This window comes from Melitaea cinxia, chromosome 15 (assembly GCF_905220565.1).
Source record: "Melitaea cinxia chromosome 15, ilMelCinx1.1, whole genome shotgun sequence".
In the NCBI taxonomy this organism is placed as follows: domain Eukaryota; kingdom Metazoa; phylum Arthropoda; class Insecta; order Lepidoptera; family Nymphalidae; genus Melitaea; species Melitaea cinxia.
Window position 1 is genome coordinate 9,072,566 of NC_059408.1, and position 127,443 is coordinate 9,200,008.

General features: G+C 34.3%; 8 protein-coding genes across 9 annotated transcripts; 4 read left to right on the forward strand and 4 right to left on the reverse strand.

Moving 5' to 3' along the window:
* Window positions 1-2,253: 2,253 nt before the first annotated feature.
* Window positions 2,254-19,413, forward strand: LOC123660669. The gene is made up of 18 exons (XM_045595721.1): window positions 2,254-2,458; window positions 2,653-2,759; window positions 3,254-3,493; window positions 3,921-4,083; window positions 6,297-6,435; window positions 7,045-7,257; window positions 8,956-9,157; window positions 9,803-9,977; window positions 10,854-11,036; window positions 12,003-12,162; window positions 12,535-12,652; window positions 12,727-12,852; window positions 13,892-13,949; window positions 14,718-14,840; window positions 15,553-15,681; window positions 17,721-17,788; window positions 17,967-18,050; window positions 19,204-19,413. Exons 1-18 carry the CDS (start codon window positions 2,254-2,256, stop codon window positions 19,390-19,392), a joined length of 2,682 nt encoding a protein of 893 aa, XP_045451677.1. The 3' UTR covers window positions 19,393-19,413.
* A 3,092-nt stretch (window positions 19,414-22,505) lies between these two features.
* On the reverse strand, window positions 22,506-40,667 carry LOC123660670. The gene is made up of 2 exons (XM_045595722.1): window positions 39,215-40,667; window positions 22,506-22,627 (listed from the first exon to the last, which is right to left on the reverse strand). Exons 1-2 carry the CDS (start codon window positions 40,665-40,667, stop codon window positions 22,506-22,508), a joined length of 1,575 nt encoding a protein of 524 aa, XP_045451678.1.
* Window positions 40,668-55,075: 14,408 nt separating this feature from the next.
* Window positions 55,076-56,723, reverse strand: LOC123660512 (26S proteasome non-ATPase regulatory subunit 14). Its single transcript, XM_045595574.1, has 4 exons — window positions 56,600-56,723; window positions 56,290-56,488; window positions 56,044-56,200; window positions 55,076-55,728 (listed from the first exon to the last, which is right to left on the reverse strand). Exons 2-4 carry the CDS (start codon window positions 56,465-56,467, stop codon window positions 55,128-55,130), a joined length of 936 nt encoding a protein of 311 aa, XP_045451530.1. The 5' UTR covers window positions 56,468-56,488; window positions 56,600-56,723; the 3' UTR covers window positions 55,076-55,127.
* A 3,323-nt stretch (window positions 56,724-60,046) lies between these two features.
* LOC123660075 (COX assembly mitochondrial protein homolog) lies at window positions 60,047-60,630 on the forward strand. Its single transcript, XM_045595184.1, has 2 exons — window positions 60,047-60,177; window positions 60,245-60,630. Exons 1-2 carry the CDS (start codon window positions 60,123-60,125, stop codon window positions 60,541-60,543), a joined length of 354 nt encoding a protein of 117 aa, XP_045451140.1. The 5' UTR covers window positions 60,047-60,122; the 3' UTR covers window positions 60,544-60,630.
* Window positions 60,543-62,170, reverse strand: LOC123660074 (tRNA-splicing endonuclease subunit Sen2). The gene is made up of 3 exons (XM_045595182.1): window positions 61,314-62,170; window positions 60,950-61,074; window positions 60,543-60,739 (listed from the first exon to the last, which is right to left on the reverse strand). Exons 1-3 carry the CDS (start codon window positions 62,131-62,133, stop codon window positions 60,596-60,598), a joined length of 1,089 nt encoding a protein of 362 aa, XP_045451138.1. The 5' UTR covers window positions 62,134-62,170; the 3' UTR covers window positions 60,543-60,595.
* A 1,159-nt stretch (window positions 62,171-63,329) lies between these two features.
* On the forward strand, window positions 63,330-71,811 carry LOC123660697 (V-type proton ATPase subunit H). Of its 2 annotated transcripts, XM_045595746.1 has the most exons (11): window positions 63,330-63,512; window positions 63,614-63,695; window positions 63,805-63,985; window positions 64,176-64,385; window positions 65,486-65,689; window positions 66,325-66,459; window positions 68,595-68,780; window positions 69,195-69,382; window positions 70,135-70,323; window positions 70,979-71,092; window positions 71,238-71,811. In XM_045595746.1, the coding sequence occupies exons 1-11, from the start codon at window positions 63,449-63,451 to the stop codon at window positions 71,314-71,316; spliced, it is 1,632 nt and encodes a 543-aa protein (XP_045451702.1). In that variant the 5' UTR covers window positions 63,330-63,448; the 3' UTR covers window positions 71,317-71,811. The 2 variants fall into 2 exon arrangements, with proteins under 2 accessions (XP_045451702.1, XP_045451703.1); XM_045595747.1 differs by lacking the exon at window positions 65,486-65,689.
* Window positions 71,812-76,412: 4,601 nt separating this feature from the next.
* On the forward strand, window positions 76,413-89,758 carry LOC123660671 (actin-related protein 5). Its single transcript, XM_045595723.1, has 12 exons — window positions 76,413-76,521; window positions 76,604-76,769; window positions 77,312-77,478; window positions 77,876-78,067; window positions 78,403-78,633; window positions 79,249-79,370; window positions 81,832-81,912; window positions 82,502-82,663; window positions 84,733-84,896; window positions 87,766-87,903; window positions 89,100-89,254; window positions 89,382-89,758. Exons 1-12 carry the CDS (start codon window positions 76,413-76,415, stop codon window positions 89,684-89,686), a joined length of 1,992 nt encoding a protein of 663 aa, XP_045451679.1. The 3' UTR covers window positions 89,687-89,758.
* Window positions 89,759-98,433: 8,675 nt separating this feature from the next.
* Window positions 98,434-114,721, reverse strand: LOC123660673 (zinc finger protein 2-like). Its single transcript, XM_045595726.1, has 17 exons — window positions 114,677-114,721; window positions 114,464-114,609; window positions 113,803-113,995; window positions 113,554-113,619; window positions 112,879-112,971; window positions 112,690-112,773; window positions 106,976-107,120; window positions 105,017-105,127; window positions 104,515-104,625; window positions 104,274-104,384; window positions 102,614-102,784; window positions 102,378-102,548; window positions 102,046-102,216; window positions 101,245-101,314; window positions 100,215-100,376; window positions 99,168-99,299; window positions 98,434-98,591 (listed from the first exon to the last, which is right to left on the reverse strand). The coding sequence occupies exons 1-17, from the start codon at window positions 114,719-114,721 to the stop codon at window positions 98,453-98,455; spliced, it is 2,121 nt and encodes a 706-aa protein (XP_045451682.1). The 3' UTR covers window positions 98,434-98,452.
* Between the last annotated feature and the right edge of the window lie 12,722 nt (window positions 114,722-127,443).

Genomic DNA, 127,443 nt, shown 5'->3' on the forward strand with positions numbered 1-127,443 from the left:
TGCAGCTAATTTATTCTTTCGTATGTTCCTTACAGCCCACGGAAGGTTTTAATACTTTAAAAAAATTGTTATTTTTTTTTTATTTTTACTTTTAACTTTTGACAGAACACAGTCTGTCCGGGCAGCTAGTATAAAATATTTATTATTCTTCCGTCCTTAAGTGAAACTTTTGAAAAAATTATACTCAATCAAGTTCTTGACCATTTTAAAATTAATAGTATTTCTCACAGTGAACAATATGGTTTCACTAAAGGTTCTACGACAGATGCTGGTGGTGATGGTGGCACTTCTCAAGCACACGAGTATATATGACGCTTGGGAGAGGTCAAAAAATTCTATTGGTGTATTTTGTGGCTTAACAAGGCATTTGATTGCGTGGGCCATGAGATTTTATCAAGTAAATTTGATTATAACGATGTTAATAGTAAAGCTCTTAACCTCATTGCTTCGTATCCATCGAATAAAATTCTAAATAAATTTTTTAAAATTCTAAAAAATGGCACAAGGGAAAATTCTAGAGCCTTTTCTTTTTTTATATTATATTATAAATGATCATCATATATATAATGATCAGTCATTTTATGTTAAGGGTATTTGTTATATAGTATTTTGTGCTAGTGATACGTCGCTTATTTTTAAAGTGAATAGGAAAGTAAATTATAATGACTTGAAAATTTTGAATTTAAAATTGGTTTATAACAAACAACTTGGTTTTGAATTTGAAATTTGACTGAAAGGTAGTTAATAGTTAGTACATACGTCCACCAAGAATGTATTTTGCGATAGAACTGCATTAAAGTATACTAATTCTTCTCGACATTTTTTATGTGTATAATACTATATTTTTTGTCTAAAAGCTTGAAACTTGCTATAGAAATTTTTAATAGTAGAAGTCCACTAAGAACAAATCTTTTGACAGAGCCGCATTAAGAAGGTCTAAGTCTTTATTTTTTTGTGCTACATACTAAAATTTGACTCAAATTTAGTTAATAGTTATTAAACTTTTCCCTAACTACAGGCTTATTGACAAGACTGGATTCAGGTGATCTTAGGACTACAACAAGTTTCCATCAAGATCTATTATTTATACAATATTTAATAGAAGCAGCTACTAAAAACGTATATAACTTATAAATAACATACAACGAATCAACTTAAATTTAAAACTTTTTCTTATTTTGTATATCATATATCATATTATATAATTCCAAGTAAAGATATTACACGATTTATTTGAATGCACTAAGGAAACCTGCAGATCACATCCGATATTCCAACAAAGAGTAAATAAAATAGAAAAGAATGTGAAAGGTAAATGCACACGGTTATTAGTTTAACGCAGCTTCCTGGTATTATTACGTTCCCTCCAAAGGCTTTGGTAAAGATAGCTTCAGTTTGTGGTGTAAAATTGTAAAAACGTTACATTATACATAGTATTCGCAAAACGACGTCTATTCACACGATACATGTATTGTTTCCTATATTTATTTATAGATTTTTGAATAAATATATTTTGTAACAAAGACATGACTAACAACAAATGTAAAATTAAAAATGAGTCACGATGGAGCTTATAAGACTCTAATGACTAAAGTTTTATGAGTTAAATAAAAATTCAAAATAACTTATGAAATTGTTGCACAAAAGTTTTTGTAATAAATATACTTTGCGCCCTAAAAAGTAGAATGGTGTAGAAGGTAAATTAAAGGAAACGTGTGGAAAATACTTAGTGAATACAATATCCTATTTCGGTCGTATCACGAGAAAATAGTGCTGCGTGAAATTTAATACGTCACGTAGGTATGGGTGTCGCTGAGCTATGTGTTGATAGTACCTACATAAAACTGAGCAAATTTTATTACAGCTATATAATGGATTCTTTCTAACCTTTGCTGAGCTCAACTAAATTTAAATCTTGTGAAATATTATTACTTAGGCTTGGCATTTGTGTTATTAAAGCCTATGTAAAAAGGCCTACAATAAGTAACATCAAAATAGCACTGGTAGGTAAATATATAACAATTTAGGCAAAATACTTTTTCACTAGTCAAAACACACTAACATTGCAGTTTTTTTTATAAGGTATACTGCAATAATTATATAGATTTCAACTAAATTCTCTTTGTTGAAAACTTTTCTCAAATGACATTTAGATGAAGTAATCAATATTTATGTAACTAATTTATTAAAATTCGTTGAATATTTTTAACAGTGGTAGTGAAACAATATCTAACAAAAAAAATATTTCAAGAAATGGATGAAAAAAAAGAAGAAGAATCAAGACCTGTATTGGAAAGCTCAAGTGAATGCTTTAGTCCAGTCCCGATTGATAAGACTACAAAACCGGCCGGTGTCTCAAATAACAGGGTCCTTTGTTTTGGTAGAATCATCCAAACATGGACCGAACTATCTAGAATAAATTACGTGTCTACTTTAACTCTAGATAACTTAACTAAAGGTACATTGACAATATAAACGATTTAACCTTTTCGGCATTCACTTTTCATTCAGACTTCCATATTAACATGAAATGATATTGAATGATTTTTGTAAGAATCAAAAATAAAATGGGAAAATATTACAAATGAGCAGTTTCACAAAAATATTTTTTTAAAATAAATGTTTTGCTAATATTTGACTTGAACTCTACAGAACAGCGCTTTCAAAGCATAAGTTTTCTACCAAGTTTTCCTAAAGTTGCTACGCTCGATACACAGATAACGGGAGATGTTTACAAAGACAGTATTGTTTCTGAACACGTACGTAGCTCCTTAATTATAATATATCTAACGAATCTAATATTAACTAAAACAGTCGAGTGGTACAAAACATAAAATCTATGCGAATAATAATTTGTTTAATTTAATCTTAGGGCCTATTTTTGCTTTTTGAAGTTTCTATCTCCATAGAAACTTCAAAAAGTAAAAATGATAAAAATAAAGGGCGGTTTGAAAAAAAAATAGTAAATGAAAAGGTCTTTAAAAAGTATTCTCTTTTTGAAGTAATTGAAAATTTACTATATCTCTAGAGAATTTTCAACATTAAAAATAAATTATAGGAAAGGAATTCTTGTCGGTAGTTAGCTACCGTGTAATTTTAGATTTCCATATTGACTGGACGTTAAGCACTGTCTGATTCCCCTATTGCATTAGAAAATTCTATTAGCTTTTCGACGAACTCAACAGTTTTTAATCTAATAACAAGTAAAAAAATCTTAAGATTATTCACGTAATAAAAACTTATTTATTTTCAGTTACCCCTTAGTAGGATTTCGCTTTTAAATGATAATCAATTATGGGGTTGTTTCTACAACTTCCCGGAACTATACAATGACATTTACTCTCCGATCGTTCATATAAGAAATATTTCGGATGTTCCTGAGATTGTTGACGGAGTACTAACGAGGGACATGGTCACTGCCTGCCTTAGCTACTTGAAACGTTCCCCTATCATGCAAGACTATGTCTATATTAAATTAAATTTATCATCTAAAGTGAGTTTTAATTATTTTTTATTCTTACAAATACAGGAACCTTGGAACTTAAAAAGCCGACGGATGACGGGATAACCATCCAACTGCTGGCTTTGAAATACACAGGCCGAAGACGGGCAGCAGCGACTTCGGTGCGACAAAGCCAGCCCAGCGGTCACCAACTCGTCTGTCCAGCGTGGTGATTATGGGCAAAACACATGAGCTCACGCCGTTTTTGGCATGAACTATTGTGACTTATTGTGATTTTACATTATCACTAAGTAATTATTAGTCTTTATCTAATGGGAGGAAACGAAAAGCTAAAATTTTGTAATCCACGTGAACAAAGCCGCGAGCAAAAAGTACTTTATTAAACAATAAATGAAATGTGCACAGATATTCTTATTTTGATATTTTAGTTTTATCTACTTAAATACTTTCTTTCTAGGGATTAGTTAATATTGATGTACTAAAACATTATAAATATCTTGTTTATCTTGACTTGTCATCTAACTTACTAATGGATTTAACCGTACTCTCCAATCTTCTGTACTTACAATATATCTGCGTAGATTTCAACAAATTAAAATCTGTTCTGGATTATGAAACACGTAAGCATGTTTTTCCTCTTAAAATTTAAACCTCGGTTTTAAATTAAAGCCGTTCAAAATTTCATTTTACCTACTTCCGTGTAATTTATTTACCCTCTACATACATTGTTGACACTGCTTTGTTTACTAAGTTATAGTCATCACTTAGGGGTTAATTTCATATTAGCGCTGTATAATAATTGAGTATACAAGAGAGTTTGTAGTGTGATGTGAGTAATTTACTCTAGAAGGAGGACATGACGTATAATACCAACTATATCATTATTATACATTCCAAGATCCAAAGGCACTTTCAACGTTTAATGTATCAAATGCATGCTTTCAATAATGACAAATACATATTGTATATATTATATTACTAGCTGTGCCCGCGGCTTCGCCCGCGTTGAAATTAGTGTGTCACAAAGTTTTGCCGGCAAATTTCCAGTGAAACTCTCATCAAAATCGGCTTAGCCGATCCGTAAACCTTCCTCTTGTCAATGGTGGAGCCCTATCTACAATGGTGAAACCGCATGAAAATTCGTTCAGTAAATTTTGAGCGAATCGATCACATACACTTTTGGGGACTTTGTTTACTACACTTACACACTACACTAACACACACACACTGCCCGCGATTACGTCCTCGTGGTTATGAAGATATGTATTACTATTAAGATGTTTAACGCAAATTATTTTTTTATTTCAGTCACTTCAAATGCTTATCAAACTGAGTAACTTTTTAAAAGGCACAATTTAGTATAATTTAATAGTTATTTTTATAAAACCTCTCTATGCACCACATTTTTGGTTTTACTTTCAGGCTATATATGTTTCATACAAACTATCAACCCCAATTAAACCCCCTTAGCGATGGAATATCGTAAATTCCGTTCTTAGCGGACGTCTGCTAACCATCCCTGCCAAACTTTATCTTTGTCCAACCTGGATGGATAGACAATCCAGCGGTTTTTGAGTTCTCGTGATGAGTGATCCCTTCTCTTCTATATATATAGATTACGATGCATTATTTGGGCACCTCCTCACCATCTATAGAGCATATATTTTAAATTTCAAGTCTCTTACTTCAAAAACATAAGACTTTCATACAAACTTCCGACCCCCGTTTTACTCCCTTAGGGGTTGGATTTCGTAAAATCCGTTCTTAGCGGATGTCTACGCCCTATAAGGAACCTACCTGCCGAATTTAAGTTTGTAGCTGTTATAGTTTCGGAGATTTCGTGGTGATTGAGTCAACCTACCATCCCCCGTTTTAACCCCAAAAGGGAGTTGATTTCTAAAGACACATTATTTGGACACCTTCTCATCATCTATAAGGCATACATTTTAAATTTCAAGTCTCTTACTTCAAAAACATGGGACTTTCATACAAACTTCCAACCCCCGTTTTACCCCCTTAGGGGTCGAGTTTCGTAAAATCCGTTCTTAACGTATGTCTACAACCTATAAGGAGCCTACCTGCTAAATTTCAAGTTTGTAGCTATTATAGTTTCGGAGATTTCGCGATGAGTGAGTCAGCGTACCATCCCCCGTTTTAACCCCAAAAGGGGGTTGATTTCTAAAGATATGTTATTTGGATACCTTTTCACCATCTATAGAGCTTAAATTTTAAATTTCAAGTCTCTTACTTCAAAAACATAGGACTTTCATACAAACTTCCATCCCCCGTTTTACCCCCTTAGGGGGCGAGTTTCGTAAAATCCGTTCTTAGCGGATGCTTACGTCTTATAAGGAACCTACTTGCCAAATTTCAAGTTTGTAGGTGTTATAGTTTCGGAGATTTCGTGATGAGTGAGTGACCTTTCGCTTTTATATATATTATTATAGATTAGTGATTTTCACAATTATACTAATAACTAAGCTGTATATACCTGGCTGATTCCGGAAAGTTTTGATTTCTCTATAATAAAATCCAGTAAATAATTGTCAATCAGATTTACCGATGCTTAATTCGTGTCGTATTACTGTGTGAAAATTTTAAACACAATCATTGTAAAAATAGAATTGCTTTGTTCAAATAAAATGAATTAACATAAGCATTTATTTTTTTCTGGAGCGATATCATATGAGCATATTATTTGTTTTGTGGATTTTTAATAATTGTTTTTTTTTTTTTTTTTAAACAAATAGGTACCAGTGTAGCTCTAATAGTGTAGTATCTAATATTATCATATAGAATTTTGTATAATGTTTTTAATTTCTTCATATTACAGCTCAATGGTTTTTAACTGAAGTTCATTATAAGTACAATTCCGTAATGAACATTCGTGACTTAAAAGATTTTTGGTCGATCACGGTATTGGATTTATCTCATAATAATATAAAATGTATAGATGGACTGCAAAGCTTACGGTTAATAATTTCGTATAAATAATTCCTAACAATATATGTATTTATAGACATACTTTTGTAATATTTAAATGATTATATATTATATAATGATAATAGCGGAGTAGCATGTATCACGCTAAAATAAAAAATGTTATAGCTAAATTTATACATAATACTATTAGAATTTGTTATTTTTCCCTTTTCTATATAAGCTAGGAAAAAAGTAATTACTCACATAAAGACACTAAGTGCCATGCTTACTTAAAGTCCTTGCATAATTAACGTTATCTGATTTGCTGCGCAATAAATACACTTTTGGTCTAATAAACAACATTCACGGGTTTTTAAAAGCCCGTGCCTGTTTCAAATACCATGCATTCATGGCATTACGCTTATTCTACTGGCGATTGATTAAATAAATTACTACTGATCGTCCTCTGACTGCCTAAGCACCTTCGGTTAAAGTTAAAGACATATTTTTTAAAACTCAACATTTAAAAAATAATGAGCATAAAAAAATTACACTTCGAAGACAAGAACAGGAAATACAGGAATGTAACTAGAGAGCATATCTTACTTTATATACGTGAAATGTATTTCTAACAGTTTCTGTAATGGAAAAATTTATAGATATTTGCGACGTCTCGATCTCTCGTTCAATCGAATACAACGTTTGGAAAATTTGAATCACCTACGTCTAACATGGCTAGACGTTTCTCACAATAACATATCAAGTTTTGAATCTGGACCGGGTGCAGGACTTTGGACCTTATTGCATCTGGAATATCTCAACTTAAACGAGAATAAATTAACTTCAATGAAGATATTTTCTGGTTGTACGAGGTATTTGTGTTTATTCTGAACTTTAAGTTATTATACACTTTTTACTATTTTTTGACATATTAGAATATTTAATAATGTTCACAAAGAAATTTAAATTTATCTCTATAAACTCTATTATATTTTTAATGTGTATATTTAATTCATCTTCAACATAAAATAATGTTAAACTTAGTAGAATATCTTAAGTACGTTTATATAACGTACGTATTATTGTTTAATATGTAGCGTCTTTAAAAGCATTCCGCCGCATTGGCGCAACGGTCACAGCACTGGATTGTGACTGTTACGCTGGCGGTTGCGGCTTCGATCCCCGAACATGACAAACATTTGTATTAGCCATACAGACGTTTGCCGTGGTCTGGGTGTTTGTGCAGTCCTTGTAGGTCTCCGTACCGTGCCGTAGATATTTGCCGTTCTTATAAATATGTTGAAAATAAAACCCGACGCGTTAGCGCAACGGTTACCACACTGGTTTGTAACTGTTCCGTGATCTGGTCTTATGCTGTCCTTGTGGGTCTCCCCACCGTGCCTCGGAGAGCACGTTAAACCGTCGATCATGGTTGTTTTAATGTACACCTGATAGCGATCGTAACTCATAGTAGGGAATATATCCTCCAACTCGCATTGGAGCAGCGTTGTTGATTAAGCTCTGACCCTTCTCCTACATGGGGAAAGAGGCATATGCTCAGCAGTGGGATATTACAGGCTAAAGCGATAAAAATAATTAACTTAAATATATGAACGTTTAAAATTTAGCTCATTTCAATAGTTCATATGTATTTTATATAAAACTAGCTGACCCCGCAAACGTTGTTTTGCCATATATTTTATTAACCTTCTCAATCCCCCCCCCCCCTATAACTTAGGGGAATAAAAAATAGATGTTGACCGATTCTCAGGTCTACCCGATATGCACACAAAATTTCATGGGAATCGGTCAAGGCGTTTCGGAGGAGTTTAACTACAAACACCGCGACACGAAAATTTTATATAATACAATTAGTCCTTTAGGTTGAATACGAGCTTAACGTCGGAGCTTGTCATCAAAAAAATACCTGTGGTGACACAAGGGTTTGCTTTAAAATTTTGATATTCTACCACAAATAAGAAAATTCTAGGATTTTAATGTTCTCTGGAGTTTTTTTTTTTTTTTTGTAGACATTTGTTTTCTAAAGACTTGATTATGTTGTTTCATTCTAGAGGTATGATAAAAATATATACGGTTGAATTTGAGTAACCTCTTCCTTTTGAAGTCGGTTAAAAAAGTAACAAATATAATTAGAAAATTTATTTATGTGAGACTAAACTCCAGATACATCGAATACTTAATTACTTGTTAAATATTTACATTAAAACTTACATATAATTGATATAGTTTTAGTCATAATATATAAATCTTAAATCTTTAAACTACGGTAGTCAACCAACTAAAGCCCACAAAGAAGTGATTTATTGATTCGAAAGCAAAAGGTGGAAAGAGATAGCAAACAATATATGGGAACTAGGATAACTTAATGTATTGAATTTTAACGTATTAACTTTAGCACAAGCATTCAAACAAAACCAATAAGTTTACATTTATGAGTTTTCTAAATTTAACACGGATGAGATGTTAATAGATTATTGCAAGTAAAATGGTGTGATTATCGAGTTAGTATAGTTTATCTATAATATTAAATATAATTCACAACTTTACAGATTAAGACATCTCCACGCCTGCAATAACGGTTTTAGCGTGCTATTAGAGCTAGCGATATATATGAGTACTTTGAGAGGTTTGATCCTTCTTGACCTACGCTCTAATCCCATCTGCAACATACTCGGTTACAAGGACGCAGTTTACAACACATTCCCTTTAATACTACACTTAGACGCCAAGGATGTCGACCCAGTAGAACAGGTAAACAGATAATTACGTAATACAACACTAACAAACACTTTACAAAATAAATTTATAAGTAATCAGTATTTTGTGATAAAATATGATACTCTACAGCCATTAGATAAAACACGTGAATCATCTCCCCTCGCTTTTGAAGGAAAATTCCATAAAGAAGCCAAGTCTCAGACACGATAGCCACTTGCATATCCACAACTTCACTCCCATCCTTTTCTGTAGTTAATGATTAGGTTCTTGCAAATTGGTTTTTGTTACAATAGGGTACTTTGTTTTCAAATCATTTTAACACTGTTTTAATTCTACCTCCTTACATTTCAAATTTTATTGTAAAATGCGTGCAAAAACATATTTGAATAGCTGATTAATAAAAATATGACTGTGTCATTTACTTTTTAAATATTATAAATGGATACTTTATTTCTTGTGAGAAAAAGACATGAAAAATCCCTACACTTTCGAACCGTAAGACAGTACAAACTTGTTATATATTGTTGTATATATTGTATATATTGTTAACTTTTTTAGTAAAAGTGATGACTTCCTTCGGTATATCTAATACCTCGTCTTCGTGCTATTCATACTAAAATATATTGACTACACCTTAGTTTTTAATAATTGAGTTTATTTAAATTGTTTTCTCTTTAGCGAACATCTAAGATGGACTTGTCACCTAATGTCATCACGTTTGCAACACGTCGTCTGCTTCGCTTGCTGTACATACAACAGTTGTCCAGATCTCGTGTCTCTCCATTTACTCCTCCAGGAGACACCACCGATGTACCTATAGTCGTGTTTGTAGGATACGAAACTGTTGGAAAAGGTATTATTGTAATATAATATTTTTTTATGTATAGTTAAATAATAGAGTTAAATTGTAGTCTGAAGAAAATTTTAGTAACGTCGACAACGGATTGGCAAAGTGGTCAGTTTTGATCCCCACATCGAAGCGTCAGAGTGTTTGTGCTTTAAGTATTATTTGTGTTTCGGGTCTCAACACAGGATTTACGTTCTAATGGGTACCATTAGCCATGTGGTTTATATTTTTTTTAATGAAACCAACATACAAATTTTTTGTCACCGTTTTTCATTATAATACTCTCCAGCTAATTACCATGCAACATTTTTAAACAATTAAACGGCACTACAGAACGTCCATTATTTAAAAAACAAGATGGTTTTAAGAGCCAAGAGCCATTACTAGCTCGTTTTAACTGTGAGACCGAACAATTTCATGCATAAAAAGACTAGTTACTGCTGTTGTTTGGCCGAACGCCGAATAGTGGCTGAAACTTGTTATATATTGCTGGTTGAAGTAAGTGACATTGTGGTTACTGGACTGATATTGCACATTAAGTACGTTGTACTTTATGGAAAAACGCTAGCATATAATATTATATAAGATCTGTCCAAATACAAAACTCCTGTTTAATTTAATTTTCATAAATCTTAAAGAAAGATATTCGAAATAAAAATGTTGGAACTGACTTATTCAACAAAACACAATTTCACAATTTCGTTTAGTTGTTAAATTAAATTTACATTTTTCAATCAACCGAACTTAAATGACGGAAGTTTTCAACGTACTGAAATATAAAATTTCATAAAAAGTCAATTACTAGAAATCTGGCTACGTTTGCATAAAAATTCATTTCTGTGTTGTATTATTTGTATTGTATTTTTAACTTGTTCAAATTAGGATCATTGGTTCGTCGTCTGGCGAAAGAATGCAGCTTACATATAGAATTGGCATTGCAGCATACAACGGCTTGCCACTTCTTAGACCACTACAAAGTTATAACGAGGCGTAAGTTCGACGATATGCTCCTCGCTGGCGATCTGCTAACTTACAGCGAAATGGACGCGGAATCGTATGGGCTAAGTTAGTTAATTCCTAACTCATACGGCTAAATATTCAACTGTTTTGAGAAAATCTTTGTTACAATGAAAATTAAGTAAAACTTTGTAACTTAGTTACCTCAATTTTATTTGCTTTATAAACACCTAAACGAGTTTAAAATATTTAGAGCATGATGAATATTTAGACGCGTTGTTTAGTACATGGGATAGTCGTTTTAAGATAATTATTAGTGTGATAGAGACACTTTCGAATTATTTTTCTAAATGAATAAAATAAATAATATTGTATTTGAAAAAGGTTGGGTTACAAACAAAACTATAATACACGTAAATATTATTATCTAAATGTTATACCCAGAAATTCATTACTATTCTAATATAATATTATAATTGTGTTTGCTAGCAAACGAAAAAAAAACCGAATTTAATTACATCGACCATTAATACAACGTAAATAGACGAAAAAATTAACAAACGCAATTCACCAAGATTTACAAGGGTTGCCTTCGATTTCTCTGGGATTTCATCATCAGATCCCGGTTTCCTTATCATAGTACCACCCTTGGGATATCTCCTTTCCAACAAAAAAATAATTATCAAAATCAGTTCATAAACGACGAAGTTATCCCCGAACATCCGTTAATATATATAGTTTCCTCCGACCGAATTGAGTAACCTCCTCCTTTTTGAAGTCGTTTAAAAATCATACTTGTTAAAGTGAAAATGATAATAATATTTATAAAAAAACATTGTTACATAATTGTTAGGCTATTAATATATTTCATTAGTAATAAATCGAATGGTAAAGTTACAGTTCTTTAGTACTTATAGCTTAATGTAAAACTATTAAAAAAGGATTCTTATATGAGTAGGTTATAAAAATACCTTTGATTATAAAAATGTCCTTACTAGAACTTGTTATTTATTTTATAAAGTGTATAACAGTTATAAATATGTAATGTTATACAATTATTGTCATTTCACACAGGTCGCGAAGAAGCTTATGTAAAAAATGGAAAAGTAAAAGTCGTGACTATGGATTTAATAGGCGCTTTAATGTTGAAACTACGAGGGTATAGACCATATATGATATTAGCTTCATACTCTGACAAAGAAAGCCTATCGCGTAGACAACTGGAACGAAAGAAGTAATATATTTTGTTGCATTTTTACTTAGCAGTTCAGCATAATTATATACAATCATGTTAATTTTTTACCTAAAAATCAATCCATAGAATAGCAAATATTACTTAAAGAATTTTGTGTCATATGTATAATGAAAAAAATAATAATATGAAAATCACCATTTAAAGAGTCCTTTGATTTTCGGTATTACCCATAGTATCTAAATTGGCCATTTACAATGTGTTTATTGTATAATAATCAGTCATTATCAATCAGTCAGTTCTTACTCAATGACATTTTTTTTTATTTCCTTAAAATTTAAAACGAATTTAGCTAAACGAAATTTTTGTTATTATTATTTTTTATTAATTTATAAAAAGATTAATTGTTAATAGAGCCAGAAATTTGATATATGAAAAGACTGCCACGGAATCTCCGATTGAAATATCAACATTACAAGTATTACTGTCTGGTCGGATAATCATAAATGGTATACTTAATGAGATAATTCAGGTACATATTTCAAAATAACGAAAAAAAGACGATTTATATACCAAAAAAAAACAAATAGAAAAAATTTATTCCAGACATTATCAGATGATGAAGAAAACCTAGACTTTGTGATGGATTCAAAATGTTCTATAATGATGGACAGCAAAGACCGAATGAAAAATGTGGTCAAGGGTGTGGACAGAATTGCCATGACTATTTCTGTAAGTATATTAATATTGCTTATGATACTAGTGAAAGGATAGAAGCTAAAAAACTAAAAACATAGTTAAAGGCATTTACATTAAGTAAATTATTCTACAAAAGCGCTTTATAATAAGTGTAGATGTGTCTTAATTTAAAGAATTGGTCTTTAAAGAACCACTCTCTAAAAATGCTAATTAATATAAATGGATTTGAAAACTTCTATTTTTAAAACATAAAGTGTAGTGTTTAATTTCTTTACCACTAATTCTCGTTACATAAGGTTTTATTGAATTAGTCCATTCACTATAGTCGGCGCCACGGTTGCTTAAAATCATTCTATAGCTTTATTAGCTAAAGCACCGACACGTAAATCGGAGATGCAGGTTCGATCCCCGCTGGAACAGATTTTTGATATGATATTTAAAATATTTAGAATTAGTACATTGTTTTCTCATAATAAATGTTGCTTCTTGAAAGAATATTGGAAAACATACAGTGCATATATCTGAGAGGTCATATTGTTGTCTTAGTTGGACTTTATCTATTATATTAATACGTGAAACAAAACTTTGTACCCCTTTTTACAAAGGTAAGGAGTATGAAATTTCGCATACTTATTCCATGGTCTAAGGCTCCGCCTTGGTTAAGGCTAAGGTCTCTGGCTCCACCATGTATTTGACACATGCATATATACTCTTTTGTTTGTAATAAAAGTTTAGTCTTTGACAACAGAACCTTAATAATGTTCAAACTTATAATTTAAATTAATTATTGTTGAATTATGACCACTGGGCGACCACTTGTTTCTATAAAAGTATATCAATATGATGTTTTATGTTAAAAAAACTATAACTACAGCTGTTAAAATCTTTTAAGATCTTTCTGTCAAACGAAATCAAAGGCCACTTATCCTGGGAATGTAAAGGTTTAGTGTTCAGTCCGCTGTACTGCTCCTGTATGTTGTTAATCTTAATTCTTGACCTTAAAAGAAGAGAGGTATGTGCGTCAATGTAGGCGATTACAGCGCAATTGTCATAGCAAGACTTTTCTTTTTAGAGTTCCGTGTCCCTTGACAGTAATAGTAATCATGATAAGAGTAGTCTTCTTGATTCTGGTATGTATTCTCTTTACAAACAACCACCAAGCATGGATGAATACATCAGTGACGTTTATGGGATGGAGTCGTTTCAAGAAAAAAACCAAAAAAGGTTATAAAGATTAATTTTTCACAAACTACTCGTATTGACACATTCATAAACTAGAAATGCTGTTAATATTTAATAATCATGTATAAAAGCTATAGTAAAGGATGAGTAATGCGGAATTATATTAATAAAAGAAATCTAAACTACATCATCCCAAAATTAGAAAAACTTTTTTAAATTACAATTTTTATTGTAAAGAAATGAACACTGTACGCTTAACACGCATCTTCTAGGTCTAATTCATCTCGTCAGCCGAATAAAACAAATGAAACCAATGCTAATAAAAAAAATAATGATTTTAAATATACATCATCTACGTGGAAAGGTAAAATTACAAGTTCAAAGTTTAAGCTATGCCCTTTTAAACAATTAACTCGTAGCGAGATCATTTCCGTGTATTTTCAAAATACAAAACTGTTGCGTAACATAAAATTACATACAATCCTTACGTACGGTATTTGCTACCTATGGTCAAAACAAGAGATATTAGATTTATTATATAATTATATTTATTAAAAAGGACTTAATCGATTTTGATAAAATTAAGAAAGTTATAACTTAAGATGTATAATATAACACTACGAGCTAAGCAATAACTACTGACATCAATGCTAATTAAACCATGAGGTCGGGTAGTTGCATTTTTTTTTACTTGTGTTATACATTTACCATTCTAGGTTTACCAGGGAGCAGGAAATCTTCTAAATCTGTAGCCTTTACGTCTCCTGAGAACACAGAGCTCGGTGATAGAGAAATGAGCCCTTCAGAAATATTGTTTAGTCCAGAACCAGAAAAAGAGAGTAAGTATTTATTATTGTATACGTACTCGTATGTATATTAGTCACTAAGCGCGTCTCTGATTATTTAATCATAAAAATAAATATACCTTGTTTGCCATGCCTGACAAGACTTCTAGCCTGTTGTGAAAAGTTATTCTAATAATTATAAAGGCGTCTTTTTAAATTGATTTAAATACCTACTTTATCGAATTTAGGTGCTACACGCATCAGGCCATATTTCCTATATTTTGCTACTTGACTATATTTTGCTAGCTAGATAGAAAGCTAGCTCTATTGCTATTATAACGTTCCAATAATTTTGCCTCGACATACTTTTTATAAATTATCGAAGGAGGAACGTCTACCTTGTTTGAAATTTTATTTATTCCAAACTCATCGCGTTCCGCACTCATCTGGTACATAATACGTAGGTCTGTAAGTGGGTGACAAGCTGATTGATGTAGTCACTGATCTCACATACTCAAAACCATTTATAATTAATATCAATCATTACATTGAAATCCTGTTAATTTCACCAATATTGTCCTAAACGAACGTTTGAGTACTCTTCTACTCATATTCTTGTTTTCACTTTATCTCTACTGCTATGTAAAATATGTGTATTATGTTTATTGTACCAATTTTGTACCAAACAGGATGCCGATCATTAAAAATTAATACAATTCATGTGTAATATATAATATTACACTTAATGAATATTCACTAATTGCAGGGGAGAATTTGCTAATGAAATCAATTAGTGCAAAGGTAGCGTGGCCGCACGCAGATGGCATCAAACCGCATGACGACCTCTGGCTCGCGTTTCTGTTAGGAAACGGCCTATTGCACACAGACAATTTGAGTACGCAAACATGTGTTCATAATTTACGTTTCGTCCACGTATTCGTTGTTTTGTATTTAATATAAGTTCGCAGTAGAGTAGTAGTAGAAGTATAGCAATCGTAATTACTTTAGTATATTCATACACACATTGCATATTTTTTCCAAAAATACGCGTACACTTTTAAATGCAATATCTTCATCTAAATATGTTAATAAAAAGTTTAATCAAATAATTATATATTTTAGAAGCAATTTTATTAGTATTAAACCTTCTACGAAGCCATAATGACAGAACACTGAAATAATGTTTAAAATTAATATAGAGAATTGTTACTGTATTTTTAAAAAAACTGTCCTGCTGACTGATTTTTAATGAATTTAATACATTATTTCTCTCTCATTTATAACTCAATACTAACGGAAAATAAAAATGGCAGATCAAATTTAAAACTAAATACTATGTATATTTATTTGCCTATGATATAAAGACCCGTTGAGTGTAGAATCACCATAATACTTAATTAGATGAAGATCATAACTTACAAGGTCCAACTTCCTGTCATTGGACTCTTTCTTTTTTTCTCATTCGCTCAAAATATGGAGCAGCCCGACTGAGGTAGTACCTCGACCTTACTGAATATCACAACTTTTTTAAGCAGTATTGTGTTCCTGTTGGTGAGTAAGATGACCAGAGGTCCTGGGGAGAATGGGGACAGGATCGGCAATCGCTTGCGATGCTTCTGGTGTTGCAGACGTCTATATGCTACGGTAATCGCTGATCAGGTGAGCCGTACGCTTCTTTGCCGACCTAGATATTACAAAAAACTATTAACTGTTGAGTTATCCATAAATACTCAGTCAAATAAAAATCTACGAAATTCAAACGAATTTAATTACTGGACGGAATTTGTGTTGATCTTTTAGTTATGTTATATATCGTCAGTTGACAAAAGGAAATAAATAGTTTTAAATATGTTTATTAAGGTTTTAAATTTGAAATAGAAAATCTGAATATATATTGAAGTACAAATTTAACAAATTTTTCCAGTTTCCTTTATTCCCTTGTCTTCTTAATTTAAAGTATTTAGATATTCCCTGTTCGGGTGCTTGTGGAAATATTCAAAATCAAATATTGGTACTTACTTTCGTTTTTAGAGTTTAATCGAAGTTTCGTGAGATATGAATGGGTGCCTGGGGTCCATTCAGACTGTATCAATATTACTTTTCACAGCTTGGGTTAAATTAGGGTGTTGTTGAATTTTGAAGTTTCCTGAGTCATTTTACATTAATTAGTTGTACATATTATATATTGTTTAAAGTCACTCAATGTGCAATAGAACGGCCTATGCTTGGGATTTCTCTCAAAGATAGGATTAGAAATGAGCCTATCCGCGAAAGAACGAAAGTAACCGACATAGCCCACAGAGTAAGCAAGTTGAAGTGGCAGTGGGCTGTTCATCTGTGTCACAGGACCGATGGCCATTGGAGCAGATGGGTCCTGGAGTGGAGGCCGCAATCTTGGCAAACGCAATGTGGGACGTCCTCTGGCCCGTTGGACCGACGATCTACGTAAGATTGCCGGTGTAGGCTGGATGAGGATTGCGGAAAACCGGGATGTCTGGCGCGAACTTGGGGACTTTGATTGACTGAGTTGTACATAAACATTGATAATGTACTTTTGGTTTTTCTTAGGTTTTGTACTGTATTTGTCGTACTAACTATTCACTGTTAACAAAACTTTACAGTGTTTTATGAATTTATGCAGTTTTGTCCTAGCTTCGCTTCGAGGCTTCATCTTATCACTGAGCTTTTCTTTTCTTTAAATATATTTGAAAATGTATAAAAAAAAATTATAAATGCTTATCTTCAAATTCTCAGTGGCTTATAGATGCGTCTGGCCCGTACAGTTTGTATAAATCGGTACTAGGATGATGTCAAAGTTTTTGCTTTTTATTCATGGAAAATAATTTGAATCTGTTTTAATCGCGATCCTGATTATAACTTAAAACAGATAAAACTCATGATGACATAATTAAAAAACCGACGCAAATATTACAGCCAATAGGCGCGGTGATACTCAAGCAGATGGCTCTGGTCATGTCAATCATCTGGAGAATAATGTTAAGGTAAATAAAAAATTGTTAAAGTTATATTCAATAACTAATTAAACTTTTATTTTAAGTATTTTATTTATTTGGAAAATACTACTATTAATTCTCTTTTAATCACAAAATTTCGAATCGTAATAAAGTTGACTGAAAAGTGAATTTATATAACGAAAAAGTATTTTTTACTCTATGACAGTTACCAGCAGAAAATTTCACTACAAGCATAAAATACGACTATGAAGAAATACATCGAAATTATCCTGGATTATTCTGGGATACTGTACGTACAGTTTTGTATATACCGATTTTATTTTTATTTTAGTCAATAATAATATAACTAACTTTACTTAGAGGTCGTCCATTAATCACGTGAGGCTCGAACAGGGAGGAGTCAGATAAACGTAAAGAAATGTCATAAGGAAGGGGGGCTATATTGAGATATCACATGTATTTATATTTCGTTGAACGCGCGATTTCTAAACTAAAAAAACAATCAAAAAACACCCTGCAAACATTATGCTAGTCTAGAACTTTTGTTGAGGGATACTTAATTTGCCAAAATTTAATCAGATTATTCTTGTATTTAAACATAATATTCTGAAAATTTAATTTACTTTGCACATAAATATATGCAGGAAGTTATGGGGGTAGTCTTAAACTGAGGTTTAATGCGGTGAGCACATCGCCAAAGGAGGGTAGGACTTAAGAAGTAACTAAAAAACATCACGTGATTAATGGACAAACCCTTATAGACTGAGAGCCCTGGAGGACCAGACTTTCGTCTTTTCATAAAAGCTGAAAATAATAGTGCATGCTTCCAAAACCGATAGAAGCAAATATGAAGTTTAACTCATGGTTACTTTGGCAGATACCCGGTAGGACCTGTGTTGGGAGCATGCGCTGATAAACTTTCAGCTCTTATAAAATGACAAAGGTTGGCCCTCACGGGCTCATGGGTTATTAAGAAATATGTTATTCTTAAATAAAAGTCGCTTAGAAAAAGGTTACTTGCAAGTAATAAGTAAAATTTATGCCGGTTGGATTCCTAGTCCAAAAAAAATCATATATAATAGGACCAATTTAGTTTTTACAAAATTACGCTCACGACACCTTTGGGTAAATTTTGTCAAAATCAAGTTTCTGGTTTAGTCATCCAAGCACATAATAAATTCGTAGGACGTATCAACTAAAATCTAATATATAAAATTCTCGTGTCATTGTGTTAAACATTGAACTCCTCCGAAACGGTTCGACCGATTTTAATAAAATTTTGTGGGCATATCGGGTAGGTCTGAGAATTGGCCAACATCTATTTTTCATACCCCTAAGTTATAAGGGGGGGGGGGGATTAAGCGGGTTTATAACATATATGGCAAAGAAACGTTTGCGGGGTCAGCTAGTATTATATATTATTTAAAGATATTTTTGTTTAGGTAACTATGGACGATCCTGATGCAGCATTTAAAAAAGCTAAAATAATCATCCGAAATATTGTTAACTCTCAGAAAAGTTTAAAACCAATGTTTGATATAGATTTTTCGAGCTTAAAATCATACCCGACTGTGGAAAAAAAGCTTAAAATCATCTGTAAACAAATTGCTCCACAAAGATTGTTTTACTAAAATAAACAAAATGACATAAAATTGGTTTAATTTAAACCTATCTTTTATTTTAGAAATTTATTTATCTTATAAATCTGCGAACTGAACAATAACTTTTTTGTAAAATTCCACGCGGACGAAGTCGCGGGCATAGCTAATTAAAATAAAACCCGACTGAAGATGTGTTTGTTCACTGCCTCATTTAATGTAACAATATAACAATCTCTACTATTGACAAGCTGTGACTGCGGCTTTATTCGCGCAAAATAAGTTTGTGCATAATACAGTGTTAATGTAGGTGATGGTGGATCTACCTGTGGTTACAAATGTATTGTGCTGGTGTCATTTTGCTTTGCACAATAATTACAACATCAAACAATTCAAAGCCAAAACCATCGAACTGAGAATTCGTGAAACATCAATTCGCAACAACCCTTTAGACAACATACTCGTATCGTAATCAAACGCAATAAGTTGGTACAGCTAAGGAAACATGGGGTATAAAATTAAGATTCCATGTTATTCAGCGAGTGCGAATTTAAATTTAAACAGTCATTTGGAAAAAATATCTATACTTATATTATAAAGCTGAAGAGTTTTTGTTTCTTTGAACGCGCTAATCTCAGGAGCTACCGGTCCAAAGGGTGACAAAGGGTTGCCAGGTATGTAGAAAATAGCTGGCATCGATATACCTATTTATTCCAACCATTTATAGGATTTTGGTTCGGATCTTATATTTTTTTTATAATTAAAAATAGTCAATCAAGGTTTTCTAGGCAACCCATTTTTAATATATTATTTAACAAGTGACCCACCCTGGCTTCGCATGAGCGCAATGCTGATACTAAATACAAAATAAATATTTGCCATGTAAATGTGTTTATTTACGACATCACATTAGAAAGCTCTAAGACTATTAGTGTTCCTCTACTATATTATGTATGTATTATATATATAAACCTTCCTCTGGAATAGCTCTATTTCTAAAGAAAACCGCATCTAAATCGGTTGCGTAGTTTTAAAGATCTAAGCATACAGACAGGGGGAAATGACTTTGTTTTATACTACAGTCCGGCCGCTCTAAGAATGCGTTTCTGACACCTGTCAATTCATCATGACTAGTGATGTAAAATAAATAACATTAATAATATTTAGTAACATTATTTATTGCACTTGTTATGCATATGTAGGTATGTAGTGATATACTAAATTTATTTCATTCTATTATCAGCTCGGTGAATATCAATTTAGGTTCGGATCTTCTACTATAAGTTGACGCGAGTTGTCTAGTAATGGTTTAAAAAAAATTTGATACGTTTTTTCCACAAGTTAACGCGGATGGAACCGCAGGGCGCAGCTGGTGAAAAAATAACATAGTCATAATAGATAATAAAGTAACAACTTAACATTAGGTACATTATAAACTAAGGTAATGTACCTAGTGAAATACATGTAATCTACGGTAGATAAAGGTGATAATGCTTTATTATCCGTGCTCAATCGATTATCACGATGTGTTGAATTATGCCAAGGACATGAGACAAAGGAAAAAAAAGATTTACCCACACTGAATCTTTTTTTTTACTTACAATTTGTTCGTATGTTTGTCGTGACAACTGCAGGACTGTTTTAATTAGTCTTTTACATGACTTAACGTTTTAGCACAATTTTGCTATAACCTTCTTCAGCTTAATAGTGTTAATGAATACTTAATATTTCTGTCACGCTCTCATTTACTGTACAGGTTTATCTTTGGTAAGCGTTTTCGAAAAATTCTAGTCACGTATACATCCAGGATAAAGCCCCAGTCTGTTGTAAGAAAGGGTCGTTAACGCATAACTTTCTAATTTCTAATCGTTATCAAATTCATTCAAGTTTGTGCCAATGACGGATGTGATTAGTTAAATAAAAAATATATCTATAATATAAAAATGAGTCGCTGAATGTGTTGCTAAGCGCAAAACTCGAGAACGGTTGGACCGATTTCGCTAATTCTTTTTTTTAAATATTCCTTGAAGTACGAGGGTGGTTCTTACGGAGAGAAAAATTCTAAAAAAAAAAAAAAATAATAAAATTAAAGAATCGACTGTTAGGCGATACGAAGTTCGCCGGGTCAGCTAGTATATGTATAAAGAGTGACAAACTTCTAAGTGACAACTTTCTTACAATTGTCACTGCTTTAATTCAGAAAATTAATTACTTTAAAATTAACATTCATAATAAAACACGAATCTAACTGAAAGATTGACGCCAAATATTTGTCTGTACCACAAAATGTCAGAAATATTATGAAATATTGAGCCTTTTAAATATTACTAAATTTTTGGTTAAAGGTTAAACCTCTCCGTATGTTTACTTTGCTGTTTAGTTTTGAATACAAACACTGTGTAACATAATATCGATAAGGAGGCTGTTTGTTCGAGACAATAATGAGCTTCATAAACAAGAGTTGTTTCTCATTTTAATATCATACAAAGTCAGCTCGTTAATAACAAAATTTTAGAACTTTTGATCCTTGTTATTTCGTTCAGGGTATAATATATGAATGAAAATGTACATATGCAAGTATTTACTGTTGGATGTTCAAGTAATCAACCAGTGCATAGCTAGCTCTCTATTTATATTAACTCTCTAGTTATTTTAACATTGGTATTCAAGCAAAATAACTACGAAAGAAATTTTAGTAACTATTTACTGTATATGCTGGTAAAGTGAATGACGTCATCCTTTTATTAGATTTTTTTTCTGCACGTCCAGATTTTCTAGCATGGTTTTTTACTAGTGAGTGTAGGTTTTGATCTGGTCTAGGTGTCTGTTCTTGTGGATATCCCATTGTGTCTCGGAAAGCATGGTTATCCTTCGATCCCAGTTGTTGTCGTAGACATCTAATGATGTGTGTATACTCTTACTCTTAGTTATTACTCTTAGTAGCGAATTGTACGCGATCTTGAAATAGAGCAGCTTACCAGATTACTCTAGAAACTTTCTCCTTCACGGAACGTTAGATACACTTGTCAAATTCAAAAAAGTAGAATTTATAACACAACAAAGATATTTCCAAGAGTACATTATTATACTTGTAAATATAAGCTACAAAATGGATCACAATGACACCCACAACATTCCTTATAAATTTAGTTTTCAGCCACCATTTGATCGATAGTCTGTAATGTATTTACTGTGAATCTGTGTGCGAAATCTGAATAAAATAATTTGATTTCTGATCCGATATAGTTAGTCCCCTTGCCAACAAGGCCTAACGAATAGTGTTTATAATTAAATTACGGGCTTGGATTGTATCTATTTTGTGATCAAAACGTTAAGTTGGATGCAGATTAAGACAAATTAGTATTAATATACCTACATTAATTTATGATAGGCTATAATAAATTGAGAATAAAATATAACACAATTTATTTTTTATATTCTTAAATTTAAAAGAACTTACTAAAAATGAATGTTTTTTTTTTTCTAATTTTACAAAAAATAAACTTAAATAGTAAAGTAATGTGAGAGTTTAATATCGCTGTCTATTATGCAAGAAATATGAATATATTAGTTATAGTTAGTAGAATATATAAGTTATTTTTAAGTTTCTTGCCGATTTTCGCAGTAAAATCTACATTTCGAATCGGTGGTAGCTTCACATTATCCATAGTTAATTAATTTTTGATTGTGATTTGTCTTTATATTTTTTACTAGCTGCTGCCCGCAATCGTCTGCGTGAACTCTATACAGCACCAAAAATACCTACGATTATACCTTTTAAAATAACATTCATTTACCCGTTTCTTCTTTACATTTCATATTGCTACGTGTTAAAAAATTGCTTGTTGGGTTAGAGAGACACCCACAACTCCTAACACGAGACACAAGAGAGAGAGTAAAAAAAATCCTACAGAATCTTAATCTTCTTTTTCAAAAACTCACAAAACCAACTTCACTAAAACAAAGCTTATACCATAAGAAACTACAATGCCTCACCCACAATTAATTGCACTCAGATCTTAAGACGGCGAGAGAAACCAACCCAAAAAGGAAGAGCAAAGAGGCCCGCAAACACTCGCCCTGAGGCTTATATACAGCCAACCCAGCGCGTCGCGACACTACTACCCCCTAAGGTGAACCGCGACGTAATACAATACGAGGGTATTCCAAAATTAAATCAGTCGCCTAGAAAAAGTAAATAGCAACGCTAATGCATAACTGTGCTATTATACATCAGCAGGAACGAAACCAGGCGCTATTAAAAATATATGCTACAATACCCCCCCCCGACAGAGAAGAATTTTGCATCTCTGGCAAAATTCTAAAAAAAAACTAATGTAAGGAGAGAATCTGGTAAGCTCAGGAAGGGATTATAAAATTTAACTCCATACTAAGAGAAAAAAAATTTTTTTGATAGATTAATCATAAGAGATAATCGAATTACAAAAACACCACATATAATTTTGAATTCACTGCAACACTGTCTTACGACCCAATCATACGTCACTAACATACAACATCCTGAAATTCAACTATCAACGTGCGTTAACCGACCTAGACAATTAACGCCCTGACACTCAGAGTGACGGTCTATAAATGAGCACCACTCAGCAGCTACTTAAAATTTTTAATTTAACAATTTTTTTTTCTTTTTAATCCATATTTAATACCGTATTCCCGATGTAGGCTTTAGAATGTGCATAACACAATTAGAATCGAATATATATTCAATAGAATAAAATAATATGTGGAATCGCCACCCGTTCCAGAATTAAGTTGTAACTCAACAACAACAACTTATGGCGTAGGCTTTAAACAAAATAATATGAGTGGGTAGATACGTTAGAGATGCACCCAACACACACAAATTAAGTTATTGCTCAGTGGAATAACTCAACAAAAATAAACACCAAAAGTACATTATAGACGTACCCAACACACAACTATCATAAGTCATGTACTTGAATAAGCACAAAATAAAAAAAATAAAAAAAAAATGAGATCATCACCCGTCTCAAAAATGGAATACGTAATATAGATTTAAAACAAAAAGAAAACACAATATCAATTACCCTTACTACCAGAACTTCCTGTTAACTTCAAATCTTTAATATGCCAAACCCCAAGATCTTTACCATTCATATCCTGTAATACGTATACAAGAGGAGATCTTTTACCAACAATTCGACATTTGATAAATTTAGGCGCTAATTTCTTAGAAAAGTATTTATCTTTATCACTCAAGAAGTAAGTTTTCTTATAAACAAGATCACCAACATTAAATTCCGCAGTCCTACGACGCAAATTATAACTTGAAGTATTTTTTAAATGAGCGGCATACAACCGAAATTGAACTTTATCGAAAATACTCGCCAACTGACCTAAGTTCTCCGCATAACAGTCACGAGGAGTAAAAATCATATTTTCTATACTATCAGAGTCCAAATAATGCGAACCACACGACACTAACTCCCTATCGAAAACTAAAATTTATTATAACTAAAATATATTAATAATTGATTTCACTTTTATCAAAGTGTCACTAATACCTGCCAAATCGGTTATAATATCCAACGGACTGACCAAAATCTCCTCTGACGGTAACAATTCCGATAATTGTAATATTTGTTTACGTAAAGCTAAAACTGTGGCAGCTGGCTCCTCATTCCGAACAACCACCTCATATTCTAACTCAGCCTTAGGCAGGGATACGAATTTTATTAAGTGAGTCATCGTAGCACAATAATAAAATTTAAACGAAACAAAAAGCACAAAAAAAGTTCGATTTAAATTAATGTTAAAATGTAACAAAGAAGTACAAAGTAAGCAAAAATATTCGTGAATAGAGGGTAGTCAAAAAAATTTAGTTACGGCAAAAATTATTGAGCAAGAAATAATTAATACAAAAAGTAGGTAACTGAAAATTTTTAGCAAGGAACGATTAACAATTCAAAAACCGTGACTACGCTCGTACAAATCTTTTAAATTCAAATAAAAACTTTTAAATATTAACTTTAAATTTTAAACATACTAATATAAATACACAACCTAAACGAAACAGTAATCAAATTTAATTAATAAAAATGAAAAGTAATAATTTAACACAATTCACAAAACACAAAACACACAAAGACACAAGGACAAGACCCTTTACATACCCAGAGAAAACCACTTGCCAGGAATAAGAAAAAAAAAATTGAGTGCCAATGCGATACCCTACAAAATAAAATAACCAAAATAATTCACCGACAAACAAATAATTCCAAATATTAGAGAATTTACGTTGGGCGCCAGAGCTACGTGTTAAAAAATTGCTTGTTGGGTTAGAGAGACACCCACAACTCCTAACACGAGACACAAGAGAGAGAGTAAAAAAAATCCTACAGAATCTTAATCTTCTTTTTCAAAAACTCACAAAACCAACTTCACTAAAGCAAAGCTTATACCATAAGAAACTACAATGCCTCACCCACAATTAATTGCACTCAGATCTTAAGACGGCGAGAGAAACCAACCCAAAAAGGAAAAGAGCAAAGAGGCCCGCAAACACTCGCCCTGAGGCTTATATACAGCCAACCCAGCGCGTCGCGACACTACTACCCCCTAAGGTGAACCGCGACGTAATACAATACGAGGGTATTCCAAAATTAAATCAGTCGCCTAGAAAAAGTAAATAGCAACGCTAATGCATAACTGTGCTATTATACATCAGCAGGAACGAAACCAGGCGCTATTAAAAATATATGCTACAATATCTACAGAAAAATCTCATAGAGGGCGCTGCTTTAAAATTGTCTTGTCTACTTATATTCATTTAATTATGTTTATCGGCTTAGTTACTTATATTGCATGATTTTTATAGTGTGAAGCTAGCTTATATAGCATGGGTATTAACATAATAACAACAACATTCAAATATGCGTCGTTAGAGTATACGTTGTTACAGAATGCGTTGAGGAAATAAAGGTTCACTGCTCGTTCCCCGTAGCTGATAGCATGATAATATGTAGCCTATATGTTGACCTAACTTCTTAATAATATTCGTGCCAAATTTGAAGTAAATCCATGCAGTACTTTTTGAGTTTATCCCGGACATACATACAGACAAACAGACAAACGGACAAACAGACAAAAATTCTAAAAACCATATTTTTGTCTTCGATATCGATTGTAGATCACACCCCAAGTATTCTTTTAAAAAAATATTCAATGTACAGATTTGACTTTCCTACCATTTTATTATATGTATAGATAATCTATCTTCATTTAGTAATGAAATGAAAATGTTATCGTACTATAGTAACACCATCGCCAAAATAATAAACACTGTATCTAACATTATATAGTCAACAACTCACTTCAGCAGCAGGGGTGGTTTTGTAGTACCGAAGACGCTGCAGCCCGTCTTCGGCCTGTGTATTTCAGTTGGATAGTTATCCCGCCATCGGCCGTCTTTTTAAGTTCCAAAGTGGTAATAAACCTGTGTGATCCCTTAGTCGCCTTTTATGACACCCATGGGAAGAGAGGGGATGGCTTTATTCTTTACTGCCGTAACCACACAGCAAATTAACAAATTAACTTCAATTTTTTTTATTATTAATTACATACACACACATTACATTCAGCACATAACAGTACATTTTTTTATTTTTTGAAAAGCGTTTAATATATTAGACCTTTGTTTGTCTATTATCAATGATATTTACATTACTTTATTATAATATGATATTGAAATTTGTATTAAATATACGTAAGTTATATATTTTTACTACTTTCGTTGAATTTTATGTGATTAAGTTTAGTAAGTTTCAATTCACAATATATAATAATTAGAATATACCTCAATCTACTCATACATATTCTACGAAATACTGCAAACGTGTTGAGGTAGACCTGTAACACTAAAGATCTCCTTAAATAAAATGTTTCCTATATACCCTTTGTTAAACTATTTTCTTTCCTTTTAAAATTTTAAATTTTAAAATTTTATTTCTCGATTTTTTTTTAATAATTTACTCTTTCTGATAATCACGAAATGCAAAAATCAATTAATTGTTACTTACTGTATTTTATTTTGTTTTTTTCCCTTGTCCTAAAGGTAACATGGCGTAAACATTTATAGAACGGAACGGGTGTCGAATTCTTTATTTATTCATGCAAATAGTCGACGTAAATACTTTTTTCTGACTATTCGTTGTTTTCCTTGAGCTAGCTATATAAAAGCTTACGTTATCTACTTTAAATATTCAATATATTATGGCTTACAGATAAAAAATATTGGTTGTCTAAAGCAAGTAGAGCAACAGATGTTTTAGATAAAACTATTATTAATTAAAATTATATTAGTTAGTAAGTACTCGTATTTAAATGATATACTAAGTTCCACTACGAACTTAGAACAGTAGAAGCCGACGGATGGTGAGATAGGCATTCAACGGCTAACTTATAAATTCACAGACCGGAGATGGGTAGCAGTGTCTTTGGTGCGACAAAGCCAGCCCTACGGTCACCAACCCGCTTGCCCAGCGTAGTGACTATGGGCATTACGCTACTGATTTCAACGCAGGCACTTCGGCACTAAGTTCCCAGCACTCTCACTACTCTCGGCTATCGCCGGTGATGCTAGATAAGGTCTGCGAGGGAACAGGGATGTCTGGCGCTGACTTGGAGAGACCTATGTCATTTCAACCTGTCGCAGTCCGCTGCTGGACATAGGCCTCCACAAGTTCGCGCCAAAAATGGTATGAACTCATATGTGTTGCCCATAGTCACCATGCTGGGCAGGCGGGTTGGTGACCGCAGGGCTGGCTTTGTTGCACCGAAGACTTTCTGCCCGTCTTCGGCCTATGTATTTCAATATATCTCTAATCCCCTTTTTCCAGCTTCGCTACTAGTTTCGGCTGTGCTTTGTTTGTAAGTTACTCAAAAACAAAACAGTTTTATATAATTTGATTTGAAATTGGATAATTAAAAAATTTAGGCTGAGTTTACATGATTCGTAACTTAGATAAATAACATTCAGCCCGTATCATTCCACTACTGGGCATAGGCCTCTTTCTCCACGTACGAGAAATATTGCACCTTAATCCACCACACTGCTCCACTGCGGGTTGGCGGATATGTTCCCTACTATGAGTAACGATCGCTATCAGGTATTTATGATAACAACCTGGACCGACGGCTTAACGTGCTCTCTGAGGCATGTAGGGGAGATCCACAAGGACAAACATCCAAACCAGAAAGAAATATTTGTACAAATACAAATATTCATCCCGAGTGGGAATCGAACCCGCAAACCTTCGGTGTTTCAGGCGACTACTCGCACCACTACACAGAGTGTTGCTGTTGAGATAAATAGATATACTTATTTTGTTTTTTTTTTATGTATATAAAACATTCATATTATAACATGTTGTAGTACATTCTAAAAATCATATTTATTTTACTTTACAAATTACCTTTTTGAAAATAAAACATACATTATTTTAAAAATTAACTTACTTTTACGTTAAATACGATTTCTAATTTCTTGACGTCAAGGAAAACATGAATTCCTGTCTAAATTTTTAATTAAATAAGTTTTGATTGAGGAAACTCTTCAACCAGTCTCGTGTTTTTTATCCATAATTTTTTTTTTTGTGTGACCTATTTGTTTTTACACAAATCCTATTTACCTTACACATTAGATATAATTTTAGTCATACAGCCTATTTCTAAATCTTTCATTTCAATCAATAACATATTGTAAAAAGTAAGTCAAGTAAGGATAATCAGAACTTTAAGTTGAAATCCACTCATTAATTGGTTTGATGCTTAATCCGCCACAGTGCGGTACTTCATCGGCAAACTGTGGTTTGGTGGCCTATTCTTAAAATTATATAAACTTAAGATTCTGAAATAAAACTCTTACCTATTTTGTAACGGTATTGTCTTTTCAGTAAATATCAAATTATAAAAATAGAACACAATAGGCCTCTTTCTCCATATAGGAGGATTGGAGCTTGCCACCACGCAGCTCTACTGCGGGTTGGCAGATATGTTCCCTAGTATGAGTACTATGAGATGATGGGATGAGTAGTATGAGACTATCAGGTATTTATGATAACAACTGGGCCCGACGGCCTAACGTGCTCTCCGAGGCACGGTGAGGAGACCCACAAGAACGTATATACAAACCGGAAATTAATACACAATACGGAATATAACTTAAAAGAATCTCTACAAAGCTCCTATAAAGATAAGTACCTGGGTGACCAAGCCCAGCTCGGTATTTTTAGTAAATCGTGAAGGATAAGTAGTAGAAGAGAGAGTTAAAATGATTCGCTGCCGGTTTGGATGAAGTCTTAATCGACTTCAAAAAGGAGGAGGTTACTCAATTCGGCTGAAGGAAACTCAATATATATATATATCCCACCTTCGGTGCAACAAAGACACAATTCAGGACACTTTTTTGTTATGTCTTTTATTAGGACTTTTTGATAATTTAATATAAGATTTTTAAAGTATAGCAAAGAAAGTAAACTATTAATTTTATAAAGATTTCAACCCTACTATAAATAGTAATCCAGAAATGAGGAAGTAAATGCGAAAAAAAAATTAAGAGACCTCACCTGTAAAATTAAGAAATAAGCTGATAGAGTTATTGAAGAGGAAGGTTTATATGTATAATAACATCCATTAAATAGTGGAAAAATACTGTTATTTTTGAGGTTTCTAATGTGATGTCGTAAATAATTACATTTTTTCCGCTTACATTGCAAACGCAGCCTGAACCCTACGAGATTTACCAAAATAATGTAGGTACTAAGTATTATACACATTGAAAAGTTCTACAGAAAGCGCCGCTATGGTATATGTCTATGTTTTGTGGATATCCCACAATAACATTTTTTTTGTCATTTACTTTTTACGACAAATAATAGCTAATTTTCAAAGCGATTTTAACCAATACAGCATTAATCCTTATCTAATAAAATACCTTAAATACATTATTGATTTAATATAGATCTATATGGCCCTTAACATCATATGATTTAAATGAATATTATTGAAGATATTATAGAAGATATTATATATTGAAAAATTGCGATACGTAGCGTTTGCGGCGGTTCCGAAGGCAGTAATGAATAAATCAAAACTACTGGATCGATTTTAATCATTTTTTCTGTGAACGACATAGGCTATAATTATATTTTATACCCGTGCGAAGCCGGAGCGGGTCGCTAGTGTATATATATTTTAGTGTTCGGGGATAACTTCGTCGTTTATGAAAAGATTTTTATAATTCTTTTTTTGGTGGAAAGGAGATATCCCTTGTGTGGTAGCATGATAAGGAAACCAGGATCTGATGATGGGGTCATAGATAAATTGAGGGAAACTCTCGAAAATCCGCATAACTTTACATTAACTACATAATACTTAACATACTACTGGGTGTACTGATTTTGATGATTTTTAACATAATCGAAAGCCAATGTTTATCATGTGGTTATATTTCATCGAGATCTGATTACAACTTTTGGAGTAATCTTTGATAATGCGTATTTATTGACTATTTTTTCACATACCTACGTTGTATTACTTGTCGATATAATTGAAGTCGGTTTTTTTTTTCATTTACCTGCAAACACAATTATTAATAATTAATTAACGCAAACTAAAAACAAAAAATAACGATAAAATAAAAATTGATACAAAATACACAATTACAACGCTTCAGCTTGTAATATCCCACTACTGGGCATAGGCCTCTTTCCCCATGTAGGAGAAGGATCAGAGCTTAATCCACCACGCTGCTCCAATGCGGGTTGGCGGATATATTCCCTACTAAGCGAGTAACGATCGCTATCAGGTGTACATGATAAAAACCGGGGCCGACGGCTTAACGTGCTCTCTGAGGCACGGTGGGGAGACCCACAAGGACTGCACAAACACCTAGACCACGGCAAAGACCTGTATGGCCAATACAAATGTTTGTCACGTGCGGGGATCGAACCCGCAACCGCCAGCGCAACAGGTACAATCCATGGTGTAACCGTTGCGCCAACGCGTGTCACACACAATTACAAGATTGAGAGTATTTGCTTCTCAAAAACTGACAGGCGCTCCAACAAATCGTGTTTTTTTCTGAAAATCATATTTAAATACGAATTACATTATTTATAAAATATGAATAATATTTTTTTTTACCGACAATAATAAAAAATATAAATAAATGTAAAAAATCAAAATTAAAAAATAATTAAAAAATAATAATGATAAAATATGACTTACCGACATAATAATAAAAAATAAGAACAGCCTATTTAAATAAAAAATAACGAGTGCAATTAGAAAAAGAAAAAATAATTGATCAGCGACATGAGGATTTGAACCATGATCTTCTCGGTTGAACCCGACCGGCCGATTTCCCACCGAACTATCGCAATTAAGTTAACAAATGCGAAATTTACCTTCGTATTCTAACAATATTTTTTTCACTCCCTAAAAACAGGGATAAAACGACATTTTCTGAAAATGAATCCTAGCTAGATAGATTTATCTCCCCCGAAACCCCCTATATACAAAATTTTATGAAAATCGTTGGAGCCGTTTCCGAGATCCAAATTCCATATATATATATATACAAGAATTGCTCGTTTAATAGTATAAGATTAGGTTTTCTTTCAAACGAAAAAAAAAAGCCGACTTCAATTATATCGACAAGTAATAGACGAAAAATAGTCAAGTAAATACGCGCCATCAAAGATAACTCAAAAAGTAGTCATAAGATTTCGATAAAATTTTAATGGTGGACCACACGACAAGCATCAGCTTTCGACTAAAATAAGAATCATTAAAGTCGGTATACCCAGTGAATAGTTATGCGGTATAAAAGAACGTATGTTGACGAAAAAATATTAAAGTAAATACGCATTATTAGCGATAACTGAAAAAGTACTTCTCAGATCTCAGTTAAATTTATGTGGGACCACATGACACGCACCTCCTTTCGATTAAAAAAGTAATCGATCCACCGTATCAAAAGTTCTGAGGTAATAGGCATTGAATAAACAAAAGTAAGTCGAATGCAGAATCTCCTTCTTTTTTGATGTCGGTTAAATAAAGTATTAGGAAGGCACATGACACTCAACATCTCACTTATGTCAAAGCTTTTAGCAATGTGATTTATGCAAACTCGTGAAGACATTGATAAACGTAAATATTTTAGACGAACTTTTATTTTCTTAAAGAATTCATTATAGCGTATGTAGGTATATCTAAAAAAGTAAAGATTTTAAATAATCATTAAAAATGTTCACATTACACATATATAAGTTTATCAGTTCGTCTTGTCAACAAAAGTTCGTGTGTACAAAGGATATTGACTTTTACCAAAAATTCTTTCAAACATAAGTAAAGTAAAAAATATCATACAAATGTAATCAATATTAACGATCTGTCCCAAACCCCTGTCAACCAAAAGGTTTCACAACACGATTTTCCTTTCTTATCTTACTTTCTCAAATATTTCCTTCATAAATGATGTATTGAAAACTAGCTAGTCCCTGCAACTCCTTCTACGTTTGACATTTACATAGATACTCTTACTATCTTAAGAGTCGACATTTAAAAAACTTATAACAATCTTCATTACCTTCCTTCTCGTACAAAAACATCAATGTTTAATATTTTTGATGTAAGAAGGTTGAGAATAAATTTCATCACCTACTTTAGAAGACTAAGCCTTATTTTTTCTATTAAAGGTATCCTTTTTCGGTTTAAATTCTGTACCTAAATTTTTATGCAAGAAAATTAAATTAATGTACAGAAAATCGTTCTTAGTGAAGAAATGTTTTCTTTATTGCTATTGCGATTTAACAAAAAAACGAGTGTGCTTTAGACCCCACAACTGAAGTAAAACTTCTTTAGCTATATCTAACTTATATCTTCCTGTCAACTTCCGTTCGCCAATATTTATCGATATTTATCGCTGAGTTTTTTGGAACAAAGTTCCTTACAGCAGGCTTGACATTTGACTGGGTGACCGAATTGAAAAAAATGTGATACTAAAACCGTAAGAAAAATATATAACGGAAGTGACGTAATATCAGCCACACGACTGTATAATATATGACGTTAGTAAAACTAAAATATTACTAGTAAACTTTTTTAAAATTATTTATGTAAGACAATGAATAAAGACATATGTTTTTTATTTCACTTAATAGTTCGAATTATTATTATTATTATTATTTTCTTTGACTTATTTAATTTTGCGGTATTTGTTATTTTCTAAAATACTACATTTCCTAAATACTTTTACGTACTTAAGAGGAAAGGGTACCGAAGAGACTTTTCAAAAATAGGTATTTGAATAAAATGTTTCTGTCGCGCTGCATGCCGCTACCGCGCCCCGCGCCATCTCCACTCCGTTTTTTCTATGTGTGACTGTCGTGTTGTTAGTGTGCGTGCGCCGGCTATTCAGCTATTAATTGTTGACGATATTTTAGTATTCGCATCTTTCGTTTGTGATTGACTACGAGTACATATAGCGCATAGTGCTATTTTTCTGAATTTGGCTTGTTTTATTGAATTTGTTCTGCATCGTATTGCTGTGACTCGGCTTACTATTATTGAATTTCGTAAACTACTTATTATTATGTTTTATTATTTTGACTTGGATACTCTTTGTGACTTGATACATGTCTATATTTGGCTAAGATCTAGATTAGGTAAAACCGAATTTCGGGACCATGGGGGGATGGGGGAGGGGAGGGTGGGGAACACTACCCCTGGTACCACTATCACACCTCGGAACCCCATGGTTATGGAGATATCGATGGTTAAAGTTTTGAGGTTAGAAGAAGAGTTGGTCATTCATTAGTTAAGTGGCCTCCAATTTATGGGGTGAAATGGTGGTGGGATGGTAAAGGATGGTGGCGAGGGTGGGTTTTTTAGCCCCCCGTAGTGTGCGTTTCGCGTAAATCCCGTGGTTTCGAAGATATCGTGTTTGAAGTTTTGGGGTTAACTTTACGTGATTCAGAGATATTACAATACCTTAGAGCTCCGTGTCTGACTCCACCTTAACTCCGGTGCAGCGGGAAGTGCACTCATATGCTCCATTCACCAACTTTCACATTTTATTTTCTAACAAATTTACGTAAAAACGATCTCGATTGCAAGATCAACAAACGATACGAACTGACGCTTAACGACTGACAAATCGACATTTTTAAACAAAATAACGCGTCAGACATAATATTCTAATAAAATTAGTAACATTGCGTGCTAGAATATAGGTTTAGAAATTCGAAAAATACCCAAAACCGAATCGGAGCACCCCACTGTCCACGTGGTCTTGGTCTGTCCTACCCCTAGAGTGTTTTTTTTGTGCCGCGGAGGCGCGGAGGGAGGGCAGCCCTCGCCCGCCGTGCGAAAGCGCGCGAACGAATGCGTAGAGGACAACTCTTCTTCTAACCTCAAAACTTTAACCATCGATATCTCCATAACCATGGGGTTCCGAGGTGTGACAGTGGTACCAGGGGTAGCGTTCCCCACCCTCTCCCCCCCCATCCCCCCACGGTCCCGAAATTCGGTTTTACCTAATCTAAAGCTTTACCCTATATTTTTGTGGGTAATTATCGAAATACTTAGGTACTTTATTTATGAATTAGGTATGTAATTACATGGTTGAGGTGTGTGTAAGAATGGGTAATGAAATACATACATAATTATAGTGTATACATGTAGTACATAGTATAAGTGTAAGTATAGTATATATATGTAATGTAGTACATACACAGTATAAAATGTTTGCCTTAGTAACTATATAATTTGTAATGTCTTGTCTGTTTGTATAGGTTATATATATTAATTAACATATAATTGCGGCGATATAACAATGGTTAAAAATAATATTATAATTAAAAAAAAAAACAAGAAAAGCCGCCGGCGTGAAGAACAACTATTAGAAGGTCAATTGAAAAGGCTGGAACAAGATAAAAATTCAATAATTACACAAAGATAGCTAAATAAATCACACCAATTTCAAACATTATGTACTGTACACTTACAAAAATCATGAAGGCGACTTTTTCAATTATTATTTTATTTATGTTTTTTTAGTTAGGCAAATTACGTAATCGATTGAATTTTTTTAAAGAGTGGTTGATTAACATGACATAACATAACAATACACTTTATTGTACACCAACAGAAAATAATAATACGTATCAGATTGATTTTTAACCGAATTCCAAAAAAGGAGGAGGTTCTTAATTCGACTGTATTTTTCTTTTGTTTTTTATATATGTTACTTCAGAACTTTTGACTGGGTGGACCGAGTTCGACTTGTACGCAAAGGAAAAAAAAGCCGACTTCAATTACATCGACATGTAATACAACAAAGGTAGACGAAAATATAGTCAAGTAAATACGCGTTATTAAAGATTACTCAAAAATTTGTTATCAGATCTCGATGAAATTTAAATATGACTACACGATAAACATCAGCTTTCGATTAAATTAAAAATCATCAAAATCGGTACACCCAGTAAAAATTTATGCGGTATAAATACAACGTAGGTCGACGAAAATAGTCAAGTAAAAACGTATTATTTATATTACTCGAAAAGTTGTTATTAGATCTCAAATAAACTCAAGTGAGACCAAATGACACACACCACCTTTCGATTAAAAATTTTTTGTAGAAATCGGTCCACTCAGTCAAAAGTTCTGAAGTAACATACATAAAAAATACAGTTAAATTGAGAGCTTCCTCCCTTTTTGGAAGTCGGTTAAAAATAGAAACCGATTTTACACGTCTATAGAATTCCTAAGTCGACAAGCTTGAACAGTGAAAGATTTAGTATAAAAGAAAGAGGAGTGAGAGGGAAATTCAAGAAGTAAGCTTTCCTCAGAACGAAAACTGCGTTCATTGGAATCACTAAGTAATTTAAATCGTCGTTTTAGATAAGCAGGTACAACAGGGTTAAAAAGAATAGAGTAAAGTAGAGTGTATATATATATAGAGTAGTATTCCCGAAGTAGGGAATTGGGTGCCACTCAGGGCGTAACTACTGCCGTATCAGCCGTATCAATGATACGGGGCCCCCTATTTACAGGGCCCCTAAGGTATGTAAGCAAAACTTAGTAAAATGTTATCCACAATGTCACTTAATCTTGTCTTCCTGGAAAAAAGAATAAAAAAACTGTCATACATACCTATAGAGTTTTAACTTCAGAAATGACTGAAGTCTGAAAAGCAGTCCCCTTTTATCCGAGTCAAGCGTGCGCCCAATTGTTGATAACATTCTGTATCGTTTATTTCGGGATTCAGTTAATCATTATGAACAATGAATTAATCTTTTTTATATAAGAATGGGGCACACAAGCAGAGGAAGCCATCTGATTTATAACGGCTACCGTCGCCCATGGCCTTTAGAGAAAAGATGTAGACACTAGACGCTTTAAAACCCCCAAATTTTAGCAAGGTCGTTCCACACTTTGAATGTACGCGGAAAAATTGCGCACGAAGCTCGCACATTGGTTGCAAACCACTGGTGGATACAATTAGCACCACTAGACTTCTTGACATCGAAAGAATGCAGAACACGACAAACGACACTGCTCATAGTGCACATTACGCATCGCGTGTTCGCACCGTGGAATGCTCGGTGGTGCTTTTCCCTCATCGTCAAGAGTTGAATTCGACGCAAAAAGAGTGCAAAGAATTTCGCTTACTTTTTCGCATAATATGCCAGAGAGCCTTCAGGTTCGCGCAATGATGAAAGTGTAGACTAAAAAAAGTTACCTTCGACAGCTTTTGTAAGAAACATAAGGCACGGGTTCCATTTGGAAAGCCCAATAGTCTCTCGCCAATTCTGTTGTGTTTGAACTTTGCCCTAGCGATTTACTACCTGTAAGACCTGGAGGCAGCGTTGAATCTCTTCTTCAGGTTATGCGCCTGTGAATCCCCCATATAGATGCGGAAGATTCATAGGAATTCACTAATAGTATTGGCCTCACAAGCTGAAGCGAACGATCCCCCGCATCTATTGCTGCAGGTCAAGGCTAATAACTCTCCAGCTTGGAACTACAAGCTCTTTAAATTAGCTTAAAATCCGAAATTCAAAACATTCATTCCATTAAAGAACTCATGGAATTATTACTGATAAAATTCAATAGCCTTGCATCCAATTTTCCGGAGGTATTAACTTGATGTTTTTCAAAACTAAAACTGATAAAAAATTACCTAAGGATTTCGATGGAACAGGAACAGCTACAGCAGACTACACTCACTATTGTCTATTCTAGGAGGAAGTTATAACTTATAATCAATAAATATTTATTTTAATTCAATGCAAGCATTTTTTGTGAGAAATCTTTACCCATCATTTGCCTGCCCCCCCACTAATTTTGATACAGGGCCCAAAGGTTCTCGGGGTTCCAAGGAATGCTACGCCAGTGGTGCCACATGAGTTTTTTACGCAATTCAGAAATATGATTATATTTGCGAAGTCCAAATACGAATCGCATAGGTACATAGATTCGACCAAATTTAATAATCTGCTCCTCAGTAATGTCAAGAAAACAACTAAGCAATTTTTTACCGATGAAAAAAAACAGAGGAGGTTCTAAAGTCGCCACGTACCTATATTTATTTACCATGCATAGCTTTTTACAGAGTATTCCGAAATTGATAAAAAAAAATATATTGGAAAGAGTAAACCCCGAAGTTGTTTTTCGCCTAGGAGGCGAGGAAGAAGCGCGGCTCGCAGCTTGCTTGGCATAGGCATGGGAAAGAGCAGTCCTAATTTTTTAAACTTTCTTATTGTATTTTTTATTAGTATTACGGTAATAATAATCATAATATACTTTTTTGAAATCTTGAATATTTCAGTTCTCAGTTATTTACCATAATTATCATTGTTATTTGTTAGCGAAACCCTTCGTTAGCCCAGGTTTGCACAGTTTTACAATAAAAACCGCATATACAAATACGGTTTTATTGTAGTTATGAAAAGAGAAATTATTTAATTTTGTTAATACGAATTTTAGAAAATATCGACTAAAAATTCATCACTAGTGTATCGATATAATTGTCGACTATGAGGCATCACTTCGCTGGCGTATATACGTATTGCTTTGACCCTTCCCTCCCCCAGACCTATCCCCCAAAAAGCAAGAAAGGGACAACTGCAGCTCAGACCGTTTTAGGTATATAATTTTTGACCAAAACAGTGTTTCGTAGTCGACTGTTTTCTCCTCAAAACATGGCAATTTTTTTTTAAATTTTTTTTTAGAAAATAAAAGAAGACTTCGGCTATGCCCCTATGTTTTCATTTTTTTGAAAATATGCATATATTTTTTTTAATGAGTGTCTGAAAATGTACAAAAAATTATACAATATTTCGAGTTTTTGAAGTCTCCTAATTCCTATGATAATAAGAATATGAAAAAAATCAAAACATAGGGGCATGGTCATGGCAGCAAAGAGTTCTATGTCACAAAAATATTTGATCTAGTGTCATTATCCAGGGAGAAAACAGTCGACTACGTTTGTATGGAGAAAGACCCGGTACCCTTTCCTCTTAATTAAAAACCAATCAACAAAATAGAAATAGAAGAAGAAGAAATATACTTTATTGTGCATATTACAAGCTAACATAACATACATCTTCAAAAATAAATTCTGCAAAACGATATTATACACAAAGGCGGTCTTATCGCTAGGTAAGCGATTTCCTTCCCCAAGGTTGTCTGGAAGATCTGAAGATTTCTATTTTAGCTCTTTTCCACTCCACAGGGAACCTCCCATCGCTAATAGACCGATTGTAAATAAGTTGCAAAGGCAAAGCCAAAACCGAAGCACAACGAATTAGGAAAACTGGTGGAACTTTATCAGGACCCGCACCCCCTGACGGTTTCAGAGAACCAAGACCCTTCTCAACCTGTTTCACCGTAAAGTGCAAGCTTAACATATTACCAAACGACAGAATATTACTAAAACTTGATTCGACAGACAGCGGTAAAACAGGCTGAGAATCACTACAGGCTAAGGAAAAATGATCAGCTAATAACTGCGCTATAGATTGACCAGAATTCGCAGACTCACTACCAGAATACATCACAGAAGGAACAGAGTTATCGCCATTACGTTTTTTATTTATATAACGCCAAAAAGTTTTGGGATTCTTCTGAATACTCTCTTCCATGCGTCTTTTATAACGAGATAAACAAGTTTTATTTAAATTATGGCAAAGGTTTCTCAAAATTTTTAACTCCAAATGATCACGGGGATTTTTATAACGGGCGTACCTTTTTCTAATCTTTTCCTTTTCGGTGAGCATTCCCACCAGAGCGTTAGTATACCAGGGCGGTCGATGCCTAGACTTCTTCATAGTCGTCAAAGGCACATTAGCGTCTATGACACTATATAATTCATTATAGAAAGATAATGTCATACTATCGACATCATCGCAATGACTAAACCGCTTGCTCCAGTCAATTTCGCCCAGGTGCTGCCGAATTCTATCATAATTAGCTTTGTAGAAACTACGATAATCTCCCAATACTGGACGCAAAAAACACGTCGGTGAAAGGCTAAATGTTATCTCGAAACTTGGATGGAACGGATCAAGCCTACTTAGTAAGTCTGAAGATTGCACAACCGAACCACCAGTAACATTAGTAAGGACCAGGTCCAGGATCCTATCATCACAATTTCGAACAGCGCATATTTGATTCAAACTATTAGTAAGCATAAAATCAAAAAACGCGGTACCAATAGAGTTATTATAATTGCTAGGAATAATCTGCAGCGTATCCTTATCAAACACCCAATCAATAAAACTTAAATTAAAATCGCCACATATGACAACTTTATTCATTTTTAGTAAGACGCGACTGGCAGAGTTTAAAAAATCACTCAAGGTTTTTAACTTCATTTGCGTGCTAGACGTAGGAGGTAGATAAACGACACACAAAGCCAACTTCTCAGATTTACCACAAAGATCAACATCAACAACAACCCATAGATCCTCGCCTGCGCTCTCCCAGTCAGGCATTCTCCTTGAATGGAGTTCTTTAGAGACCGCCAGCAACACTCCTCCCCCATCCTGTTTGGACGTGGCTGTAATAACTCTATCCCTACGATAAATTACGTAACGAGAGTCCATCAGTTCAGAATTATTTATATTACAATTGAGCCAAGTTTCAGTAAAAGCTATCACCTTAATGTTAGACATAAGAATGTTATTGTAAACGTCATTCGTCTTTGTCCTTAAGCCCCGAACATTCTGATAATAAATATCTAATATAGCCATGAGGTACAAACATAAGCCAAAGCAAGAACAATAGAATACATTATATGAATCAAATAATAAGCTTCAGACTTTCATTGGTTCGAATTTGAATAGCTTGACATTTTTCATCTTTACGAACAAATATCTTTCCATTACGTACCCAAATGTATTTATATTTATTCTCTTTCCCCTTTATGCGCGCCGCAGCATGAAGAGCCTTGTTTGCAGGAGTTAGCTGCTCAGCCACGTAGATAGGCACACGAGTTCCAGCAATACCAAGATGTTTAGAACTCAACTTGTCCTCTGGGTTTTTCCTGTTGAACACTGCCACTGCCGCCAAAAGTGAATCCCGCAGACGAGGACTTTTAAGCTTCACCACTACGGGACGAGGTCTGTTATTCTCATTAGAGAGTTTAGCAACACGAGTTGCATGAATTATATCGCAGTCATCCAGAGAACAACCAACAGTGCCTGCAAGCTGTTTCGCAACGCTACAGAAGTTTTCAGACCTATGTTCAGGAATACCGTTGATTTCAATGTTACTCTCCCGCAAATGCTGTTCAGCTACAGCAAGTCGTCGAGACAGCTCAACAATCGTGGATGACATTACGGAACCAGCAGCTTCCAGTTTAGTAATCACTGACGACTTTTTTTTTTTTTTTTTTTTTTATAGAAGAGGGGGCAAACGGACAGTTGTCTCACCTGATGGTAAGTGAACAACAACATCCACAGACACCCGCTACATAAAATATTAGCAGGCGCGTTGCCGGCCTTTCAAAAAGGAATATGCTCTTCTTTTGAAGGTCCCTAGGTCGTATTGTTTCGGAAACACCGTAGGTGGCAGCTGGTTCCACAGAGGGGTCGTGCGTGGCAGAAAATGGCGCAAAAATCGAGCTGTCGTAGACTTCCAGACATCGAGGTGATGTGGGTGAAATTTTGAATTTCGACGCGATGTCCGGTGGTGGAATTCTGCTGTAGGCATTAGTCCGAACAATTCCTCAGAACACTCCCCGTGGTAGATACGGTAGAAGATGCAGAGTGACCCGACATCTCTACGCAGTGCCAAAGAATCGAGCCGATCGGAGAGAATCTTGTCGCCAACGATTCGAGCCGCTCGGCGTTGAACACGGTCAAATGGAAGGAGCTGGTACTGGGGCGCTCCAGCCCATAGGTGAGAGCAGTATTCCATGTGGGGCCGGATCTGTGCCTTATATAATTGTAGGCGGTGGCAAGGCATGAAATACTGCTTCGCCCTACTGAGCACACTAAGTTTCTTCGAGGCTAGTTTAGCCTTTCCTTCCAGATGACCACGAAATTGCACATTGCTCGATATGTCGACGCCAAGTATCCCAATACTAGCCGAGGCTGTTAAGGGAGTGCCTTCAAATTTAAGAGGAACGACGAAGGGTGATTTTTTTGCGGTAAACGCGCAAACTTGTGTCTTATTAGGGTTAAACTGGACTAGATTATGTCGTCCCCATTGCGAGACTTTGGCTAAAAGAGACTCGATTTCAGACACAAGTTTGTTCCGACACTCATCGACTCGTTCCCGAGAAATATTAGGACGGCCTGTGTATAAGGCGTCCCCGGTGCTGTCGTCCGCATAACAATGAATGCCACTAGTTTGTAACAGGTCATTGATATGCAGACTTTTCCTCGATCTGTTTTTTTAGATCTTCAAACTCATTGTTTACAAAACTGATTGAATCCTGAACCGCAAGCAAATCGCTTTGTATAGATTTTAATCTGTCAGTGACTCGACGATCAATGGCCATGTGAAGAATACTAGTAACTTCCTGCTTTATGATTGCCCGCAGCTTCTCTTCAGAAACACAGTCGCAGCCCACAGATGACGGTTTAGGTGAAGTGGTCAAGGAAGCTGTTTTCGACTGCTTCAAACGCATAGTGTTAACATAGCTAATCTCAGGGCTATCATCATGCCGCTGATCAGAGGGAATACTATTAGCACGAAGTAAGGACCTGACAGGAGTATTCTGGTTATCAGACTTAGGTCTCTTGCTTAGACATTCGATACATTGCCATCCATCTCTCTCGGATACGGTCATAGAACTATAGTGGGCAATAGACAAGCCAGCACAAATCAAGTCATAATTCAAGGAACATAATGAACATTTCAAAATTTCTACCATTGATAATTTTTCACGACAACCGGCACAATCTTTGTTTTTTAAATTTTTGGCACTCATTTCGAAAATAATACTCAAAAAAAAATGCAAATTCTCCCAAATAGTATTTTTATATGACTATGGCAACACTATTCGTCTATGGTTTGAATGACAGTGTCGGTAAACTTAAAACTATTTTATGACAAATTACTGTGAGGGTAGTCTTACTTTTCACGATGAAATACCAGCAAATATGATTGAATTTCACGTCTGATGTTTAAATTTCGCTGCAACAACAGCAACACTAATAATCACTAGATTATATAATAACGTAGGATTTTCGAGGACTTTCGAGGAAGCACCGATTAACAATAAAATTATAAATTTTCACAGAGCGTTACTTGCTAGTCGTGACTTTGACAGACGTAGTCGAGGGATGGTAGGTTGACTCACTCATCACGATATCTCCGAAACTATAAAAGCTACAAATTTGTCATTTGGCAGGTAGGCTCCTTATAGATCGTAGACATCTGTTAAGAACGGATTTTACGAAACCCGACCCGTAAGGGGGTAAAACGGGAGTTGGAAGTTTGTACGAAAGTCCTATGTTTTTGAAGTAAGAGACTTGAAATTAAAAATGTATGCTCTATAGATGGTGAAAAGGTGTCCAAATAATGTATATTTAGAAATCAACTACTTTTTGGGGTTAAAACGGGGGATCGTAGGTTGACTCACTGATCACGAAATCTCCGAAACTATAACACCTACAAACTTAAAATTTAGCAGGTAGGCTCCTTATAGGACGTAAACATCCGCTAAGAACAAATTTTACGAAACTCGACCCCTAAGGGGATAAAACGGGGGTTGGAAGTTTGTACGAAAGGCCTGTGTTTTTGAAGTAAGAGACTTGAAATTTAAAATGTATGCTCTATAGATGGTGAAAAGGTGTCCAAATAATGTATATTTAGAAATCAACTCCTTTTTGGGGTTAAAACGGGGGTTCGTAGGTTGACTCACTGATCACGAAATCTCCGAAACTATAACACCTACAAACTTGAAATTTAGCAAGTAGGCTCTTTATAGATCGTAGACTTCCGCTAAGAAGGATTTTACGAAACTCGACCCTTCTAGGGGTAATACGGGGGTTGGAAGTTTGTATGAAAGTCCTATGTTTTTGAAGTAAGAGGCTTGAATTTTAAAATGTATGCTCTATAGATGGTGAGAAAGTGTTCAAATAATGTATCTTTAGAAATCACCTCCCTTTTGGGGTTGAAACGGGGATGGTAGGTTGACTCACTCATCACGAAATCTCCGAAACTATAACAGCTACAAATTTGACATTTGGCAGGTTGGTTCCTTATAGGGCGTAGAAACCCGCTAAGAACGGATTTTACGAAACTCGACCCCTAAATGGATAAAACGGGGGTTGGAAATTTGTATGAAAGTCCTATGTTTTTGAAGTAAAAGACTTGAAATTTAAAATATATGCTCTATAGATGGTGAGGAGGTGTCCAAATAATGCATCGTAATCTATATATATAAAAGAGAAAGGTCACTGACTCACTCATCACGAGAACCCAAAAACAGCTGGGGGGTCCATCTATCTAGAATGGATAAAGATGAAATTTAGCAGGAAGGTAGATTATAGTTAGTAGATAATAGTAGTAGAGTAGAGAGATTTTGCGATATTCCACCGCTAAGGGGGTTTAATTGGGGTTGATAGTTTGTATGAAACATATACAGCAGCTATAAGTTCGTCGATAGGTTATTTATACTGCAGCCTGAAAATAAAACTAAAAATAGTAGTAATAGTAACAAGTTTTAAATTATACTAAATTGTGCCTTTTAAAAAGTTATAAGCATTGTGTGATAAGCATTTCAAGTGACTGAAATAAAAAAAAATGCGTTAAACATCTTAATAGTAATACATATCTTCATAACCACGTGGATGTAGTCACGGGCAACAGTTAGTGTATTATAAAACAAAGTCCCCAAAAGTGTATGTGATCGATTTCCTCAAAATCTACTGAAAGGATTTTCATGCGGTTCAAGAGGAAGGTTTACGGAACGGCTAAGCCGATTTTAATGAGAGTTTCACTGGAAGTTTGCCGGGAAAACTTTGTGACAACTGATTTCAACGCGGGCGAAGCCGCGGGCACAGCTAGTTGAATATAATTTTGCGCGATCACTTGTATAATGCTCGAAGCGCTTCGCTTACTTTACTAACTTAAGGGATTTATCTTCTAAATCGTTGCTACCTGTTTGTTCAGTAAACCATTTAATACTTTTATAGGATAATAAAAACTGTGTACTTTTTAATTATTCCCCAATTTTATCGAAACAACGCTAAAAATTGTACATATGATTATGCAATACCTACCTAATTTTCTACCGTGTTTCTAATTCATTATTACAAGATCTTACAATCATTAGGTATACATACTTCAATCTTAAAAATTTGTAGTCTTTCGACTAATTGGAAGCTCGTTTACTATATTTGCAGGGCGCGGGCGTAGGTTATACTCGCACTCTTTACAATATTATGTAGGTAGTACTTAAAAAGATTATAACAAAATTGTAACGTTCACCGAACACGTGGATGCGTGCGCGCTCTTCAGCGTTCCGATCGAGTCTATCGTGTGGCGGAGGGAGTAACTCAGAGCAGTGCCTAGGACTTGCGACCTAGGTGTAGGTTTAAGGAGATCCCCTTTGAGATGCGCATCAACGCTCACCTTCACTGCTCGAGTTATACGCCTCGCCTAGCCAAATTAATCGTAATAGATAACAATTAATTCGTTTGCACAAATTAATTATTGAATGAGTCTAGGTTAAGCTACTAGCAGGATACAACAAGTGTATCGTGCCAAGCCAGAGCCAAGACTGCCTTAGCGGCGGTTGCACTGTTCGTTTTATACACGTCAGAATAACTCGAGTAATATAATAAGTGAGGGTAGTTGACTATCGAACGATGTGCATCTGTTGTTTATAAATTCCTTACTAATTGCGTACGACAGTACTATTGCTGACACGGCCAACCCTGACAATCGCATTACCTCGTGCGTCCATGTCGTGCATCCACCAACTCGGCGTTACTCCTCCCGACCTATACAACAGTAACGAGTGACATTAATAACTGTTTGGCTATTCCTGACAAATTTATTAAATTTAATAGATTGTTTGTTTTATACAGAAAAAAAGTTATTAATAACAAAATATTGATTACCAGTGCTTATTTTAACCGACTTCAAAAAAGGGTAGGGTTCTCAATTCGATTGTATGTTTTTTTATGTGTAAATTTACAATTATAACATATACAGAATAAATGAAGTAGTAACCTACCTATCATTTTACAGTTATGGCGATCAAGTTATACACATTAAATAAGTTTTAAACAGCTGTAGTTGGAATTCACATATCAAAGAGTGACTTAATTAAGGTCGAGTTGCAATAAAATCTTGGTTAGTACCTACAAGTAACGCGAACCACTCAAAGTCCTGTTTTGTTCTGCTTTCGCCGCTTTTAGAAATAAATTTTCTTTAAGGCTACTACGGTGTTTATATTTATTTATGAACATGATAAAAAATCTAAAATTTTCTATAATATCGTCACACGTCCTGAAATAGATAATAGAGTAGATAGATAGAGTAGAGATAGATAGAGAGAGTAGAGAGATAGAGTTTGCGAAATATTTTTGTAGAATCATAGAAAACTAAATGTCTATTCCCGTGGGTGTCGTAAGAGGCGACTAAGGGATAACACAGTTCCACTACCACCTTGGAACTTAAAAAGCCGACCGATGGCAGGATAACCACCTGCTGACTTTGAAATACACAGGCCGAAGATGGGCAGCGCGACAAAGCCAGTACTGCGGTCACCAACCCGTCTACCCAGCGTGATGACTATGGGCAAAACACATGAATTCATGTTATTTTTGGCGTAAACATGTGGAGGCCTATGTCCACTGAATCCGCCTTCGCCTATTCGCCTAATATTTCTTCAGCATAAGAGCGCAATCGTCTGTATACAACTCCGGAAAACACTTTATAAGCTATAGCTATAGGGAGAAGCGAAATTCTTCTATAGTTACCACATTCCGTTTTGTCGCCTTTCTTGTATATAGGTACAATAATAGCTAGATTCCACTCTTCTGGCATTCTTTCTGCGTTCCATATTGCTGTGACAAAGCGATGTAGTCTATCTTCAAGTGACGGTCCACCATTTTTCAGCATCTCAGAATTAATTGCATCAGTTCCTGGTACTTTGTTTGTCTTAAGTTGGTCAAGAACTGGTTTTATTTCTAGCAGTGTGGGTGGTTCAAGCTGTTCTTCGACATTGTAGTACGTAGGCAGTACATCTGAATCATCGTCGCTAACGTTTAGGAGGTCATCAAAATGCTCACGCCATCGCCTAATGATGTCCTCCTTTTCCGTTAAAAGTTCTCTGTCACTATTCCGACATGTTCATCGTTTGTTCTGGGTTGATAATGCCGGAAACCAGGGCAGCCAAAATAATATTTGAGTGGACACCACAGCAGAAGAGACCGAGAGGAAGACCTAGGAAAAGATGGAAGGACTGCATAGAGGAGGATTTACGTACGATGGGCAAGTTTACGAACTGAAGGAAGGTCGCCAGAGATCGTGACAAGTGGAAAAAAATCGTGGAAGAGGCCAATACCCACAAAGGGTTGTAGCACCACTGGAAGTAAGAAGTAACTTTGAAATTCAGTATAGACAAACAATTAATCTATAATAATCTATTCTCAATTTGACGTCAGACTAGTAGTGTATGTAATGGTTTTTTTTTTTAATTTAATGTATATTTTATGTATAATTAAAAGAAAATATTAGCATTCTGCTCGCCTTCTCTATATAAACTATAAGTGTGCGAAATTTCATACTTCTCCATGCACGCAATTTCCGTAAAAATGGGTACAAAGTTTTTGCTTCACGTATTAATCTTATACATAAAATTCTCGTGTCACAATGTTAGTTATAATACTCCTCCGAAACGGCTGGACCGATTTTTATGAAATTTGTGTGCATATCGGGTAAGTCTGAGAATCGGCCAACATCTATTTTTCATACCCCTAAGTTATAAGGGGGGGGGGGATTAAGGGGGTTATAATTATGGCAAAACAACGTTTGCGGGGTCAGCTAGTAGGTATATAGACACAAGTGTCAGTAATTCATAGTTATGAAATAGTCATTTTTAAGAATGTTTCATTTCTATTATGTTAAATAAAGATATTTTGTTAACAAAATCTTTCATTAAAAGATAAGAATTTCTTTCAGTCGTAAATAAATGTGTAATGAGTTGTATTCGTCAGGAAAAAGAAGCGTAAAATAAAGATTAATATTTTTGCAGTTTGTTTGATGAAAGACGAATTTAATGCAAACGAATATTATTTTTTGAGACGAAGCGTACTCTATTGTTTATAATATACTTAGATAACAACAGAGATTTTTTAGAGAATAGAGCTAAGAGATAATTGTGGTTTTGATTATGACGTCTTCGTATTTTGAAATATCATTTTACTAATTACTGTTTCTGATGGTAGTTAGATGAGTAGCTGCATAATATTATAGCACTAGCTGTGCCCGCGACTTCGTCCGCGTGGAATTTAACGAAAAAGTTATCGTTCAGTTCTCATTTATAAAAATAAAAATAAAATAAAAACGTATATGTATCATACACATACATACATCCATATGCATTTAGTAAAAGCGATCATTTTAATATTATAAACAGACACTCCAATTTTATTTATTTTTATTGGTTTACTTCTGTATGATTTGGCCTTTAAATAAATTCAAAATTTTTATCTGAGTATGCTTATTAAATTATAGGCATGGTAATTAATGAAATCTATTAAAATAGAGTTTATAATAATGAGTTAACAATTAGGTATGTTTCAAAAGTCTTACGACCACACTCAACGGCTTCTGCTAAGATTTACTCCTGTGATGGGAGACCGGAAATAGACACAATGCACGATTGCAAGCACATACAAACATACACCCAGACTACAGTAAACATCTGTATGGCCAATACAAATGTATCCCATGTGCGGTGATCAAACCCGCAACCACCAGCCCAACAGCCATGGACCAGTTCTGTGACCATTGCGCTAAAGCGTCGTCTATCTATCTATTCTACTTACGAGTACAACAAACACGTACGCGAGAAATGTAATAATAATGTATTTTATTACCACCATGAGAAGAATATGACTTGTTACGCAGCGCATAAATCTTTATTCTCAGAGTGTGCGTAGCCATAACTTTAACAGTCCTTTCTGATTCTGACAAACGATTTTTTCCCGTATTATTCATGTTCTTAGTATTCATCTCACAAAGAGAAGTAAAAATTTACACACTATAGTCATTTGTGGGAGCCCATTTGCTACTCGACAAAACCATACGCAAATAAAGCTTAGGGCACTTTAACAAAGTAAATTTGCTTCAACAAAATGTGAATTACACTGTGAAATCATTAAAAATAGAAATAACTACAAATATTTTGTAATTCATACTTTATATTATAATTACCCCGATTTACAGTTTACTATAAGATCAGAGCAAGAGAACATAGTTCATACGTCGCATAAGAATAGGTACCTATTTAGACTTGACCATTCCGGACCTATAAAGCTATAACGATGCTTAAGTTCGAAGATAATATGTCAATTGCTGGCTAGCAGACTGGAATGATAGGGAAATAGACGTAGTATCGTAATTATGTACTAAGTAATTTGATGTCTAACCTTGGGAAACTTGCAAAAAAAAACAAAATTAAAGTTAACTTTTTATCTCTGCTTCTAATAACTTTTTAATTATGTAAAGAAAAATCTAAAATACCTAAAATCTGTAAGGTAAAAAATTTTATTTTTTTCATAGTATAAATAATAATTCACACACTCAATACAAACTGTTTAATAACGGATTATTTACAAATAAATAGCAATAAAAATTATTGGTGTAATAATTTCCTTAAAATAATACACTAATATATTAATCATAGCGTGTCCACAAAAACAAGTATTTCTTTTGCAATTCCGTGCCAGGACCCTTTAGGGTTGATGACGTATCTTATGAAAAATATTACTTTTCTTATTAAAATAAAAATGTGGTACACATCAAAACCATATTATTTTATAGAAGAACAAAAATACGGCTAAGTACGGGTCATGCTACCAGAAATGCCTAATAGTGGGGTAGTACTACTAGTAGGTGTGGTACCACATTACAATCGTACCATACTTACAATACATACTTTTTTATAGTTAAATTATACTAGTGATAAACGACGACGGTCGGATGTTCGATTCGCAGATTTCGTAACGTGATTTACGACAATATTTGTCTCCAAGGTGTGCCTAGGAGTGTATGCAAAGTCATCGGTCCAAACTCGCTTATGCAAAGTAGGTGCTTCAAAAGCACTTTTGAATCTTCATTTTACAAATATAAATTTATTTGTTTGAATTAATTAATTGTACTTAAATTTCATCGTTCCACGTACCATTATTTCGTAATGTAAAGTACGCAGAATTTTAACTGTAATTTCCTATTTACTTATTGAGTAAAATAAATTACTTTCTATAATTTTATTTAGTTACTAGCTTTTGCCCGCAGCTTCGCTCGCGCAGGAAACCTACTTAGGGAAGTACCTAAGGGTTAAGACTATTTATTTTTCAGTCTATGCTGAAAGTACCTACTTCTTTATATATACATTAGAGGTTCTGCCTTCAGATGCTAACACGACCAAGTTGTTAGATGAGCTCACTCTCGAGCAGGCCATGTAAAACTGGCCGCGCTCTTGCGCGGCATCCCCCCTAAGATCAATTCCTGCTGTTTTCAGTGACTGACCCTGAGACTTATTGATCGCCATTGCGAAACAGACCTTAAGAGTGTATGCTACCTCAAATTGCTTATTTTCCACTCGGCAGGATATCCATATCTTCCAAACTACTGAATATTTAAGTTTGAAATTTATGTATGGTAAAGTTCAGGATATAAACTATCTTTCATATGTTTCGAAAACACGATTCCATAAAATTTTCTCGATACAAAAAAATCGCAAAGATACCTTTATTTTTGTATTAAAACCTTAATATCTCAGTAAATATAGAAGTTATGGACTTGAGATTAAGCATGGTAATTGAAATAAGTATGAAGAACATTTTATCTGTTGCGTTTTTTAAAAAACAACTATTGGTAATGTTTGAGGGGAGAAAATACATATAATTCGCGCGATGAACAACCAAGCGCTCTCAATTCTTTGTGTTTTTAGTACGGATGAAATCTGAATTCGAGCTGAGGTAGTGTAGCCCCTTAAGGGGAATTGCAATATTTTAAGTTCGAATGGATACTCCGTCGGTATAAGTAGTATCCGCGGTATATACACCGATTCACCTCGAGCACATGCAGTAAATATAATGGTCTCTACCACATTTTTATATAAGACTTTCACACGCAACCTGGTCCCATTGCACAACTTAGGCGGATTGAGATTTCCCAGTAGCATTGCTGGAACTCTCACTTTGAGGATAAATGTGTGAGACGGTAGACCAGTTCAAATTAATGTTATAATGATCTATTTGAACTTTGAAAACGTATGATTACTTATTTTTTTGTTGGAATACACCTACAAAGGTTCGAATTGAATAGTCACCCCCTAGTGATGAAACAAAAGTTGAGAGTTTGTATTGGGAAACAATTTAAATAATTTTGTGTCATGTCCGCCGTCTTAGACTTCGAAATAACTACCATTTTCGAAATCAACGTCCCAAAAAACACAAATAACGACACTCGTGTCGATTATTAGGTTTATTTACCGCATTTCATCCCCTAAAAGGTTGAATTTCGGAAAATCCCGAAAGACGTATTTGCTTATTTATTTTTACAAATTTTGAACCACTACTTTACCCCTTTAGGGGTTGAATTCCGAAATATCATTCCGTATACCTTGTACAATTCATAAAGGGGAAACTCTGTGCAAAATTTCAGCTTTTTAGGTCCAAGAGTTTGGGCTGGGCGTTGATGAGTGAGTCAGGACTTGTCTTTTTATATATAAAGACTACGGCTTAGACCTAAAATATAGTTCAGAACTATATATGAATTACGTTACGAATTCCAACCCTGGATCCCATCGATCTTACTTTTGTTTAGTGCTTTCTTTCCTGAGGTATCGAAACACGTGCTATTTTATTTTAACGATTCTTTAAAACTAAACAAATAAAACTAAATTGTGACAAAATTACCTATAACTTTCTAAAGAATTCATTCCAACAGTGTGCTACATAATCATCGGTATCATTATAAAACGTCGTTATCAGAAAATGTCTTTGTGCATTGTAACCAATATTTAGTATTGATTGATTTAGCTTGTAACATCGCACTGCTAGGCATAGATATCTTTCTTCATGTAAGAGAAGGATCGGGGCTTAATTTACCGCGCTGCTCCGCTGCGTGTTAGAGGAAATATTCCCTACCTATGAGCAACGATTTCTATCAGGTGTCTATGACTACCGGAGCCGACACGTGACGTGCTTTCAGAGGTACGGTGGAGAGACACAAGGATAGACAATCAAACCGGAAATAAATCTTTGTATAAACACAAATATCCACTCCGAGCTGAAATCGAACGCGCGACCGTCGGTGTTTAGGCGCCGGCGACACGGCACACACACCATTACACCCAGTAATATGTTATAAGGTTAACACATTGAAAAGATAGTCAAATTGAGTGTGCCTCGGAGAGCACGTTAAGCTGTCGGTCCCGGTTGTTCATGTGCACCTGATAGCGATCGTTACTCGTAGTAGGGAATATATCCGCCAACCTGCAGGGGAACAACTAAGTGGATTAAGCTCTGATCCTTCTCCTACTTTGGGAAAGAGGCCTATGCCCAACAATGGAATGTTACAGGCTGAAGCGAGCGGGCGATTTTATGATTCTTATTTTAATCGAATGCTGGTGCATGTCATATTGTCTGATTTAAATTTGATCCAAGACGTGACGAGTAGGTACCTACTTTTTGAGCTAACCCTAATGTGTTATTTATTCGATTATACTTACGTAGTAATAATATGTACATAAGTTATCAATGAAAATTGAAGTCGATTTTCTTCGTTTGCAAGCGTTTACTTAGCAATTTATTAATTTTGTATCCATGGGCGGACCCACGGTGGGACAAGGTGGAACATTTGATAATAATTGATATTTTAGATTTTAATAAGAACATTTTAGGTAGATTTAGCCTAAATCTCCGCAAGCAATGTTGCAGTAAATAAAAATAATTAAAAAAATTCTACTACTTATCCGAGTTTTCCTTTTTTTACCCCTACCATCACAATATTCTGGGTACGCCTATGTCTGTCTGTACCTACCTGTTAAAAAATGACCGTAAATATCGAGGCGATATTTCCTAAGATATTCATTGAAACCGAATGATGTAAAGCTCAATTTTGTTTTAAATTAAATACTTAGAATGAATAATATTTATTTGGATAAAGATAAATCATGATATGATATGATAATCATGTTTATAAAAACACCTTCGCAAATAATGCATTATTTTAGAACAAATTTAGCTAGCATAAAAAAGGTTATAGTGAGCCAACATGTCATATGCTGTCGTAGACTTTGTTTGGATCTTTTAAAGGGAAACAATTTTGTCATACATGATTTTTACGAAACCAACTGGTTAAGCAGCGGAAGCTCTCAAAAGGAAAAAAAACGATTTTGAAACATTATTCACTGGTGCTTCGCTCCTATTAGTCTTAGCGTAATGATATAGGAATAGCCTTCCTCGATAAATAGGCTATCTAAGACTGAAAGAATTTTTCAAATCGGACCAGTAGTTTCTGAGATTGGCGCATTCAAACAAACAAACAAACACTCTTCAGCTTTATAATATTAGTATAGATATAAGTCGACGTTTTGTATGGGTATTAAATCATAATGCAGTATTTAAAATTTTCTTTAATCTTATAAAAATTTCTATAACAAGTATCCTACCTCTGATAATTCTATACATACTCCTAAAAATGTGTCTTTTTCGTTTGTCAGGTAAGAACATTAATAAGTTTAAGTTATCAGTTATAAGATTCATTTTAAACTACATGTATATTGTAGACATTACAATATAATAAAGTTTATTTTACTGTTTTAACTTCTCAGTATTTCCATCATTACCAATATAATTTTTATATATACCTCCGCCTATGTGGGGCGAGATGGGATCGCGCTAGCAAGCACCATATAACAGCCCCGAATTTCTTTTTTTTTACGTAGGGAAAATCCATCATGGATACCCTCCGGCGCGGGGGCGTCAGAGGTAACCGTCTGTCAGACTCCTACTGACTAAAAAACCACCACGTGTGAGTAGTCGTCTGCCTGGGTGGGGCGAGATGGGGTCGCGCTAGCATTTACCACCTCGCCCCAGCGGTAAGCCCGGACGAAACCACCGGGCCCCGGCACAATGGTAGGGTGGCCTCGCTCACAATTCCTAACTATCCTAGCTCACCCTCATTGAAAACAGTTACAAAGTTTAAGTTCACACTCCTAACCACAACTCCATCCAGGACCACTTCCCACATAATGACTAAACAAAATGAAACAGAAGAGTAGGAATGATTGTTACCTGAACTTGAGTTCCCTAATTACCACTTCACAAAGTACAATGAAATTTGACAAGAGTTTTTGCTTTAATTAATAGTGTAAAATTTTTCTTTAACAAGTATTAATATCTCACAGAAGTTTTAAAACAGTATTTAACAAAATTTTGCAAATGCAAAGTTTCCCATAAATTATGAATACATAAAATGGTCTGTAAGCAAAATACTCCACAAAGATTGTTATTACTAAAATACAATGAGTAGTATAAAATTTGTTTATTTTATAGTAATCATCATTGGCCTTAGTCCGTCTATTGTCCGTCGATTTAGACATTGTCAGACAGACACTGTGTCGCCTAGGACACTCTTCAGAAAAACGCAGAGTTGCCTAAGCTCTGCACCACCCTCTCGACCTCACTGGCTAGGCCCACAGAAACGACAAGTCGATACGTGTGGAGCCAGTTCGCCTGCCTGAAGTCTTTCGCATTTTAGGGCTATGCCACAAATGCTTGTCGGAGACCCCATTCTGGGAGACTTTGAGCCAGGTGCATCCCTCGGTCACCTTTTACGACCCCCACGGGAAGACAGGGGGTGGTGATATTCTACTCGGCCAACACCACACGGTATAACCTAACAATAAGCACTTTGAATAAACAAATTTACTAGGTTACAGACAATATGAAACAAGTCATATACAAAAAACTTTATTTAGCCTTAAAATTTAAAAGTATTTTAGACAATCATTTAAACACCATGGTATCAAGCAGCGCTCCAAGAGATTGTACAATGTTGTTTGCCATCAATACGTCGACCTTTTCTTCTAAATGCCTCTTGGGGTCTTGTTTACCAACATTCTTAATTGCAAGCTGTTCTGGTGTCATCTTTTCTTCATCTTCGAGAGCTTTGTTGTAATTCTTAGCCAATTCAAGCATATCTGTGACTGTAGTTTCATTAATTAAACAGTGTTCCTTATAGTCAGCCAGAGTCAGTCCATCCATCCAAGATTTTTTATGAAGATTGAGTAACATTTTTTGCTCCAACTCATTCTTTCTGTAGTTTATACTAATGGAGTAGTAGTGACGGTTTAGACCATGAATCAAAGCTTGCACTGATGGTTTTTGCAAATGACCTAAGTTGGAGGTTGTCTGTCGGGGTTCTTGTCCTAGAACCATCATATTCGGGTTAATTAGGCGGAAAGCATCAATGACCACTTTTCCTTTTACTGACTGGATGGGATCAACCACAACTGCTACAGCTCTCTCAGACAATGCTTCAAATGACTGTTGAGTGTTGATATCAACACCAGATAACCAGCAGCCAAATCCCGGATGTGAGTGATACCTGAAAATTATAATTACAATTAGATATAAATTTTAGTAGCATACAAAACATTGTACAAAATATATATTATATTTATTTTATTATACTTTATTATAGACCACTAATATATTGTTAAGTAATTAAAGATAAAACATTATATAGTACATTGGCAGATTTGTGGCTCAATTAGTCTTTTCTTCCAGACAACCCAAGTAGAAGAAGGAAAAATTTTATGTACAGACAGGGTATAAACATATTTTCATATAAATTAATCTAATTGGTAATAATGTAATAGCGACATTATTAATATAAACATTTATGACAATATTCACTTACCAGCCCACAACCATTTCAGGACGTCCAGTCTGTTTTAACATATCTAACATTTTAGCCTGGAAAACAGGATCAACTGCTTCCACAGATACACCAGTACCAGTTTGAGGCATGGCAAATACATCGATAACGCGAACTGTATAGTCATCAACAAATTCTCCTATAATAAATAATTTAACAAATATAAAGCAAGTTCTTGTAAACTATTAATAAAATATAACTGAAAATATTTCATAAAATTTCACCTACCTAACATAAGACCCATAACTTCCATGGGAACACCGGCACGGCCGTGTTTTAACATTTTCAAAAGAGCAAGAGATGAGATGTAGACTTGTTCAGCGGTATCCACGACTGGGGCATCAGTCGGTGGCGGTGCTTGAGACAAACCCGCCATACCACTTCCAAGGCGTAAAAGACGATCCATACTTCACACCTGATATGTTAACTATAAAAAACAAAAGATGCTGATGTATTCATGTTGTGTATGGATTTGCTCGAAAAACTTTACGACTAAATATAGTTAATAATAATTCGTTTTATATGTCAATTTGCTTACCAAACAATAAGATTTGACAAAAATTTCAAGGAAGCTTTATTATAAAGAAAACTTATGGGAATTTAACATTAACACCAATATTCATGCGATGAGTTGATGACATGAAGAACACAATTTGATTTTGACAATCAAGCTGTCGAATATGCAAGCTCATGAACTTCACGTTATTGCCATTATCGCAATTCGCAGTGTCGATTTAATTTCATCATTACATCATTACAGCCTATACAGTCCACTACTGGACATAGGCCTCCACAAGTTTACGTCAAAAATAACGTGAACTCATGTGTTTTGCTCATTGTCACCACAATGGGCAAGCGGGTTGGTGACCGCAGGGCTGGCTTTGTCGCAACGAAGACGCTGCTGCCCTTCTCGGCTTATGTATTTCAAAGCCAGCAGTTGGAGGGTTATCCCGCCACCGGTCGTCTTTTTAAGTTCCAAGGTGGTAGCGGAACTATACTATCCCTTAGTCGCCTCTTACGACACCCACGAGAAGAGAGGGGGTGGCTATATTCTTTAGTACCGTGGCCACACAGTACGATTTAATTTAAAGTCTAATAATACAATTGGTTCAACAATGATTATCTTTATTTACAGGTTTGTTTACTCAGAAAAAAAGTTATCAGACAAAAAAAATTGTTGATTAAACAATAGCAAAACTTTAAGCATAGGCGATACTATAAAATTTATGTAATCTCTCAATATATATGTTATTATAATACTATAAAACAAAATATTCTGCTAGGACAGTCTGTTTATATGCCTGTTAGATGGCGATATACTCAAAAACTATTAAACGGATTTTCATGGGGGTTTTTCTCATACATAGAGTTATGTGGTACTGGTCTATATCGACTTAAAATTATAATTTACATTAAGTAATCCATACTCATTGTGATTATCATTTACGCCACATTATTCAGATAAACATCTTATACGACAGACACAACCGAGGATTTTCTTTTTTATAGTACGTAGTACACTTATGATTAGTGCAACATAAGTCCAGCCTGCCGAAAACAGGACCTGCACATTTATCGATCGTAATATTACATTTACAAAAATTTTGAGAAATTTAAATGTTGGGCTTTATTACCCGACTGCCAAGGAAGGGTTATGTTTTTCGCGCGTATCTTGTATGTATGTATATTTGTATGTAATATTTTTTACTACCTCATATTTCCAGAACCACTGAACGGATTTACATAATTGAGGTATTGTTAGGTTCGTCTTAGCTGCCCAAGTGTTCTTAGATAGGTGACATTAAAAAAAAAATCAAACATGGCGGCTGCGCGAAGTCATTGTAGTTAATGAAAAAAAATTTTTTTTCTCGAATACTACAATATGGGTATCAAATTGAAGGGCACAATACAAGGATTTTAAAAAGGTATATCATGATTATTATTACCGTAATACTAATAAAGAAATACAATATTAAAGTTTAAAAAATGTGGACTTTGCTCTTTCCCACGCCTATGCCATGCCAAACTCGCCTCCTAGACCTGTACTGACCTAGGTGTAGCCTTTCTAATAAAAAACAATGGTTAAAAAAAACATACAATTAAAATTACAAATAAAAATTAATAAATGTCACTCCAATTTACAATTACATTAATAAAATCAATAACAAATACATAATGCCAAATACAAACAAATAATTTTAATAATAATTTCATTATATTAAAACTAATAGTTGTTGACTTAAGCAGTCACCTATTTGCTAAAGGTCAGGCTTACGTTGCTTTGAGCAGAGTGAGATCTTTCTCCGGGCTTGCTATCAGTTCCCTTGACCCTAAAAAATTACTTAATCAACCACATGATGTAAACTGTTTTAAAGAATTGAACCGATTACGTAATTTGTCTGACTAAAAAGACATAAATAAAATAATAATTAAAAAAAAAAAATCATTCTCTCTTTATTGTGATTATTTAGTCGGAGACATGCACAAAGAGAGAATGATTTGACTTATCCTTCAATTTCATGCCTCCGACTGCATATTATCTACGACGTTGCATAAAGTTTCGAAGGACTACCGTATTAATATATTTTAAATGTACAGCACAAAGTGTTTGATATTGTTTCTATTTATTTCGCTGACTTTGTGTGCATATTGAATTTTAATCTTGTTCCAGCTTTTTCAGTTGATTTTCTATTAGTTGTTCTTCACGCAGGCGGGTTTTTTGTTTTTTTTTTTTAATTATAAACATTGTCGTTGACGCCAAAATTATGAACATCATAATCATATTGTTATAGCATTTTTTTATAATATATGTGTTTATATATTATTTATTTTAATTGAAAAATTAAAATAAATAATATATAAACATATAAATATATTATATAAATATTTATTGAATTGAATTCCTGACCTGAGAACCCCGAGAGGCGAGAACCCACCGGCTTGGACAAATCGGATTCCAATAAAATGTTGCCAAAAAAAAAATGTAAAGAAACTAAATTTTTCTTGACAGATTATGTTTTCTTTCCATTTACTAACACAGAGGGTCTCTGAATAACACTGCGCAACACTGCAAAACATTGTGTTAGAGCGTTAAATGGAACGCCGCGTTACCGCAACTGTCACAGCACTGGTTTGTGGCTGTTACGCTGGCGGTTGTGGGTTCGATCCCCGCAGATGACAAACAATCGTATTGGCCAAACAGATGTTTGCCGTGGTCTGGGTGTTTGTGCAGTCCTTGTGGGTCTTCCCACCGTGCTTCGGAGAGCACGTTAAGTCTTCGCTCCCAGTTGTTATCATGTACACCTGATAGCGATCGTTACTCATAGTAGGGATATATCCGCCAACCCTAAGAGACTGTGGCCAGCTGTAGGATATTACAGTGTGGGATATTCCATCTAAGCGAGGTTAAATAAATGGTAACCCTAAATGGTATTTTTATCGGTCCTATTCAATATTTATTTAATTTACAAATATAACCTTTCAATAAGTTTTTTTTACGATTCGCAGGAAAATAAATAATTATTTTGATTAATAATAATTATTTCAACCAAACAATTTGAAATTAAGTAGCCAAACCGAATATATTGCTCTCAGCAGACGTTTTATCGAAGTAATAATTCAATTACCGTTACATTTTTTTTTTATTCGATAACAATATTAATAAAATAATCGTTAATTAATTCAGAGGTTATTTTAAGTCAATTGTTTCTTCAAATTATTATTTTTTTTTGGATTTCTTAATTTATATAAAAAATAATAAAATTATTTTCATTTTTGTTGGTACTTTTGGGCAAAATTCTGTCAAATGCAACGTTTTCGAGTGTCGAACAGTGCATATCTGTGTGCAGTCTTTGATGGAAAGTGCTTTGCCGAACTATGAAATTACTGTACCAGAGTATCGATAGCATATCGAATATCGATACGGATTACAACTGTCAATGTCAAAGTTTACATAAAATTGTATATATACCGATCATATTATATTTCTATTCATTCTTTCATAATATTATCCATCAATTAATTAATATATGAATGTTATCATAAATAATAAATAATTCAAAATGCCTGAAACATCAGTGTTACCTAAGAAATTCTCGGATGGTCCTCATGGTTTAGGTACACAATTTTAGTGGTTATTTTTCTAAAGTTTTTACCTGAAGTGCTTACATTATACTCTTTACAGGAGATCCAAATGATAGAAGCCTAAGAAAAGTAGAAACCGAAGTAGTCATACCCAAACTTGTTAGAGAAAAAGCTAGAACAGAAAAATGTATTCCTGAAGTCGAGAATTTCAATAAATGTTGTAAAGAATCGTCTGTTTTTATGGTTTTTAAATGTAGAGATGAAAATGCAGTGTTAAAATCATGTCTAGCTTCATGGTACAACAATGAAGAATTCAGACAGCTTTGCACGGAAGAATATTTAAAAGAAAGAAGTGAATATAGAAGAACAGGGATTAAAAAACCGACTAAAAGAGCATAAAATCAAAAAATTGAAAACTTTATTAATTATTAAGATTTAAAAAATAAATACATTAGTCCATATCTTCTGTGTCATCATTTGTTAAAAGTGGTGTTTTTCTAGATATGATTAATTCTCTTACGCTAAATTCACTTAGATCTCGAGGTAACTTTATATTTTCTTTACTTGATTTCAACACTTCTACTATCATCACTTCCTGAAATTAAAAAATGGTAATTGTAACCAAGCTTATATTAATTTTAACCATAAATCTGAAGGTATTTTTCTAAATTATTATTTAGTTCTGTATCTGTTTAAAATAAAAAAAGCCTATTAAAAAGATATTTACTTTAAAATGTTGATTTTGGTGGAATTATGAAAGAACTGATCAATAAAACAAGTCAGTTTAATTCTCAGTAAGTAATACCTTGAGTGTGGTTGTAGCCATCCGAACATGACCAAGTAAAGATATCCAATTAGAAACATCATTTCCAAAATTAATAACAATGATGTACTCAGAATGGTTAACTTCCGGACTGTCTTTGTACAATACTGAAAAAAAATAGAAAAATTAATAACTAGTACTTTGACAAAAAGGATAAAATGATATATTTTTTCTTTTTTTTAATTTAGGGTCTTTCGTCCTACACAGGCACATTAGTTGCATTGTAATTTTAACCATTAACTGACACTACAAGGAACAAAAATTTTAATAAAAATGAATTAATAATTGCTAATCACAAATTGAATGAACAATCTTTAAAAAAATTAACTAAAATAAATATTCTTACAATAGTCTCCCCCAAACTTTATTCCAGGTTTTACAACATAGCCTTTGGAACGAAAGTAATGATAAACCACATATTTCTCAACAAAATGCTGATCATTTTCACTGAAAATTTTCCAGCATTCTTCAATATTTTGTATTTTATTATCATTATTTATAATTTGTAAACAACCAAGTCCATATTGTAAGAAAAAAGCTTCCTCTAAGGATAGCATGAGCTTTTCCTGTAATAAAATTTTATCTACACAACATTTAGGTCTTATGTTAGCAAAATAATTTTCATCTTCTGAATCACTGTTGGGTACGATGACTGCTAAGTTTTGTTTATCATTAGTATCAAATTTATGTGAATTGTCTAAGTCTTCAGTGTCTTCAATATCATCCTCCTCATCATTACTCGAAACCAAATCAATTACATCTTTTCCTACTTGTTTCTTAGTATCTTGAAGAATTTTAGCAATTAGGTCATTAACTCCTTTAAGAAATAAATCTGTTTCATCGGATTGTTGTGACTTTCCAAATTTTTTATACCAATAGTTTCTCTTCGAGAATTGTCTTTTACGCATGATAGATGGATTACCATCATTTTGTACAACATTTGGTCTAGACCTAGAAGCAGATCCTTTACCAAAACAACCCATATGATGCAGCAGGGCCATCTCATCTATGGACCTAACCTCTACACCAACCCCGTTAAAATGTCCAGTAAACACTATACACATAGATCTATCCAGTGGTAAAGGCAATGATGATTCAGCATCCATATTAAATGCATTATTTGGGTCATTAGTTCGACAGTCCTCTTTTGATTGCAAACTGGTCATGACAAAAGAACTGGCCACTTCCCAAAAATTATTTTTAGCAGAATGTGTCACAAGTCCAAGCTCAAATTATAATCTGTAACACAAAAAGTCAAAATCTGATACAAAATAAATTATTATGCCTCACTATACAAAATTTTAGCATTTACAGTAAAATATTTATATCTTAACAATGGAATCAAAACCAAAACGAGAAGCTGACACTGAAAAATACAACCGTAAGTATTTTATATTACGTCTACGTCAATCTACTAACCCAATATCTTGCAGTGATTAACCTTAACGAATGTTTGGTCTAAAATTAACTGGTACTGTATATTGTATTTATTATTTACTTACAACTTATTCGGGTCTCACATAGAACTCGGTTTAATTGTTCAGTGTACTTTTATTCTAAACTTAGTTTGGCTACTCTTTTACATAGTTTGTAGTTTCAAACTCAATCAGTGTGATATTTATTATAAAAAAATGTAAAATAAACACACACATATTGTTACATTGTTATTTTTTTCAATTCAATATAGGTACAATATAGCTATGTAAGGCATTTAAAATTATTCTATTTGTTATGATAAATTATTATTTTCTACTCTATTTTTTTAACTATTAAGTCCATAATGCCTCATTAAAATTCATTTTTAATATGTTATGCCTAATGACATTTCAAAAAATTAATGACATATATTCAATGCTACCAGATTTTAACAGTTGTCAATTGTCATATATTATATAGATGTAGAAAATAATTTTAAATAAAAAACGTGTTTTAGAGTTTGAAATTTACATAAAAATAAAATAAGTTAAATAAGTAAAATAAGTTAAATTGTTGAACCAAAAAAAAAACGCTTTTAAAAAGCAAAATAATATTGTTCGTACTTACATTTATAACACAAACAGTCAATAATATTGTAGTGCTATATGCAAATGTTAAAGATTATAATCAAGTTATAAAATATATTATCATCTTAAATAGCTATTAATTATTAAATGAAGAATTTAAGCAAATATTAATTTTATTGCGCTCTTTACTTTTATTTTGATAGTAAGTTATCTTCCTTCTGTTGCCTCCTTGTTTAACTAACAGTATCGACAACTGTTAAGTAATACTTTTGTCTCTTTCTTTTCAGCTCAAAAAGTCTATATTAAAGAAGGTAAGCAATATATTATAGACCTATTAAAGGCAACTTCACGTTAGATAGTCACAAGACCTCTCAGCTGAGGTACCTGTTTTTCAATTTTCTAATTTCTGTAGAATAATTTTCTTCAAAAATTATCTTATTGTGGGTGGTGGCTTTTTCTTAAAAACTCTGTAGCCAAAATGGCTAATATCAACGAAGAGAATGTAAGCCAATTACTTCCGACGCTAGGCGATGAAAAAATCGGTATGTATCTACGCAAATGTATTAAAATGGTTGATTTAGTTTTGTATTTTTCTACAACTATGTTTCGTTACTGTTATATTAACTTCTGTATATATTTTCAGATATGATTGCCGCTACGAGCGTGCTTCAAATAAGAGCAAGTGAGATTCGTCAAAGCCAAATTAACTGGCAATCTTACTTGCAGTGAGTATTGATTGAATCAAAATAGTTTCTTTATTTTACATACATTATATTATAGCATATACATACACATGCATTATATAATTATATCTTTATATTTAACTATTATCAGATCGCAGATGATCACTCAGCGTGATCATGACTTCATTGTGAACTTAGATCAACGCGGGCAGAAGGACTTGCCAGATAAGAATCCTGAAGCTTGCGCAGATGTGTTCCTGAATCTGCTTACCCACATTAGTAAAGACAACACCATCCAGTATGTCCTTGTTTTGATAGATGATATTCTTTCAGTAAGTAATATTTATTCTTTTATAGTACACTGATAACATTACCAAATTTTCCTGGAATTAGTTTTTTTTTCTTTTCTTTTAATAGCCATTTCTATTATTATTCTATGAATGTAACTAACTCTATGAAATAAGCTTATTATTAATGTTACGTTTATAAATCTTGTAGCGAGCCATACCTTTTTTCTTATAGGAAGATAAGTCTCGTGTAAAAATATTCCGTAATGCAAGACACGGAAATGTCTGGCAGCCATTCCTGAACCTGCTTAACCGTCAGGATGAATTTGTCCAGCACATGACAGCCCGCATCATTGCCAAGCTGGCTTGCTGGCACCCACAGCTCATGGAGAAGAGCGACTTGCATTTCTATCTCTCCTGGTTGAAAGACCAACTCAAAATGAATGTAAGTTCAGGATATTGTAGAATAAAATTTATAAATTTTGTCACTTTGCTGTAATTTTTATATAATAAGCATGGTTTATTTATTTTTTTGAAAGTTTAATGACATTTATCTATGCTTGATAATCAAGTAGTTTATGAAATTTTATTACTTTTTTTTTAATCCATCTACATTATCACTCAAATCAAGTACGATTTTTGTATATTTTGTAATATATCTTATTATTAAACATTAATTAGTTTTTCAGAACTTAGAGTGAATATAGATGGAAATGTTTTCTGATTATTTATAAGCATGAATTTATGATGGTGTGATAATCAGTTTTGCTTGTGATGCATGATATCTCTAACAAAACTAAAACACTGCAATATTTTTCTTATTTTGTAAAAAAAACATTTAAGGCTCTTTTTAATACTTTGTACATGCAAATATATCATTAATAATAACATTACTTATATATGTATGGTAATGTTATTAATAATTACTCTTCATAATTTACCATAATTCATTTACAAAATTTGAATTGGAGCAGTAATAAAGTAACATCCTACATACATCTTTCAACTGTCTAATATTGTAAGGAAGCGGTCTCAGTATACTAGATATTGTGACAATGATTTTATTATTATTTATTTTGAATTAAGTCCAAAAAAAATTAATATTTAATATATTCTTTGTTAACATGTAAAATTCCTTCATTGATGTTATTGAACCTTATTTAATGTCACCAAACAAATTACTTTATGATGCATCTAAATACTTACTTAATTTAAAAAAAGGTTACTTAAACTTATTTTGAAAATATATTATAAAACATATTTTAGAGAAAAATCATAATTCTCTGCTTTTTAATAATATTTCCTTAAACACATGACTAAAATTTCTGAAGTATTTCAATATTAATTACACTTTGTGGTCATATTACAATAGTCTTGGCAAAGCTTAGCAGCACAGCAGGTTAGTCTTAAACTGAGCTGTGTACCATATCATTGTCTAAACTGAAAATTAACTATCAATGTGAGCATCATCATTCAAGCATTACGCATCGTTGGGGCAAGGAGAAGATGGTTGCTAAGTGACTGAGAGGTTTGTTTTCTGGTAAGGCTGAAGTGGTGTCTGCGGAGTTAGAGCATGCTGAAAAGGTCATGTTGGAGCATGAAAAACATAACTTCTCCGAAAAACATATAAAACATCAGAAAGAAAAGAGTGTTGAAAATGCTGATCCATCCCAAGAAAAATATTCGAGCCTTTATAGCTCTTTTGATGTTCTCAAATCTCATCAGGATTTGCCGCCCGGTTTGCATAAGGTATTCTGTGTTGACAATACAACACCTAAATGTTGAATGTGTTTAATAACACATCTAAAATGTATATAATTTTTTTAGTTTTACAAGTAACTATTAATACAAATTGTAACTAACAATAGAAATATCGCATGCTAACACTAACAAAACTGATAACATCATTGTAACAATATTTACTGCTTTATAACTGAAATAATTGCAAATCTAATGCTTTTGTTAAGTATATTATGTTAACTTACGATGCTGCTAAATATTGCCAAATGAAAATGTTAAATTCTTTTGATTGTTTGTATTAGCTTATTTATTGTGTTTTAGACAAAAAATTGTGACTCAGTGTAATAATAAAAGTAATGTACCAAAGCTAGTATTCTACTTTTTGTAATAAGATATCAGTTACATTGAATTTATGTACTTATTTATATGTAATATAATAATTAAGGTACTAAGTATATATAGTAAATATCCTAAATATGTATATTATATTTATGTATAAAAATATAATCACCATACATCTTAACTATACTTCTTAAAATAATATTAAATGGTATGAGTAAAATTATTTATCTCTTAATAATTGTTATTATATGCTGATATTACAAATTAATTTGAGTGATTATTATTATAATATTTTTTTTCAGAACAATGACTATATCCAATCAGTGGCTCGCTGCTTACAAATGATGCTTCGTGTCGACGAATACCGCTTCGCATTCCTGTCCGTTGATGGCATTTCTACACTCCTATCGATCCTTGCTTCGAGGGTAAACTTCCAGGTAAACTTATTGAAAAGGTTTAACAAATTCTTTACATAATATTTACTTTTAAATGTTATTTCTATAAATTTTATTATAGTTTATTTTTGTTTATACATAATAGTGTATTAACACCAGGTAGGAACGAAATTCCTTCGGATAGTATAGAAGCAACACAATTTGAATAATTTTTAACAAAAAAAACCGACATCAAAAAGGAAACTAAAAAGTGAAAAATAAATTTACTTGGTACAAAGTAATTCGTATTTTGATTTAGTTTATCAGAAATGATTAAATAAATATTTTATAATTTTGAAGTCGGTGCCAAGTAAAACAATAACTACTCTAGTATCTACTCATAAGTTGTATTCAGTTTTCTTTCATAATTTGTTTCATTGACTATTAGGTTGAATACTGTTATTATTCTGTTATTGTTTTGACATATCTAATAATATTTTTTGTACTTGTTTGTTGTGTGTGTGTTGTTTGTATTTGTTATTGTAGCCAGGTTGTTTTAGTGGCACTTGGCACCAACTTCAAAATTATAAAATATTTATTTAATCATTTCTGATAAACTAAATCAAAATACGAATTACTTTGTACCAAGTAAATTTATTTTTCACTTTTTAGTTTCCTTTTTGAAGTCGGTTTTTTTTTTGTTAAAAATTATTTTATTTTACAATTTTTAGTGATGGGTAGACCTAACAAGTGCTTGCTGCTTGCTTTTTCTCTTATGTCGGGGGTTCGGAAACATACACAATACACAAGCACAAACACCCAGATCATGACAAACATCTATATGGCCAATACAAATGTCTGTCTTGCGCGGGGATTGAGCCCACTAACGCCAGCGCAACAGCCGGTGCTGTGACCGCTGCGCTAACGCGTCGACATACTATGATTAAAGTTCGCTATCAGGTGTACGTAATAACAACCGGGGCTAACAGCCTAGCGTGTTCTCCGAGGCTAGGTTGGGAGAACCACAAGGATTAACAACTAGACCAAAAATAAATATTTATATAAACATAAATATCCACTCCGAGCTGGAATAGAACCCGCGACCGTCGGTGTTTAGGCGCCGCCGACACGGCACATGCACCATTATATCAAACCAGTCGTCAAACAGCAAAAGGTAACTGCTGTAAATTCTTGAGAAATTCCCTCGAGTATTTATGGGCTCCATCATCAAACCTGGTCCTGCGACACAGATGATCACACAGCAGGTAATTGCTATAAATCGTTGAAAATTTCCCTCGACTATCTTTCGTCTCCATCGTCAGATCGACTCCAGACCTTTATTAAATAGTAGTGCTTTATAGTACTTAATGAAAACATGATTAAATTTACTAGTCACCCCTACGATTTTTGAAAGTTTCCCTCGATTTGTCTGGGATCCCATCATCAGATCCTGGTTTCCTTATCATGGTACCAAACTATGGATATCTCCTTTCCAACAAAAAAAGAATTATCAAAATCGGTTCATAAACGAAGAAGTTATCTCCGAACATACATAAAAAATATATATATATATATACGGTCGAATTGAGTAACCTCCTCCTTTTTTTTGAAGTCGGTTAAAAAAAAGTTGAATTTTATATATATTTTCTAGTTCTTGATTTTTTTTTTTTAATATTGTTGATTGGTTTTTAATTAAGTACATAAAAGTATTAAGGAAATTTAGTATTTTAGAAAATAAAAAATACCGTAAAATAAAATAAATCAAAGAAAATAATAATAATAATAATTCAAACTATTAAGTGAAATAAAAAACGTCTATTTATTTTTGTCGACAGTATAAAATTACATAAATAATTTAAAAAAGTTTACTAGTAATATTTTAGTTTTACAAACGTCATATTATATGACGTCACTTCCGTTATATATTTTTCTTAAGGTTTTAGTATCACATTTTTTTCAGTTCGGTCGCCCAGCCAAATGTCAAGCCTGCCGTAAGGAACTTCGTTCCAATAAAAATTGTATGCTGAAATAATACAAAAAAAAGCCTTTACTCCTTTTACGACTGAATTTGGAGATAGTTTTAATAATACATATACTATTATTAGTTACGTTTCACAAATTTATATCATCCATGCATTTGTCCTTTTTTTATGTTTTTGTCACTACGTATAACTTATACGGTATTATATTTTTAATAGGTACAATACCAACTGGTGTTCTGCCTCTGGGTGTTGACATTTAACTCGCTTCTCGCCGAAAAAATGAACAAGTTCAATGCAATTCCAATACTGGCTGACATCCTGAGTGACTCTGTCAAGGAAAAGGTGACCCGTATTGTATTGGCTGTATTTCGCAACCTGATTGAGAAACCAGAGGACCAACAGGTGTGTCATTTTAATAAATTAATTATACATAAAAAAAGTTTATATGCTTTATATTTTAGTAACTCTGTGTATTCATTGAGGAATATTACTTTCTCATATATGGCGTTCTTACCTATTTCACATTCCCTATGACCTTTTCAGCCAGACTTGCGATCACCCAACCCGCCTGCCCAGCGTGGTGACTATGGGCAACACACATGAGTTCAAGCCATTTTTGACGTGAACTTGTGAAGGCCTATGTCCAGCAGTGAACTGCGATAGGCTGAAGTGATGTCCTTCTCATATTTGTTGAACAAGATTTCATACTAATTCCATATGTATAACGTATACTAATTTTGTGATTAGGATATAAAAGTAGGTAATGTAAGTATAGTCACTTTTATAATACTAGTATTGATATTGTTTGATTTCCAGGTTGCCAAAGAGCATTGCATCGCTATGGTCCAATGCAAGGTGCTGAAACAACTGTCAATCTTGGAACAGAAACGCTCTGATGATGAAGACATAATGAACGACGTGGACTTCCTCAATGAACGCCTTCAAGCCTCGGTGCAAGACCTCAGCTCTTTTGATCAATATGCTACTGAGGTCAAGAGTGGACGGTATGCATAATTTTAGCTATGATCTTATGTTACATTTAATTTCGTTATGACATCACAAATGTTTGTTTCATCATCATCATCATTTCAGCCAGCAAATGTTTGTTTATCATAAATTATAGTGAAGTCGATTCACAAGGACTATGTTGAACATCTGTATAGAACTAGAAATTATTTGTTTATTGTGATACTAAGATTATAAATGGGCTATTTAGCATTTTATATGCTATCAAGGTCTTTGCAATTAATTATATTGTTTGATAGTAAGTCAAAATTTACAGAAATGTCAAACAAAATAATATCATCGTTCCTGGCTTTTGTCATGGTTTGTTCAATGTTTTACATTTGTTAACAATTTAGGAATAAAATTTTAGTATACTGTGTATGCTATTCATTATTCTCTACAATAACTTACGTAAACTATAGTGAGATTAAGCTTATTACAAAATATCGAAAATTAATTCAACACAATAGCAATGATACAGTCTGGCTAATTTTCTAAGAAAAAAAAAAAGAAACACAATTGGCAGTTAAACATTTTCTATTCTTATTTTCTTAAAAAAAAAGATAAAAAAGAATAAGGACACATCCAATAGGAAAACATTCGACAGTCAAAATTTAGGTAGTAAAAAAGAATGAAACAGTAAGGACAGCCTCGGCAGTCACAATGGTTAACCATTTGCCTCTCAACTTACCTTAAAAAAAAAAGTAAATAAATCCTTGTTCGTCAAACACTATAAATAATCTGTCGACAGTCTGGAGTGGTCGCCAGTGCACAAGTCGGCCAAGTTCTGGCGCGAGAACGCGGCACGCCTCAACGAGCGCGGCCAGGAGCTGCTGCGTACGCTCGTGCACCTGCTGGAGAAGAGCCGCGACCCCGTCGTGCTGGCCGTCGCCTGCTACGACGTGGGCGAGTACGTGCGACACTACCCGCGCGGCAAGCAGTGAGTACCTACACCTATACCTATACAAGTAGCGAGTTCTTGAGTACCCTCCTTCCCTCCTCCTTTACCGTATACCACTCTCGTGCTTAAATGAACAGTAGTCTCCCAATACTGTCCTAATAGTTAGTACCCTCTACCCTATCTTATACTACTGCCGTGCTTAGGTGAAAGGCAGTCTCTCTGAACTACCCAAGAAGTGAATACCCTACATCTGCCTTTAGAAATTTAAATTCGAGAATTTTACTGCTGTTAAATGAAGCTTAAAGAAAATTAAAGAAAAGATTAGTCAGTGACTAGCCAGTCACTGAATGGAAATCATAATTATTACGGAATGATATTGAGGAATTGATTATTGAATTTTACATGCTATTGTATGTAGTATGTGCAAGCATTGCAGTATAACAGCTCATAAGAGTGAAAAAGCAACTATAAATATAAATAAAAAGGCGCTAGAGATCTGAATTTCATGTAAATTGTTTAGTGCTCTGTTGAAAATTCAGCTTAGTATGTGGTATGACTTTAGACTTTTGCTTACTTTATGTACTTTAGCTCCCGTTGCAATTCTTAGTGTTTGATTTACATTTGAAGGTTTCTTTTGTTTTAATTTCAATTTTTTTTAAGTATATGGCGCAATTTGCATATTATTTTATTTTAGCATCATTGAGCAATTGGGTGGTAAGCAGCGCGTCATGTACCTGTTGAGCCACGAAGACCCGAACGTTCGCTACGAAGCTCTGCTCGCCGTGCAGAAACTGATGGTTCACAACTGGTATATATTTTTATCTATTAAAGCGCATTCCACACATAAAAACTTCATGACAAACAATATATTAAAAAATACAGTCGCCAGTTAAAACAAATTCTTTTTAAAATTACAGTATTCAGTTTAGTAATTTATCAATGTTTTTTAACAGGGAATATCTCGGCAAGCAACTTGAAAAAGAACAAATTGACAAGCAGGCTGGTGGTACTGCTGTTGGCGCTAAGGCCTAAGAAATTGCATTATGTTTTATTTAAAAATTGTTATTGTTGTCCTCAATATAAATTGCAGTAAAATAGCGACGTTTATATGCCATAGACCAATAAGTATTACGTACAAGTGTAAATAGTTACGCTGTTAAAATTACACTGCAGTGTGATCTTAAATATGATGTCATGTCATGTTTACTATATATATTTTAAATTCATGTAAATACATAATGAAGTGAAATTTCTATATACAATTCTGTTATTAGTTTTAAATACAAGGTATGTATTGATAGCCAGCTTTATAAACATTATGAATTGTTTACAAATTTGCAAAATCACATTCCTATAATATTTATTATTGTTACATAAAGAGAAGTATAATCATTAAAAATTATATTTAAAAATTGTAGTAATGGTAGCAGATATGAAGCGTGTATTGTGAACTGGCTCCATTAGAAAATAAATTTCTCCAGAATTGATGAATATATTTTATTTATGTAAAATAAAATAAAAATTGTCCTTATTCTATTTTCATTGTATACGAACCGAGTGTTAGTTATGTGGTAAAGTAAAAACGCATGATTAATTCGTCCACTGAAGAACACTTGGATCCATTTATAATTTTACAGGTAGACTATAAAGTTGTTTTTTGTTATCTGGGCGTTTATGCTTGAGTATTTCCAGACTGCCGTAACAGAATTTATATTTTATCAGGGGCCATTGAGTGTAAGATAGCTCCAATCATTGTTATTTCACATTATTCAACTCACAATCAGAACTTTTTTTCTCCATCCCTGCCATCCCACTTATTTTTAGCTTAAGCTCGCCATCGGACAAATTTTCAGAAAGCGTTTTTAATTTATTTCTATGGATAGTTATTTCCATAAAAAATACATTTTTTTCGGTGCTCAAAATCAGGATTAATATTGTTTGTTTAAAAATCCCCCCAAAATGCCACGTTATGTCATTTTAGAGCGCGTGACAGGGCTGCCAGGTGCACAAAAAGTGTGATCGTACGCCAACTACAAAAAAAATCGTATGCCAAGGAAATTTTCAAATAAAAAGATCGTACAGCCCTATAAGACTAGTTAGAACTAGAAGTCTAGAAATAGAGTAGTATACTAATTTTTTATTATAAATTATCAAAATTAAATAATAATAATAAATAATAAATAAATATCTACACAATACACACACGGTCGTCTGTTCCTAAAGTAAGCAACTTAATGCTTGTGTTATAGGTAACAGCCGACTGGTATATAGCTACATTTTTTTTTTTCGATAAACATACTTATAAATATATAAATATATAAATAAATATTTATATTACACCCAGACTCGGGGTGGGAATCGAACCCACAACCCTCGGAGCAGAAAGCAGGGTCACTACAAACTGCGCCAACGGGCTAGTCAATTCAAATTCGTTTAGTTTTAGAAAATAAATGCAATATTACTATTTGTTACACCCATACAAAATTTTCTGTGGTCATTTTTTAATAAAAGAATTCGTTGGGTTAAACTTCGTATAATTTTCGTTTCCTCTTAATTAATTGCTAATAATGTGCCCTTACGTGTATCATTGGATAAACTGTTTCTAAGTTTTGTTTTGATTAAATAAACTTCGCTGAATGCTGAAAACATAAAAAATTTAAAGCAAATTGAGCCAGTGTTTTATAATTTTCAAATTGTTTTTTATTTCAAAATGTGTTTGTTTTTTCAATTCACAATATTACCGAAAGAGAAATGATAAGTTTCGTTAGAAACCAAACAAATACAGCTCTTATATGATTATTCAAAGAGACTTCATTCAAGTAAAAGATCTAGGCATGCGTTAGGTAGTTGGGGAATTCTCCTAAATTCATGCTTGCCGGTGGATGACGTTTTTTTAATTATGAAATGCTTCCAGGTAATAGGAATATAAAAATCGTACATTTTGTGTACGATCTTGCTCTAGCGATCGTACATGAGTAAAAATATAAAAAAATCGTATGAGTACGATTAAAATCGTACATCTGGCAGCCCTGGCGTGTGACGTCATTTGTAGTAATTACAAAGGGCACGTTCCACCTAAGGCCTACAACGCCATCGATCACGGCCGTTGAAAATGTTGAAATTGCCAATTTGCCACTCCACTAACGTAAAAAACACCGCGGGTGCGTGGGCGAATTTTATAAATGGAACGCATATTTGGGCGCTGTCAAGCGTCAGGTGCCGGCTGAAATTCACGTTTCATAGACATTTAAATTTATTTTTTCAAGTGACCCTTTTTTTGCTTGAATGCGATTGAGAATAACTGCTATACGCCTTATATAATGAACTTTCAGGTTTATAATCGTAAACAGCGCACTTAGAATTTTTTTTTTATTTTTTGTGTGGAGTCGACATAATAAATGATGATAATTATCTCCATAATCGCACAACTGCGCTTTATATCCTCGTAGGTTATTAAAATATAAATTATTTTTGATTTTTGGACATACTTCATGCTGCGGTCAAACGTGCGTTTTATTTTTTTTCAATCTTTAAAAAATTTACCAATTTTGTTTTCTTTATTTTTTGGTTTTTAACTAATATCAAGATTTACATGGGTATACACCCATATACTTTACATTTACTCAAATTAGTTATATTAGAAAGTGAAATTCATTAAAAATCATTTAATTATTATCGTTCACTTCATTTTATTATCATCGTTTAATTATTACAATAAAAATATAGGTAGTATGATAAAATTAAATAAGGCTATGAATATATTATTTTTATTATTACCTTTTCTGTATCACTATCTTCAGATACTGTTGAAATAAGTGTATCGCAGAATTATCATCATTTCAGCCTAATACAGTCCACAGCTAGACATGACCAAAAATGGCCTGAACTCATGTGTTTTGCCCATAGTCACCACGCTAGGCAGGCGCATTAACGGGGGGAGACTAACTTCTTAGCATTCGATGGATACAGCGTGTGGGTGCCGGATCCATCATGTGGCAGAGGGAGAAACTCAGAGCAGTTTCTAAGACTTCCAACCTGGGTGTAGGTTTAAGGAGGCTCCCTTTGAGATGCGCATGAACGCTCACCTTCACTGCTCGAGTTGCCCGCCCTGCCTAGTCAAATTATAGATCGTAATATAATATGTAACAATTAATTCGTTTGCACAAATTAATTATTGAAAGAGTCTAGTTAAGCTACTTGCAGGATACAACAAGTGGACCGTGCCAAGCCAGAGCCAAGACTGCCTTAGCCGCGGTTGCTCCGGACGTTTTTTACACGTCAGAATGACTCGAGTAATAGAATGAGTGAGGGTTGGTGAGTATCGAACGATGTGCTAAGTGGCTTGATCGGTGCATCTGTTGTTTAAAAATCTCTTGCTAGTTACCTACGACAGCATAGGTGCCGACATATGCAAATCTTTTTCTATTTATACTATCAGTATAGTTTAGTGTTACTAATTTTTTAAATACTAAATATGTTTATGGTCATGATAAGTGGTTATCATAGCCTATGAAAGCTTGCAGCAAAACATTAGGATTACAAGGGCGTTACCGGCCTTACCACAGGAACAAGGGACACGGTATCGAATACAAAGTATCTATACTGTATTCGTGAGTAGTATACTAGTATTTAAAAAAAGCATCGTACTGTACTCATAAAATTATCGATACTTCTAGGTATCGAGTACAAACATTGAGGTGAGAAATGTTACAAGTATAATTGAGTACAACACGAAAGTACTCGACTTTCAAAACAAAAAGGTCGTCGCTTCAAATAATCGTACAAATTTCAGTCAACCAAAAAAAGGTAATAGTACTTATTTAAAACTTTCGATACGAAACCTGCCAAAAAGTACTCATTGAGTAAAAGTAATAAATGCAAAGTATCGAGTACAAATGTATCGGTATCGAATAATATCGGTAATATACTCGATAGTCGATACCATAAAGTATCGATACTTTTTCGTGTCCCTACACCCTACAGGAACACAATATAACAAACACCGTTTATTTACTTGACTTTAACGGTCCCCCCGGTTGATGATATAAAGGAAGCAGTGAAAGGGTTCAAGGCTCTGCCGCAGGGCTGCCAGATGTACGATTTAAATCGTACTCATACGATTTTTTTGCATTTTTACTCATGTACGATCGCTAGACCAAGATCGTACACAAAATGTACGATTTTTATATTCCTATTACCTGGAAGCATTTCATAATTAAAAAAACGTCATCCACCGGTAAGCATGAATTTAGGAGAACTACCCCAACTATCTAACGCGTGCCTAGATCTTTTACTTGAATGAAGTCTCTTTGAATAATCATATAAGAGCTGTATTTGTTTGCTTTCTAACAAAACTAATATATATATAATATAGATATTTTCTCTTTCGGTATTAATTGCGACTTGAAATAAAAAACAATTTGAAAATTATAAAATCTCAATTTGCTTTAAATTTGTTATGTTTCCTCACTACAGTGCAGATTGTGAACGAGCATTCAGCGAAGTTTATTTAATCAAAACAAAACTTAGAAACAGTTTATCCAATGATACACGTAAGTGCAAGTTATTAGCTAAGCAATCAATTAAGAAGAAACGAAAATTTTACGAAGTTTAACCCAACAAATTCTTTTATTAAAAAATATGACCACAGAAAATTTTGTATGAGTGTAACAAATAGTTTTATTACATTTATTTTCTAAAACTAAACGAATTTTGATAATTTATAATAAAAAATTAGTATACTACTCTATTTCTAGACTTCTAGTTCTAACTTGTCTTATAGGGCTGTACGATCTTTTTATTTGAAAATTTCCTTGGCATACGATTTTTTTTTAGTTGACGTACGATCACACTTTTTGTGCACCTGGCAGCCCTGCTCTGCCGACTGAAATCAATCATCAGTTCAATAATTCTGTTTTGTAAATAAAGTTTTGTTTGGTATTTGACAAAGAGTAAAGGTATTTGATTTCAAGCTACATATATACTAATCTGTGTTTGATTTCAGATCGCCATACCTACATTGATATTTAAGTCGCTCAACAAATCGCTCAAGCTCAAATAGGTGAAAGTAGGCAATCTGACAAGTTTAGTTTAGTTGTTTTAGGAAACATATTACAAAATCGAATAAAATGGAAGACGAAGTTTTAGTGTTAAAGGATTTAAAAACCGTACAAGACATTGTACATGAATACGGACCTACTTTAAAATATGGTCATATTCCATTAGTTATTGACAATGGTAACTAAAATGCATGTTTTCATATTAGTTGTATTTCAAGCGCTAATGTTTATAAGTATTAAATGAATATTATCCCATTTAGGTTCATATCAATGCAGAGTAGGCTGGTCAGTTCATGATGAGCCATCTTTAATATTTAAAAATTTGATTGCCAGACCACGTAAAGATCGATGTAAAAAAGATGCTGAACCTCCTGTTACTCCACCCATTCAAATAGGAAATGACATTATAAACATTGAAGCTGTAAGGTAGGCTGCATATTATATTATTTAAAACCTTGTGTTTTGATTTTAAATCGTGGAAAAATTAGCCTATTTACTATCATGTATTGTATGGTCAATTTAGAATTTTAGTTAATATTATTAATATTGCACATATGTTCTTAATATACCCTGACTCAACTCTCATTTATAAATATTATTATGCTTACTTAAATATTATTATAGACCTCCATGGGTGCACCCACAGTGGGGTAAGGTGTGAGGCATTTATTACACCCTGACTCGAAGCTAACAATTGATACTTTAGTTTTAATATAGAAATTTAGGTAGATTTAGCTAAAGACTCTGTAATCTAGTATTCAAGTAGTAGTGTAGATTGTGAAAGTAAATAAAAAGGTACGTATGATGAATGATAATGATGACCCCACGTTAACAAAATTCTGTACCAATGTACACCTCTGTGTAATACGATACCAGCTATTAACATACTATTTATTGTATATATGATAAAAAAATAAGTTCTTTGGTAGTTTTATTGTTTCTAACAAACAGGGATCTTTTCTTTCTAGGTTTCAATTAAAAACACAGTTTGATAAGAATGTTGTTACACATTTCGAAGTTCAGGAACAGGTTTGTGATTATATATTCTCTCACCTGGGCATTGATTCAGACGGCTGTGTTCCACATCCAGTGGTGATAAGTGAAGCTTTTGTCACCCCTAATTATAGTAGACAATGTAAGTAATATATTACTTATAATAATATGTGCATAATATTATTTTATTTGTTACAAGACTCTTAGTTGAGTCTTACAAAAAATAGCTCAATGCTTTTTTATAACAAATAAAGAAAATCATTGTTTATTATAACCTTTATATATCTTTGAATAGCACTAAAATAGTATTACTCTGATAGAGACATGCAAAATACTGTAAATGTTTCTATAATGGTTTTCTTATATTTGTATTATTTAGTGATTAAGCTCTGATCCTTTTTCTACATCGGGAAAGAGGCCTATGCCCAGCAGTCGGACATTACAGGCTGAAGCGTAATATTTACAGTTAGCTAGGTATCAGGCTTGCTTGTTATATCTAATTATATTATTTTTGATATGTAAGCGTTTTAAACTTTCAGTAATGTCGGAGCTTCTCTTTGAGGGATATGGTATACCTGCAGTGAGCTATGGAGTTGATTCTTTGTTTAGTTTCTATAGAAATGATATTGGGGATACAGCACTAATTGTTAACTGTGGCTACCACACAATTCATATTATACCTGTTATAAAAGGGAAAGTATTTGAAGAACACGCAAGGAGAATTAACTTAGGTAATTTTTTTTCCCATGTTACATGATTTTTTTACCACTATATGCTATACTGTAAACAAGTGTATAGTCCATTTGATGGTAGGCAGATACCATAGCGTATTGACACATCCCACAACAGGAACATAGCAAGCACATTGCTGACCTTACCCCCGACCAACCCTAAAAACTATTGCTACCTTAATCATCACAGGACATAGTACACCACTGAAGTAATAATATTAAGGTGTAATCTTCTGTAAGGTTTTGGTATTTTCGCAGCCAGTCTACTCTAAAATTTAACAAAATTTATCTTTTTATATCTATGCAAAAGTTAAAATAAATTATTTTTCATTCAGGTGGCAGTGAAATTGTATGTTACATGCACAAATTACTTCAATTAAAATATCCCGTGCATGTTAATGCAATAACTATGTCTCGTATTGAAGAAATTTTACACGAACACAGTTCCATAGCGCTGGACTATCAAGAGGAAATAAGGAAATGGGCTAATCCTGAGTATTATGAAAATAATGTTATTAGAGTACAACTGCCATTTGTTCAATCATCTACCTCTTCTGGCCTCACTGGTATGTGAAAATACTTAATATTAATAGAGGATTAGGTATTGGATATTTCATCACTTCAGCCTACCGCACTCCACTGCTAGACATAGCTACCCCTAAATTCGCGCCAGACATTATAGCGCGAACTCGTGTGTTTTGCTCATAGTCGCTGGGCAGGCAGGTTAGTGACCGCATGGCTGGCTTTGTCGCACCGACGACGCTGCTGCCCGTCTTCGGACTGTGTATTTGAAAGCCAGGATTTCGATGGTTATCCCGCCATCGGTCGGCCTTATAAGTTCCAAGGTGGTAGTGGAACTGTGTTGTCCCTTAGTCGCCTCTTAACACACCCACGGCAGAGAGGGGGTGGCTAAATTCTTTACTGCCTTAATCACATAGCACACCGTTGTTTATTTACTAACACATTATTTGAATTTTAAGAGAACTTTTTAAATGTTTTTTTTTGTCAATCTTCATTGACATTTTAGAAAAAATTTGGATATATATTCATTTGACTTCTAATATGTAACGTTAATCTATCTCTATAAATCTATAAATATACTGTCCAAAAAATATGATAAGTAGCTTTTATAAATTTCTTTTCAAATTTTTTTTTAATTTATAATTTGTTTTATTTATTAGCTGAACAACAAAAAGAAAGAAAGAAGGAGATGGCTAGAAGACTTTTAGAAATTAATGCGAGGAAAAGGGAAGAGAGACTTGCAGAAGATGAAGAACAATTAAATCAACTACTTGCTCTTCAGGTTAACTTAAAAATAACATTTATTTACAACTATTAAGAGGAAAGGATACCGGCTCTTTGTCCATACGAACGTAGTCGACTGTTTTCTCCCTGGATAATGACACTAGATCAAATATTTTTGTAACATAAAACGTTTTGCTGCCATGACCATGACCATATCTTATTTTTTGTCTTGGTTTTTTTTCATATATTATATTCTTATTATCATGGGAAGTAGGAGACTTCAAAGACTAGAAATATTGCCTAATTTTTTGTACATTTTCAGACATTCATTAAATAAAAATATATGCATGTTTTCAAAAAAATGAAAACATACGGGCATAGCTGAAGGCTTTTTTTAGCTACGTAAAAAAAAATTAAAAAAAATTGCATGTTTTAAGGAGAAAAAAGTCGACTACGAAATACTGTTTTGGCCATTAACCTAAAATAGTATGAGCTGCAGTTGTCCTCTTCTTGCTGTTGGGGGATAGGTCTTGGAAAGGGTAAAAGCAATATGTATATACGCCAGCGAAGTGATGCCTCATAGTTGATAATTATATCTATACACTAGTGATGAAATTTTTTGTCGATATTTTCTAAAATTCGTATTAACAAAATGAAATAATCTCTCTTTTCATAACTACAATAAAACGGTATTTGGATGCGGTTTTCATTATAACATTGTGCCAACCTGGGCAAACGAAGGGTTTAGCTTACAAATAAATATGATAATTATGATAAATAATTATGTTGTTTGTTTTTGGTATCAAATTAAAGTGCTCAATACAAGGATTCCAAAAAAGTATATCATGATTATTATTACCATAATACTAATAAAAAATACAATAAGAAACGTTAAAAAATTAGGACTGCTCTTTCCCATGCCTATACCAAGCAAGCTACGAGCTGCGCTTCTTCCTCGCCTTCTAGGCGAAAATCAACTTCGGGGCTTACTCTTTCCTATATTTTTTTTTATCAAATTCGGAATACTCTGTAAAAAGTTATGCATGGTCAAACATAAATTACAATTATTAAAAAGCTGTCAGGAAGCACTTACTGGATATTCAACTCATTCTCATTTCTGAATAAAATTATATATATATCTTAATAGCGATAAGGCCTCCCTTTGTACCTTATGATACTTTGTTAAAATCAATCTGATATGTATTATTTCTGTTTTAGTGTACAATAAAGTGTATTGTTATGTCATGATATGTTCGTCAACTATTCTTTTAAAAAATTGAATCTATTACGTAATTTGCCTAACTAAAAAGACATAAAATAATAGTTAAAAAACCTCCTACATGATATTTGTAAGTACATAATGGTTGATATTGTTGTGATTTATTTAGCTGGCTTTGTGTAATTATTGAATTTTTATCTTGTTCCAGCCTTTTCAGTTGACTTTCTATTAGTTGTTCTTCACATAGGCTGGTTTTTTTTTTTATTATTATTTTTAAACATTGTTATATCGTCGCAATTAGGTATGTGTTAATTAATATAACCTATACCTACGTATTAATAACCGCGACAAACATGAGATATTACAAATGATATACTAAGACAAATGTTTTATACTATGTATGTATTACTACACTACATGTATATACTATACTTATACTTATACTAACTACATGTATACACTATGTATGTATCTCAACACCCATTCTTACACACACCTCAACGGTGTAATTACATACCTAATTCATAAAGTACCTATGTATTTCAATAATTACCCTCCACAATATAGTTATGTAACAAGTCACAAAGAGTATCCAAGTCAAAATAATAAGTAGTTTACGAAATCCAATAAAAGTAAACCGAGTCATAGGAGTCCGAAGCAGAACAAATTCAGCAAAACAAGCCAAATTTAGAAAAATAGCACTATGCGCTATATGTAGTCAATCACAAACGAAAGATGCGAATACTAAAAAAAATAGTCAACAATAGCTGAATAGCTGGCGCACGCACACTAATACAAAGACAGTCACACACATAGACAAAACAGAGCGGGGACGGCGCGGGGCGCGGCGGCGGCATACAGCGAGACCGGACCATTTTATTAAAATACCTATTTTTTAAAGTCTCTTAGGTACTTTTTCCTCTTAAAATTAAATTCTTAGGCTATTTCAAATATCTATTAAATCATTATTTTGATTATTGAATTATGTACATATATAAAAAGGGATGACATATCCTCTTTAAAATAATAAATAATAATAGAGCTTTATTGTAATATAAATTTTAACAATTTATATTAACTCACAATTTACTTATGTAAAGGGTTGAATACATAAAAATGTACAATATACAATAAACAAATTATATTTGATAGAAATAAATTGAGGTTGATAAGAATATTTAAACATTAATATAACTTTGGGCAAATTATTTACATTATTTTGAAGTGATATTTTAAAATGTGTTTGGTAAATTAATTGTTTACATATAATTTTAATTTGAATTACTTCTTTCAAATACAGGAACTTATAGAAGATGGTGATACTGAAGAATTTAATGAAGCCATAAAAGGTTTTGACATCAAGAACTATGGTGATCTTCAGGTAATTATCCAATACTTTACTTTATTCAAACTGGATGGGAACAAATTAATTTCATGTTTCTGCTTAATCTCTTGTTATCCAAGATAATGAAGTGCCTTTATCTTGTAGATAAAATTACATCTAATATAAAAAAGCCATCTAATATAAAAGTTATTTTTTATAAACTATGATGTTGCAACTTACTGATGAAAATGGAATGGGGAATAATGCACAAAACAAATGACTTATGTGTTGATATGACAATGAGACATCATCATCATGTCAGTCATGTGTAGTTAGTATTTTTTTTTTATAGATTTTACGAATCTATTTTCGCAAATAAGTAACTTGATCATGCCATATTTAACCGCACACTGCATAAATTTGTATTGGCCATAAAGATGTTTGCCATAGTCTGGTTGTCTATGTTTGTATATTGTGTTTCCGGACCCGACAAGAGTAAATCCTTGTAGGGACCGTTTAGTGCAGTGTAAAAAAAGTCGGAAAGTTACCGATAATAATTGGTTAAGAAACATAAGTTCTGATAATACATGCGTAATTAATGTTTTTTATTAGATTTTAACAATTAATTCTACTTTTTCTATTACAGAGGCAGATAGGTAACCTGAACATGCGTATAGAAAAGAATAAACAACGCATCGCGGCGGCTGCCAACGCGGAGGAAACTATAGAGACGCGACCAATGGGGAGATTTCAACCGCCTTCTGACCCCGAAGCCTTCCAAGTCTGGCTCGATGACACGCGGGCTAAGGTAAATACTATACTAACAAATAAATACATCATAATGATGTATTTATACTATATGTATATCATGGAATAATCAGTGTTGACTGGCATGGCTATTACTTTTTCAGCATTTTCAAAGTTTATTGTTTAGAAAAGATGTGTATGTATTTCTTTTTTATATTAGCTCTTATTTTAAAAATAAGTAAATGAACTTCAGCCTGTAATATCCCAATACTGGGCATAGGCCTCTTTCCCAATGTAGGAGAAGGATCAGAGCTTAATCCACCACGCTGCTCCAATGCGGGTTGGCGGATATATTCCCTACTATGAGTAACGATCGCTATCAGGTGTACATGATAACAACCGGGACCGACGGCTTAACGTGCTCTCCGAGGCACGGTGGGGAGACCCACAAGGACTGCACAAACACCCAGACCATGGCAAACACCTGTATGGCTAATACAAATGTTTGTTATGTGCGGGGATCGAACCCGCAACCGCCAGCGCTAGAGGTACACTCCATGGCTGTAACCTTTGCGCCAACGCGGCGGTAATAAGTAAATAGATACTTGTAAACTTTATAGACTTGATATATATTATCCGCTAATCCGCAGTGGAGAGGTGTTGTGAATGAAACTTCGATCCTTCTCTTACATGGAGAAAGAGGCCCAGTAGTGGGACGTTACAGGTTGAATCGTGATCGAATTTTATAGGCCCAGGGCTCTGAATCTTAAAATATGCCCCTGATTATTGGGGCTGTTGAGTATGAAGCGTTTATTTATGATATACGAGGGGAGGTCAAAAAGTTCGCGGAATGGCGAGGTTGGCGAGGGTGAGTTTACTCATCCAGGTAGGCGCTAATTGAGTAACTCATTGTTAGTGTATATACCAAGTTTCAGCCTAACCGGGTCATTAGCTTTTGAGTTATCAATGAGTAAACAAGTCAATCGGGAAGAAACTAGCCACTAAGGAGAAAATTTAATATCACGCCGTCATTAAGTTATCACCAAACAAGGAAAGACGCTTCAAACCATTTTTCAAGAGATGTCAGCTCTTTATGGGGACTCCGCTCCTAGGAAATCATGATTTAAAAATGGCACGCCCTTTTTAAACAAGAGAGGGACTCATTTGAAGACGAGCCCCAACCTGGACGGCCGATTGATGCTTCCAGGCCAGAAATAATCGAAAAAAAGCCGGCCCGGCTAAAGAAAAAACAGCTTGCAGCATTCCTTGGAGTATCAGAAACAACTATTTTAAACATCCTACATCAACACCTTGGCATGACTAAAGTCTGTGCAAGATAGGTTCCGAAAAAGCTTTCTGCGCATCAAAAAAGCGACCGCGTCTAAAGTTGTCGCGAGTTTTTGGACCGCTGTGGAGAGTAAAGGGAGGAAATTATGGCCCAAATTGTAGCGGCGATGAAACTTGGGTTCACCATTATGAACTTGAGTCCAAGCAAGAGTAGATGCAGTGGTATAAAAAAGGCACACTCCTTCCTAAGAAGTATAAGGTGTCTCAATCGACCGGAAAGATCATGGCGACAATCTTTTAGGATACAGAAGGTATTATTTTGATTGACTATAAGGAACTCGGTATTTCCATAACGGGAGAATGCTACGCTTCTTTACTAGATCAATTAAAAGAAGCTATTAAAGAAAAAAGGCGAGGAAAGCGTACAAAAGGCGTGCTCCTTTTGCACGACAATGCGCCCGTACACACAAGCCAGGTTACGACGGCTGCCATTCACCCGTATGGTTTTGAACAAACGCCACCCACAGCCGAGACCTGGCCCAAAGCGACTATTATTTGTTTCCAAAAAGAAGAAAGAGCTGCGTGATAAAAAAATTGGCGACGATGATGAAGTAAAGTCGGCAATTTCGGCCTATTTTGACGCCCAAGACAAATCATTTTATTTTTCGGCGGTATTTATTAAGTCATTTGACAGATCTAATAAACGTATCAGGGTTAAGGGAAAATACATTGAAAAGGAAAAATAGTTTAATGTTTCGTTTCATTATCCCTCCCTGTCATTCCGCGAACTTTTTGACCTCCCTCGTATATCAGCCAACGATCAGCGTACCCGTCGGCCCCCAGTACCGCGAGGTGGCGGTGCGGCGCGAGGCGCGGCGCGCGCGGCGCGCGGCCATGGTGAAGCGGCGCACGGCGGCCGCCGCCGAGCGCATGCGCGCCATCTCGCGCCTCGCCGCCGCCGGCGACGACTTCGGCTACCGCGACTCCGACTGGGACGTCTACAAGAGGTGACCGGCGCGTGCGCACGAGGCTCGGCCGCACTGGGCGGGGCTCGGAGGGCATCCGTATGTTACGTCACACGTTAGGCGGGGTAGGAAAACTAAAGCTTAAAATGTTTTTTGTTCACCAATTTGCACTCGTACTACTTTATGGATTTTCATCCCTATATTTGACTGATGTCGATTTTATTGAAAAGTAATTTAAATGGAAATGAAAATAATCTCGAATTTAATTTTTTAATTTCGTAATTTCTAGCTGTAAAATTGTAAAATATGTGACGTCACACTAGGTCTCATGTATATGACCAACTGTGGCAAGACTAGGTACGTAGTCAAAATTTCGTAAAATTCGTGTGACGTAATTTATGGATGGCTCGTTAGCAACCCAAACGCGATATAAGCTCGCGAGGCGAGGGCTATGGATAGCGGGCACTGACAACAGTGCACCGCTGCAACTATCCACTAATATCCTCGATGCCCGCCGTTAATTTTACCAATGCGCTCTTACTGTCTATCGGGTAGTAGTGTGCCTTCATTGTTAATATACAGTCCACGCATTTTTTTCCAGACCCAGGTAACCAATTTCTCTAGGCTGAGTAGGCTGGAGCGGAAAATTTTAGGGGTGGCAAATTTTGCCAAAATTTTATTTTTCAAACATTATCATATTTATAAATAATAATAATAAATAAATATCTACACAATACACAACGGTCGTCTGTTCCTAAAGTAAGCCTCCTAAAGTAAGGAGCGTCTTATCGAAATATTTACAATTACATTGTATGTGCGTGTTCTTTAATTTTGATTTAAAAATATTCATGCTATCCGAATCTCGAAGATGATTTGGTAAATTATTATATAGCTGCACTCCTCAAACAATATTGTTTTCTCTACCATACTTTGTACGTACCCTAGTTAGCATTAATTTATCCTTGTTTCTTAAATTATGTTTAGTTATTTTTTATCAATTTTGATGTTGGGAGTGTACTGAATTGCTGATAATGTTCTTGATCAGTATGCAGGTGTAATAGGTGTATAACTGTGTGATATTTAACAATTTTGTTTCCTGATACAATGTATTGGTTGAAGTGAAATAGGGATAGCGAAATAGTACTTTGATAAATTTATTTTGAATGTAACGGCATTAAATTTGTCCTAGCGGCACATCACACTTCTTCTAAATATTCAATGTTAGATTTAACTAAGGTTTTATAAATTGTCATTCGTACTTTATTTAGAATGCAGTTTGATACCTTTTTCAATGCAACCTGTATAGGCAGTAGTTTGGTTCTAACATGTTCTATGTGTCCCTACCAAGTCAACTTATCATCTATCCATAAGCCCAGATATTTTTCTTTTGCTTAGCATTGTATGATCTTAGTGTTAATTGTAAGGTATGTGAAATTAGGTATATGTTTATTTTTTGCGCAAAAAATCATATAGGAAGTTTTATTTATATTTATTGTAAGCAAATTGTACTGTAACCACTCACTCAGTCTGTCAAGATCATTTTAAGCTTTGCTTATTATTAAGTTTTGAAAAGACCTGGCGTGATATAAAAGACATGTGTCATCCGCGTATAGAGTTAGTTTTCCAATTAGATTAATGTTAATAATATTGTTAACGTAAATTAAGAACAGTACCCGGTTGACCGAGCTAAGCTCGGTATTTTTAGTAAATCGTGTTTTTTGGAAATCATAAAGTATAAATATGAATTACATATTGATAAAATATGAATAATATTTTTCGATTTTACCGACATAATAATAAAAAATAAGAACAGTCTATTTAAATAAAAAATAGCGAGTGCAATTAGAAAAAGAAAAAGAAAAAATAATTGATCAGGGACATGTGGATTTGAACCATGATCTTCTCGGTTGATACCGAGCGGCCAATTTCCCACCGAGCTATTTCAACTACATTGACTTATGCGAAATTTACCTTCGTATTCTAACGATATTTTTTTCAATTCCTAAAAACAGGGATAAAACGACATTTCCTGAAAATGAATCCTAGCTAGATAGATTTATCTCCCCCGAAACCCCCTAAATACTAAATTTTATGAAAATCGTTGGAGCCGTTTCCGAGATTCAGATTCTATATATATATATATATATATATATATATATATATATATATATACAAGAATTGCTCGTTTAATAGTATAATTAAGGGACCAACTATGGAGCCTTGTGGAATTCCGCACGTAACACTTTTCATAGAACTGGTAAAGTTATCTATTTTTACAACTTGCGACCTGTTTTGTAAGTATGATTCGAGATTTTGAAAGCCCTGCCCGTGATACCAATATTCCCTAATTTCAACAGTAGTTTACTATGACTTACCGTATCGAAAGCATATATTTCTTTTTTTTGTCGATTCTTCTCTGCAGTTTCTACATTCCGAATACGTGGTAGCTATATGTTAACCACAATTTATATACGAAACACTAATATATGCACAGTTTCTTAAATGTCTATTCAAAAATGCTTTTAAGCCTATTCAAATAAATAAAATGATTTTGTAGTAAAACTAGATATCGACTAATTTGTGTAAGTTGTGCAAGCCCTTTAAGGTCTCTGAGGTTGAGAGAAAAATTCTGAAATGAAAAGTAATTAGTTAAACCAAGGAAAGAAACGTTGTGAGGATGCATTTCCGAAAGAAAAATTTATACTTATGGTAATCAACTTTGATACGGCACAAACATGATAGCACCGTTATCAATGTTTTATACTCATTTATTGATAAATATTGTAAGTCTCAGTGGAAGAGCAGGGTACCCAGTAATACGGGACACCACCCAGTACAGGGGCCTCACGACTTGTTTTTAACTCTTATTTATAGTCAATAAAATATTTTAAATGTAAAATTCCTATTCCAGTATAAGCCGTGAAGCCGACTCGGACTCAGAAGCTGATGGTGAGCGACTCGTAGAGTTAGAGGAGGCGCTACGAGAACACGAGCCCCCACAACCCTCCCACCACCGCCACCAGCTGCACCTCGCCATCGAGCCCTACAGGTACATACGTAGACAAAATTGTTGAAGATAAATACCCCAGGAAATACCCTGCTCAAAATTTGGAACAACCAATTAGCGCTATTTTATTAGGTGTGAACCAATATTTATGAGAAAGTTAGAAATGATAAATGCTTGTTGTTTCTCTTTGAGGGTAAAAACTGGGGTAGGGCACAGCAGGATATATCCTGCTTAAAAATTTTCAGCAGCCAGACGTGGGAAGTGCCTCAATAGCCAAATAATGCTGCTTTAAAGTAGTGTTGTGTTCATGCGGTGAAAAAGAAAGCTAGAACTCCTTTGGAAAGACGGCCGCTTGTGGTGCTCTTGCTATTTCAGGCTTCCATAGGCTACTGTAGAAGCTTACCATCAGGTGGACTGTATTTTCGTTTAACTGAATTATAATCTTTAAGACTCATAACACCAAGACCTACAGGTCGGAGATACGACGTACAAGGGAGTTGCTAGCTTCAGATGTCTAGGTTGCACGATAACTGACTCATATTCCAGAGAGGAAGAAATTAAAATCCGCATCCAAAATACCCTCAAGTGCGGTGCAGCCTTGCATAAAGTGCTCGTGTCCAGGCTTTTAAGTAAAAACACTAAACTGCGGATATACAAAACAGTTATAAGACCAATACTGATGTATGGCTATGAAGCCTGGACCCTAACCCAGAATGAAGAACGTAACCTTTTAGTCACTGAACGAAAGTTTCTTAGGAAGATCTTTGGTCCTACCAAACGAGAGGATGGAAGCTGGAGATTCCGAAAGAACGCCGAATTAGAAAAACTTATGGCCGAGCCAAATGTACTTGGAGAAATTAAAGCACAACGCCTCCGTTGGCTTGGTAATGTAGAACGAATGGGTGAGGAACGAGGACTGAGGAAGGCTTACTTGGGCCGACCATAGGGCCGTCGCCCGGTCGGACGACCTAAGTATCGCTTGCACGATAGAGTTAAGGTGGACCTGTGCGCGTTACAAGCCAATAATAAGAATAATTGGCAAGAGACCGCTCAGGGGTTTGGGTTTCAGCACCAAAAGAGTAGTAGTAGTAGACTCATAATAAATATTAAATTATTAAAATAAACAGAAATCTCCCTCACTCTCCTAATCTTTCAACTCTTAGATCTGTATTAATTATTACAAATAATTAAGTATATCTTACATATACGTATACCAGGAATGTATTGTTCTATTGCAGGGCTCCAGAGTTGATGTTTCAACCTTCGATGATGGGCAATCTGGAAGCCGGTTTGGCGGAAACCATGGAATACGTCTTTAAACACTTCAGTGAAGAGGAACAGTTATTGCTGGCAAATAATGTTTTCATTACTGGTGGTTGTTCTCAATTTCCAGGTTAAAATATTTCTTACCCTCTTTAATATTATTTATAATATTAATATTAAAAAAGAACTACTAACTTAAGTTGTGTTTTTTTTATTGAACAACTTTATGAATTAATTTTAATGACTTGTAATTTCAGGTCTAAAAGAAAGATTGGAGAGGGAACTTCTGGAAATGCGACCATTTCAATCGTCACATAAAGTAGTCATGTCGAAAAATCCTAGTCTCGATGCCTGGTATGGAGCAAGAGATTTCGCCGGTAGCAATCAATTTGAGAACTGGTGTATATCTAAAGAAGAGTATTACGAAATGGGTGGAGAGTACTTAAAAGAACATCATGCAAGTAATAAATACTACAAGAGTCCTGCGCCTATCGTCGATAATACTCTAGCGCCAGCTGGCGACGCTAATGTGGTCAAGGAAGAAATTGTAGTAGACTGTTGACCTCAGTTATTATATAAGTATTTGAAAGTACACACTAAAATAATTTAAATAAATAAATGTGCTACTTGTTTATTTTTTTACACTTATTTAACCTTTCCAAATTGACGCTCATTTTCATGTAAGATTTATTTATTAAACATCTGGGTAAAAATAACAATATAAATATTAATTATACTTGCCACCCAGTAATTATACCAGGAAAATAATAGACAACCCCACGTTTTCAACACGCTTCATACTTTAGTATAATTATTCAATTTATTGTTTAAACTCGTAGGAGAAACAAAATCAATTTTGCATTAAATATTTTTTTAAACAGGATTTTTAGTTTAAAACCTTAAAACAAATCAACAAATGTAAAATTCATTAGAAATTACGTATATAACACAATACCTATAGAAAAACGAAATATTGTTTACGGACTCATCCAATTACAGAGCTAACACTATACTAATGTGAAGTGCACGACTTATATGAATAATATTGTTTGGGAGTCTTCAATAGAAATACAATACCTATGTACCTATTATATTTGTGTACATTACTTATAAATCTTCTTCTTTTTCAGGGTTAATGGCTTTCAATAGTGTCAAATTAGCACAGATGATTTCGCCAATGTCACGTAGAATGGAGAATACTTATAAATCTTAAACACACCATCATAGCAAATCGGACGTTTTTACATCACTTCAACCTATCGTAGTCCACTGCTGGACATAGTACTCCAAAGGTTCGCGCCAAAAATAGCGGTAACTCATGAGTATTGCCCATAGTCACCACGTTGGGTAGGCGGGTTTGTGACCGCACGGCTTATCACCAAAATATTTCTAGAAGAATTAGGATTAGGAGGATTCTGGAAGCGCTCAAGTTTATTTAACTGCTTCTCTTTAAGATCAAGATAGCAAGTGTCAGCATAGTCAAGAATTAGGAATTAGGTAGGAGTGACAGGGCTAACGTAATGTTGGTAGGCAAAGGGATAAAATATTGCAATCGCTTAGTTGAGCTACCCAAGAAAGATGTCTATCGAAGATAACTCCGAGATTTTCGCCGCTGTAACTGATTACTGCGTTGTTACAAATGACTGGCCGATAATTATTGGTTCAGAGCCAATTTACCGATGGCCGATAAAGTTCATCTCACGCGTAAATTACAAGTGTATTAGAATTATTAACAGAAAGTGAAAAGACGGAGTCCCTCACCTCAAGTACTAAACCACTACTTTTGTTTCGAGACTGCGAATAAATAACAGTGGAGTTTGATGATTAAATAAAATAAAAAAACTTTTATGTCTTGGTTATGTGATAAATTTTTAAAACATGAAGTTAACGTTTAGATTGATTATTTGCTTTATCAAATGTATGGTATAATTAACAGTCATGTTTTTTAAGTTCAGAGTTTCAAACTAAATGTCTATTCCCGTGGGTATCGTAAGAGGCGACTAAGGGATAACACAGTTCCACTACCACCTTAGAACTTAAAAAGACAACCGATGGCGGGATAACCATACAACTGCTGGCTTTGAAATACACAGGCCTAAGGCGGGCAGCATCGCCTTTGTTACGATAAAGTCAGCCCTGCGGTCACCAACCCGCCTGTCCAGTGTGGTGACTATGGGCGATACATAGGAGTTCACGCCATTTTTGGCGCAAACTTGTGGAGACCTATGTCCGGCGGTGGGCTGTAATAGGCTGAAGTGATGAAACAAGGAAGCCTGTCTCGGCAAATAAGTTCGACGTCGGCTATTTCTAATGTTTCAACAACTAATTTGAGACCTTTCAGAATTTAAGTAATTCTGATAAGAATTAAAATAAATTGAATTTACTTCATTAAACTTTGTTATGGGACTAAAATGTACTGCTATAAATACAAATGAAATTTACTCTTTATTACATATTTTATATAAATATAAGACTTGCGACTCTATAGTTAACCGACTTCCAAAAAAGGAGGAGGTTCTCAATTCGACTGTATTTTTTTTTTTTTTTTTTTTTTTTATGTATGTTACATCAGAACTTTTGCCCGTGTGGACCGATTTCGACAAATTTTGTTTTAATCGAAAGGTTTTGTGTGCCAATTGGTCCCATTTAAATTTATTTGAGATCTAACAACTACTTTTCGAGTTATATCTAATAATGCGTTTTTACTTGACGCTTTTTTCGTCGACCTACGTTGTATTATACCGCATAACTTTCTACTGGATGTACCGATTTTGATAATTCTTTTTTTGTTGTAAAGAGGATATCCCTAGTTTGGTACCATGATAACGAAACTAGGATCTGATGATGGGATCCCAGAGAAATCGAGGGAAACTCTCGAAAATCCGCAATAACTTTCTACTGGATGTACCGATTTTGATAATTCTTTTTTTGTTGGAAAGGGGATATCTGTAGTTTGATACCATGATAAGGAAACCAGGATCTGATGATGGGATCCCAGAGAAATCGAGGGAAACTCTTGAAAATCCGCTATAACTTTTTACTGGGTGTACCGATTTTAATAATTTTTAATTTAATCGAAAGCTGATGTTTGTCATGTGGTCACATATAAATTTTATTGATATCTGATAACTACTTTTTGAGTAATCTTTGATAACGCGTAGTTACTTGACTATTTTGTCGTCGATCTACGTTGTATTACTCGTCGATGTAATTGAAGTCGGTTTTTTTTTTCGTTTGCGAGCAAACACAATTATTTTTGTTATAAAAAAGACTAATTTCTGTCTGACCGCTCTAATTGCCAAGACCTAGAAACGGCGCTATGAAACTGAGTTTTAAGCAGAAATTAAAAACATTAATTTTAAAGGCGTAAAGGATATAAGGCGTAAGGAATATATAAATTAAACAAGATAAATAGCCACAAATATCATGGCACGTTTATTTTTCTCGACTACATGGCGATCTCTAAAAGAATCGTGACTTGTTATTTTGCATTCATATAGATTTCTTTTCAATAGAGCTCTTCAAAAAGAGCACTAAAATTTTACAATGTATATTTTCCATAAAATTAAATAAACTCTGTATTTATTTTGATCTCGATATAAATCACTATGAACTTAAAAAAATTAAAAATCGCTTTGTTAGTTCGCTAATTATATTGATTGATGATACTATTATATAATAAAGAGTACATTTAAAAAATCACATTAAAGCATATACATAATGCTGACTACATAATTTCCCTTACAGCCCCTTTACTGAGTTTAAAGTTGTATACTCTCAAAAATTAACGATAAACAATATTTAAGGATAAAAACAGAATAAGTATTCTTTTTAAGATGATGATAACACCCAAATCATTTTAGTGCTAGTGTATCGTGAGTTAGTCCACGTAGAATACAATTTGTAATCACCTAAAACGTATACATCAATAGGAAAATAATATAACAATATAAAATATAGAAAGTTACAACATCTAGTTGTCCGATAGGATAATCGCTTAGTTTTTATCACTATACGGAATTTAAGTGTTACCAGCCGCTTATCAACTAATAATAATATTAAATTTATCACAATTCATTCCGACTAAAACAATGGTTTACGTAAATGAGGCTGTAAAGGTCATATTATATTCACGTGCAATGTAATACACCACAGTTAACAAATCTAACTTATTTAATAAAATATAAACTAGCCTAAAAGTTTTAACAATAAAAGAAAAAAAAACAGTTTGTAGTTAAAAATATTGGTCAATAAAACTCTGTAGAGCTATAACTAAATGACCGCAGATAAAAAATCATGCCATGATTTTTGTTTTTCGACTTTCATTAAAATCGAAATCAAAAGTATGTAAAATACTCCAAAACGTGTCCAAGTTCGGCTTATAGCCTTTTTGTTATTAATAATATATAACTACAAATTGTAAAAAAACAGTGATTTAGAAATAGCTCTCAGTATATAAAAAAAAAGTTAAAATCCTTAGGCTGTACTCTCGCATGATTATGATGTAAGCAACGCAATATGTTGGCAAAGCGGAAGTATGCGTAAATCTAACGATACAATAGAACTAAATATTTATGTAGCTTAGACGTAACGATTACACAAGGCTCACTGCTGTTCGCTCTTCGGCCGGGACTAGTACTCTGCCACAACGCAACTATACATTTATATTCAGGATAAGGATATGTACGCTTTCTTTAACCGAATATGAATTTTTACATATGAACTGGTTGGTCCGACACCACAACCGATCCGATGCTATAACAAACAAAAACTAAATACATATAAGAGTCTAGAAAAGTTTTGCCAATTCACGTGAGTATTCTTGTTTCAAAGTTGTGGAACATTTTAGTGATTCAGTCTTTTCTACGGTTCAAAGAAGAATATAATTAGAAGATGAGAAATAAAACCTAAAACACTGACGGTTACGTAATCAAATACATAGTTTAATATTACCCTCTAAGTAAGTATACATAGTAACTAACATCGGTATGTAAAATAGTTGGGGCAGTGAAGACACACAAATTTTTGAACCACTTAGGACTCGCCTTAAAAACTATTTTGTGGATCTTTTACTTTTTATGCGCCTTAACTGTTTATTATTTTAAACCCTGATCATTTACGAAACATGCACCTCGCCCTAGTCGATACGTAAATACGGGTTGTAAAAGGGAGCTTGTTTCGTAAAGGAAAAGGAACGATTTTATGCGTAACTCTCGACTCGGTGAGACTGCGCAATAATAGATCAATAAGATAATAATTCAAACAAAAAATAAGAAAAACAATTATAAAGGCTGAACAGATAACAAAAGTATATATAATTCATCAAATAAAAATCACTCTCGCCGAGCCTTCGAGGTGCGATAAAAATATTTTTATATACTTTATATATTCCTAGTTTACTATGTTGGTGTTTCTATTCCCATTCACAATATCTATGAATAATACAGTACCAACATTGATAAACACCAATCAAGTGGTATTTGACAGTGTTGCTACAAACTATTGGTAAATAATGTTTTTTTTTTTGTCTCAATGGCATTTAAATTCTGGTAATTGAAGATTTATTCTACATTTTAAACCAAAGTTCTAGTTTCTCTAAATAATACTGTTCTCAATGGCTTGGTAAGAAACTTAATAAAAAAGAATTTATTAAACAAAATATATTTTGATATTATTTATAATTTTTTTCAATCTTCATTTTCTGGGAAACTAAATGCATCCGTCATGTCACTTTATCTTAAAGTACCGTCTACATACATATTTCATTATATATGTAAATGATAAAGTAATTATTGGCCTATTTTTTTCATGTCTCAAATACAGAACTATCAAAATATAAAAAAATATTGAGGACTATCAAACAACATCCATATGTATATATCATTATTATTAATATTTATATCTACAAGGAAATTTTGATTTTAATACCCAAAAGTATACTTTCTGCGCTAAATATTCTATGATTAATTTCTTTTTTTTTTTCATCAGTTCGATATACTCTATGATTGTAGAAGAAAAATGATTCTACAAATCATATAACGTCCTTATCTTAATTTTGAATCGTATTACTCCTCGAATAAATAAACCCTACCAATATTTACAATTTCGACCCTCAGCTCATGGACACACACAATATTGTGGAAATAAAATAATGTATATAACATAAATATATAAAAAGAAAACAAAAACAATATAATTCGAAGTAATAACAGTGTTTCCGAAGTGGGTATACGTAAACACTAGAAGAAAGTGAACTCTACAATATTTTATTTCCAATCTACCCTGACCTGCAAACTTAACTAAACTTACGCTACCGCATCATTTACATAGAAATGGCACCAATCTATCTTTGATATCAATAATGGCAAACCATAAGGAACCCCCGCAGCGGACACATACTAGCACTCGCCGTGCTAAAGAACATCGTCTCAAGGTATTGGAAGACTACTGCGCTATATCTATGTTATCACTATTATTCGAATAAAATAGCAATGGAACAATGTTAAACATCAGCAAAAATAATTCATGACACGTGTTCCAAATGTATATTACGCGTTTTTTTTTTTTAATGATACCATTTATAACTGAATCGATCGCGACTAAAGTCGAAACGTGAACGAAATGAAGTGTTATCGATGGTACGTGATATTGCCTAACGTCGCTATTTGCTAGAAGGCACAAAAAGTTTAGTAAGAAGCCTCACAAATGAAACACCCGTATACAAATACGGCCACATAGAAACGACTGCCTTAGGTTCCACTTATTGCCATATACCACACTCGATCGACTAGTGGGACGATCACATTTTGAACACCGAATATATTTTTATTATGAACGAAATACGATTAAAAAATATTGCCAATTTTATGTTGCAACAGGCACTTCTCTGGATTACTCCAATAAACATCATATTAAATTTATTTTGTGAAGCCTTATTATTGCCTCTGAGGACTCTGCGACTCGATTTATTTTGTACTTGTATATATTATTATTTTTGTATGAAACCTGAACCATTATTAAAGCATTCTTATGGATTAATTAGGAGAAGTATCACCTAGAGTCCCTTAAATTCTCACCGATCAAAATACTTCACATTTCTCGGTAACAGTCCTATAAAATTATTGAACTTCATATACACTGACACATCCTAAGTTAAAGCATCGCAATAAGATATTGTTATTTTCACTACGACTAATGAAGACGCGGATAATGAGCGAGTGAACATTAAAAATTTAGAATTTTAAGTCGGAGATTAACCACACACGATTCCGAAAGTTATCACTAAGCAAATTAGAATATGAGATCAAAAATTTAGGCCTACGATCTAAAACGATGAGAGTTAAGTATCGATTTATATATGCCACCACGAATTAATATAATCGTGTGATGGTAGAGATAAATCACAGTCGTGGGTATAAATCACAATGCATATGATAGGCGGTACCGCTACGTGACTACTGCCACTCCCCGGCTCCACTGTGATGCCCCGCTCGCTACTACCGCTGCTGCCTCTGCTGCCCGAGGGTTTCTCTCCCCGCTCGTTTCCATACATCCTCTTTCCCTTTCGATCCAACGCACGCGTCACGGCCGACGAAATAAAACGGATAAATAAATAATATAAAATAAACGATCTGTTTTGTGTATAGGTCCAAAGCTGGACGTTTTAAGGAGCTTCAACTATGAAAGTCACGCTGTCGCGTACGCCCCTTTTAGCTGCTCCCGACGGCTGCCTTTTCAGTTATTGCACTCGAAATGCTCGCCGATCCATTGAGAGCTATAAAAACCCCTGAAACAAAATTTTATTACGTCACTTTTATATTACTACATTATATAATCAAGTAAAACTACTTTTTTTTTCCACTATTACGAGTGTTGACGTCGATAAAACAAACACAAAATTTATTGAAGTTGAACTTTTTTACGCACGCTTGGTTTAGGGGAATAAGCTGGTGAATGCGTGACGAGTGTTATGAAAAGTATGATCGGACGAGGCGAACGGAGCAAGAGAGAGTTGCGGTACGTTTCGTATATTTAAGACACAGTGCAGGCCTATTGCTAAAGAAGTTTTACTTCAGTCGTGTGTCGTGGTCTAAAGCACGCTGGTTTTTTTATCAATGTACTATGCTATGTCACGCTTATGTAAACGCTTACGTGTACGCTTTAGTCACTAACTGATACTAGAGTTTATACATGTATCTATTCTGTATAGATCAGTGCTAATTTTGTTTCGTCACATCTGTCGTAGAACGGATGATCGGTGGAGCAAGAAGGTTCTCAATGGAGGCGTACGTCCGGCAGGGGACTGTAACAGGTGATGGTGAGGTGTCGTTTCGTGTGGACGGCAGGCAACCGAAACGCAGTATGCGAAGTGGTACGTACGCGGGCAGCGCGGATCAGTCGGCGAGGCGCAGCGCGGGCAGCGGCTGCGGCGTGGGCGTGTGCGGCGGCGGCGGGGACGCTGCGAGCGAGCGGTGCGCTTGTTATAGTGTTGCATTTTGTACATATACATAGAAATTATATATATCCGATGGCGGGATAACCATCCAACTGCTGGCTTTGAAATACACAGGCCGAAGACGGGCAGCAGCGTCTTCGGTGCGACAAAGCCAGTACTGCGGTCACCAAACCGCCTGCCCAGCGTGGTGACTATGGGCAAAACACATGAGTTCACGTTATTTTTGGCGTAAACTTGTGGAGGCATATGTCCAGCAGTGGACTGTATAGGCTGTAATGATGATGATGACATAGAAATAAAATACAAATATCACACTCAGACTGAGGCGGGATTCGAACCCACAACGCTCCGAGCAAAAAGCAGGGCCGTTACAAATTGCGCCAACGGGCTAATAAACTATAGGATGTTACTACTAGCGCTTACGCTCCATTCATTTTTACACTTCGATCATTCGTTATATTTGAAAACATTTTTTAAATTATTAATTTGCAATATATTTTAATAGTTGACGAGAAGCCTGCTTCGCTGCTTTCAAGAACTTAACTCACAGCAAAAGCTTTAAGAAATTTATGATCCTTTTTTTTAATTCCAAGTTTTTTAACGAAAAAATGTGATTTATAAAAATTCCGGTTTTGTTCTGGATAATCTCTGAAACGGCTGGAACGATTTTGGCGGGGCTTATAGCAGATAGCTGATGTAATAAACTAAAAGTACTTTTTTAGAAATTTATTTTGTCTCTGCTATATTAAAATAACTTTTTTGTTAAATTCCACACGGACGAAGTCGCGGGCACAGCTATTCTCTCAATATTTATTACGTGACATGGATTTTTTTTTAATAATTTATTTTTCACTTTTTTTAAATAAATAAGATTTAACTCCGTATACTAGAACAAAACTTACAAATTGAGGCGATGGACTGTGGCGACATAGCGGACATTTTACTTTGCGTGTCCTGCATTGACACTTGTGTGCCTTGAGACGTCATGTAACGATTCACCATTGGCACGAAACTGAAAATGTTAACTTCAATTTGAAACAAAGGCACAAGATAATAAAAAAAAGTACGATTCATAAAGAAAGAATAAGAACTTAATTATAAACGTTATAATACGTTTTTGCTAACAACGGATTATAAACTGTTTTAAATTCTTTATACCTACTTGTTAATAACAAACATGGAATAATGTTACATAAATATAAAAAAGTGTGTTTGTGCAATTCAGACTGCAAAACTGAAACTTCTGAATAGTAGGAAGGTAGGTCGTTGCGAATGGTTCTATAATAAGGTCGTAAGCGCCATGCAAAACGCGTCGCTTACGCTTTTTGAGCATTAATGTATTCTATCTCATGCTCTATTATACATTTATTTGTTTATTTTTCTCTATTTATTTTTATGTATTTGGAATAACATGATTTCATTTTATTTATACTTGTCCGATTTGATCGACTCTTACATTCTACATAATATAGGTAGATATGACATTCCAACTCGAGAACTATACAAGTATTTGAGTACTTGAACTACAGCGAACTGTGAAATCACAATCATAAAAAAAATTCGATAGAAGGTTAAATATAGCAGGTACCTCAAGTCACAGACGCCGGGCGAGTCGTAGTTGCCGTTGTTGGAATTAGTGTTGGTGGCCACACTGTTGATGGTACCGATGCTGTTTGCGGACACGTTGCTGTGGTTCTCGCGGTGCACGCGGTTGTGGTGCCTGGCCGAATGAATTTAGGTTATAGAGACGACTAGGGATTATGTTAAAAGTTCTACTTTTATGCATTTTAATATTATTATTTTTTAAGTTTTTGTCCTACTCTAAAAAAGGTCCTAAATTTTCTAATGTGTGGGTAATACAAAAATTAAATTGTACAAACTAAAAAGTCTTTTTTTCGCACAATTGTTTTCTTAAATCTGGACGTAACAGTTTTACGAGCACTATAGCCTGTTCTGAATACAACGAATTCGAAATTGTACGGTTCGTGAGGAAAACAAATCGTTTTTTAGGGTTCCGTATCTCAAAAGGATAAACGGAATCCTTATAGGATCACTTTGTTGTTCGTCTGTCTGTCAAGACCCCTTTCCTCTGGAACGCGTGGAGGTATCAAGCTGAAATTCATACCAAATACTTGGGTCTGTCCCTTGGCGCTGTGAAAAAATCAATCTTCTAAGCCAACGCTATCAAGAGATACAGCCGTTTATGCTGCGAATTTTCGACACTCGCAAGGGACTCAAAAATTACAGGGTACTTGTACCCTTGAACTCAGAATTTTGAAATTTGGTACGAAGCCACGTCTTATAGCACAGATAAAGGAAAAATTGCGAATAGCATACATTTTTAGTTACATAATAATAAACAGATTTTCATTAATTTTGTTTGTACGGAACCCTTGGGAGCGAGTCCGACTCGCACTTGGTCGACTTTTCGTGGAGAATAGGGTTAGTGCTGTAAATAGGTGGGGTGGGGTTAGATTTCTATAAAGTAGAGCTGAGGGGTATCAAGGTAGATTTAGTACTAGAATAGGAGGGTTAGTGCCGTGGATAGAGGAGTTAGTGCTGTAGGTATTATGGTTAATGCGGGCAGGGCGGTCAGTGCTCAGATGGGTGGGAAGTGTTGTTCGGTCGTACGCACCGGATGAGGTAGCTGTCGCGCACGAAGGTGCGGCCGCAGACGCTGCACTCGTAGCACGGGCCGCTGGCGTGCGTGCGGATGTGCAGCGCGAACTGCGACTTGGACGTGAACGTCATGGAGCAGCGCTCGCAGTTCAGCGGCTTGTCGGCCACGTGCGACCACCTACACCCAGCTACAGTTACTACCGCTATCTGCCGTGCTTAGGTAGAAGCAGTAAAGTATACATAACGAAATTTGAGTAAATTTAATTTCAAGATTTGTATTTGTTTTAATTATAAAAAAGTGTATTCTATCTCAATCTCTCCTATACATTTATGTTTATCTTTCTTTCTCGTGACGAATTTTTGTTTCATCGGTTTTAAACCACAACGATTCTGAAGAAGTTTCACTTCAAAGCAATAATTTTAATGTAGATTTAATAAAATAGGATTAATGATATATTTTATAATTGTAATTATAAAAGAAATGTACGCTTCAGCCTGTAATATCCCACTACTGGGCATAGGCCTCTTTCCCCATGTAGGAGAAGGATCTTAATGGAGGAGCTTAATCCACCACGCTATTCCAATGCGGGTTGGCGGATATATTCCCTACTATGAGTAACGATCGCTATCAAGTGTACATGATAACAACCGGGACCGACGGCTTAACGTGCTCTCCAAAGCTCGTGGGAAGGGAGGTGGGAAGACCCACAAGAACTGCACAAACACCCAGACCACGGCAAACACCTGTATGGCCAATAAAATATTTGTCATGTGCGGGGATCGAACCCGCAACCGCCAGCGCAACAAGTACAATCCATGGCTGTAATCGTTGCGCCAACGCGGCGTCTAAAAGAAATATAATTTTATATATTTTTTTTTACAAAAGCAATGAAAAACGGTTACTGCCTTTTATCGAGAACGGCTAAAAAATTAAAATGCCCATTTGAAGAATTTTATGTTTATTTATTTTATTTGAATTGGCATATTTTTAGTAAAATAAACATATTAAATTTTCTTCTAATATAATAATAACAATAATAGATTACCTATGTGCTGTTACGTAACTCTTCACGGCAAAACGTTTTTGGCAAATATCACATGCGTATGGACGTTCCCCTGTAACATTTGCAATACGTGTACACAAAATACAAATGATGTGACGATTGAAAATCTAAAAAAAAAATTAAAAGCCATTATTGCTAAAACTCAAAAGCGATCAAAAACCTCAAATGAAAAAATAAAATAAAAAAGCAGTGAAGGAGAAAAGTGTTGTTAAAGACGGCAAGATGCAATGTGACAGTATGATGAAGTCTGAAATTAATGAATTTAACAATAAGCTAAAAATCATAAAAAATGATATAAATCTGAAACTAAATGATGATGTAGCGAATGATAAAATTAAAATAATAAAGCAGTTGTCGGTGCCACATCATTGAGTCACGACGGTTAAAGGAAATATACCTGTTATCGCAATTTGCCGTCTTCTATGCATTTCTTCCAATCGCAGTGGATAAATTCACACAAGGAATCAAAAACTAAGAAAGCCCATTATTGTGTGAATCACTACCCAAACGTCATAAGCAATCGGACGACTTGCATTGTGATGAATTTCATAAATGTATTAAATATTTATATTATATTTTTCAAATAATAACTTCACACAATGCTAATCGTCATGTTTATTAACTAGGCTTCTATAAAAACACAGTTACAGAGGACATTTAATTAGACTAAAACTTTTAGACCTAACACTATATGATCCAAAAGTGCTAATCTCGTTTAACTGCCAACTGAATAGCTGATGATAAACCACGATGGGATTACCGTAGGGAACGCGTGGGTCGTACCGGTATGAATGCGCTTGTGAATGTTCAGTGTAGATTTCTGCGTGAAGCGTTTGTAACAGACATCGCACTCGAAGGGCCGCTCGCCAGTGTGCGTGCGCATGTGTATTTCCAGGTAGGGCTTGCAAGTGAACGCCGCCGGGCACTCCATGCACTGATACGGCCGCCCTTGCACTAACCACACCACAGATTAGTACGACTCCTCGCCGACATAGCGACGCGCTCGGAGCGAGTTACGTGGCACCGACAACTTTAATTTTACTGAACATATATAGTCTACTATCGTTTCGCCTACATATACTAGATAAGCTACAGTGAACGAGAACTCGACTGACCTGTGTGCGTTCGTTTGTGTATGTTGAGAGTAGACTTTTGCGCGAATCTCTTGAGGCAGACGTCGCACTGGTAGGGGCGCTCGCCGGTGTGCGTGCGGTTGTGGATCTCGAGGTACTGCTTGCAGGTGAAGGCGGCGGGGCACTGCAGGCACTGGAAGGGCCGGCCCTGCACTGTAAGCACACGGGCGTGAGCGGCGGGGGGCGGGGGGCGGGGCCGCGCCGCGCCGCCGACGTACCTGAGTGCGTCCGCTTGTGGATGTTGAGGCTGGACTTCTGCGTGAAGCGCTTCAGGCAGATGTCGCACTGATAGGGCCGCTCGCCGGTGTGCGTGCGCGTGTGTATCTCCAGGTATTGCTTGCAGGTGAAGGCGGCGGGACACGACAGGCACTGGAACGGTCTGCCCTGGACTGGTGCCCAACACATACATTAGAGCGGCGGCGAGCCAGCAAGGGCGCTAGTCGCCCTCGCCCTACGGAGATCGCGGCGCGGACTGGTCGCCGCTCGCCGCTAACTCCGCTCCAAATCTGTACTCGACTAGCTTCGCGAGGGCGCGGCGCGGGTCGAATGGTTCGCGAGCGTGAGACGGTAAAAGTTTCAGAGATTTGGAGGAGAGAGACGGGGGTGGAGGCCGGGGCGGGCGGGGGGCCAGTCCGGCCCGCGGGGTCACCCACCTGTGTGCGTCCGTTTATGTATATTGAGGCTCGACTTCTGCGTGAAGCGCTTGAGACACGCGTCGCACTGATAGGGCCGCTCGCCTGTATGCGTGCGCACATGAGTGTCCAGGTAGGGCGGCGGGCGAACGCCGCGGGGCGTCGCCCGCACGAGTAAGGGCGCCCTTGCACTGCGCCCAGTGCGACACAAAAGCGAGTAACGCACGTCGCCGCCGCGAGCGACACCTGCCAATGCGCGCCTCCGCGAGCGCGACAACATAATTTTGATACGCGGCGTCGAACTATATCGACAACGATCCACCGAATGTGCGTCTTTGCGGCGATTGCATTACCGCTTTTGTGACAGAATTAATAATCGTGAAGAAATGATGATAAAAGTAATGGCTAAACTTAGGAGATGATTACGGGTATGCGAGGGTTAACTGTCGGCTGGTCTGAGGCGGAGGGATATCGGTGAGTGCAGAAGTATTTGAAAGCGCGCGTAGTGATGAGTTAAAAGAAATCGAAATGTTAGTCGGAAGCAACGAGATGGAAGCCGTCGAGGGAGCGTAAATCAACGGGTCGGACGGGCAACGGAAAACGGGAAATAAGCATGACGCTAAATGAGATGGTATGAGCGTGTGACGAGTCGTAAATCGCTTATCGTACCGAAAGGAACTGCTTTTAAAGTGTATATGTGGGCTACTAACCCGTATGTATCTTTTCGTGCAAATTGAGCGCGCACTTCTGCGTGAAGGACTTGAGGCAGACGGTGCACTGGAAGGGCCGCTCGCCTGCGCCGCCACACACGGGCACGGGGGGACAGAGAAACAAAACAAAACCTCGATGGACAAATAATTCTACTTCGCTCGTTCTACCGAGTCGCGAACTACTACCATGAGGGAATTTCGACCAAGTTATTTGTCCATCTGACATTCTCTCGCCTACGGTAACTTAACAAAATCTCACAACGAACACATGCTTTACAGTTAAGTGTTTGTGAATAGTTTTTGAGCGCATTCAACCCTATTGCAACGGTCCGTGACTTTAGAATTTGTTTTAACATTTTATATATACGACTAATAAAAACACTTCCAAATCGCTAGCCCTGATTACAAATAAGATTGGGAGCCCTTAAAACTATTCACAATCATGGTGTCAAAGCCACAAAAGCAATAATAGGAAAAGTAAACTTCGATTGTGACTTAGAAACCTTAGGAACATAAAATGATATCAAGGGACCCACCAGTGTGTATACGTTTATGAGTGCCAAGGCTGGACTTCTGAGTGAACCTCTTGTCACAGATGTCGCATTGATAGGGACGCACTTTGTTGATCAGCGATTGGATGTGCTCCTCTAGAAATATCAATAAAATTCAGCTACAAAAACTGCTTCGACGAACTCAAAAAGATACTGCCTAGTATACGTGAGCTCTAAAATTACATAATTGATTGTCTACTAAAGGATTTTAGGGCAAAATGCCTACCGGTGTGTATTTTTCCGTGTCGGCCCAGGCTGGACTTCTGAGTGAAGCGCATAAAACAGATGTGGCACTGGTACGGCCGCACTTTCTCTAACAGGGCTCGTCTGTGCTCCTCTATAAGTTATACGAGTATCGATATAGCGTCACTGCATTCTCTCAAGCAATTTTAATTGATTTAAGCCTGACAAGTCTTATTGAACACACGTCCACACACAGGGGGAGGTAGGCTACGTGGAGATGGAGATCCCTATCACCGACAGGACCAACATAATATCCTCTAAAATTTATTAAAATGGCTCGATATATTACTAACCAAATATTTTAACTCCTACTTATACACGTTTCAATCGTACATGTTATCAAATTATAACGCGCAATTGATTAGAAGTTAGAAAATGATTCAATATGAAAGCGCCGTATTAAACAATACTAGACAGTCGCGAAATCGAATAGAAAATATATAAGGTGTAAGAGAGTAGCCAGTGGGCGGTGTATTGAGACCCACCCGTATGTATTTTCTTGTGTCTGTTGAGGCTGGAACTCTGCGTGAAGCGCATCTGACAGAGCTCACACTTGTAGGGCCGGTCCTTCACCATCAATGCCCGCATGTGCTCATCTAAAAGCGAGGCGACAATCCAACACACCCATCGTTTCAAGCCACTCTTAGAACGCACGATGGACTCGAGTGACGTCAAAGTGAGCCCAAAGTGTATTCCGTACCTCCCCCTGTTTACCTCTCATAGATGAAGCCTTCCTCACGCCCTGATTTCGTACGAGATAAATTGCTACGTGTCATAACTCAAAAACTATTCACATGTTTATGTTAAGCATATGTATTGTCAGTTTTGCCGCGAGCGAACTATGAGTCGCACCAGTGTCGTAACTTCGTTATGATCATTTGTATAATTGGATACATAATGCACATAAATAATATAACTTAGTGTATATAATTTGCATATACATTTCGAAAAGGTTTCGTCCAGAGGCCACGCTACGCAGTGTTTATAAATGCTTTAGAAAATGTAATCTTCTAAATCGTTGCTATTCTAACTCGATTTTTATTTTTCTCTACCTGATTACATTTACTTAAGGGTACAAAAAAATTATGTTAAAATATTTCACCGAAGTTAAGCCATTATGTTTTTTTTTTTTAATAAGAATATTTGCCATAGCTAAATTCAAAACCAAAAATGTATAATAAAGCAGTGATAAAAAAAAATACTAAACTACAAAATAAAATACATCAGGGCGGCAGAACGGAGCCAGAGAGAGACGAGGAATAAATAATAACATTAAATAAAAAGTTTAAAAAGAAAAATTACATCATTAATGCGAAACAGGAGGAGGTTGACTTGATAGAAAATATATAAAATTTCAAATTTCAATTTATCGATTCAAAAATACAATCCCCTCATGGTAAATTAAACATGGGAGTGTCAAGTTAATACAATTAATTTCTATTTCAATTTCATAAAAGGATTATTTGATATATTAAAATAAATAATGTAACTTCCATAAAAATGTATGGATACAAACTACTCGATAAATAATATACTGGTCATTGTATCATATTAAAACAAAAAATATATATAAAAATATATTAAAAAACATTGCTAAGTAACCATATGGAAATTACATCAGTAATCACATGACATCAAAATATAATTCCAATCTTATAATTTTGATAAGTGCTGTTACTGGTGACACAAATTGACATTTTGATAATTGATCTCATGTGCATATTTCATATACTTGAGTGGCTTATACTACTAGCCTCATATAATGATGGTTTAAAAAATCATTGTCATTTACAGACCAGACTTTCAGCATAAATAGTATAATATACTATACTTTGAAAATCTGCTCTCTAAATAACAATAAAAAATCGTTTCAATTCATAGCTGGTCGCCCCTTTTGTTAATCAAGACTTTTTAACTGATTAGAAATGCGGATGTTTTCGGTTTGAACATTTAGCATGAACAAAAATTTAAAAATAAATAATGTGCAAATAATAATAAATAATGTAAATAAATAATGTGTAATCAATAATTTTATTAGTAACTGAAATGTACTAATAATAATTGTGTTGGATATCATCACTATAATTTAGAATAATCAATGATTCATTGTAGAATGAGATAAAAAATGCAAAACCGAATCTATGTTACATATTATGTAAAGATAAATGTTGATAAAACATTGAAGTAAATTCACCTAAAATAAAAGTTCAAAAACTTTTGAACATGAACCTCTCAAAGGTACAGAGTCATTAAACGTTAATTTTCAAAAGAAAAAAAAGAAACTTTTTTTTTTTTAAGTAAGGACTAAAGTACGCAGTCTTTTTGTACAAACCGAAATACAAGCACAGAACGAGTCAGTATAACGTACAGGACTCTAGAAATGTGAGTATGAGTAGCAAGGGGCGGTCAGCGAGGCGGTAGGGCTCGCTTTTAAAGTCACTCACCGGTATGGACGCGCTTGTGCGTGTTGAGACTGGATTTCTGCGTGAATCGTTTGAGGCATAGGTCGCACTGGAACGGTCGTTCCCCAGTGTGTGTGCGCATATGCACCTCGAGGTACGGCTTACGACAGAAAGCCGCGTCGCACACCTACGGACCACCATAGCGTTACTTTATAACTCCGCACTCACCGCTGGGGTTTTCGACACCAATGACCCGATTTAATATTACATCAACATAATTTAGGAGCTTATTAATTTGACTATACTCATTTAGTGGGTGCAAATTCGTTGCGTGCGACAAAACGCCGCGTCACACACCTACAGACTACCACAGCGTTACTCGATAACTCCACACTCGCCGCTGGGGTTTTCAGAGACCCCGAACACGCTTAAGTTTTCTACTCATATAACAGGAGCTTATTAGCTTGAGTTAATTAATTTAAGGGACTATTTAAGGGGCTATATTTCCAAATATATTATTGCAGTTGTATGACAACTGTTTCAATAGTAATGGTCAGTTTTTTTTTCAGTTTATAAACAAGTTTTGCTGATTGTCGAGTTATAATAACGCCGTTACTGTGTCACAATTGAGTATTTATTTTTTGTCAGATGGTGTTAATCAGTATTATAACATAATGACAGTACTGACGTGGGTAGGTGAAAAAAATAGTAAATTAAATACGCATTATTAGACATAGGTAACTCAAAAACGAGTGTGCTTTAGACCACACGACTGAAGTAAAACTTACGAATCGTAATTCTCTATCTCTCTCTCTCTCTATCTTCACAAAATTATATCTCACGCTCAACTTTCGTTCGCCTCGCCCGATTACACTTTTTATAACGCTCTCCTCACGTGTTCACCAGCTTACTCCCTAAGTCATGCGTGTGTAAAGAAATTTTACTTCAAAAATTACTCGTCAGATCTCGATAAAATTTAAAATAGAATCATCAAAATTGGTACATCCAGTATAAAGTTGCGTGTTACACGTATTAAAAAATGTCGAATTAAGAACATCCTTTTTTCGGTCGGTTAAAAATTTTTGACTCACAACGAAAAACTTACAGGATCATATGAAAATAAATAAAAGTAACGTTACCTAAAATGTTGTTGACATAATGTCGCAAACAAAAGTTATATGCTTTTTTTGGAACGAAGTTCCTTACGGCAGGCTTGACATTTGGCTGGGCGAGCGAACTGAAAAAAATGTGATACTAAAACCGTAAGAAAAATATATAACGGAAGTGACGTAATATCAGTCACACGAATGTATAATATGAAAACTAAAACATTACTAGTAAACTTTTTTTTTAATTATTTATGTAATTTTATACTGTCGACAAAAATAAATAAAGCCATATGTTTTTTTTTTATTTCACTTAATAGTTTGAATTATTATTATTATTATTTTGTTTGATTTATTTTATTTTACGGTATTTGTTATTTTCTAAAATACTAAATTTCCTAAATACTTTTATGTACTTAATTAAAAACCAATCAACAAAATTAAAAAAAACAAGGACTAGAAAATATAATTATATAAAATTCAACATTTTTTTTCCAAATTGTTGCTTCTATACTATCTGAAGGAACTTCGTTCCTACCTGGTGTCCCATGACACTACATAATTTATAATTTTAATTATGTTAACTGTTAAACTTTGTAGACTACTACAATCAAAATGGTGTAGAGTGTAAAATTCTGTGTCTGTCTAAATATATATATATAATACCACATTTTAACAGAAAATGTATATAAATAATTGCATTTCATACAATGATACTAAACTCTCTTCAAGTTATAGTTTTAATTTTTTAATTTAAGCTTATTTACATTTACACAAATTTACAACGCTAAAAATAAAGTATATGATAAATAAAGTTTCGATATATAAAACATACCTTTATAAAAATTCAGTACCACCTGGCGTGACATTTATTACTGATTCAGCCGATTACATTTACATATTATTATGTTTTTGCGATTCAGGACCACAATTTAATATTTCGGTATTTGCCTAAATTTTGTAACATTATTTATTATGCAGGGAACATCACTTTCCCCCTTTTTTTAATTGGAAATACGAATAAACAAACAAGATAGCGAGTAACAAACAGAATTGTAACTGTTATAATAGTTCATTTTATTAACAGAATAATGTGATTCATTAATTATTAACATTATTGACAAATAAAAGTTATATGTATTTATATTATCTAATATATAAAATTCTCGTGTCGCGGTGTTTGTAGTTAAACTCCTCCGAAACGGTTTGACCGATTTTCATGAAATTTTTTGTACATATCGGGCAGGTCTAAGAATCGAACAACATCTATTTTTTACCCCCCTAAATGTTATGGGTAGTCAACCCCAAAAAAATTTTTTTTCTTAATTTTTCGATAAATAATATATTTTTTATTTTATTATGATTTGGCGTTGAAAAATACATACAACCCTAAATTTTCACCCTTATACCACCAACCCCTATTTTTAAATAGCGTTTAGCGGCAAGACAACGTTTGCCGAGTCAGCTAGTAATACTATACAACTATATAACAAAGTAACATTCTCATGGATGTTTAATACTTAACCTTTAATTAGGCGCACGGGGTCTCCGCCACACCAGGTGTTTTTTTGTTGTTTATATTTAGTAACCATATACACTAGCTTGAGATCTCTAACTTCCTAGCTCATTACCACCACCCATCACCTGTGACATCTGTGCAGCGAAATTGGTGAGATATACTGTACGTACATAGGGTATTTGTGACCCCGTGTGACTAATTAGTGTGATTTTAAATTTAATTTAGTACATTTTTCTACCTTATGATTTTCAACATTTATTTTAATTTATAAATTTTAAAAGAATAATCTGTTTACTACTACCTATAGTTAATAGATTTATTCTCATAAAATAAGAAATAGTCTTAATAATATCAAATATATAAATATAGGTCTATTATATTTTATGTTTATTCATATAAGCTGTAGAATAATATGTTTTTACTGTGTTGTTTTAATTGAATTTTATTCTGCTATGATTTGTCTTTCAAAGGGCATTTCTTTACAAAAAATTCTTAAAGCTTATAAGATAGGACGGGTAGTGCAGCCTGAAAAAGGTTTATCTGATCGTGAAGGTTCAAGTCCTTCAACATCTAAAAGTAACTTGCAAAAACTTAAACAAGGAAGATGTCACATTTTCCCACGAAACAACTATTGTAAAACTACCATGAAGTACCGTGAATGTGCCAAATCTGTCTATGGTGATCACACAAAGAAAATTTTTTATGATTGGAATTAAATGTTTCTCATTATTTTCTAAATTTATAACAGATAATAAGTCAATAAAGACTAATTAAAGTGGATTAGACATTAAACATGGATTCATTTATTGCCATTATTTTTGATAAATGTTAACCCTGTATGACTATTTACGTTAGCTTTTTGGCGCTCCTAAAGCATGTTAAAGGTTAACAAAAAAACCTCAATATTCTATTCAACTAAATGTGTTTATTGTTTGAAAATTTCTGGTAGATTAAGAATCAAACTTGGTGTGTACAATGGTGTTTTAAGGATACCATAGTAATATTTTTCGAATTTCTGCATTTCATCATTTTAAATATTTTTATGGATTAAGCTCTGAGCAGGAGTGTGAAACTCTCCTACAATATCGTAATTCAAAAATATTCATACAAATTAACGCCATCTTTTGGACGAGGAGGGTAAGTTCGGGGTGATATATTAATGTGCCAAAAATAGATGGCAGTAGCAGCAGTAGAGTCGAGAATTTTTGCAAATATAATTAATTTAAATAATCAATCAAACATGTTTTGTACGATTCATAGGTATAAAAAAATATATTATAAAATATAAGTATATTTTAATTTATCTCCAATATTTTTTGCCGTGGCAATATTATTGAGGCCCATCGTGCATTAGTCGGCCATATTTGAATTTTGAATCACTCCTTTATTTGTGTTTGTTCAGTGTTCGTTGTGATTTTAATTTTATTGTGTTATTCCCTACGTTTTGGCTTGTTTACGGACTTTTTGATCTTCTAAGTGTTACGACATCACCTGGCTTGTTACCTGGACCCCGGACTGATTGCATGACTGATAACTTGGCTCTTTATTACACGGATTACAATATTTGCAATTTTGATTAAGTATTTTAAAATGCCGAAATCAGCTGAATTAAAATGTTATTTCAAATGTGATATTGATAGTGAGTATTCAAATTATTTATAGAAACTTTTCAAAGCAGTATTTAGACATTAAGTATTATATACCAAGATTACTCTTTTCTTCTCTATTCGACTTAGTAAAAAAATTTATAAAAGAGAAGTAATTAATTTGTATGCCACTTTAAAATTTGGTTAACAAGAAAAACAGCTTATAAATCATTTTGGCAAGCATACAAGGATTTTTTCAGTAATAATAAAATCAGGCTGCACTTTTTGTTCTTTATAAAATCATAATAATAGTTAGTAATTTAAACATAAGCAGGCAGCTTGTCTTATTATGTATCTGCAAAAAAAAAACAGTCATACTGCAAAATAATTATTTGGCGTATCAAGATTGATTGGCATTCATATTTAAATTTTAGTTAGCAATAAAAATAGATTACGTTTTTTTTTTTTTCAAAATCAGCAGTGTTCGTTAATAGTTGGTGGGACGGTTATAAAGCTATATATATGACACTATCCCATATATTACTAAATAGGGATCCCTTTCTTTCGACTGTTCAGAGACAATAAAAATTGCAGACGGATTTAGAAATATTTGCTGACTATATGTTGCTGCCCAATTATACTAGCTAATCAGTAATTTTTTTTTTTTGCTAACAATGATACAAATACTTTGCAAACTGTTTAAATCACACCCTTAATAAAATAGACGTAATAATTAACTCTTTTTATTCCTTTCATTGCATTCAATTCATTATTATGTCTTTTTAGTATCACTTTTATGTATAAAGCAATATTTTAAGAATATTAAAATTTTTCAGGACCCTTACATCGCTTTCCCAAATGGGAATATCCTCATACAGAGAAGTTAAACCAATGAAAATTTTGAAATTTTGATAGGAATGATCATGTTAAAAACCAAGCATCCGATTATTGATAGATTAGATGAAAATAAACAACAGTTTTATAAATTCTATATGGTACTGGTGTTTTATTTTTAAACCCTCGTTTTGCTGTTAATATTAGGTAAAATGGAATTAATTTGAAATCCAATTTTTAATACTTAACACAAAAAAATAGAAAATATTCTTAATGTACATACTTGTTACTTTTTGATAAAAATTAATGATAAATACAAAATACTTTTCACACTATTTCCACCAATTTATTAATACAAACTGTTTATATTAATAAATAAGAGGAAAAAGTGTGAAAAGTACATACAGTATATTACTTGAATAATAATCATTCTGGTAAAAAATAATTGTTTATCTGTAGCGCCATCTGTAGTATTATTATAGAAATAAAATTGTACGTGCACGCCATCTGTTGGTGGGGGAGGTCATGATACATCAATTTTTATTTCTGAGTGGCGTACCAGTATATAAGTGTATAATCTATGGCTCTGATCCTTCTCCTACATGGGTAAAGAGACCTATGCCCAGTAGTGGGATATTACAGGCTGAAGCGTGCATTTTATCAACTTCTGTGTATATTTATATTTTAAATATTTTGTGTAAATTAACTCACCGTGCATTGAAAGGGTTTATTTCCTGAATGTAGCTTCATGTGAACATAGTATGAAGAAGCAGATGAAAGAACTTTACCGCAGACCTAAAAATTGTATTTCAATTTATTTTTTGCAGACAAAAAATTCAATCTCAAATAAATCATCATCAATTGTAGTCAGTCATATATTTTATTATTAATTTGTCCTACCTTACAGGCTTGCGGTTTGGACCTTGGCATTCCTTGACCACCATTTGAAACTTCCATTTTAGTTTGAACCGAACCCATATCGACGCCCATGCCCTGTTTGTTTGAAAATTGTTATAATTTACATACTATGCTTTATAACAGAGCATATGAATTATAATATATTTAAAAATAAAATGAGCCAATTTACATTAATAATATTCATTTATTTATTCTATTAAATAATATTCTTGTAATCTTATTTGACAACTAAACTATTTTCAAGATATAACTAGCCATTTTCATTGGCACAACAGGATCAATAAAAAAAATCCCACTGGCAAACTTCCACATTACTTTTCAACATTTATCTATACTATAAAGCTGCAATATTTGTTTGTTTAAACGCGCTAATCTCAGGAGCTACTAGTCCGAATTGAAAAATTATTTCTGTTTTGGATTACATTTACCGAGAAAGGCGCTATATAGTATTTTAATAAGTTTTTTCCTCAAGATACACAGCACAGCTAGTTCTTTTTTTTTCTTTTTAGTTTTCAGTTAGTTCTTTTTTTAAAAAAGAAAAACGTAAAATTTCTTGAAATGAATGCTTGTTTATACTATTTATTACTTATCATTCAGTAAGTTTTTTTTAGAGTAAAATCCTAGTTACACATTATAAAAAGCATTAATCAGACTGACCTGAGAACACTGTCGACCATCCATATCCATCTCCACCCCTTCATCTTCCATTCCCTTGAAGCTAAGCTGTAATAAAACATCAATATTAATTTATTATTTTTTTTAACCTTTTAAATCTTGAGGGAATAAACTTTTTATTACATTTATCAATCCAAAGAGCGCACACATATTTTATTTACAACATTTAAAACCAACTTAGTGTCAATATAATAAGTAATATAAAATAAAAAGTGAACTTACATTACTTACATTGTCAACCTCATCATCATGTAAATCATGTTGATGCTGTTCCATCAACTCCTGGTGTTGTACTTGTTGCTGTATGAGGCTATCCTTTGAGTCTTCTTGTGGGTGGTGTTGGTTCATATTTATAATCCCATGGTTTGAGTCTGAACGAACTATTGTTGGGGGGCCGGTGTTTACATGCGGATGTGTGTAGAAACTGTAAGAAAAACTTGATTATATTTCGATTGTGGTGGGGTTTTCTTCAGCATAATAATAATAATATACTTTATTGCACATTCAAATAAAGAACAAAATTTACATTACAAGCAATTATAGTAAAAAATTGTACAACCAGACAATCTTATTGCTAAAAAGCAATCTGTTCCAGACAACCTGATAATGAAATGAATATTGCTTTTCAGATGGGCAGGTGGTATATAAATATAAATAAGTAAAAAGGAACCTAGTTTTTTTAAATAGAATAAAATCGTGATTCACACTCAATGGCCCCCAGTAAGATTATTCTCCTGTCACTTGTCAGGAACATACTATACACAAACACAAAGGACAAGACCACCACAAATATCTACTTGGCCAATTCCAATTCGTCGTGAGCGGGAATCGAACCCACAACTGCCAGCGCAACAGCCTTGATTTAAATCTTTCGTCTTGAGTTGTTACCTACCTCATAGGTTCTGCTTTGATTTGTTGTTCGAACATGGATATCGTGGCGAGTAGGTCGCCGGGGGGTGGCACGGGGACCCCCACGCCCCGTGCCACACCCCCGACGCCCACGCCCCAGTGTGCTGGGAAACTAATGGCGAACTGCTGCTTGCACCCCCATCATCAACTGCAACCTGCTGGTTGAAATTATTATATTCATAATAATAAATCACACCTCTTTAATGCAACTGTCTCTAAACAGTCCACTGTTAAGCCTCATGACTTAAGTTTGGTAGTATAAGAACATGCTCATCCAGTTGAAAAAGTCTGTCCTACACATAAATTGCAGGCTTTATCAAAGGAATTAAAATAGGACATTTGGGCCATCTCAGAGTAGTTTATTAGTACATTTTTAAAATTTACAGGCCACAAAAATTTATTTCTGAAAAATAAACTGGAATTCCATGATGTAAAAAAATATATTCAAAACTTATAGGCTGGATACTATTAAAATAACTTTTTCAGTAACCAGTGAAAAAAATTCTATAACAATACCTATCTACCTATCTATTATTGAGCAACATAGATACAATACATAGTTACTTGAATCATTGACAATACTTTTGTTTTTACATTCCACTGAATAAGGTGAATATGTTTGTATAATTAATTGTGCAAGACTTGTCTATATAGAAGTGTGCATTGTGACTCAACAATAGACTACAATGTAACCCCTGTAAAATACATAAAGAATTCTTTTTTAAATACTTTTACAAAATAAAACTTTTTTCAGCGCAATTGTTAATCTATCAAACTTGCAACTTAAAATGAAATTACAAATATTCATCAATATTTAAAACTATATAAAGAGGTGGTGTTATATTAATACATAATTTAGATTGATTAGATTTGATTCAAACATTTGATTAGGTTTTTAAAACACAATTTATGATTAATCTTTAATAATAGTCAATAATAAAAAAAAAAACAAACAACACAGTATTTCAAAAAAAAAAAAAAATTAAAATTGCCATTAAAATTTATGCTTTCTTAAAAAGTATTAAATAAACGGTTTTGTTAAACAATAAAAAATGAAACAAAAATACAACAACAGAGTTTATTATTTATTAAAAAAATATATATCAAACAAAACAAACAGTTTAATCATAACACATGTTTGACATTACACTTTTTCTGATTAGAAATCCAAAATTCTAATATGAATATTCACTTGAATTTTCAAGACAACAATAAGTTTCCTGTTACTTGACTGATTTGTATCAATTAATAGATGTAATTACTATAAATTATTTTTAATACTTAAATATCTACATACAATAAATTTGTATTATTTTAATTCTAACATGATTATTTTTATACTTGGCTGTTGTTCATTTCATAGAATTATTATTCTACATAGGGGCATTGACTGAATACTTTCAATGATAGAAGAACATTGTCCAGTTGTTTTTATGTGCTCAATAAGTACAGATATGCGCGCTTATCTATACGCCGTATGTAAGCGCATACATAATATATTACTTTTTGTTTATATCTGGTTAAGTTTACAATTTTAGTGGCGAATGTAAACAAAACGTAAGAAAACTCTTTAAAAAACTAAAAACTGAAGTGACCGATGCTCACCGACCGTCTCCACCCAGCTTCCCCCCTGCCATCAATAAAATGGCCAATTCGTTATTGAATTTTGTCCCCAACTTTAGCAGAGGCTGCGCGACGCCGGTTGTTATGAGAAGTGTAATTAATGACCACTACAATTGTAATGTAAACATAAACTAGTCTACAAAGCAGTAAATGGCTATTAGTAAGGAAAGTTATGTCATATCTCATGCCTAAATATGCAGAATGCATTTTTGCGATACTATCAATCGCCTATTAAAGACTTGTAAACACAAACAACATTCACAATAAAAACTCGTATTCGTAATAAGCCCTGATCTTTCGTTCTTCTTGGAGGCAAAGAGCTACAGTTTTTTTAATAATAATCATTTCATTTAAATGTAAATTGATAAGTTTCATTATGCTTATTGTCTATCGTTATATATAGCAAAACTTGGTTTCTACTCACATAAGTAAAGAAACACCTAATAATAGTGGCGTGTGCAGAAACACATAAATTAGAGCACTAATTACACAATTTCGTTAAGATTGGCCATTCGAATTATGTTTTTCTTAGGCACCGACATAAAATGGCTGCTACCTCATTGTTCTGCGCGTTCGTTCGTGCGCATAGAAGCCGTGAACGCTTGGGGACGACTTCTCCGCCAATTAAAATTGTGGCGCGAAATTTAAGGCATCGTTAAAGACCACTATTTATGCTAATTTTTAATCACCAATTAATTATTAGAAATTTTAACAACAAAGTAAAATAATATAAACGTAATTATAACAACTTGTATGAAAGCCACGACGTAAAAATAAATGTTGTATTCCTCTTCATCCTGGTACATAACATTGTTCTTCCTATTATTTTTTGTCATTATTTTGTGCCGATGTCCAACACCCTCCAGATGTTGATTAAACTGATTATAGGAATTAGTAAATGTGTCACAAGTGGTACAATACCACCGACGATGTTTTACAGAACGCGTAGTTATAACTTTATCTTTACCCATTTCCTGTCATTTACAGGTTGGAAAATATAAATATTATTTAAAAACTTGCTATAAGTAGGTATTATTTAAATTTAATTAGATTCGAGTTAATTCCAAAACTATGTATGTAATATACATAACGAAACAATATCGTATCTCAAATAATCACAGTACCTAATATGATTTTTATAAATTATTACTAAATATGAGGGTAAAATAAAATAGAGTAAAAAAAAAATAAGTTGACCCTTGCCCAAAAAAAAAAATACAAAACCACCCCACTAATCTTGTATTGTATGTGACTTTTAAAGTTTTGAATTACAATAAAGCACTGAATTATTGAAAAAAGTATATTGTAAAACTTGGGCCGGTATAAGCTCAAATAATTTTATAACAGGTAGGTGAAGATGTCTGTGCCAAGCCGTATTATATAATTATGAGGTTCTTAGGACACAGTAAATGCAGTAAATATTATTACATTCAAAGTCAAATCGGAGCTAGGTACGTAGGTCAGTTAATAGCCCGTTATTAGTTATCAGTATTTTATGACAATGATGTGTGTTGAACAATAGGATATATAACTTATCTTTAATGTAATAAGATATATAAAACTTATCGTTAATGTTTAAACATACTCCTTACATAAAAATAACAATAATTATTAGTAACTGGTACTAATATCTAAGACTTTGTTTTGTAAAATTCACTTTAGAAACACGCTTTCTTATCAATTTAAAACGATAACAATTTTTTTTTAACACTACAAAAAAAAATCTGCATATCTATAAAAAAAAAAAAAAAAAAATAGGTATACACCTAATACAATAAATTTTTTATGTGGTTGCGTTTATGGATATAAAATCATTGTTTTATCCTCAAAATGTCAATTTTCCAACGGAATTTCAACCGTCTTTATATATTTGTATTATCCCAATAAGATATATGCACCTACTGTATTCACTACATTTTCTAATATGTTTCTTAGTTAAAAAATCTTATATGTTTCTTATATGTTAGATATAGGTGCTACAATATATTTCCTTCTTTGTTAATCTTTTTTGCCCGTTTCTGTAATTAATGTATTCTTTCTTTTAATTTATTTGTATTTTGTTAATATATAATAATGTCAAATGCCTAGCTGTTTACCTTTAGTGATATCGAGCAAAAAAGGACAGAAAAATCACGTTTGTTGTATGGTAGCACTCCTTAAATATTTATTTTATTTTTAACCGACTTCCAAAAAAGGAGGAGGTTCTCAATTCGACTGTATTTTTTTTATGTATGTTACATCAGAACTTTTGACCGTGTGGACCGATTTCGACAATTTTTTTTTAATCGAAAGGTGGTGTGTGTCAATTGGTCCCATTTAAATTTATTTGAGATCTAACAACTACTTTTCGAGTTATATCTAATAATGCGTTTTTACTTGACGCTTTTTTCGTCGACCTACGTTGTATTATACCGCATAACTTTCTACTGGATGTACCGAATTTGATAATTCTTTTTTTGTTGGAAAGTAGATATCCCTAGTTCAGTACCATGATAAGGAAACCAGGATTTGATGATGGTATCCCAGAGAAATCGAGGGAAACTCTCGAAAATCCAGAATAACTTTCTACTGGATGTACCGATTTTGATAATTCTTTTTTTGTTGGAAAGAAGATATTCCTAGTTTAGTACCATGATAAGGAAACCAGGATCTGATGATGGGATCCCAGAGAAATCGAGGGAAACTCTTGAAAATCCGCAATAACTTTTACCGAGTGTACCGATTTTAATAATTTTTAATTTAATCGAAAGCTGATGTTTGTCATGTGGTCACATATAAATGTTATTGAGATTTGATAACTACTTTTTGAGTAATCTTTGATAACGCGTAGTTACTTGACTATTTTTTCGTCGATCTACGTTTATTACTCGTCGATGTAATCGAAGTCGGTTTTTTTTAGTTTGCGAGCAAACACAATTATGTATTTAGTATTTGTTGTTATAGCGGCAACAGATATACATAATTTGTGAAAATTTCAACTGTACTAGCTATCGCGTTTGTTGAGATACAGCCTGGTGACAGACAGACGGACGGATGGACGGACGGACGGACGGAAGGACGGACAGACGGACCGACAGCGAAATCTTAGTAATAGGGACTAGGATTCCATTTTTACCCTTTGGGTACGAAACTCTAAAAAAGAAAAAATTAAGTTTTACTAGCTTTTTAATGAATTGTAACTACTTAATCATACGAGGAAGTACACATTTTGATTTTCATCCCTCCTCAAAGAGAATCGTGCTGAATTTCGAGATTAATAGTAATCAGTTTCTTAGCTCGTATTAAAAATGAACTCAAGATTCGGATAAATTAATTTAATAGTTTTGGCGATGTGTGGCGCGATGAGGCTGTGTGGTTACGGCACTAAAGAATATAGCCACCCCCTCTTTTCCTGTGGCTGTCGTAAGAGGCGACTAAGGGATAACACACTTCCACTAACACCTTGGAACTTAAAAAGCCGACCGATGGCGGGATAACCATCCAACTGCTGACTTTGAAATACACAGGCCGAAGACGGGCAACAGCGTCTTCAGTGCGACAAAGCCAACCCTGCGGTCACCAACCCGCCTGCCCAGCGTGTTAAGTGGTGACTATGGGCAATACACACCAGTAGTCATCTTATTACGCTGTATTACTTGTCTATGTAATTGTAGTCGGTTTTTTTCGTTTGCGAGCAAACACAATTATCATCCCATAAATTCCTGCTAAATCTGAATTTATGTGGGAAAAACCGTGTTTACCGCACTCGAATACTTAACGTTCAGATATATTATACATTATTATTCGCCAGACAGGGCAAAAAAACGACTTTTTCTTTCTTAACGGTACTGTGAAAATATCGTCTATGATGATAAAAAAAGATTATTTTGATAGTTTGAGCCCTTATTAATAATATTAAGCGGTGTATCGTCACGACTTTAGGTTTTTAAAAGCTATAGTATTTTTTTACTTACTTATTTTGTCTATCTGAAAAGTTTTAAACGATGCGTATTCTTAAAGGAAACTAAATTTCCTAGAAAAAAGCTTCCTTATTAAATTATTGTAAAACAAATGGTTTCCATGTAACTGTGCATTAAGCAATGATTTATTTAATCAATTTTGCGTTTCGATTTTTGATTTTTGTAACTACCAGATATATCAATATTTTAATGGTTCAAAATACTTATTTTCAAAGGAAATTTAATACTCTCTAAATAAAAATTCTTGACATTTTTAACTAAATTCATTCCTTTCAAAGTTTCGTAAAGGTAAGTAGTAAGCCGTTCGTATTCGTAAAAGTAATTTATCCTTTTTTTAAATATGAGAATAAGAATTAATAAACCCTTTACACTCAACGGATACCCCAGTAGGATTTTTTCCTGTGTTGGGGATCCGGAAACACACACAATACTCAAACACAACGCCCAGATAAAGACTAACATCTATAGTGTCGATACAGATATCTGTTGTGAGCGGAAATTAAACCCGCGACCGCCAGCGCAACAGCCACTGCTACTACCGCTGCGCCAACGCCACGTCATTTATATTATATACGTCGTCATAAATATTTCTGGTAGTTACGAAAATCTAAAATCAAAACGCAAAATTAAAAAAATAAATCACTGCTTAAAGCACGATTAGGTACAAGGAAACCACTTGTTTTACATGAATTTACTAAGAAGCTTTTTTCTAGGAAATTTAATTTCCTTTATGAATACGCATCGTTAAAAAAAATTCAGATTAATAAATGACGAGTTTTGAGTAAAAAAATGCAATAACTTTTAAAAAACCTAAAGTCGTAACGATACACCCCTTAATATTATTATTAAGGTCTCAAACTTTCACAATAATCTTTTTTTATCATCATGATTGATATTTTCACAGTATCGTTAAGAAAACAAGTCGTTTTTTTTTTGGCCCAGTCTATTATACATAATACTAACTATTCCCGCGACTTCATCCGCGTGGAATTTGACAAAAAGTTCAGTTTCTAGAGTTATAAAATAAATAAATTTCTAAAATAAAAGTAGCCTAAATTACTCCCTACTATATCAGCTATCTGCCAGTGAAAGTCCCGTCAAAATCGGTACAGCCGTTTCAGAGATTAGCCGGAACAAACACAAGACAGACAGACAAACAGACAAAAATTGTAAAAAATGTTTTATTGGTATATGTAGGTATTGTATAATATACATCCATATGCATTTAGTAAAAAGCGGTTATTTTAATATTACAAACAAACACTCCAATTTTATTTATTCGTATAGATGAAATAACCAAATGTTTTCTATAAAATACAAATTTTGCGAGCTATACGTCTACACTGATGTTATAAAACTGAAAAGTTTCTATAGTGTTGATTTACCTCAAATTGACGACGATAAAACCACGTATCTTAGCTAGTAAAATATATAAGAGTACCTAATCAAATAAATAAAATTAGATACATATATAAGAACTCATTTAAGGGTTCAAGGGATCATCATTAATCATTACACAGTATACCTACCTAAAACAAAGTCGCTTCTCGCTGTCTGTATGCTTAGATCTTTAAAACTATGTAGGTACGAAACGGATTATGATGCGGTTTTCTTTAGTAAATAGAGTGATTCCAGAGGAAGATTTATATCTATTATACATGCATAATATAGTAGAAGAATACTGGTAGTTTTTGCAACCGTGCAAAGCCGGGGCGGTTCGCTAGTTAGATTATAGTCTTTCATCAGTTGAGACAGTGGGTTAACACCTGTTATTAGATATTAACAATTATCATTAATCACGTGTTTGCTAAATTCAATCAGATTTTCATGCAAATGGTTTGAATGCGTATAAATATTGTTTTCTTCGGGCCGATTTAGTTTTTTATTCAACTTTCATTAACATGTTCGCAAATAGGCTAATTTTTTCTTCATAAGTTATAGCCAACTTTATTAGAATACCAATATGTTTTGCAACTACATTTATATATTATATATAATAATACTCGAAGCAAAAACTTTGTACCTCTTTTTACGAAAATTACGCGGACTGAGGAGTATGAAATTTCACACACCATACGATTTAGTAAACAAAAATACCGAGCCAAGCTCGGTCACCCAGGTACTAAAGGTATGATACTGATGATATTGACAAATTGTTAATTTAAGAGAGAAAAAATATAGGCAGCATAGCTTTAACTTTAATCGGAATTGTCTACGACTTTACACAATTTATCTTTACGAAACAACTATTGATGAATCATCAAAATGAATTCATAATAATTGGTCAAAACAGACGGGATATGTGCGCGCGTAACCCGAAGAGGGGTGTCCATGATGGGTTTTCCCACGTTAAGAAAAAAAAAATGACTAGACTGTTCAGCTCTCGCTGGGCAAATGCCACTGAAAATAAGACTATACGTAGCATTAATGTTGCTTTCGACAGACTGTGATCTAAAACTATGCTCGTTACGCTGAAGTTCCTCATTGCTCAGTGTTCTCACCCACACTGTTTATTCTGCGACGTTACGAGATGTTGCATGTGTGGTTAATTATGCCTCGGGTGGCAGTATACAATTTACGTGGCGACATATTACAATTTGTGTTTGAAATTGAGACCTTCTTGGAGCAGGCCTCCGAATGAACCTCATGTAGTTCTGTCTAATTTACCACGTTTCGTAGACACCATTTGCGCATTTCTTCTTAAGGAGGCCCTTGTATTGTAGTGCCGAGTTTTCAGAATGTTTTATTGAATATCAATAAAAGAATTGGGAACCTGTTGGTAGATAACGAATAAAGTACGATCCCGTGATCACTTGGAGAGCAAATCCAGTGGCTGTAAACATGAGGGTACCCAGTACCCACAGTGGGACAAGATGGATTTGCCCCACACTAACTTGACGCAAATAATTGATGTTTAAAATTTTAATACGGAAATTTTAGTTACATTTACTTAACTAAAATCTCCGCAAGCTACTATTGTAGTAGAGTAGATCGTAAAACTGAATGAAAAGTTGCAGTAAATAAAAATAAGTTAATTTTCTATTACTTATCGAGTTTTACATTTATTCGTTTTTGGCCCGCCTTTACTTAACGACGACGGTCCCGTATGCAGTGATTCGGGAGGCACTGAAATTCTTCGGAGTGCCCCCGTATCTCGGGAGGCTGCTGGAGGGTGGACCTTCGGCCCACACTTCGCTATGGTGGGACCAAAGGTCGTAAAGGTGGTGAGTGCACTGGGCAGACTCCTCCCGAACCTCGGAGGACCCAGCGCCGCATGCAGGCAGCTATATTCCGGAGTCTACCGGAGTATGGCGACGTACGGTGTCCCGGTTTGGGCGGATCGCCTCACTGCGAGGAATAAGGCCGCACTGCGGTCGGCGCAAAGGATCATCGCGGTGAGGGTGATCCGGGGATACCGTACGGTATCGTGGGCTGCAGCTTCTGCTCTAGCCGGTGACCCCCCGTGAGAGCTCATGGCGGAGGTCCTTGCCGAGACCTACTCATACGTCTCGAGTAGGAGGGCTCTCGGTGAGAACCCCACGTTAGACAGGATCCTACGGGTGCGCCAGATGGGGCAAGAAGCATTCATGCGGAGGTGGGGGGAAGACCTGGCGGACCAGCCGTATGGCACACGCGTAACGGCTGCCTTGCGCCCGGTTCTTGAGTGGTGGATGCGCCATAAGCGCAAGCCCCTCACCTTCAGTCTGATGCAGGTTCTCACCGGGCACGGCTGCTTTGGTGAATACTTGTGTCGGACGGCCCAAAAGGAGCTGACGACTGGATGTCACGATTGTGGCGTGGCGGTGGACTCTGCCCAGCACACCCTCAAGGTGTGCCCAAGATAGGCGGCGCTGCGTCGTGATCTGACGATAGTCCTTGGAGGGGACTTGTCACTGCCTATAGCGTCATCACCGCGATGCTCGGTAACGACGAGTCCTGGACGGCGATGGTCTCCTTCTGCGAGACAGTAATGTCCCAGAAGGAGAACGACGAGCGGATGAGAGAGGAGGCCACCGACGAGGCCTCCGTCCGCAGGCGACGAACGGAGGTGCGTAGGAGGCGCTACTTAATGCGCCTCTAGTAACGCCCCTGTGCTCGTGTTGGGCCGGGATGGGAACCCGGTCCTGCTAGACATGGCGTCGTCGGGATTGTTCAGAGGTGAGCCGGACAGTCCCATGGAGGAGAAGTCTGGCCTTTTCGTCGAGGCCAGCCAGTTGCTGGAGGGATCCTGTTGCCTGCAGATCAGGGACCCTCCAATTAAAGCGGTTTTAGGCTCCCGCAGGGGTTTTGGTCGGTTTATTGCATCCCCAAGTGCTGAAGCCGACATACGGTCTAGGACTGCCTACCCGGGCGTCCTGGATATCACCCGTAAATGGGTTCCCCTGCGATACCAAAAAAAAACGACGACGGTACGACCACGCCTTTAGCGCTATCTGCTATGATAATGCTGCACTTCAAAGTATTAGTTACAGTTCTGGAAAAACCCGTGGCTGCAAAAAGTTAAGAATTTTGAAAAGGGTGGAACCATACTTTACATTAGACAGACGACAGACAGCTGATGTAATAAGGAGTCACTTATTCTACTTTTATTTCAGATTTTTTTTTTTTTTATTTTGTAACTGCAAACTGAAGAATAACTTTTTTGTTAAATTCTAATTAAAACAAACTAATAAAAAATAACAATTCCTCAATTATCAATTTCTAAAAAAACATATTCAATGAATATATACTAAAGCAAAGTAAACAAAATAATTTGTTTTTTATTTTAAAACCCTTTGAAAAATAAAAACTAATAAAAAAATCTGACTTATTTCTAAATAATTTAAATTTTTGGGGGTTTTGTTTTTAATTTAGGGACTTTTGTTAAAAGATCTTTAGGTCTTTTTAGGGAAAAGTACCTTACATACTCTTTGGGGAATTTTTTTACAAGAGTTAACAATAGGCATGTCGATTCATTTTAAAAAATATCGATCTCTGATTCGATTCAAATCGGACATACTAGAATCGATTCTTGTTTAAATCGAGCATTAAAAGATCGATTTTCGATTAATCGAGCCAATTTCAAACATGACTAATTGCCTAATAAAGATACAGGACATTATTGATGACCATTTACTGCAAATACAAGTAATTGGATAGAAGTATTATTAAATTAATAAACATAATATCACGCCTATATTCCTTCAAAAGAATAGGTAGAGGTGGGAATCGAACCCAGGATCTTTTGCTCAGCAATTTCTAGTCTCGCCTAAGTACTTGTAAGTCGGTTAATAAATTAATTAAATTTTAAGTTTATAAAATTTAGATAGGTTTAGATTTTTATTTTTTAGATAGGTTAGGTTTGACAGCCGGATAAAAAAATTATTTTTTTTAACGCAAGTAAAGGGGCCTACTCAAAGCACTGCCTGCAGGGCCTGCTTGCAGCTACTGCCGCAGAGGATGTTGCTCCACAAAGCACTGCAAATCATTTACGCGGCATACGTTGTCGTGTTCACTTGTGTTCTCTTTGTCCTTGTCTAAATTCGTCAGTTTTTATAAATGGCTCCTACATTATTCAAACACCAAAAAATAGCATTGGGTTTGACTGTATTGACTACTTGTAGCGTTCAAAAGAAAAAAAGGAAGCACTGGTGTAAAAAATGGTTACTACTGCGTAAGACATTGAGTCACGCCAATTTATTGAAAGAATTAGAACCTCATGACTATAAGAACTATCTTAGAATAGATGAATCAGTCTTTTAACCCTTTCGGTTCGGGCTAGGGGTACAGTTCTTAGACTGAAACTTAAAATATGAATCTTCACGCGTTAAAACGTTGTAAAATACTTATACTGAAATAAGATTACTATAAAAACTATCTAGACTTTTTCTTATGGCTGAAATCTAGACTTTTAACCATGGGACAATATGTCCCATCAGTCTTGAAACCTATTGTATTTGAGTAGGTTTTTCATACATTTTTTGGAAAAATTATAAATTGTATTTTATAAATAAAACAATAATGCTATATTTACTATTTATTGAATGTTATCAAAAAACATCATGTCTGCTTAGTATTTTAAGGCAATAGAAAATTATATAAATGAAAAAAAAACGAGAGCAGAGGGCAAAATACTTAGAGAAGAAATGGGCATCAGGAAAGGTGAAATGATGCAAAACAGTTTTTACATAAAAAGCTATTACACGCACTACATTTGGTGTAAGTGCGCGTGTCTTTTTTGTTTTTTGTGCATGAAATGCAACGTTTCCTATTATCGGTTTGGATGGGTAAATGGTTACCCACCACACCTCCAGTAGGTCGCATGGGATTCACAAGTCTTCTTTTGTTTCTCGTTATATCTTTTCCGTATTCTACCATATTCTCAGCCAAATCAATCATGAAATCTTTCATAGAGCATTTTAGATTTACCTTTTCTCTGTATGCTACCCAAGAGTTTACTACTGCCATTTTCAAAAGCTTAGAATACTTTCTTCCACCATTTCGTCGATTTCCGTTCAAATTCATGCTCACCACACATTCTGTCATTTCGGTCAACACCACCCATTGCACGTCTATAAAACACACTCACTTCTACTTCTACACTTTCACTTTCTAGTTCAATATGATTCGTACTTGCACTAATCATCTCTTCATCTTTTTGCATTAGTAGGTCTTGTGGTTCAATCAAAGCATCACCATCAATACTACTATCTGATTCATTTTCAAAGGTACGTCTAGCATGTGAGTCTTGCGGTGGAACATATAAGTCATCACTACCAACAGATTCATCGAAAGAGGTCTCATCGTCATCATCATCGTCTAAGAATTTACTAATTTCATCTTCTCTCAGCGTTTTTTTTTTATAATTTTGCGTTTTGAAGACGTTCTGAAACAAGTGCACAATCATGCAAAAGCAGCGAAAAGCAGTATTAAGTAGTAAAAGAAAGCAATGAAAAGCATTATTTCCATATAACCTATAAATCAGCATAATGCAATGAAAACTCCTTCAATCTAAGGTTAAGTAAGTTTTAAAAAGACTGATGGGATCCACTGTCCCAAAACCAAAATTGTTTATCAAAATCCCAATATTTTGCAAAGAAAATATCTTTAACATAAATTAGTTGGTTTACAGAACGTAATAAATAAAAAAACTTACCTGAAAACAGCTTTAAAACCACTTAAATTTTTTATCAAAAATGTAACGTCTTTTCCGGGACCTTTATAAATTACCACAGTCTAAAAAATAATGTTGCCAGATAAAAACTACCATTGTCAATATATAAAGTGAAGATCCATTCACGATACGGGATGTATAATCCCATTTATAAAGTAAATTTAGAGTCTCAGTCCTTAGTTGCATATCCATGGGATGTTATGTCCCAACAGTCATCTGAAGTATGGG

What these genes read in the sequence shown, in the direction of transcription:
- LOC123660669 (XM_045595721.1), top strand. Translation starts at nt 2,254, where the DNA reads ATGGATGAAAAAAAAGAAGAAGAATCAAGACCTGTATTGGAAAGCTCA. An exon ending in ATGTCGACCCAGTAGAACAG is followed by an intron (nt 9,158 to 9,802) that starts GTAAACAGATAA and finishes TTTTCTCTTTAG; the next exon opens with CGAACATCTAAGATGGACTT. An exon ending in ATCTGGAGAATAATGTTAAG is followed by an intron (nt 17,789 to 17,966) that starts GTAAATAAAAAA and finishes ACTCTATGACAG; the next exon opens with TTACCAGCAGAAAATTTCAC.
- LOC123660670 (XM_045595722.1), bottom strand. Translation starts at nt 40,667, where the DNA reads ATGGCTATATTAGATATTTATTATCAGAATGTTCGGGGCTTAAGGACA. An exon ending in ACCAGTTTTCCTAATTCGTT is followed by an intron (nt 22,628 to 39,214) that starts GTGCTTCGGTTT and finishes ACTATTCGTTAG; the next exon opens with GCCTTGTTGGCAAGGGGACT.
- LOC123660512 (XM_045595574.1), bottom strand. Translation starts at nt 56,467, where the DNA reads ATGGATCGTCTTTTACGCCTTGGAAGTGGTATGGCGGGTTTGTCTCAA. An exon ending in AGTTATGGGTCTTATGTTAG is followed by an intron (nt 56,201 to 56,289) that starts GTAGGTGAAATT and finishes TATTTATTATAG; the next exon opens with GAGAATTTGTTGATGACTAT. An exon ending in CCTGAAATGGTTGTGGGCTG is followed by an intron (nt 55,729 to 56,043) that starts GTAAGTGAATAT and finishes TATAATTTTCAG; the next exon opens with GTATCACTCACATCCGGGAT.
- LOC123660075 (XM_045595184.1), top strand. Translation starts at nt 60,123, where the DNA reads ATGCCTGAAACATCAGTGTTACCTAAGAAATTCTCGGATGGTCCTCAT. An exon ending in GGATGGTCCTCATGGTTTAG is followed by an intron (nt 60,178 to 60,244) that starts GTACACAATTTT and finishes TACTCTTTACAG; the next exon opens with GAGATCCAAATGATAGAAGC.
- LOC123660074 (XM_045595182.1), bottom strand. Translation starts at nt 62,133, where the DNA reads ATGACCAGTTTGCAATCAAAAGAGGACTGTCGAACTAATGACCCAAAT. An exon ending in AAAGTTTGGGGGAGACTATT is followed by an intron (nt 61,075 to 61,313) that starts GTAAGAATATTT and finishes ATTTTTTTTCAG; the next exon opens with TATTGTACAAAGACAGTCCG. An exon ending in TGGCTACAACCACACTCAAG is followed by an intron (nt 60,740 to 60,949) that starts GTATTACTTACT and finishes TTTTAATTTCAG; the next exon opens with GAAGTGATGATAGTAGAAGT.
- LOC123660697 (XM_045595746.1), top strand. Translation starts at nt 63,449, where the DNA reads ATGGCTAATATCAACGAAGAGAATGTAAGCCAATTACTTCCGACGCTA. An exon ending in GCTAGGCGATGAAAAAATCG is followed by an intron (nt 63,513 to 63,613) that starts GTATGTATCTAC and finishes ATATATTTTCAG; the next exon opens with ATATGATTGCCGCTACGAGC. An exon ending in AAGACCAACTCAAAATGAAT is followed by an intron (nt 64,386 to 65,485) that starts GTAAGTTCAGGA and finishes TTTTCTGGTAAG; the next exon opens with GCTGAAGTGGTGTCTGCGGA.
- LOC123660671 (XM_045595723.1), top strand. Translation starts at nt 76,413, where the DNA reads ATGGAAGACGAAGTTTTAGTGTTAAAGGATTTAAAAACCGTACAAGAC. An exon ending in TACCTCTTCTGGCCTCACTG is followed by an intron (nt 78,634 to 79,248) that starts GTATGTGAAAAT and finishes TTTATTTATTAG; the next exon opens with CTGAACAACAAAAAGAAAGA. An exon ending in TGGTTGTTCTCAATTTCCAG is followed by an intron (nt 89,255 to 89,381) that starts GTTAAAATATTT and finishes TTGTAATTTCAG; the next exon opens with GTCTAAAAGAAAGATTGGAG.
- LOC123660673 (XM_045595726.1), bottom strand. Translation starts at nt 114,721, where the DNA reads ATGAGGCTTAACAGTGGACTGTTTAGAGACAGTTGCATTAAAGAG. An exon ending in CCAAACCGCAAGCCTGTAAG is followed by an intron (nt 112,774 to 112,878) that starts GTAGGACAAATT and finishes TACAATTTTTAG; the next exon opens with GTCTGCGGTAAAGTTCTTTC. An exon ending in CCACAAGCGGACGCACTCAG is followed by an intron (nt 102,549 to 102,613) that starts GTACGTCGGCGG and finishes GTGTGCTTACAG; the next exon opens with TGCAGGGCCGGCCCTTCCAG.